Source organism: Accipiter gentilis, chromosome 5, assembly GCF_929443795.1.
Source record: "Accipiter gentilis chromosome 5, bAccGen1.1, whole genome shotgun sequence".
Classification (NCBI taxonomy): Eukaryota; Metazoa; Chordata; class Aves; order Accipitriformes; family Accipitridae; genus Astur; species Astur gentilis.
The window spans coordinates 25,386,912-25,527,917 of record NC_064884.1 but is presented as its reverse complement, the minus strand read 5'-3'; the positions used below and the strand labels follow the sequence as shown (position 1 = coordinate 25,527,917).

Sequence of the window (141,006 nt, the reverse complement as noted above, 5' to 3'; positions counted from 1 at the left end):
AGCAGGACATGTACTGCAGTGTTCGATGAAGTTTGAAGTGTTGAAGAGGGCAGACTCTGCCAACAGCAAAATAACATCTTGGCAAAATTTGTGCAGCTGTGTCCTGATAAACAATGCCAGATGATAAAGCACTTTATGCCAGATATGGCAAAAAGGGCCAAGTCTGTAAACATGTATAATGACACCAACACGGAGAATCAAGAACATTAGACTGATGGCAACATGTACATTGCCAATCCTGACTTCTTTGGTGATGTTTCTGTAACGCAAGTCATGCTCAAACAACAGTACTTGAGGCTCAGGAAGTACAGTATCTGTGGAGTTTTGCTCCACCATGACAGAGATAGTTATAGCAATGTAGGAGAAAGTAATTCCCAGCCCAGGAAAGTCACTGCTTGGCACCAGTGGAAGCTGCTCTGATGATACCTGAAAGCCCTCGTCAGAGGTTGCAGGTACATGAATCTTCCATAAGAAGGAATATTAGGTATTGTTCAAAGAGACTCCTGAGGCTAAACACTAGAAGGAGAATCAGATAACTTCAAAGGGAACTAACAAAACTTTCACCCGAACCAATGAATGATACACATTTAAATGGTCAGATTTAAAAGGTTGAGGAGGGTAAAAAATATGGAGTATTTGCTCCTTCATTCCAAAGAGTGGAAAGTGGGGAAGAACTTGTGGGCATGCCTTATCAAACAGAAAGTTCTCCCATGGCAAATGTTTGGCCATATGCACAGGGATAGCGTGAATGTAGATGAGACAGGGAGACTATGAAGGAAAATATGGTTTTGCTAAACAGCCTGCCAAATACCTGGCTTTCTTTAGAGATATTTATCCAACATTTCATGTTTTTAAACTGTTGCAAATCAGAGATAATACAGTTTTGTGAAGAAATATGTGAACAGGTCAGTATGACGCTCATTGTAGGTATTTTTTTTTTTAAGACAGAGTCAAAAGCTGTAATGCAGTTATTGTTCAACTTAGGTTTTTAACTGGTGCCAGTATCGCAGAATGAAAAAACAGCTTAATATATTACAATATCCAACTAGTGGCTTGGTGACCACTTCAGGTCAAACATTCAGCCTGCTTTCTCCCTACAGTTTAACAGAACACAGGTTTGAGGCTTAGAAGAGCAGAATTCTTTTCCTCAGTCTGTCAAGTGACCTTCAACACACTTCAGCGTGCCACAATGTCCCTACAAATTAAAGCAAGCACAATACTTGTGATTCTTAGCAAAGTACTTTCAAAGCAACTGATCAAATTCCTAGAAACTGCTCAGGCACCATTACTTATATATGTTTATTTGAATGCACCACTTGGCATGTTAATATTAGGATTGTTATTTCTGTGTAAACCCACAAATGCTTTCACCTAATTTCTTGAGTGAACACATACATGTAAATTACCACAGTTATCTTTCTACTAGCTTTTGAAACTCCTGGATGACACAGTAGTGCTGCTCTTCCCCACCACTATTTTTCAAGAAATCTATATTTCTCAATTTAATCTTCATTTAAACTAGTTTCTCTCACACAGAGGGAAGGCGTCTTAGAGAAATACTGATGTAGCTAAAGCAGGCTATTTAAGATGCTAACCCTTTCACCCATCCCTCTCACATCCCTGATGGAAGCCTAGAATTGGAACAGGCATGCACTTTTCAAGTATTGCTGTGCACAATCCATCAACTTGGAGGAAATCACCCGTCCCTGCTTTTAAAGCCAAGACTCCAGGGTTAATCTGAACAGCTAATACCTTCATGTCTTATTCTGTTAACTCTGCAACAAGATGTTAAGGGAAAGCTAAGGTACAACTTGCAAATACTCTGGTGTTCATCAGTCAGTTTACTGGCTCATTATTTTTTAAATTCATGGGATCGTAGCATATTCATATTACGACAGGGTAACTCAGTCTGGAATGGACCTCAGGAGATTTCTACTCCAACCTCCTGCTCAAACCAGGATCAGCTGTAAGATCAGGTAAGGTTTCTCAGGGCTTTATCTATTCAGGCTATGGAGAACACACAGCCCCGCTGGGCAAATTGTTCCAGTGTTTGTTTGTCCTCGTGGTAAAAAGTTTTTCCTTACATCCATTCTGAACCTCTCTCGCTTCAGCTTATATCTGCTGTCTTGTCCTCCACCATGCAGCACTGTGAAAAAGCCTGCCTCCATTTTCTTGATAACCTCATCATGGCTAGGTCAAGGCTGCTCTTAGGTCTCCCCAAAGCTTCCTCTCTTGTAGACTGAACAAGCCCAGTTCCTTCAGCCTCCCTTCGCAAGGCAAGTGCTGAAGCCTCCTGACTGCCTTGGCTGTCCTCTCCTGAACTCGCTCTGGTTTATCAATGTCTTTGCTAAAATGGAGGGGCTTGAAACTGGACACAGCCTTCCAGATGTCACCTCACAAGCAGAGATCTCATGACTACTGATCAAAGGGGGACAGTTACTTCTCTTGACCCTGTTAGTGTAGCTCAGGAAGCTGCTGGTTTTCTTCACTGCCAGGGCATGCTGCTGGCTCATGTTCAGCTTGCTCTCTGACAAGAATCCCATGCCCTTTTTCACAGAGTCCTTTCACCATCTCTGTCTAGCAGTTCCTACTGTCCAAAGTGGGTCTTATGCTCATAAAAGCCAAACTCCTGTCAACAACATCAGCTGTGCAAACAGACATTGACCCATGGAATCTGTCTGCTCCTCCTCAAGCCTTTCCCCTGCACTGGCAGGACTCAGGAGAACACCACCTGGGCCTCCACACCTTTGACCCTCATTCCCAAAGCCATCCAGTTACTTCCGATATGCTTGAGACTTCCTGCCCCAGACATATTAATGCTGCCAATGTAATTAAGCAGCAAGAGAAACAGTACAAGGGCAAGACAAGCCCTGGCAATTTCTTTGAAACATGCTGTATCCAAGTTCCCAGCAAGCAGCAGACCTCCCTAGACAGCAAGTCAGATCAGCCAGTTGGGCCTTCTGTACCCCCAGAGGTGAGTCCCCCACTACTATCACTCATGACTTACTCTTGGTGCTAGTGCACGGCTCATGAGGTGGCTCTGTTGCTTCCCCAGGGATGGCTTTCTCTCCCTTGCCTGCTATCAGCACACTGAACCAGTTCTGCAACTGCAGATCTGCCATCCTCGTCTTGCCAGGAGTCACAAGCTACCTGCTTTTCCCAGCTTGGGACCCTCCACTTGCCCCACAACTGACCGCAGTCTCTGGCTGCCCTCTCTGTGCAGTTACAGGTTCATGCTCTTGCCTCTGGAGAATCCCTATGAAGATGCTGTCAACATCTTTTTTACATTCCCTGATGCTGTGCAGTTTGCCTTCTTGCTCCCACAGCTCCTTCTCTTGAAAAAGTATCTCCTCATGTAGCCCACACCTTCTGCAGACAAGGACACTGTTTTCTCCTGCTCCAGCCTTTAGGAGATGCACTGGCTACTTTCGGCAGCCTGAGATCTGGAGAGCTTTATCCTCCCACTGGAGCTGTGACTTGAAGAGAGGCCACTGCTGTGCCAGGGGTAGCTGCTCTATTTGGTGCTGGGAACTGTGCCCTGTGGTGCAACACTACTGTTGATGAGTCCCACATGGCCTTCAGCAGATTTCTGGCCCCCTTCCATGTGCCTTTCTGAGAGCTATGCCCTGGGACCTGTGCTCTGGGACTGCTAACACTAGCTGAATGGGTACTTGACCCTCCCTAATCAGGATCAGCCTTTCCCAGCAGCAGAGGCTGGATCTGAGGATGACAGAAAAAAAAAAGTCCTGGAAGATCTAGGAAGCAAAGCCCAGAGCTGCTCAGCAAGGACTGGCAGAGAACAGGAGCCTGAGAAGTACTCCAGTTCCCCAGCACATGCCCAATCCCATGAATTGCCACTCCGAGTGCCGAGTCCCTCTTTGTTCCTAAAGCCCCTCCTTTGCTCCCTAAAGGACACTGCTGCTCCAGGACTAGGCTGGCTCCACTGGGGTGTCCCTCCTCATGAGGCTAGAAGCTCACTTGAACACATCCTGACACCAATTCAGTGTGCTTGTGAACTCAATCCCACTGCCTGCGCTGCCCTCACAGCCGCTAGAAGCCCAGCACAGGTGACAACCGCTCCAGGACAAGACTCTCCCCTCACCCCCACTGGTTGTGTCCCTTCTTGCAAGGCAAGCCTGCCAGAGCACCCCTAAAGCACTGGTCAGTCACGGAGGCCATTGCCACTCACCCACATCACCTCCACAGCAACTGGAAACCCACCACAGGCATCTTCTGCACCTCGCCAAGGTCCTCCCTCAAGTCTCTTGTCACAAGACCATGAGACTGCTCCAACGCCCTCTGAGTGGGTCTCACCTCGCTCATGACTGCGGCTGCCGCCACACGCTCCTGCCACCCATATTGCCCTCCTAACATCTGAAAGCCAACAGCATTCCTGCAGAAGTCATCACTTGATTTTTAAGACAGATTCATATTTTCTACTTTCTGACAGCAGTTGGTTTTAAAGAGACTACGTGGTTTTGTTAGCATCTCAAGCATTTAATTCTTAAATTCCTCAGACCCCTTGGGTGGAGAGTACAAGTGTCTAGACACTTCTCATCTTAATTATTAAATTATTTTATTCCAGTACTTAATTTTGGATGCTTCATTCACTGGCAAATGCTTTGTCTTACTTAAATGAAAAGTGGACAGCAAGTCCCTTAAAAAGTCATTTTTCCTTTTTCTGGACTTAAAACCAAAAAATCTCAGCCACCCAAACAAGAAACTATGTTATAAAAGCAGATAAGTTACACATACAAGGTCATGCTGTGTCCTTCAGTATGTACATACTGCTCCCACTGAAATGAAAATGTTGCATGCACACCGAAGGGTAGGCTTTAAGTTAAAGACTGCTTAGACTAAGACAGATATCGTCAGAAGTGATAGGGCAAAAATGTGACCAAATATTTTCCTTGTATCTTTTTACAGTGTCCACGTAATTCTCCGGGCAAAAGGCTCAAAACAAAATAAAACTCAACATTTCAAAGCTCTACATAGGCTAATAAAATAAAATAAATGCCAAAACTCATAAGTTGTAACAAGCTACTATGAGATGGAGAAAATATTGGTAAGAAAAATATTTCTAATCCAGAATGCCAAATAGACTCTCACAGATGACAATGAGGAAGAAAGACTTTAAATACAAGAAGAATGTGCTTTAAAATAAAGTAGAATAATAAACTGAAATTTAATAATAAAGCAAGTAAGGAGTAAGATTAACTAAACTATGCCACGTGAAAGGTTATGAAAAGACTGTGAAGGAGGAACAATCTTTAACAGGGGCATATGCAATTCTTATTGCTATTGATAGAATTTTTAAGTATCTATTAGAGACAACGTGGTTCACTGTATATAGCAGAATTCATAAATAGGGAGAAAACCTCCACAAAAAGTGAGGAGTAATGATTTACCATTACCATTCCTTCAGCCCTCTGACTTCACTAGTAGGTATTGCCTTATCCATTTTACACGGGACTGAAAATCTGTGTGATGAGACTGAACTCATATTCTTTGTATACCACCATGAGGCAGGTCTGGAGTCATGAATTGCCCACAACAGATAAAACTATTGCCACCACATTCTACCAGGTTTCAGAATTAATTAAAGAATTTGCATAAAAAGTACTTTCTTAAAACAGGGGGTTTCTCCCAGACAATAGCAGTGAGTATGTGCTCTCTACCTCTTACCTCTAAAGGATTAAAAACTTGAATTCAAACATCTAACAGTTTTGAACACACCGGTCTGACATGTGTCTACAGCAAAGTATTCGGGCATTTTAGTGGGGTTTTACTTCTTCACAAATGGCTACATTCTTGACATTTTGTCCCAGTGTAGTATGAAAAGTTTTTCCAATCTTGAAAATTTTCACACAACTGGAATTGGGTTTGCCAGCTTGCAGTAGTTAGCACAAAAACCATTTCAAAGTAAAATGCAACTATTTGATGTAAACATGGATAAGAACGCATACTTTAGAACACAAAGGCCTAAAGGAAACTTAAGCTGTTGTTTTTATTAACAAACAAATATTTCTGTAGTCACAGGGAGTGAGCCCAAGAGGCCTGCACGCTGTTTGCACATACTGAGCTCAGAAGCACACCAGGATGCAGTGCTTGGAATCACTCCTGATTGTGGGGTCATCCCACAAGGGAAGGAAGGAAGGAAGGAGCCCTGTGAAGGCCCATAACATCTTATATCTCCAAAGTTGCTATCACGTAAAGTGAAAAACTTTGCCCTGCAGCTTACAGGAAGTTTCTCAAAACCCAAGTGCATTGTTTTTTCTATGGAAACTGAGCTGCTTGTTGAGTTTATGGAGATTCTTGAGGCAATGCTACACAAAGCTGTTGGAAACATTTGTACTTACCAAGTCCATCAGCTCTTTCAGACACTATTGGCCTGCCAGCACCACAGCAGTTATATACGTTCTGTCTTCTGCAGTGCACCTTGACTAAGCTACCTAACACACAGCTTTGGCCCAGGAGTATGAGACAATGCCTTCATCAGGACCCTGTGTGCCCTAATTGGACTTGATGGCCTTGATTGGCCTCACCTGGGATTCCACCCACACCTGCTGCCCATTTGCTCAAGAGCCCCATTTAAGCTCAGGCTGTGCCAGGTGATCTGCCTGTCTCTGGTTGACTCTTCCTCTTTTCTTGAAGCTGTCAGATGATAAGTGTTTTAACTGTATAGTCCCCCTATATTTTGTATATTTACTGTTGTAGTTGCTTATTAAGTCAACCTAAAAGAATTCACTGTAAAACTAGGAAATGGTAGCCTTGTAATGCATCACCCTCTATCAGACCTTTAGGATGATTTTGTCGTGAAGCAAGTTATACGTGCAATAACATGTTTGTGCTGATAAAGGTCACTATGTTAGCAGAAATATAAATTGAGTAACACAACACCATGAGATTTCAGTGCAATCCACCAAGTTTTCATAGTCTGTGACCTGTCAAGTTTCCTAGTAAGTCAGCATATTAGCATTCGTACTATAAGAGGTCGTCTGATATTGCTACCATGTCCGTTTATTAAAAGTGTGTTACCAAATGTTAATGACCAGCTTTTTCATTCACTTAATGAAACTGCTTCTGTGTATAGCAGTACTTAAAAGATAACTTTTTTTAAAAAAAAAACCAAACCAAAACAGTAACTGTTTTTAAAGTGATTTGATCAATTTGGGATCCTGGGAATGGAGCAGAAGAGATTATCTGCAGGAGAAAAAAATATGAGGCAAAATACTTTTTGCTGTCAATTCCCCCTCCCCCCAAATCATTGAAAATAAGTGTAATTAAAACTTTCAATTCAAGTATCAGCATACCTGTTTCTTTTTAAGTTCCTAAGTTACAATTCTATAATTGCAATGGATAGAAAGTCATAACTAATCTTGTGGTTCTGAAGCTCTACTGACGAGTATCAGTCGGCACAAAAGATGACCCTCAATTTTTCTTCTGCACCAGTTATTTTTCCCATTAGCAACTCAGAGACAGCTATATAGCTTCAAGCTATAAAATCTAGTTCTAGGTGTACATAGCTAAAATTTAGCACCTGCTTATCAAATTAGAGAATGAAATTTTGTAGAAAAGCAACTTAGTAACTTATGACAATAAAATGTGGGGTAAGTATTAACAGCATGCACCCTTTGCTGATTCTGTTTACTTTAAATGGGCAATACTATAGTTCAGTTAACAAAAATGTACCCTAGCTAACCTATGGTGGTATGAAATAAGTTTGCTCTATGGGCACTATTTGAAATGAGACTTCTATTTTATTATGGACATGCTAAGTGTAAGTTTAACTTTGCTCACCAAAATCAGTACACAGTTCCTTGAGACCAACAAGTCCCAAACTTTACATGAAATTTCCTCTAAAAGACAGATTTAGGACATAGCTGAAAACATTCTTCCCGGTGAAGCACAGGGCTGAAAAGCTAGGCTTGCTGCTAGACCCTGTAAGGCCTGGCAGGTTGGGCTGGAGGCTGCAGCTGGCAAGTGGGCTTTGGCTCACAGTTCATCTGGCATGGTGTATGGGTTGTTGGCCTGCAGTTAAGGCCAGAGTTCAGGACCAATTGTGTCAGGCTTTGAATTAAGGACAGTAGAGACAGAAGACCTATGTTTATCCTGGAAATTGCAAGGACTCCAGTGCTGATGCAAGCAGCAGCAATGAAAGATTCATGGCAGATTATTGGGCGTCTGGCGGTCACTGGGCTGTAGTTAGCTAAAATATGTTATGCTTAGGATTTAAGGCTGCAAAGCTGCAAGATTTTGCTTTGCTGCACCGTATGAGGTTAAGAGAAGTAGTTAAGAACAAACTGTGGCAAGGGTGAGTGGAGCCAGCTTAGTGTTGCATCAGAGTTGCATGGCAATGATTATAACTGATTTGAATTAAGTTTAAGGCTACAATTTGGTAGAGTATGGGCTGGAAGTTAGTTTTTACAATGGACCCTTTACAGCCTAGGGTGAGATCTGGTGCTGGGACCATAGGAAATGTTGAGTTCCTTATGGAATTTTCTAGGGGAGTGTAGATCCTGCAGTTATGGTCAATTCTCATATTGGAGTTGAAGTTTAAATAGCATTGTGTACATCCCTGTCTTGCTGGGAGATGGCATTTGCCTGCACTTGGATTGGGAGGTATTAGTGGGTCTTACAGTATAAATTGTGCTTAATTCTGCACGACCTACAGCAGTGGAAAATAGCTAATGCTGGGAGACACAATGGCTTATGATAGGGCAATTATGGACTGCCTGGCTATTATTAAATCGGGGGGGGGGGGGGGAGCAAATGATTTGCATAGGAGTCACAATTGTCATAAATACTTGGACTGGCAGGGACAACAAGCTACAACTCTTTTAACTTAAATTTGTTACAAAACACTCAATAGTTTTGCCATCACTGTCATAATCATCTTCTTCCTACTTTTATCCTAGCAAAACTGATTGGCTTCATGAAGCCAGTATATTATCATCTGTAAGAGAATACAGAAGACGATTTTTCTATGCTGGGGAACTCTTTGAGTGGCAAAACGGTATACATGTTATTTGTATATAGATTGTTTCATTTATCTACTCAGTGTGTCCAGATATTAACATCTCCATATAATTAATAATGCCTTTGTTCTTGTATCTAGCACTGCCTTAAAAAAAGGTGCTTGATGAAGCCAGACAACTGGCTTCTGCCCATTTTCGTAATGTCAGAACATCTGACTGTGCTCGTTGCATGAGGGTATTTCAGAGCATAGATAATGCTATATCTATCACATGCATCTGTGCTTATGCTAAATATATTTCGTGTCTTAGTCAAAAAGGTTTTGTAAGTCTCTGTAGCAGTTTTCCCATTTTCTTTTAATAAGAAAACCTGAGAGCTGGTCTTTGTCTTTCGATCAGTAGGACTGCAAAATTGTCCAAATATGAAGACCATGGGATAAAATACATCACTGGTGCATCTTAGGAGACAGAGAATCTGTTTATATAGTGTTTGTAAAATCAAACAATAGATGAGCTTGCACCTGCTTAATTTACTGTTCAAGATGTATAGTGGAACTCAAAGATGTAAGCAGCTGAACAGTTTCATGATAGGTAATTAGACAGTAATAATATCGTCAGCTAATAAGTACTATGACCACAAGAGTCTCAGGCAAGAAAGTCTACTGAAATACTTAAACCCACATGATTTCTTAATATTTAAATAGGTACATGATTCCATTACATGAGCATGGTAATAAAGTCCTTTGCATTTCACTTTGTTGCAAATTGGTAGCTCAGAAATTATTTTACTTAAAAAAAACCCCAAACCAACAACAAAAAAAACCAGAAAATTAATGACTTTTTTGCCCTGTTTAAGTAACAAGGGTCTCAAATGTGGAATATGACTTCCTCTTTGATAATCCACCACATACTTAACTTGAATATCTAGTTATATAGCAAGACTATTAATAGTGAATTTATTAAAGTGTGCCAAGAGTCAGAGTGTTTCACAATTTAAAGTGAATATTTCAGCTTGAAATTAAAACTTTTTTAAATAAAACTATACAAAGTACCCAACAGGGATTGCAAATTTCAAATATTACTTGTATTATAGTCAACTACTTTAGTGTAAAATAAGTCTACAAAAAGTTAATCTTCAGCAGTTTCTCTTAAGTCATGACCTTGCATGTAATCTTTAAAAAAAAAAAAAAAGTGCAAGGTGACATAACTGATATGATAAATTTAATGAGTAACTGCAGCAGGCAGGATAGTATTGGGTTGATTCATCACTGCTCATTAGTCTTCAGTATCAATTAAGACCCGGTCTCATCTCATATTCAAAGTGTGCAGAAACAAAGTCATTATGACACTTTTTAAGCTGAACATACTTGATCTGTGCATTAAATGTGCAACGCTTTCCCCAGGTTGCCCCAGAAAAAAAGTAGGGGAAAGAAACCCAACCAAAAAAAACAACATAAACCCAAGACCCAGAAAAAAACCACGTAAAATCAGGCAGCTTTCATTGCCTTGCAAAATCTCTACTAGTTTCTCTCTAAACTATTTTATTCTCTCTTTTCCTCTACATTACAATGTAGAAGTCCACCATAAGACACTTTAAAAGTAAGAACAAAGTTTCACTTAAGCTTTATGCAACTTTTCTATTCGTTGCATTTGGAAAGTAATAAGTGGAAATTAATATGATAATCATGAGAAAACAGGACACAAATTTATTCAGGAACTTACTAAACTGATCAAAACACTCTTGTTCAGAAAATAATGTAGAACTCAATGAGAAGGGTTGGCATTAAAACAAAAGCTGGATGCATATGAAGCAATATTTTAAATTTGTAAAAAGGTGGTAATCCTTTTTATTTGATTGCCACACATGGAAGTTGAAAATAACTTTTTGAACAAAAAGACATTGTATTTTTAATTGTTGCTCATAAAGAACTCTAGGTACACAAGAGAAGCAATGTTGTGTTCTTAACACAGACTATTTGAAAAGGAGCATTACTTTTAAGATTTTTAGCTTTCATTCAGAGTATAACATTCAGATAGAATCTGGTTGCTTTAAAAGAAAGATTGGCTTTTTTTTTTTTACCAGGGCATCATGCATTTAAGTACTGGATAGAGCTGTACAAAGTTGTCATAAAGTCAAAATAAAACTCTTGGCCTCATTCCCTTGAGAAAAGGAATGCATAGAAGATCCAAGATGAGAACAAAGCTCTACAAACAGTAAATTTAAGCATCTCTTACTCAGTTTCTGTTCAAAACTGTAGTAGTTCTGAACAGAAACCATGTAAGAAATATTGGCTTTGCATTCTCCTCACCCAAGAGGAAACTTGGTATGTTTATGGTTTAATATTTTTGTGAACACGTAGCTCAGTTTACATCCCCATGTTTGTGTTACATGCCAAATCTGAAAGGTGAGGTTTCTGCAAAACAACTGTAACGGACAGAGTTAAAAGCCTTTGTGTGATCCTTATGTGTGGAGGGACAGTGAACTACCAGCAAAAAGTTCTCTCTCTACTCTGAAGGATATCTTAACTAAGGAGATGTTATAAGGGTTCAGGTGAAAACTCCCTTTATCTCCCCAACACCAGGTGGACAGTGAAACTAGGACCACATGAAAATTATTCTTCCTCCTGTTAGTCCATTCTTAAACTTTCCACTCCTCAGGGAGGTCCTGAGGTTCTCATAAACAATTTTAGACAGCAACAACACACACTCAGCTAATTTCTAGATCTTTCCTAGCCTCAGAAATATACATGAATACCCTGACTTCTCCTTTTGGAAAGCAATCTCTCCTTCCCTGTTTGCTGAAGAAAGTTTGTGTTCTCCAGTCTTGACAACACTATCCTTCCCCAGGAAAAGTGAGCATATTCTTTCTATCAAGTAAGCCATATTGAGCTCTTTTGTATATGTTATCCAACTACATAAATGGTCCCTAGCTTGATGATTTCACCATAAGCATTTTCAACAGCTAATGGACAGTAGAAGTGGTCCAATATTACAAGAGGAAAAATTATTTTTTTATAAAGAACACTTACTGTGTTCTGATTTTGGAGGCCTGTCTTTTGATTAGGTTTGGGGTTTTTTTCCTCAGCTTTCTTGTCCCTGAAGAATGTATGTCAGTAACAGCTCACTAACTTGCCAGCTTTGCCCAGAGTATGAACAGGACAGTCTAAGGCAATCCCTGAATATCAGATTATCAGATCCTCTCTCCCTAGAGAAAGACTTCTCCTCATTCTCATTGAGAGGCTTCTTTCATCAAATCTGGTGCCCAAGTTGCCAGCCAGCGATCAAGCCATTTCAGTTCACTTGAGATGTTCCCACCAGATTCTTCAAGACTTCCCAACCTCTATAATGGCATGATGCTCCAAGAGGAGTCAGGACACGTTAATGATGTTCCCACCCACAGGGAAATGGAACATCTACTATTTGCCACAGTGAAATCAGACTTGGGACCAGACAAGATGTAGGAGAAAAGTAAGCATAAGTTTATTTCAATACGTTACAAAGATTACATTACAAAGAATATATTAATACATTTGGAGAAAAATGCAAAGTGAAATGACAAAAATACATGGGCTGTCCTTTGGACATGCTGTTTGGAATGTCTCTGCTCTGTCTAGTTGGCAGAACCAAGACTTGAAACTAGTGGAAAATTTTTTGCAGTGGTTAAAAGTGTGACCCAGTTCTTGAAAGAACTGCACCCCCAGGCATGGCCTTCCTGAGTAAGAACTACGATTTGGAGTAGGAGTAAGGAAACCCCCCTGAGTGTAAATATACCCTTGCATATTTCCTGTAATCTTTAATCTTGGTAGTTACTTTAACAGAGAAAACAAATTTCAACTTCTCTGCTAATGAAATGCAGTTTGTTGCCTAAAAAGCAGCCTGTGGCTGGATAGCTCTAGAGAGATTTAATACTTCATTTAACAACAAAGCAGCACATTCTTTTACCAGCTTTTCTGTGTAAACTGAATGTGACAGGTAATTTTTTAGGACTTGTGCACACAAGCTCATTTTACTACGTAATTTGTCTATAATATATATAGTTGAAGATTACTTATTGTATAATAATTGTGTAATTAAGAATGCACTTTTCTATCAGCTCTTTGTAACAACTACACCTGATCATGAATGGGAAAATGATGGAGCTAAGGGTATGCTTGTCTTAGGTGCATCTAAATCACAGCTAGTCTTATTTCAGACATGACACTGTAGCAAAGAATAAAACTTCAGCTTCTGCTTCAAGAGTTCACAATTCTGCATATGGCAAACCCGTGGACCCCAAACCAAACCTGCCCCCAAGTTCATCCTGCTCTTTTCTGTCTCACCTCTGCTTTCTCCAAACTCAGACCACTTCCAACTGCTACACCAAGAGGAAAAAGAAAGATGAAGAAAACCATTCTATCAGTCACAGGTTAAGAAAAAAAAGCAGAACTGACTCAAGCAGCTGGACTTCACACTTCTCCCTGTCCAGCTTTGAGACCAGTCCAGACCGCTGAAGTGGTAAGGAGAAAGCATGGCTTATCTGCCTGTCTGCCGAGGCAGTGCTGCCACCACAGAGGTGGCCAGAAGAAGCCTGGCTGCAGGCTAAGGATGTTTTTCTAAGCAGCTTGGGAAGACAATGAAACAGGCACCACAGTTTTAGCTGAAACCCACCAATTCATGAAAACATTGTGACAGTCGGCAGTGCAGGTGACAGCAGGCTGAACTGTGATCCCTCTCTGGCCTTGGACCAGTGTGAGGTTTGTATGATCAAGCACAAAGCCTATGAAATGTGAGAATATTACCAATGAAAGCAGTCTGACACATGGGCAAAAGACGTCAATGCCTCTGTCATCCAAGTTGCTTTACATCATAGCTGAGTAAACCAGGGGGGAAAAAAAGGCATAAGAAAAATAGAAATTCTTTGAAGTCTTTTAACTGAAAAGAGATTAATATGTAAAGATACGGCCAAGGCAAAGTTTAAAAGAAAAAGGTGGTTTTCACTGAACAAAAAAACCCTTTATTTCTAATATATGTTTACATCTCTGCACTGCTTATTTTTTTAGTAACACATTTATTCCAAAAGAAAAGTCTGACTTTTTTTTTTTTATCTGAGAGACAAACTTGGGTCTGAGTCAAGCGAATGCTGTAACCTGCAAACCATTTGAGACGGTGAAGTTCCACAGCATGTGTGGGTCACTGGAACAATGGAACATACTAGGGGACGATTTAGTCCTCCTCTATGGCTGAGAAACATGGTGATATTTTGAGAATGCACTGATCACACTTTCTTTAATGTGCAAAGATGACTGTGAAATAGTAGTATCCTATCTTTAGCCATTTAGGGTTGACAGCTAATTCACTGAAAAGATACAAAATTCAATACATTTCTTCTATTTTTATATAAGTGATTTGATGATAAATTTTCCTTTTCAGGGTGCCTCCAAAAGAGATGAGGCCAACCTCTTACTTCACAAACAGGGCTGTGTGTAGCTGCAGTGCAGTGGTCACAAGAAGGCAAAGTATGCCTTTGGAGTTCTTTTTCCAGCAGTTCTTATCAGACTGTCTATCAAATAGTAAAAATGAGAATAGTGTTCAGCTACCTTGAAAATATTGCAGCATTCAGACATTTTTGTGTAAGAAATGCACATTTTCTGAGTTTAATATTACAATTAAGTTTGTAATTGTGATTCAGCTATATGTAAAATTTGATGCTTTTTAAGAAGTGAACATATAAAAGACTAATTTTGTAAGCAAGCAAGCCTCTCAGTTGACTTGAACCAGCAGATATGGACCTAAATTATTTTTTGCCTTTAAAAGGGATCTTGTGTTGCTGAAGTGTATGAAAAGAATTTCCAAATCAACAACCCATAATTATAATTTGCCAATACGTGGCTTCATATCAGAGGCTGCAATGAAGTTTTTGTTTTTATTCTGTGAAATATGGACTTCTCCCACCAAACAGAATTGCATATTAATATAAACTTGGAGTAAAACAATAAAAAGGGGCATACTTGTTAGTGCCACAAAATTAAACAAAACAGAAAATCTGAAGAATTTTTCTTTGACAGATTACTCTTAAATTTCTTAATATTTAAAAGCTGAAAGGACCACTAAATCATCCAATCAACATATGGACGTAAGAGGCCATTATATTTTTATCCAGGTATCTGTACATAAATCTTAAAGACTTTAGTAAAATATTTCCATTCTCAGAAGATTAAGCTGTATGTCCCAAGCAAAGACAAGGGTTTGGCTCTCAGCAGTGACAGATTCTGGCTAAGCCGACATGAATGATATCAGCAGGCAAACCATACCAGTAACTGCTGAAGGAAGGAAAAGTTCGCAAAAGTTCTTGCAAACCCAAGCCAGAGAAAAAAATTCCTTCCCAGATCCAAAGGTAAGGATTTGTATGAGCCCAGTAACCACCTCAGCCTTGAAAGTACCTCAGCACAGGCACTTAAATGACCACAACTTTCTTTCTAATAAACAGAATTAGTCCTACATTGTAACTCTTCCGCAGTTCTGGTTTTGTGATCGTTCTTTGGACTGTCTCTAGGAACTTCCAAGGCTGGGCAAGGGCAAATATAAAAGGGTAGGGGAAAGATTAAAAGTACTGCTTGGAAATTACCTAACAATCATTGCAGCAGCAGTTCCTATTAAAAAGGGAAAAAAATAATAATCATGGAATGAATAATCAAACCACTACATGACTGAAGTAACACTTATCATAGTTGTGTTGAAAAATAAATTGTGTCATATCATAGTTTCTTTCTGTGAGAGGGTAACATGCTTGAAAGAATAACAAGCTTTGTGCATAAGGAAGAGACAATGATTGCCATATATCCATCTTCTCTAGACTTTTCGACACTGCCTCACATATCTCTAGCTTGCTTATGCAAATGTTACCTACTCTAGAGGAAATAAGCACTTACATGGTATAAAACTGGTGGAAAACCTATATAGAATTAGCTATCTTTAATTCACTATCATTGAGGAAGGCTGTATCAATGTGACATTTGCAGGAGTCTGCCCTGGGTCTGATCCCATTTGATGCAGTAGTTATTGAACTGGGTTGTATAATAAAGAGGAAGCTTTTTAAACTGGCAGTTACACCAGTCAGTGAAGAACTGCAAGCGTTTTGGATGGGAGGGCTATAATTCAAAGTGATCTTGACAAACAGGAAATAAATCTGAAAAAGCAGACTGCAAATTCAGTAAGGATGTGTGCAAGACTTACATGCACAGCAATAAGCATGCGTACAGGTTGAGGAATGTTTAGCTGGCAGCTCTGCTGAAAAGGATCTGAAACTACAGGTTTGACAAGTTGTATGTGAGTCAACAATATCAATGCTGCGGAAAAACCATACATGACTATCACCCAGAAGATTGGTAAAGCTGTTATTTTACTTTTTTCAACACTAAGACCTTCATCTGCAATACTGTGTTTAATTCAGGCACATATTAAAAGAGACTGGACCAATTTCAGAGTCTAACAAAACAACAGGTGTGGCTGAAGGTCTCTAAAACACCATCTATGAGGAAAGACTGAAAGCACTGAGATTGTTCAGACTAGAGAAAAGACTGAGGGAAAAATTAACTGTTCAAATACTGACGAATGCTCCTCTTGACTGATGCAAAGAGGAAGGCGATAACCTACTTCCTTTGCAGGGAACAGAAGTAATAGGCCTAAATGTCAGCAAAAGGGGCATTATGAGCGGAGACAGAGATGCGATTGTCCCGCTCCACTCGGTGCTTATCAGGCTGCACCTGCAGCACTGTGTACAGTTCTGGTCTCCACAATTCAAGAAAGGTGTGGACAGCCTGGAGATGGTCCAAAGAAGGGCCATGAAGATGATCAAAGGGCAGGAGAACCTGTCCCATGAGAAAAGACTGAAAGAGTTAGGTCTTTTCTCCTGTGGAGAAAAGAAGGCTCGGGGGGACCTCATCAGAGTATTTCAGTACGTAAAGGGTGACTACAAGGAGGACAGAGGCTCTCTTCACAAGAAGCCATGTGGAGAAGACGAGGGCCAGTGGGTACAGGTCGCACCAGGAGAGGTTTCGTCTTGATATAAAAAAGAAACTGTGAAAGCAATCACTGGAACAACCTCCCCAGGAACATGGTAGAATCCCCATCACTGGAGGTTTTCAAGATGTGACTGGACAGGGTGCTAGATAAGCCCATCTAGGTAGGCTCCCTTTCACATGAGAAGTTGGACCAGATGATCTTTTGAGGTCTATGAACTTTCTAAGAGCAAGGGTAACCACACAGCAGAGCACAGTGGGTGAAGTGGCTGTGGACACTCTAGCTCTGGAAGATTTTTAAGAATAGTCTCTGATGATATATAGTTTATATAGTTTACAAAGGTATCGTTTACCTTGCCTTAAACAGAGGAAATAGACTGCAGGTCACTTCAGAGTGCTGTGTTCTGATTCTAGGGCAAGTATATCAAATAGACTTTTCTCTCCACAGCTCATTTGATTAGTACCAGTTGCTGTAACTACTAAAAGTGGTAAGTAGAATTAATTCAATGAGCTAGACTGAGATAGGCAGGCTCTATCAAGTCAATAAAATTTAAATTTGGGCAGTGCAAACAAAAGGTGAAGGCTATGAAACATCAAAATTACATAGTAATGTGAAGTACGCTATGCAAAGTACACTAAAATGCATAGTGATAAATGAAAGTAATTTCATATCCATTCACTAGTAACTGGACTTATATATATTATATAGGAGTGAGGACTCAAGTGTTCTCCAGCTTTATGCTGTAATGCAGAGAAGTGGGCTGCAGTGTGGAAATGGAAAACCAAAACCATTTAGACAACAGAAGGTGATTCAATAAGCAGTATAAGAACACTTCAGAGAGCTGGGGTAATACAAAAACAATCTTTTAATCCTGTGAGGATCTGCTGGCCCAAGTCAGAGAAATGATCAAGAGACCAGAGACATGTATAAGTAGAATAACTGAACTAGAAAGTATAATGCTGAAATGAACAATGATGGAAAATTACTGTATCTGATAGGTAAAACCTGACTACCTATTATCTTAGAAAAGGACTGCTAATAATATAATGACCATAGGCAAGAAACAGTTTGCAAAATCATAAAAACACCCAGCAAGAAACCTTCCCCATCAAAATACCAGCGAGATGAGAGTAGTAAAAGTATCTAGTAAGTATTTCAGGAGTAAATCAATTAACATTGATACTGTCATTTTCCAATACATTGGTATCATGCAAAGTAGGTTTTCCATTTGACTGGTTTATATACCTCCATCTGATATCTTTGCCTCTGATGTGGTCAGGTTGCTACATCCTTGTTTTACAAGGCTTTTTTGCAGTGACAGGAAACCAGTGGCAGAACACACGGGTATTAAGTTCTACAGCCTGAAGCAAAAGACTTATCTCTGTTTTCTTGCAGCAACAAGAAAGAGTAGGTGCCTTTAGATTACCTAGCTTAACAGAAAGAGGATACAGAAAGACCATAAGAAGCAGCTGTATCAGGCAAGAAAAAAATGGTACAAACACAGAAAAAGGAGGCAATACCATGTTAAGTACAAATTCTGACTGCATTCCATAGAGAATGTAGTAGACAGAGAAAGCCCAAGAGAAAACCAGAGTGTAGAAGGAAAAGAGGGAGGATCATTTACAATTCCTAGATTTCTGCTTTCAGAAACAAAAGTTAAGAACTGAGTTAATAAATATGTAATGAAATCAGAAACTGGGAAAAGAAAGGCATTTTGCCAATAATTTCTTTCTAAATTAAGTCATGCCTGTACTCTGGAGGTAACAGAATCAAGACAGGCATGTGAGTATGAGCTAGAAAATGTAGAATTGATAAAATGTACATAGAAACAATGGCTAAAATAGATACTCATTATGCATTATGACAGGGTAAAGGTATATAAAAAACCTGCCAAGAGGGGATTCTTAAAAGATGTCTAGAGTTGGGGAGAGCCAGCCAACACTGAAAACTGAACAGGTAGAAAAGTAATCTCAGTCAATTCCTGGTTTCTTGCTCAACAGAACAGGCAGAAATGGGAGAACAGAGATGTAGATCTTGTCTATGTTGAGTATCTGAATTACAGGATTTTTTTAAACTAGAAGCATTTACAAGTAATTTGTGTCCTTGCTTTGCACATTAGTTACAGAGGAACATTTTATGAAAAATAATGTTTTCTGTTCATTTTGCTCTCAATCATCAAACCATTTTGATGTTTAATTAGTCATTTTCTTCACTAAGTTCCATTTTGAGTTCATTTTACTCAGAAATTAATCTGAAATGTCAACTTACACTGACTTCTAAAGCATCTTTATAAACCTCATGTGTAACTTTGACAGAACAGTGTGTTTAAGAAAGACAAAATGAAGTTCTTATTTTTGCTGAGCACATACCAAAATCTGACTATACGACAGTACCAGCTTATCAGCCTAATAAAGGCAGAATTACCGAGTAACTCAGTGCCCATCACCACAGAAATAAACTGCATGTTACGTTGAATGGAGAATTTCAGTACAAAACTAAGATGGACTTCTCACGTTATTTGGTCCCAGATTGTTTCACAACAAAACGAAGCCCAGTCAAAACTTATCCCATCTTTCTTGGAGTTTGAATAAATTTTTGAAAGTCACTGCAAACTATCTCACTTTTGACTGCTATTTAGACAAACTCAAGCCCAAGCTGCTCTCTATAAACACCAGCTCCTTCCTATGCATTGGTGAAGTGCAAGACATTCAACTGGATCACCTAGAGTCCACCTAGAAAGGCAGACTCTTGTACTTCAGTACAAGTCTGAAGTTTTGTTATCCCTTTTCTAATCACAAAAGGATGAAAAATTTGAATGGCTTTGATATAAAAATACAAACTGCAGAAAACAGTAATGTTTTTGATAAATATGGCTTGCAAAATTGCCATGAAGGCAAACGAATTCACATTGTTTCGTTTACCTCTTGCATACCTTTAGTGAAACTCTAGCAAGTCTCCACAACAGACTGATTAGAAACAAGTAACAACAAGGATGCATGACAGCATATTTACAATGGAACTATTACAGTATTTCCCAAGTTAAAAAATGGCAACTCTTTTGCTGACAAGAATAGTGATTCTTACTCAGGAAACCACTGGAAACATGGAAAGAGATGAACCTTAATAAAATACCCCAATGAGATAAACAATAATGATTAAAAACATAGGCTTGAAGGCTTTGAAAATAGTTATGAGAACCTAACAAATATCTATGAACTAAAATCTCCAAACTGACCTGCTAAAAAAATAAAACCCTTTAAAAGAAAGGATACCAGATGAAATACATCAACAATTACATTTTTAAACAAATTAACAATTACATTTTAAGGAATAAATTACTTTTCTAAAAAAAGATTGTGGCAAGTAGTCTACAAATAAAAGACTATTAATCATAGGACACAATAGAGAAATTCAGGAGATTCATTATTCTTTATTAAAGCTTATTGTATAGCTAATAAACAGCACAAAAGAAAAACAATGTAATTAAAATGTAGGCAAAGAGGCACTAACCATACAAGGGGAACAATGGTATTTTGAAAAGTTAAAAAGCAATAATGCTGGACTTAGTTGCAGGCAAATTCTAGCTCTAATAGCCAATGTTTCCAGAACACTTCAGAAAATTTAGGCTTAAATGACATGTGCTGTTACACTGCCACCTTGTGGCAAAGTACCCGCAGCTTTCTGCGATCATAATACAGTTTTCCAGATGATAAACTGCTTTCATAAAGAAAAGACTTAGCATTCTTGTTCTGAAAACATGAAACATCAGTAGAGATTTAGCTAAACCTCTGGAGATATTGCTCAAGAAACACTAACTCTACTGAAATAGAAATCAAAATTTCACTTCAGAGGGCTCATGACCTCATTGTCTGCAAAGACAATTTGAACCTATGGCTTCTGAAACCTAGATTTCTGGCAGTTAAACAAAGTTAGTTATCATGCTTTTCCTCACGTTGTAAAAATATAACACATTATTATAGATAGATAATCTAGGATGTTGAACATATTTGTATACAATCTGAGATATGACGAAGTGTTGATGTGACCCTCCTATTAACTTCAACCCATTTAAAATGAAAAATAAAATTATTCATTAAAAATTTAGGAATCTTACATTTCCTATTAATACAATATCCTAGGATTGTGCTACTTGCTAGTTCCAGCCTTGCTCCAAGTCTCTGCATTAATATGACAACTAAGGCTTGAGTTTCTTAAAACATTTCAAGGTCCTAAACTGGAAACATCTTCAAATGGAAAAAAAGTAGGTTTCTTTAGATGTTTTGCTGAATTTTAGTACAATCATTTTTTGCTCTTGGCCTACAAGTAAAAACTGTAGTAAACTGTGAAATAAGTCTTCTGCATTACAGAATTTTAGCTTTGGGAGAACAGTCACCCACAATAAGGTGATAGAAGAAAATAAAATCCATGGCAATAATTGATTGTTGTCCCTACTTAGGAAAACACTTTAAGATGGTAACTATGGCTCAACAAACTCAATGAGGATAAAGGACATTCTTAAACACATGCAAAAGCTCTCTTCTGAGAGAGGACTGAGTGCATTACATGCTTACATAGCCCCCTGAATGAAGGGCACTCTAGGAATAGGAGGTGAGTCAGGGATTGAATTAACATGGAAATCTTTTCAGCTCAAAGAATTGAAGCTCTCTGAGAGAAGGCCGCAGAAACGTACACTGCCAAATAAGCATGTACAGACATTTATACTGCCAATATCTGCATATTTAGGGAACACCAGCTTTCCAAAACAGTTAGACCTTGTGACTTGCTTTCAAAGCACTGGAAATTTGGCATGCAAGACATAGTAATTTCAGCATGCAGAGCATCCTGCACAATTGGTCTCTAAGTTTATTAGAGAAGTTGGTGATTGACTTTAAAGTAATTTTTGTGACTTTTTCTTCTTATCAATATCATTAAAATTCTTCTACAAGTTGCCCCATAAATTACTCATGCTTCAACTTACGTCAAACAATCAGATCGTTTGCTCAGAACACCAGATAACAGAAACCAAATTATATTTGACGATCAAGAGAAAATAACCCACTGATCATTTAAACAATTTACTTCTGCCAAAATATCACTGCATCTTCAGAGCTGAGTTGCCCAACCCCAAATTCTATTTGTACACTCAAGTGACACCTAGAGGTTGTCCCCTGAATGTGATAGGTTTTATTCTTGGGGGTTAGGCTCTGACAAGAACTTTGATCCATTCTTCATCATTCTGGAATTCATGCGACATTTTCAGAATACATCTGGTATCTACAAACTTTCTACCTGTACACTAGAATATCTCATCATTATACATGTCCCTTTCTACTTCCCCCACATAGCAAATGTAAGGTAAGTAATGGGAAGCCTTCCACATACAAGCCCCTGCAACTGAAAAATCAGGTGAACACAGTGAGAATGTACTTTTTAATCCATTGAAAAACTCCATGCATCCATAATAACTGTTCTATCTTTTTCAAAAGTCTTGTTTTTCTCCTTCCAGCAGAACAGGATTTGCACACTTTTGTCTATGCTTTCGGGCAGGAAGTGTTATGTTTGGAATATGCTTTCTCTTCTTTCATCTGTTGCACAGGCCATCAAAGTACAGACAAAACTCATCCTATTATTTTGGGGGCTGACAAAGTTCCCAGGCTGGATTTCTTAGATGCTGCTCCTGACTTCCATTGCCTTTGTAATAATGAGCAAAGTCTAAATCTTTAAAAAAATTTCACTGCCAGGAAATGGAACACAGGATACTGGTGACACTGACATTGGAATACATATTGCAACATTTTAGCTGGAGTGAAAGTGCGGTTAGTAACCTTAAGAACTGCTTAATATTAGCAGATCATGTTAGGCACTATGCAAAGTACATAGGAAGAACTGTAAGACATAGGACCTCATAGGAAGAAACATGGGGGGGGGGGGGGGGGAATCTTCTTTAGATCAGCACGTCCAATCTTGGATTACAGTAGCTTTGTATCTGGAATATTCTTAACTCCAGAATAGTGATTTTTAACTATCCCAGGCTGAAGGTACCAAATTTAACATAGACTTATATTCTTGGTTTTATCACAGAATCTATTCTTTATGACTAAGAGCTGCAGTGTTTCCTTCTGCATATTCCCCCCAAAATCCAACTAAACAAGTCAGCTGAAGAGGTTAGATGGAATTCTCCTCCAACATGGCAAATTGGCCTGACCACTACTTGCTTATAGAACCCAGACTGCAAGAATAACTTGAATCTTTCACATGCGTAATGGCCACAGAACTCCTTAAGATGTTCTCATTAAACAAGTATTCCTGGAAACTTGACACAAGTTTGTTACTAGTAATAGGAAAACTTGTTGATGTCTAGTGCCAGGTTTATTCAGAAGGCCTTGTAGCCCATTACTGTTGCTGACAGATCAAATCTTAGACTGTATCAAATCTGCTTTCTATGTCAATGATTAAAAACGACTGGGTTTGAATTAATCGTAACTGCACCTCCCAGCTGCCATATGCCACTCACTCTGCCAGCCTCAGCTTTCATCCAAGACCTGGGGGACTTGCATGATCTTACCTTTTAACAGATTTGAAAAGAAGATCTTTCTTCAGTCCTGCTGTCAGAAAAGCTACCTGGCAATAGCCTTAACACTTACACTTCTAAAAATTATAACCCTATATACCCTGGGTTTTTATATGGTGGGCACCAGCCCACATCTTAGTCCCTTGAGCCACAGAAGATTCTCATTTAACCCCGATCCTAATCCTCACAGGAAGTATAATTTCAAGACTGACAGCACTCTTCAGAATTTACCATAGAAGATTAATCACTTTGCATTTCAACCTGCCTCACTTTCCACAAGCCTGTTGGTTTGCCATATGCACCAATATATTCTACAGTTCCTGCTGTCCCATCTAGTAGAATTTTAATCATAACCTAAAAGCTTCACTACAGTGAATGGAACTTCATCTCCCATTTAATTAGCTGACTCTGCCCCAGAAAGCCTTCTTCCTAAATTACTGGCATAAAGGCTCCAGCAATACCATTAGCTTTACTGTCCCTTCCATCTCAACTGTACGCTAACCACAACATGAACAAAATCAAGTTACTCAACTTCCAAAAATCCTGCCTCAATTTCCCCTTGCTTCACTTGTTATGTTATCTGCACTAGCCTCAGAGGATACAGGACTACATCTTCAGTCCTTACTCTCCAAAACCCTACATCTAATTCTAGGCTCTTCCCTCATCTGTAAGCAAGTGAAGCTATTGTATGGTAGACAGACTACCATACACTCTCAACCCCTACCACTACGGCCCTCTCCCTAGCAGTGTGGCCATGGGAGGGTCCAGCAGCATAATTCTTATTTTTTCTTCCTCATATGACAATGACTCTCTTAGAAGACTAAACATCCTGAGTCATAAAGTGTCCCCTGCAGAGAGACACCTCAAATAATCAGGATGAAGTCTTCATTGAGATGGCACTGCAGACTGTGCTAGAGTATCTGTGTATGTGCACAGCAGGTAAGCTTGTGTTTTCTGGGGAGGACAGTGCTTATGCAGCATTATACCAGGTAACTGTGAAACTGTGCAACGGAGCTCTCAGGTTACTGGACAAGATGGTACCTGAAAAGCTTTCGGGAGTCTGTCTTCACCAGTCACTGTCCTATAATGGATTCTCAAGAAAATGTCTAGTTTTCAGTACAATTTGGCAGATCATGACTGACAAGCTAGGTATGGACCTATTTGTTTCTTGACTGTACTGGAGTTGTTAGGATTGATATTGACATTTATAAAGGAAGGTATTGAAGAGGCAGCTTTGTGGTGCATCCTAAACAGCTCGTGGAGACAACATAAGGCTAGTGAGAGACAACGTATCACAATAATCATAAACTAGTATTCTCTTGGGGAACCATTTTGTCATTTTCTCTGCATTAAAAGTTGGGACTAGAATTTGGATTAGAGTTACAGTGTACAAAAAAAATGTAAACCTTTTTTCCTGAACCCTGCTGGACTATAGACATAGAGTGTGCTATAATCAGGAATGGTGTCCCTGTTAATGATTAGATCAGAATCCATTCACAGAATCATAGAATGGTTTGGGTTAGAAGGGACCTTAAAGACCATATAGTTCCAAGCCCCCTGCCATGGGCAGGGACACTTTCCACTAGACCAGGTTGCTCAAGGCCCCAGCCAACCTGGCCTTGAACACTGCCAGGGGTGGGACATCCACAACCTCTGTGGGCAACCTGTTCCAGTGCCTCACCACCCTCACAGTAAAGAATTTCTTCCTTATATCTAATCTAAATCTACCCTCTTTCAATTTAAAGCCATTATCTCTTGTCCTATCACTACATGCCCTTGTAAAAAGTCCCTCCATGGCTTTCTTGTAGGCTCCCTTTAGGTACTGGAAGGCTGCTGTAAGGTCTGCCTGGAGCCTTCTCTTCTCCAGGCTGAACAATCCCAACTCTCTCAGCCTGTCTTCATAGGAGAGGTGCTCCAGCCCTCTGTTAGTCTTCGTGGCCCTCCTCTGGACTCCATCCAACAGGTCCATGTCCTTCTGATGTTGGGTCCCCCAGAGCTGGACACAGTACTCCAGGTGGGGTCTCGTGAGAGCAGAGTAGAAGGGCAGAATCACCTCCCTCGACCTGCTGGTGATGCTCCTTTGATGCAGCCCAGGATACATTTGGCTTTCTGGGCTGCAAGCGCACATTGCTGGGTCATGTTGAGCTTCTCATCAACCAACACCCCCAAGTCCTTCTCCTCATGGCTGCTCTCAAGCCACTCATCACCCAGCCTGTATTTGCGCTTGGGATTGCCCCGACCCATGTGCAGGACCTTGCACTTGGCCTTGTTGAACTTCATGAGGTTCACACAGCCCACCTCTCAAGCCTGTCAGGGTCCCTCTGGATGGTATTCCATCCCTCCAGCGTGTCAACCACACCACACAGCTTGGTGTCATTGGCAAACTTGCTGAGGGTGCACTCAATCCCACTGTCCATGTTGCCAACAAAGATGTTAAACAGTGCCAGTCCCAGTACCAGCCCCTAAGGTATGCCACTCATCACTGGTCTCCACTCAGACATCGAGCCATTGACCACAACTCTTTGAGTGCGGCCATCCAGCCAATTCCTTATCCACCAAGTGGTCCATCTGTCAAATCCATGTCTCTCCAATTTAGAGACAAGGATGTCGTGTGGGACAGCGTCAAATGCTTTTGCACAAGTCCAGGTAGATGGCATCTGTCGCTCTTCCCTTATCCACCCACCAATGCTGTAACCCCATTGTAAAAGGCCACCAAATTTGTCAGGCACAGCTTGCCCTTTTGAAGCCATGTTGGCTGTGACCAAACACCTCCTTATTTTCCATATGCCTCAGTATCATTTCCAGGACAATCCGCTCCATGATCTTGCCAGGCACAGAGGTGAGACTGACTGGCCTGTAGTTCCCCAGGTCTTCCTTTTTCCCTTTTTAAAAATGGGGGTTATGTTTCCCCTTTTCCAGTCAGTGGGAACTTCCCTGGACTGCCACAAGTTCTCAGATATGGATAGTGGCTTAGCCACTTCATCTGCCAGTTCCCTCAGGACCCTCAGATGCATCTCATCAGGTGCCATGGACTTGTGCACCTTCAGGTTCCTTAGATTGTTTTAAACCTGATCTACTCCTACGGTGGGTGGTTCTTCATTCTCCCGGTTCCTGCCTTTGCCTTCTGTGACTTGGGTGGTGTGGCTGGAGCACTTGCAGGTGAAGACTGAGGCAAAACAGTCATTGAGTACCTCAGCCTTCTCCATGTCCTGGGTAACCAGGTCTCCCGTTTCCTTCTGCAGAAGACTTTTGCCTAGTCTTCCTTTTAAGACCAACGAATCTGTAGAAGCTTTTCTTGTTGCCCTTCATGCCCCTGGCCAGATTTAATTCTATCAGGGCTTTGGCTTTCCTAACCTGATCCCTGTCTACTTGGACAATTTCTCTGTGTTCCTCCCAGGCTACCTGTTCTTACTTCCACCCTCTGTAGGCTTCCTTTCTGAGTTTGTCCAGGAGCTCCTTGTTCATCCATGCAGGCCTTCTGGTGTTTTTGCCTGACTTCCTCTTTGTTGAGATGCATTGCTCCTGGGTTTGTAGGAGGTGATCCTTGAATATTAACCAGCTTTCTTGGGCCCATCTTCCCTCCAGGGCTGTATTCCATGGTACTCTACCAAGCAGATCCCCGAGGAGGCCAAAGTCTGCTCTCCTGAAAGTCCAGGGTAGTGAGCTTGCTGTGTGCCCTCCTCGCTGTCGTAAGGATCTTGAACTCCACCATTTCACAGTCACTGCAGTCAAGGCTGCCCTTGAGCTTCATATTCCACACCAGCCCCTCCTTATTGGTGAGAACAAGGTCCAGCATAGCACCTCTCCTTGTTGGCTCCTCTATCACTTGGAGAAGGAAGTTGTCATCAGCATGTTCCAGGGTTTCCTGGATTGCTTATGCCCTGTTGTGTTGTCCCTCCAACAGATCATAGTTGTCCTACCTATACTAAAAAATTTGGATAAAGCTTCAATCCCTTGCTGCAACTTGCTGGGACCACAACACTAAAATAAAGGTGGCCTTTGACTAGGATGTCTATCTTACGACCAGCCCTGAGACCATTTTAAGTGTCTTGGCTACTGTAGAAGCTAGCACTAAAACTGCCATATAATTATGTTAGTTATAACAAATAATGTCATAATCATACCACTTAGTTAGGAAAGGACATCTGGATTCCTGATTATCTGGTCCAACCTCCTGTTCAATGCAAGGCCAACTTCAAGGTGAGATGAGGTTGTTCAAGGCCATTATTTAATCGAGTTTTGGGTAATATGAAGGATGGAGGTATATAATGGAGATATACTAAGGACAGAAAGCAGCAAAAGAAATGCTGAAGAGCTATTTTTTTGTTTGTTTAATTGTGTTATGCTAAGGCAATCCAGGACACCTGCCTTATGAAAAAAGAAATACTCCTACCTATCAGTTCAGTGCATGTAAGCATTTGAGAAAGCTTGGGTATTATGTTGGATTTATGTGGCAAGGTTTTGGTAGCAGGGTGGGTTACAGGGGTGGCTTCAGTGAGAAGCTGCTGGAAGCTTCCCCTGTGTCCAACAGAGCCAATACCAGCCGGCTCTAAGATGTAACTGCCACTGGCCAAAGCCGAGCCAATCAGCGACAGTGGTAGCACCTCTGGGATAACGTACTTAAGAAGGAAAAAAAGTTCCGGGAGACACAGAAATGGCAGCTGGACGAGAGGAGTGAGACCATGTGAGAGAAACAACTCTGCAGACATCCAGATCAGTGAAGAAGGAGATGGAGGAGATGCTCCAGGCGCCAGAGCAGAGATTCCCCTGCAGCCCGTGGTGAAGACCGTGGTGAGGCAGGCTGTCCCCCTGCAGCCCATGGAGGTCCACAGTGGAGCAGATATCCACCTGCAGCCCAGGGAGGACCCCACACCGGAGCAGGGGGATGCCCGAAGGAGGCTGTGACCTCATGGGAAGCCCACGCTGGAGCAGGGTCCTGCCAGGACCTGTGGACCCGTGAAGAGACAAGCCCACGCTGGAGCAGGTTTTCTGGCAGGACTTGTGACGCCGTGGGGGACCCACGCTGGAGCAGTTTGTGCCTGAAGGACTGCAGCCTGTGGAAGGGACCCACGCTGGAGCAGTGTGTGAAGAACTGCAGCCCATGGGAAGGACTCACGTTGGAGAATCCGGGAGTGAAGCTGTGCCCAGGAAGAAAGGAGGGGTGGAGGGAAGGTGTTTTTGAGATTCGCTTTTATTTCTCATTACCCTACTCTGGCTGATTGGTAATAAACTGAGTTAACTTTCCCCTAGTAGAGTCTGTTTTGCCCATGATGGTAATTGGTGAGCGATCTCTCCTTGTCCTTATCTCAACCCACGAGCCCTTTGTTATATTTTCTCTCCCCTGTCCTGCTGAGGGGGGCGGGAGTTATAGAATGGCTTTGGTGGGCACCTGGCGTCCAGCCAGGGTCAACCCACCACAAGAGGACACTAAGTACCTGAAAGAGATAATAGCATCTGTCACTAATAACACTTGAGAAACAAGGAAACAGGGTTTCAGAATGTGTATTCTTCCGGCAGCCGGTGTAACTCTTGACAGAATTTGAGGGACACTATGCTTGGGAACCATGAGTGTCATGATCAGAGTATCATAAGCATTAGCTCACCTCTAGGTTGTACAAATAGCACATGGTTAATTGAAGGCTAATTTTACCCAACTTCACTTCAGAAAATATATGGCTACCTTCATCCAAAACCTTAATTTCTCAAGCCTTCTAATGTTTGAAAGAACTTTGACATCTACAATTTTTATTAATTTTTACACAGAAGAAATGAACAAATGAACTTCTTGTAAAGCAGTAACAATGAGTTATTATTCCTAGAAAAAAACCACCCCACTGTTTAAAAAAGGAAATGCCAGTTTCTGCAGTATCTGCATAGCTTCAGGACATCCATTTGTGCTATTTGCAAAAAGCTGATGTCCACTCCAAACACCTGACAGACACCCTCCTGACTCCAACTGAGGCCATTACCCAGAGACTTTTTTCTTCTGCAAGCAACTTTTGTTAGTTCGAACTCAAGAAAGCTATCCTGTACTTTTGACATTTTTTTAAGTGGACGACACAGTATCCCTGAAGGGCTCCCGTTTCTAAGGCTTTTCACAGTCTTTTTTTCTAAATTCCTATTTCACATTTTCAGGTTTTTTGTGACCAGCTCATCATCCACGGGAGGAAAGCAACACTGCCGGCAGACCTGGAACGTGGGAGGAGGTACTGCTAATTACTGAGATTTCTCTGTTTTGTAAAACACGTTGCCCCAGTCTAACGACGACATCTTCCCAACGCGCACCGCTTTTCCATCAGCAGGCCTCTGCCGTTTCCCACGTGCAGTCACGCAGGGGCAGCGGGAGAAGGCGCACAACCTGGCGCACCTGGGGAAGGGGCACAACCTGCCCCTTTCTGCGCCAGCAGCCTCCCCCCCCCCCCCCCCCCCCCCGTGGGGATGGAAGCTCCGAGATGCTGCTTCTTGGCTCCCGTCCCCTCCAGCTCCGCCGGACACCACCGGCCCGAATCCTGTGGCGGGCCTGGCGGCGGGAAGCGCTGCCGCGACGCCGGGCCCCCCCTCACAGGCCCCCGAGAGGCAGCCCGGGACGCTGGCAGCCGGCTTCCCTCCTTTCACGGCCAGGCCCAGCCCCGCTCCCGCCGCCTCAGTGCGCCAAAGCCGAAAGGAGCCGCCGCCCGGCCCCGCTACCGCAGTCAAGGAGCGTGCGGCCTGCCAGCGCCGCGCATGCGCACAAGCCGGCCGGCCGGCCGGCCGGCCGCCCGCTGCGGCTCCCGCACGCCTTCCTCGTCCCCACGGGACTGCCCCTACTGCGCAGGCGCTCTCCCTCAGGCCGCGCAGCCGTATCACGCATGCGCCTCACCGCCGCCGCGACTTCCCGGCGGGAAACTACACGGCGGGGTGCGCTGCCTAAAGCGGCCCGGCGTGCAGCCCGAGCCTTGCGGGTTCTTCGTTCCTGCTTCGCCTCACCCCCGCTCTCCTCCGCGCATGCGCCACCTCCGCTGTTTCCTTGGCAGCTGTGATTGTTTTCGGCAGAACCACCTGCGCCGAGCTGCGGAGGGGGAGCGCGGGGTGAGGGAGAGACCACCGGCGGGGGCGGGGGGGAGGCAGGGCTGCCGCGGCAGCCGGCGGGTCGCGGCGGCGCCACGGAAGCGGACGGGGCCGACGTGAGTGATGCCCTCGCGCTGCGGGCGGGGACGCCTCAGGCAGGGCCCGCGCCTCGGGCGGGGAGGCCGCGTACGGCCGGGGTCCCGCCGGGCGCTGCCGCCGCTCGCCCTAGTGCGCGGCTCCAGAGGCGGGTAGGCTGGGGCACGCCTCCCCGCCGCTGTTCCCTCCCCCTCCCCCGGCTCCGGCTCCCCTTGCCGTGTGCCGGCCCTCCCCTCTCCCGCCGCGGGGCGGGGGGGGGGGGCTCGGCAGCCGTTAGGGAGAGCGCTGTGGCGCGGCTGCTGGCGCGGGCGGGCGGCGTTCGGCGCCCGGGGTCCGGCCGGCGGGGGGGGGGGCAGGGTGGCGGCCGGCGGCCAGCCAGCCCTGCCTAGGGCCCGGGGATGCGCCTCGGGGGTGTAGCGGGAGTCGGGCCCCGCACCTCGCGGGGAGACTTGCCGAGAGTAAGGCCGGGGGCTGGCAGCGGGGGCGAGCCGAGCGGGCGGCGTGGGGAGGGCCCCCGCCGTGTCTGCCGCCTCCTGGTCGCGTGAAGCCGCGGCCCCTTGATCGGTATTTCTGTTGTTTCCCCGCTGGGTACAAGCTTTGTAGCTGACTCGGGTGAGGCAGTGCGGTCAGTGCGTACCCCGCGGCGCGTGAGGGTACAGCGGTTCCCCGTGCCCGACGTGTTAAGCCCCAGAGCGGTGCTGCCTCGCTCGCATGAGGAATGTGCATCTGCACGTCGAAGGCGATTAGTTCCATCGGTTAGTCCCGCTGTGGCGTGTGCTACCAGCGTCCTTTGTATCTTCGTTGTTTGCAACGTATTCCTCTACGCAAAGCAGAACGCCGCTTCGGAAATTAAATACTTAGGGTGGTCTACTGATGAGAACCCGTTTTCATAATTACGATCTAAGATAAGTCAGAGACTTAAAGTGCAGTAAACAGTAAAAGTCCGCCGTATTTCCTTATACAGAACTGAAGTCCGTAGTTTTGCCTTCAGGGCAGAGAGAGAGTTTGCAACCTTCTGCTGACCAACAAAAGGTGCCAAATGTTCTGGGGAGGAAAAAAAAAAAACCGGCAGTAACTCTGAAGCTAAAGCTTTCTTATACGTTACTATTAGAAAACTCAGATGGGTAGCACCAGCTTTTTTTAAACATCTTTTAAAATTAGTGTGAGTGCAGGGTTTTTACAGGCACATCTAAGCTGGCAGAAGGCTACTGCCTTTTCATGAACAAAACCAGATTGGCTTTTGGTGTCTCATTTATCATTAGTGAAGACAAACAGATTCAACTCAGTGTTATTTTGCTGTATAATTCGGAGTTGAAGTTTTTTCAGATCTTTTAGTAGTGATACCTACAGATAGCTGAATTAGAAACCTAGTAAAACCCAAGATTTCCCACTATGATGACTGATCTCATCTAAAAGATGAGAAGTAAACAAGGCCTGATGTTCTCCTTGTTTTCAGCCACTGAAGGTTACATTCACTTTTTGTGATAAAAGAAAAATGAGGGGTTTAGTTCATGAAAACCCTGAAGTGTGCAGTTCTGTTTTGTCATCTCAGTTTCCTAAATGGTCCTAATTAGGCAGGAAATCTGTCACTTCCCGCTGTGTAGTGCAGATTCTGTACGCTCTGTTACATTATAGTATAGGTTTGATTTTTTTATGGTGGGTGTTGTTTTCTTTTTAGCAATCAATAAAAGTGTTTTTCGTGAATAGCAACTCAGTGAATATTGTAAAATACTGTGAAAAGAGCAAGCATTCAGTGTAGAATCACATTTTTAAATACAGATGGAGAATTAGAGAAGAGCAAATTAGATGATTTTCAGGAAGGTATGTAGTAATTCTTGGAACTTTGGGTTTCATTATTTTAATCGGCTGGAATATGCCACTGTTCCAAGTATGTACTTTTGTTATTCCTGGAGTGCCTTACATTAACTAATACGGAAGAGATCAAATCTGATCAGGCAAAAAAGCATCTTGGAAGATTATTCGTAATGATAACTGAGTTTATTCAGATTGGGACACTGTGATTGCTGAACTTTGGTATACCGTTAAACCTCTCCTATTTTGAGGGGAGATTACACTGAGTAAAAAGCCTTGTTCTTACCCTTGTTGATTAATGATCTATATTTACACAAGTCTAACGCACCATGCCAAAGGTCATGTAATTCTAAATTGGAAATGTGTATAAAATAATAGCACTATCATTAGAGGACTTTATCTCTTAATTTTTTTGCCACAGGAGGATAGACTTTTATTGAATAAATAAAGGTAAATAGAAAATTATGCACTCACTGGTGAGTTTGGCAAATCTAGGCATTTTACAAGAGTGCTGGTAGACATGAGGTAAGCCTAGCCTTTGGAAAGATGTTTGTTCCATTATAAGCAAAAACATCTGCAAAATTAATTTACCTTTTTTTGTGTGTGGTGTGATTTATTTAACCTTTGCCCATAAAATTATTTCCATACTTGGAACAGGTATGCACTTGACTTATTTTGCTGTTGTGTTCTACGTTGTGTCTCATTTTTTGTTTTAAATTTGAGAGCACTTAAGCATTTCATTTGTTGTTTGTAACTAGTTTTTCTGAGGGGTGGTTGAAATCACTCAACTAATCATAAGAGACTTTTCCATGTTCCTGCAATCCTCAGTGAATGATTAAAGTGATAGAATCTGCTGTATTTTATGACTATATTTAGTTTTCTACTCTTTCAGATTGTAAGTATTTTCTAGCCCTTTGTGAATCAATTACTTGAAAAGCAGTACTTAATAACTGTAGTACTTTTAAAACAGCCTTTTGGTATACTGAAGTATAAATTGCAAAAGCAGATTTATTTTTCAGTAATATTTTCTGTCTTCATTTCTTGTCAGAAGTGTCATTTTTAACTTGCTGTTTTAGTTGTGACGGTAAAGCTTTGCTTTATGAGTCAAAACATATTTTAGTTAGTGAAAATATTGCTACCTTGTCAGTGACACAATAAAGAACAAAACAATTTTTTTTTTCTTCTTATGAAGTCCCTTCTGGTCATCCTTGCTCATTTCAAACATCAGTAGATTGTTGGATACTTAGTATAAATGCTTTGCTTAATACATGAAATAAACTAATGGCACCTAGCAACTGACTAATCAGCACTTCTGTAAGCCCAAACCAACCCTAACACTTCGACTTTTTTTCTTTTTTTTATTAACTTGGTTTGGTTTGGGTAGCCAGCTGACCAAACTGGTTGCTACTGTAGGTAGCAAATGTGAAAGGACCTGAGAGTATGTAGCCTGTAGGGGACAGGGAAGAAGCAAGTAACATTGTGAAAGAGATGAGGGGGATCTGAGTGTACAGTAGTGCAGATGCTTGAGGACCTAAGTGTAGCCTTGGCTCTTTCCTATACTGGTAAGATGCATGGCCAAGCGGTATGTTTGGCCCACTTTAATGCTATTAAACTCTCTTAGCCCAAAATCAGAATGGCCGCATGCAAGCTGCCTATTAATAATAACCCATACTAACTCCTAAACTGTACATGGGAATTGCTTGGGTGAGTGTTAGGTGGCTTGGACCAAAATGGTGCCAAGGATAATGCAACCATATAGCCTGGCAGTATTTAATGCTACATCTTAATTTATTAGGATATATGTAGTCTGGGTGTCCAGTGAATGTGAGTTACTGGTGTCTAACAGGAGGTGTTACCTGGGGAGAACTTGGAACTATTGGCTGATGGGCTATCGGGGAGATAGGTACGATGATAGTTCATTGCTAAGGGGAACATAATGCATTCATAGAAATCTAGGTTTCATTAGTTCCACTGTTTACAAAACAGCTTTTTGTATTAAAGATTTTGTAAAGCATTCTGAATTTTCTTGATGAAAAGATAAAGCTGTGTAATATTTTATTTGCCTTTATTTGCCTTCAAGCATTTGTAGGCTTTGCTCCACAACCGGGAGAGCCTAACATTTTTTCTTTTGAGAAATGAGTTTCATGTAATTGCTTGTCTGCTTTATGTAAAATACAAATGCTTTATGTAAACATAAATATTTAGAGATTTGTGATAAAGTTAGATTTGCTGGCAGATATTAATCTTTGCATTGAAAGCTATCGGCTGGCTACAGTGTGACTTCCTTGATGATGCTGGCAGGATAGAAGCCTGATTAGAAAAGCTTCAATATAAATGTCTTCATGGGTCATTATTACTTAAATAAACTACAGCGTTTTTCAGAAGGCTGGAGGACTACTGTACTGAAGTATTTGGCTATTGCCCAGAAATACATAGCTAATTAAACTGTTGTAGTGTTGGTTTTTATTTACTCTCAAATAACAAGTACCAGATAGACGCTGAGAATCCTGTGCTGAGATTTGATGGCAGAGAACTTCTAATAATTTAGGCAAATAGTCTAGAAATAAATATTTCCTTAAAAGACCTGTTCTCATCCTTGATATAAATTAGCATGCATTCAATTGTTAGCTTCAAGTCTATGGACCAGTTATTTTAATGAAAGTTGTTAATTACTTTAAATAGGATGGTGAATTCTAAGGAAGAAGCAGCTGCTGTGTTGAGCCACTTTTAACTGAGGACTAAAAATGCCAGCAGGTAAGAATACTTTGTGTTTGATTTTCAATATGTATTTTATAGTCAGAACTAGATGCAAATGATAGGAGTTACTTCTGTCTATAAATTTTTTGTAAAATTTTTGTATAAATTTTTTTGGTTAAAATTGTAATGACAATGGTAAATATGCTGTAGCTGAGGGTTCAACAGCCTTTTTCAGTGGCATGCCAGATTGCATTTTTAATTCTTTAGCTACGAATTAGGCATTACCTCAGGGGGCTAGAACACCTACTGCTTCAAGGGTTAAAATGCTGCTGATAGCAGTATCAGGATTCATGGAAGGGTAGGGACTCAGCTCCAGCTGATTTTGGATCAGTGTATGCTCCTGCCTCTTAGAGATCTGTCTCAAGGTGGTGCTGCTCTGGGTTCCAGACTCAGTAAGAACCCAGAGTTGCAGCTTCTCCTGGAGACTGTGTCACCTCCGTTATCAGCGTGCTACTGTTCATAAAAAGTGAAGCCCATAATTTGTCCTCTGCTTTGGCTAGCACAAGTTTTGTGCTGATCCTGATGTGTTTGCTCTTCAAAATGCGCTTTCTTTAGGGAGCAGAGTAGACAGTGCCGACTTCAGCAACAAGTAGTAGCCTGGTGTGTTTGTACAATGTTGCTGAGTTACCCTTGTGTGGTTTATGTTGTCAGTGGAAATTCTTAACTGAATAGTAAGTGAATTTCTTGGTAGACTTTCCCTGATAAAATACTTCTTGTCCTTTGCCATTTTAAAGCATGATTACGTACTTTTTTAGCAATGGTGATTACTGAGCCAGTGAGTCATACTCTAGATTTGTTTTTGCAGTTGAAAGTGAGGCAAAGGCAAAAACCAAAGTCCGCTTTGAGGAAATCTTCAGACGTCATGCTGGCCTAACAGACAGCAAGAAATCAAAGAAAAACAAGTTTCACTCTCAAGAGAATATTATGGTGAGTTTGACACATGCAAGCTTGCTTTGGTTGCCTTCCTTAACAGAAAAAAGGTCAGGAAAATGTATTGTAGAAAGGAGATGTAAGCATTTAAAAAAAAAAAAAAAAGTATAATGTATATTTCTGCACATATCCTTTGTTTTTGATGTGGCTTTTATTTGTTGCTTGTGTACCAGCAATGCATCTTTGTAATTTGGAAGTATGCCAAAATTATATGGACTAGAATACTGGTAAAAAGAAAGTGGCACATGCAGGCAGGCACTCATTTAAAGGCTGCCAGTACTTTTTTCCATTCACATTTTTCAGAAAAGTTTTAAGATTTTTGAATTCAGTATTGATTTTAGTGGGAGTCTGGGCTAGTAGAATTATGTCTGTAAAAGTATTTAATTTTAAGAGTACTACATCTGTGTAATACAGGTACATCTGTGAATTGAGAACTGGTGTGAATTTATAATAATATTAGAGCTAATCATTAACTTTATTCCATTTCCTAAAAATTACTGGTATAAGAATAAGAATTTAAAAACTATATTAAACAACATTTGAAACTTCCTTTTTTTTAAAATTTGATCTCAGTAATCAGCATATTTCTGCATGTGCTGAACTTTGTGTCTGAGTGGTCCTATGTTTACATGTCAACTTAGGCAGTATGCATGTATAAAGATTTGTTTTAAAGATTTTGGCCATAGGTTGTGACTTGTAGATTAGGAATGATTCTATCACCCTGACCTTATGGTTAGACGACATTTTTCTTTGTGGCATTATCTCTCATTAAAAGAGCATCAGAGGTTCCTCTGAGTTATGGTTCATATTGTAGCTTTTTACCTGAACACAGAATAAATGTTTAAAGTGAGTCCTATATATACTGATCACTGACTTATAATGTTTGGAATTTCTTCCTGTTAGGTTTTATACTTTCAGTCTTTTTTCTTACAATTGTATCCATACCAGATGCTGGAAGTGAACGTTCATTCTTTAATACTGATTGAAGACAAAGGAGTGGTATTTTATATAATATCGGAATGTTACATGTATTTATTATATAAAAATGTGTTTGGAATAGTTATATTAAACTTAGTGTTGCTATGCTGAAACATAATTTTGTCTTTAGATTGACAATTTTAAGTTGATATTTGTGTGGATTTTTTTATTTTACATTCCTTGAAGTATATGGTATTTAGTCAATAGCCTATACAAAGAATCAATGTGATGTCTAAAATACAGCATCGAGGCCTTAGAGTGTGGGTTTTTTCCTTTTTTTGCAGGCATATGTATAAACACAAGACTAAATTCTTCCTTGGTTAGGTTTACTTTTTTGACGAAATGTGAGTTATTAAATCTGTACTTTGTAAGTATGGTATAAGTATTTTTGAGCACATAATTGTATGTTCATATGCAACTACATATTACGCATAAATATTTTAAGCTTACTTTTGTTTTAAAATTGGTTTCCATTCCAGAAGTCTCTGATGTAAAACACTAGTGTCTGCTAGAAGAAAGCAGACTGCTTTTTTTCCTTTGTCTTTACTGAACCTAGCTTTTCTTAGATAAATAAAACTTTTCCATCATAGTCCACTGTTTGCTTGAAACCTGAGTTCTGGAGCTGTAGGAGGTTACTGTGATTTTAAATGACAGAATTGAGGGTAAGGAAATTGCCTGCTTGCCTCTGTGTGCTCATTACCTGGAGAGCCTGCCTGGAGAGAAGGGAAGCAGCCTGACTGGAAGAGGAAAGGCTGTTAATCAGTATGGCAGGATGAGTTTGAAGTCACAACTGATAGGAATGAGGGCCTTGTAATGGGGGCAGAGATAGACATCAGCTGTGGAGACATGTCTGCTTTGTTGTTCAGTAGCCACAGGTGCAGTGGGTATGAGGCCTGAAGGCATGGCTGAAAAAACAAGCAATTGGGACACAGTTAGAAAGTGAATTTGCTAGCCCTGGAAGGGTCCAGGGCTAACAGCCACTATAGTTACCTTTTACCAGTTGTGCATCCTGTTACAAGTTGTTAGAATGAGGCAAGCCTCAGACCAGGCAGTGCCCAGATATTTTAATCTCTGTAAAGTCAGTGTGAAAATGGTTGAGTTTCTTTGGTTCAATGTAAATTTCATGGTAGAAAAGAGAATATTTAACTTGGAAAATGTCAGTGAAGTTTTCTACCAGGTGAAAAGCAAGATCCCTTTATGGAGGCAAGAATTTCTTCCCTAGACTGTAGTCTGACCAGTTTACGATATTGGGATGGGCATGCATTGATAACTAAGGTTTTGTATTCAAGGCAGAACTGCAACAGATTTATCCCTTTGAAGCTTTTTACTTCCTAACTCACTGAGTCCACTCCTTCCCCCTCTTCATAAGGCCCTGGATGACAGGTTGGAGTCTGGAGTTTCATGAGGGTACAGGTAATGGGAGTCTATCTCCAGGCTTGAAAATCCTTGTATTCTTTTGGGTAAGATGGATGTTTTACAGGTTTCTTCTGACTAATTCAGTCTTAGACTGACTAATTCTGTCTTAGAAGTAAAACACAACCTGTGGAGCTTTGAGGTTATACGATTTTCCCAGGGTCTGTGTCATAGCCCAGTTTCTTCTATAAGCTGACAGGCACTGAATAATTGTTGAGATTTCCACTGGTTTTTAGCACTTTGTTTCTTATATTTAAAATAGTCAACTATTAGCAGTTCTCCTATCTACTTGACCTACACATTTTCTCAATGTTTTCTGTTAAAATTTGGTGAAACTTCTCCAAGCCCATCCTATCTGTAATTTGAAGTTCTTCTAGCTTTGAGCATCTACATTTAGTAGTCTTATATGAGCAATGGCAGTAAAATTGGTTCCCTAGTGGATTAAAATTTTCTTAAACATCCCACCCAACTAGCCAGCACTGTAAGTACATTCATTACCAATTCAGTTATAAGTAAATGGTCTTGTACAACTGGTATATAACAGCCCTTCAGTGGGCTGGTAATGTCCATTCCTAATTTTTCAAGGTGTGCCTGTATTATGGGAAGAAGTTCAGGTACCTCTGTAAATGTGGTTATCTGAGTTTCTGGATACCCTGGGCAAAATCACTTGATGTGTTTCCACTCAAGTGTATTTGAGAAGCCTTTTTAAAAGGAGTAAGATTATTAAGCATTGTCCCTGCTGTTCAGCTCTGGAACACGAATGGCAAGGGACATGACCTGGGGTAGGTTCATTGTGGTAACAAGCCTTGGGTGTTAGCCCACCTGTGTGCATCTTGGCTGCTGCCCATCTCTTGCTTCAATCAAGCTAGTAGTGCAAGTAGGTCTGTTCTCAGGGAAGGGTGCTTCCTCTGCCCTGTTGTCGTAATGTGGCCATGGAGCTGTTTTGAAAAGAAGAAAAAGAAAAAAAAAAAGCACCTTCCTATTTGTTCCATGCTGTAAGCTGTGGAGGTCAGGTTCAGGTCAGCATCACTCTGAGGTTATTCCAGAGACAGGCCTATCCTCTAAGCTGATTTTCCAGCCTAACTGCTTTTTCTAACAGTTCAAGTGTGTTTATATAAGGACGATTGCTCAGCTGATATCTCTGTCCTGCATTTCAGACAGAGAATCTATACTGGTATCCCTGCCTCTGCCTGAGACCTAATCTGATGGTTTTTATGAACCTCTTGGCTTTTACTTTATTGTTTTGTGACTCCCCCCCCATCTTTCCTCTCTGTTTAATTACATCATGTAATTACAGCATGTGGAAAAAGTGGCCTGAGTTAAGATTATATAGGCTATGTATCTGAGGAATTTGCGGTTGAGATGCTGAAGCAGCTTTGTGCTGCCTGCAGTATCTATTAATGTTCTTGGAATTTGCTGTAGTTTGAGATTGTGTTTTATTTCATTATGAGGATATTCTGTTGGGTTTTTTTCCTATGAGTAAATTTGCTATAATTAAGTGATTGTGTGTTGCTACTATTCATGGCACACACTTGTGGACATATGTTTTTGTTTGTAGGTATAACAAATAGCAAGTTTTAGTAAATATTTCAAACAAGTTTTTGCAGCAGCTAGGTTTCTTTGAAGAAGTGATTCTTGAATATCAGCGTTATTAGGAACTCTTGAATAGGTCAAACATGAGAGCTTTTTGTTTAGGATTTCTCAAAGAATTCTACTTTTGGGGCTTAATGGATTAATGGTCTATCAAAGGCAAAAATTAGCATGACCTTAGTTATTGGTCACTATTGGGTCTTAATTGCCAGTGTGCTTTTACCTTCATTCCTTGAACTCTGCAGTTCAAGCTGTTAATAGAAATGCAGGTAAGGAAGTGGACAATCTATTAGAAAGCATTATTTTGTTTTTTTAGTTTATACAAAGCTGCTTGCTCTAACTTTTTTTTAATTTCCCTTACTCTGCTCTGTATTTCAAGTTATTTATATGAAATCTTCCACATCCTCTTAAGTCATTGATTTATGAATAAAGAGGAAGTTACTGGTCTAAGCAAGTAAAAGATGAAGGTACAAAGACAGGTTTTTTCATGATTTGATATTGAGATAATTAAACTATTTTTAGATATAGGATGCTAAAAATAAAGATACCTACTGAAAAGATGCATGAATGGCTTTAGATTTTTCTGATGTATTAGATAAGCATACTTGGATGAAATTCTAGACACATTCTTTTTTTAACTCATACTTTATTAAGACAGTGTTGTTTAATATGTAGCATTAGCAGGTCTAGTTAGAGCATTTTTAAGCTTTGTCTCTGGTTTCAGACATCAGCTTTTATTTCTGTGTTAAACTTTGTCTTGGTGTATTTTTCTTGTTACAATGCTTTTATTTGACCGTTTTTCTGTACAAATAATAAACTTGGTATTTTTTTCTCTTATGTGTTTTTACTCATGTACTTCAAACTTTCCTTTCTTTTTTCTCCCTTCTCCTTCTTCATTACTTATAATACTCTCCATGTTCTCTCTTCAAACGTCAGATGTGAATAAAACAAGATAGTGATGGTTTGCAGGCTCACATAATTGAGGGCATACAATATAGAGGCAGACTTGCACATTAAGTGTTCTTTCTAGTCATGGAATATTATTCTTGCACATGGGCATTTTTAAGTCAGGATGCATCCTCCAAAGCATGATTGCCATTGCAACTTCATTTTCTTATAAGCTTGTACATTTTGGTGATCACTTATTATATATATTGTTCTTTTTAAAAAATGTTTGAGGCAAACATGCTTCTATAACTGGGAGAAGTATCCCAGCTAGAAGGGGAAGATTTCTGTGTTTGAGGGAGAAGGCTGGTCTCGGCAAAGAAAAGATTGTTTGGAGATACTTTTATTTTTTTTTAAATTTGCTTTGTGTTTTAAAGTCCTTTCTAATGTTTCATGTGGAGACTTGAGAGAGTTTTATGTAAGACAGAGTAAATGAGTCTCAGCAACTTTATAGATGTTCTGTCAAGGAACAGAGAGAGATCTGTGTGTTGAGCTCCTGACAGAATTAGGCCTTAGTAATTAGCTGTGTTATTTGGAGTTATCATAGAATCATAGAATAGTTTGGTCTGGAAAGGACCTTTAAACCTAAAATCCAACCCCCCTGCAATGATGGGGAAGATCTTCAACTAGATCAGGTTGTTCAGAGCACTGTCCAGCCTGGCCTTGAATGTCTCCAGGGGTGGGGCATTATAACTTTTAGTAACCAGGAATGGAAACCTGAACACGGGAGGAAAGTTTACAATGTGTTTTCTAAAAAACACGAAAAACTGGCAGAAGAAGTGCACAGACAAATGCATTAGCTGAAATTTATCTTAGCTGTTTTTACTAGACTGGTCTTTAGATCAACTATTTCTCATTCTACTAAGAATAATGTGGTGGGTTTTTTTTCAACTTTATACTTAAAAAAAAAAAGTTTTAATGGAAATCTGTTTTTTAATTTTAGCACTTTTTAATATAATTTCATTGTCAAACTTTGGCAAGCAACTATCAGTAAAAGAGACTACAAACAACTGAGTCTGAAGCCTGTCTCTAACTTGTATTTTAAATGGATGAAAATACTGGATGTCATGCTGTATGTATTCTTGAAGTCTTCCATAGTCTAAAGCATTGGCATCTGTTTATGGTGTAGACTTGTTGATTTATTTTTTTTACTGGATATACATAAAAGTAATTTTAAAACATAGTTAAACAAAATTGAGGATGAGGTACCCAAACACAAAATGTTTTTTTTCAGTGTGAATTTTCTGTTGCCTTTCAATCTGTCACTTGTTAATTTTAAACAAGAAAATAACTAGATCTTTGATTTCGTTTTACTTCCTGTAATGTTGCTAAAGAAATAACATAAAGTACTATGTTTATCCTTAGGACATGATTTTGAGTACAAGTATGTTTTATGTTCTTTTCATTTATAGCTTGACACCTTTAGAAGTAATATTGATCTAGCTAAGGAAAGTGTGAATGATGAAGCAATTATAAACAACACATATAATCCTGAAGAAGAGAGTCCCCGGTTTACAAAAAATAAACTGAGAGAGAAAGCCTCAATTGCAGAGAAAATAAACAATGATATTGTTAGTGGAGAGGAGAACAAACAGCCAAAGTTTAACAAGAAGAAAAAGAAATCACTGTTACAAGAACAACTTAATGAGGAGGAAAATTTATATGAAGCTAAATTGGAGAGTTTTGAGAAAAAGATTAATGATTTTCCAAAGAAGAAAACAAAAAGTAAATCACAAACAGATGTACCCCATCAAGAAGGTGATAGAAAGATTAAAAATTCCTTGACTGAAGCAAGAAATGTAACTGAATTAGAAGAGGAAGAAGAGCTAATTCGAGCCTATCAACTGCATGTGGCGGAGGATGAGGCAAATGCAATTAAAAAGAAAATAAGAATGAAACTTAAAGACCAGATGTCTGAATTTACCTCCACTGTTCAAAGCCATGAAGTTGTATTGAACAATGAAGTGGGCAAAAAGAAGAAAAAGAAGAAAGAAATAGAAGCTTTAAGTGAAGCTGAAACAAGGTACCATGATAAACTGTATACCGTGTGTCTGTGAATCTTAAGTGAAATGTTTCATTTTGTTTTAAGATAGGCAGAAACTTTCTGATAAACTGTACATATTTTCTAAGTGATGAACTGGATGATTCTGTTATGAAAAAATATTACCAAATACTTTTTAAAAAAGCCATCAAGATTAATATTTAACTAAAAAAAATATCCTCCATTACTATCTGATGCTTATTTTCTGTGGAACTCATTCTTAACTAACTTAAGGTAATTTTGTGCATGTTTTTTTAGTGATGAGTGATGGCCCTGATCTAGCAGAAGAGTATTAGCTTGGCTCTATTCACATGAATGGTTCTGCAATTATCTGAAAATTAGGGGGAAATCAGGTGGGGAGAGAAATGAAAAAGGCCAGACACTAATGCATTTTCAAGATATACAGATGATGAGTTGCAGAACTAAAGAGGAAATTTTAAGTGGATTAATAATGGTAATGAGCAATTGTATCCATATGTGCAGCAGAATGCAATTCCTGACAGGAATTTATTACATTGCAGTGCAATGTCCCTTTCTGAGCTACAGCATCATCCAGTAGAAGTTGGCAATGAAAATCAGTCATTGGAAGAACAGAAACTGGAGGAAAGCATGGAAAAACAGAAACCTAAAGCAAAGAAAGTTAAAAAGAAAACCAGAAAAGGTCTGCCAACAGCCTTTTTTCTTTTCCTTTTTTTTCACTGCTACAGAAATATTTATCCATAGTAGTAACACAGAAGTGATTGAGCTGTTGAAGTAACTTACGTTTCTTTAGTTACTTAATTGTATTTGTGTTCTTCCAATTCTGAGCCTAATTTGTAAGGAAGTTTATTTGATGTATCAGTCTAAAATCTTGAGAATTCATTTCCTGTAAATAGTTTTGAAATTGATAAATAGTTAAAAAGCGGGGGTTTTTAAGCACAAGATAATAATATTATATATACCACCTTTACAGTGTACTACTTAGAAGCATATTCTAATTGTATTTTTATTATTTTATCATTTTTATTTACATTATGCTGTAAATTGTGTATCACCACTGTTTTAACCTGATGCTCAATTCAAACATAAGGAATACTTTTTCACGCAACACATAGTCAAATTGGAGAATTCATTTCCTCAAATGTTGTGGAGGCCAAAATGAGAAATTAGTTTAAAACATTGAGATTACAGAAATTGATGAGGAATATGTCTTTTGATATCTATTAAGCATGGTGGTCTCACTTGTAAATGAGGAAGTTCTTAAAACAGTGTTTGGTAAATTGGGGGAAAATGCACATGAAGAAAGCATCAGTTTCTGCTTATCTTGGTTTTTACATTTTTCTTAAAAAAACCCAAACAACCAAACAAAACCTACTATAGGCTGTATTCCAGAGCAAGGTATTGAACTGTATGGATTTCAAGTCATTGTGGCACAGAAGAAACTATGTCAATCAAGAGGAACACCTTGGATTTTAAATAAAAATGTTTCTTAATAGGAATCGATTATGTTAATATATTATTCATGTGTATGTTCATACATGTTTAAAGTGCTGCAAATTTGATAATTTTGTTTTAACCTATTACATAAATCACATGTTAAATATTTTTACTTTACTATTAATTGCTAAGACCATACAGAGCATTTTTACTCCTTTAAACTGTCAGTAGTGGAACATAGTAACCTCTATTTACTTTGTTCCTATTTCTAGAAGAAAATACACAAGTGGCTGTAGAAAATGACGAGGAAATGAAGAATTCAGAATTCTCAACTCAGTCTAAATTTGGTCTTGATGATGGTCGTGTGTTGGGAGTTTATATCCATCGATCTGATCGACTTAAAACTGATCTCCTGGTATCTCATCCCATGGTTAAAATCCATGTTGTTGATCAGAGAAGTGGCTTATACGTCAAGAAGGATCACAGGTGACTTTTAATAAACTGTTTCTATCGTCAAGGATTACTATAAATACATAGATTCTTCCCTAGCAAATTAAAGATGAAAATGAAAATAATGCTGAATTTTAAGCTTGCAAAGTCATTCATTACATTACTTTATACATCTATGATAATGCATATATATACCTAGAGTAAATTAGGGTGGTATTTTTCTTTTCTTTTTGACACTATTAAATGCTCTGCAGTGCTCTATTGCTCTTGAGGTCCCTGTATTTACAGTGTAGTTTATTCTGTATTTTTTATATAGAGAAAATTTCCTAAATCTCAAAAATATGTAGAAGTGTCTGCCTTTTATAAAAAACTTTTAAAATCCTGAAATGAAATTTAGTTCTTCATATTTCTAATCAGTTCAGTTACTTGTTTCCGCTGTCATTATGCATAATTTTCCTGAAAAGCAGATTTTAACAGTGTTTAAGCAGTAGACTGTACCCTGATCATTATGCATAGATTTGGTAACAGTAACTTGATTGTTAGTATTTTGAACTTCAGCTTGTAGCATTTCTATATACATTGTAAATTGTCTTAAATTTTATGGGAGTTCGGAATTATTTTTTTTTTTTCTAAAATCAAACAGATGGTATCTTGTATGTTTCTTTGGTTTCAGTAATTGAAAATACTGTTTTGAGTTGGGTTTTTTTAAGGTGCTATATAACATTTGTAACTGTTTGGAAATTTTCAAACAGCAAGAGGAAAGTTTCATCTTACTATGAACAAGAACAAATAGAGCACATTCTTCCCATTATGACACAGCCATATGACTTCAGACAGTCTAAATCAACGATTCCAGAGTGGGAGGAGCAAGTCATATTTAATGAGTGTTTTAGTTATTTTATTCAAAACACTGAAGAAAGCCCTCGGGTAATCCTGTTTTTTGAGGTAAGGTTAAATATTTTACATCCAATTTATGCACATTATGATTTTCTGTTTGTTTCTTCAACAGTATATATTTGACTGATTCAGGTGTTTTATTTTGGTTATATTGGGTTAATAGTATAGCCTTAAGATACAGAATTAAGTGGGGATACCAAAAAGTGGTATTGGTGATTGCTAATACTAATAAACAATTTTTTTTAATAGCAAAAACCCCCTGTTTTGATAGTAATAAGGAGGAGAAAGCTTTCTTATTAAATCAACTGTCATACTTCTGGGAAAGGCTGGTAAGATCGTTCCAGATCTGGATGGATGGCACTGCATATAAAGGATGGAACTTTTCTCTCTCATATTCTTCACATTTACCTTCACAAAGATGAAGATGTTGCCTGCTTGTAGCAACACCTCTTTTCCCTTGTACCAATGAGCAAGCTATTGCATTGTTTTCCATTAACATTTTAGACATTTACTTCTCTCCCATTCTTCACAAAGTAATTATTAATTTGTCCTCAAATACAATTACGTTTAAAGGAAAAATTGTAAGGTATATATTCAACATGACTTTGAGCTTAAGTATGTCAATATTTGTAAAGAGACAATCTGTAGTATTAACCTGAAAATGGGAACCTAGTACAATAAACATTTTTTTCATTCCTTGTTTTTTTATCTTTCAAATAGATTGTATGTACAATATCACCATATATTCCTTTATGTTCCATGATACTCATAAATGAACACATTTATGGGATTAAGAGTCCTTAGTTCCTTAACACAAAAGTAATTACATGTGTATGTGACGATTCTTCATGGAAATCATGTTAATGTTGGGACCAAAAGTATGACCACACTGAAAGTGTGCCATTTGACTTCAGCATGGTTTATGAAATGCCAGTTTGAAGAAAGCATGATTCCAAGTTTCTTTGTATACCGGATAAGCCTCCAGGAGTGGCTAAATATGAGAAGATTCTGGTCAGTGACCAGAAAAATGAAGAATGTCATGGATATCATTCAAAGTGTTCAAAGCCAGGTTGGGCAAGGCTTTGAGCAGCCTGGTCTACTGAAAGATGTCCATACCCATGGCGGGGGGGATTGGACTAGATGATCTTTGAAGGTCCCTTCCAACCCAAACCATTCTATGATTGATTCTGTGACATAAGTGACAAAGCAGGAAAGGAAAACTAACTTTTTGACTGCTGTTTTCCAACTAGATTAACATACAGCTGGTTTTAGCTGTCAGATTTGTGATCTATATGATTTATGAAGACTACTCATTAATATTTTCTTTTTTTATTGAGACAGAAGGGAAGCAAGAATAGTTGTTTAAGACCAGACATGCTGTTTTTAAAAGCAGGTCATAAATAGTCATCAAGTAAATGCATAAGGTTCTGTTATTTCTAATTGTGTACTTGTGTGGAAGTACTGTTTTTGTAATTGCTTAAAATTGAAATCTGCTTAATTTAGTGAATCACATCTAGCATATTTTCAGCAGTATTTTTTAATTGCCATGGAGTATATATTCAATAGAAATATATTTATATTCCTACCAATACTTTCAGATCCTTGATTTTCTAAGTATGGATGGAGTGAGAGCCAAATCTGATGTACAAATTCAGGAACGTGGTTTCCGAAAAATTTGTTGGGCTTTTCTAAAGGTATTGTAAATATTTAAATGAAGAAACAAAATTTATAGATCTTTTTATTCAGTTATCTAAAAGACACTAACCATACTAAGTGGGAAAACATTTTTTAATATTTCCAGGCAACAAAGATGGAACAACAAATTGTTGCTTGCTTGGATGTTCTTTTCTTTCCCTCTTCCTTTGCCCCATAAAACTCACAGTAACAAGCTTGACAGTAAAGAATATGTATTTCTCAAGAAAGTATAGAATGTATAAGAAATTTTTTTTGTTCATAAAGTACAGAAGGATGTTTTTTCCTTGAGGGTTTTCTGTGTGTTTATGAGATTCTCGGGGGGGGGGGGAGACAAATCCACTAATTTCTGTACCTCAACTATTCTGTATTCTAGTGGCATTTTCAGTTGGCCAGTCTTTGAATGGACTCCCTAGCCTAACTATAAAATGCTTATAATTTTTAGTTGTAGAGTTTGAAATGCTGCAGCGATGAGATACAGGTAATTTAGCTAGCACATCATGTACCTTTTTACCCTTTTAGGAGAGACTTGAATGTGCCACTTTGGCCTGTGAGAGTTGACAAGCTTTAATTTACCTGAGGATAGTTCATTTGCACTTACCTCTGTGAATGGTAGATTTTGACAGCCATTGAGCAGTCCACAACATGAGAAATACAGGAGAAGATAATGGACAGCAAGTTTAGGGGAAGGGAGAGGGACCTCCATATCATTCCATACAGAGTCTCTTCTCAGCTCTGCCCAAGATTAATCTACTGGAATCAGGGGTCTGGTATCCCCTGTCTAGGTGTATAGCTGGTAGGAACTGTGCGTCCAGGCATTCAGTTCAGGAGTAGGCTGTACAAAGGGAAGGATGAATTTCCAACTCATAAATACAAATAATATTGTGGCCTGTTCTTCATTCCTACTGCATCTGTCTGCATTATCCTTTCATCTGTATCAGTCAAAATAGAAAATAGAAATATCCTGATGAACAGTGAACAATGTTAATGGTAGTACGTACACTTGTTCTTCAGTTCAATAGAGAGAACTCAATTTCCTCTGAAGTTGGAAAAGTTACTTTGCTGTATCTTCTGCTCTGAGTCAAAGCCTTAGCAATGCCCTTTGTTGCAGCGTTCAAAGTGGGCAGATTTGGAAGAGGCTCTTTGTGGATTGACAGTCCTTTGAGATGTGGGTAATTCCAGCAAGTAGTAATTCAAACAAACAACAACAAAAAACCCTGGTACTGCAGAGGTCTTCCCACATACAAGATGTTACTGTTGTGCATATGAAGCATGTCTCAAAACTAGGCTGCCAGCTTTAATCTTAGTGATTTGATCCTGGGGGTGTTTAATACATGCTTACTTCATTACCACTTTTAGGGATGATATATTCCCCCCAATGGAAAGTGGATTTCAGAGTTTATACTGTAGTTGTTCAAGATATTAGAAATAATCAATGACTTCTATTACTTTTATGTTAATGTAACACATTTTTTTCCTTTTTTAAATCGCCCTTCCAGCTTGTAGGTGCAAATGGAGTTCTAAACATTGATGGAAAACTCCGTCTGCAATTATATTACCCGCCTCCGAGGACCAAGTCACATTCAGATGTTGTTGAGGTCTATGACTGGTGGGCAAAATGTCCTAGAAATCGTTACCCATCAACTTTATATGTAACTGTTAGGGGCATAAAACTGCCAGATCATGTAAGTTAAATACATAATGTATGTTTACAAATACACAGACTTTTCTGTAGGAACTAGTAACTACCTCGAGCATGTGAGTGTATGTGTTTGTGTGCACGTATATAAAACCTGTACTTGTGTACTAGCTATTCTATATGCTGCATATAATAGCTGTAACAAGAGCTTCGCATCTTAAGATACATGTTCCAAACTCATTCCTTCATAGGTGTCTTTAAAAAATAGACATACTTTTCTACCTGCAACTTTGCGTATTTTGCCATTGACAGTCAGGAAACTTTCAGGGTACGTTCCTGAAGATTGATATTCCTTCTTATTAGAAGAAATGCCATTTTAGGTCACCGGGCTCATGCAGGTGTGTAAATTCTATAAGTGACAGAAGATGTAAGTCAGTTAAGTCTGATTCCCTGTGCCCTCAAGCTATAATGAGTCGTATTTTTTTTCTCAAATGAAAACTCCTTTAAAGACAGACTTACATTGGTATATGCTGAGATGTGCATTCAAGGCATTTATTGTTCTACAATGTGAGTACAATATTGTTCTACTATATAACTTTCCTTAGATATTTACAGTTGTCATAAGTCTTTCTTTTGCTCATTGTTCATACAATCAAGGGTGATATGTGGAAGCCTGTTGAGATGTGGTCCAAAACCAAGCTAATCTGTGGGATTAGTTCATATGTTTTTGGGACACTTTTCTAATCTGTATACTGGAATGACATCTGCAGATCTCTTGCTCTGTCAGCTGCTGAGGTTGTTAGGAATTCTATGTGCTTTGCTTGAGCAGCTGTGCTTCATCTTTCTGGAAGTGTTCTGAGGCTGCCTTCTCTGTGGTCTGAATGTTTTTCTCATATATTTAGGTGCTATCACTGGTTTACAGCTGTCCCTACTTCACAGTCCTCTGTGAAATTCAAGTGATGTGATAAATTTGTGTAGGCCGCCTGAGCTGTGCTTGACTTGGATCCATTGGCTACTGGTATTATTTTGTTCCTGGTCTGATAAATACCAGATTTGCCAAGGCTGGGATTGAGCTCCAGATAAGAGCCATGGCATGATGCAGTTTTCTATGCATAGATTTCTGCTTCCATTTAAGATCTGTTACAGATCATGCCTAGTCTTCTGCTTCTCTAGAAGGGACCACATCTCGCATACCTCCTGCATGGGCTGGTAGATACGAAAATAGATGTCTTTGATAAAACAGGGCATCTTGCATGGAAGTAGACATCTATTTGTGGACAACTGATTTACACTCCTTAATTGGTTTCTACTTGCATAGTAGGTGTCCAACTTCCCTTTTTAGTCACAGGAACCTAGACAGTTATCCACCCTGAAGTAGACACCTAGAAACTGTCAGCCTGGAATAAAACAGTAATTTTGCCTGGTATTCAGATGTGTTTGAGACCTGTCTTAGTGAAACCAAGCAGAACTGCAGCTGCTGCTTAATGGCCTCTGTGCCCCTCAGCCATGGGGCTGCTAGGCTGCCTCACAGCTTAAGGCTTCCTGTGTGTTCAAGCTTGGTGTAACTTGTAGGTAAGGTTCAGTAGCGTACTTAGAGAAGTCTGGAAAGTATATGTGCTTTACTTATAATCACAAATGTGGTCAGTCTTCCTTTTTCCTTTGCAACACTTGAACATAGTTTGTTCAATACACAACGCTGGTAATATCTTTTCATCTCATGAATGGATTTTGTTGCCAAAGCAGTATTTTGATTTGAAGGTGGTAGGATAATGTCACTGGAACTATTTACATGCTGAAATGCTTTTTTTTATACAGCGTCTTCACTAGGTAGTAGAGTATTACTAATTTTTACTGACCTGGATAGCTAATAAAAATAGAAAAGTATAGATTATTTGAAAAATCTTTGATGCCATCTGATTGACATAACTCTGGAAGCTCAGATTACTTTCTGACTTGCTGGTTACTTTAAATGAAATTTTTGCTACACAGCTTTCATGTATTAAGCTTTTTCTAATCTCTATTTTTCAGATGTAAAAATGCAATGTATTTGAAGTCAAAATTACCTTTTAATCTTTTCAGATATTACACTGCTTATTTTAAAAATATTTTTTCCTGATACTTAGTTTTGTTTGCCTTAAGGTTGCTCCTTCTTTCCGCTCTATGATAGCTGTTCAGCAGGAACAAAGTAGTGCAACACTATGTGAGCTCCAGAGAGAGGGTTCTAAAAAATCATGTGAACCTTTTCCAGAGGAGAAGAAGGAGCCATTTAAATGGACAAGATTGCCTGGACAGGTGAAGTGTTTTTCTTTGCTTTTTAAAGGAAAATAATTTAAAGATCTACTATCTTTTTATAGCTTTATTTTTATGATCTAAGTATTGTGAAGCAAGTCATTCATTAAAGCAAATTAAAAAAATTACTAAACAAAATACAAAACATAAGGAACTCCTGGAAATAGTAGAGGATGCTTAGCTTCTTGCCAAATATGGTTGTTTTAACCATTTTTTCCCAGAACAGTCAAGTATTTTTCTCTCCAGAATTCTCTAGGAATTTGAAAGAGTAAGGCTATTTGGGTAGTAGAAGTAAGACCAGAAACCAGTTCTCAGATTTCAGCTTGACTGGAAATATATTTTCTTGCTTGGGTTTGTTTTTTTCTTTTTTCTTTTTTTTTTTTTTTTTTTTAATTCCCTCAGTTAAAGTTATTTTTACAGTATCATTGAAGAATCTTAAGAAGGTTCTTGCTGACTTCATCCTAACTCCTAGTTCGCTATAGGTAATGGAAATTAGCAGTCATAAAAAGGGAATATTTTAGCAACTGTATATAGCATGTCCGTGCAGTGATTTCATATTTTTCTGTAGAATGGTGTTAGTGTGAGTTCATGGTTCTACAAAAATTCAAGTAATATAACATACAGATTTGTTAACAAAGAATGTTGATTTTTATTTTGATTTCATATTGTAGTCCTTGTACAGATCCTTTCAAAAAGAACACTTAAATATTCATGGACTTAATTTTATTTCCCAGTAATGTTTGCTAATTATAATAAAATAGTAAAGAATAAACAAGTCTGTTTTTACAATGGAAATTTTCTTTCCAAAAATGGCAGGTTACTTAAAAGTTCTATTTATGTTAATGTTCGTTACGTTTCAGAAAGTTGCCATTCTGAAAATAAGTTTGTAATCAAAACCGGGAGAAATACAATCCTAAGAATGTTTGCCTGCCATCATAAAAACAAAATTTGGCAGCTCATTTATTCTTAGACTAGTCCATGTACATATTGAAGAACTTTATTAGCAATGATGATGTATTTTGTGATGTGCTGTCTTGTGAAACAGTTTCAGTAAAGTTATCATGATGTGGCATGTAGGTTTGCCAAAGAGTATTAAAGCAGATGTGCTTGTTTAAAAATGAATAATCATTCAGAATTATTATTTCTTTTTTATACGTTTGAATTATTGTTTTACAGTTAAAGCTACATTATCTTTTTAAAGAACCACAATATATCTGTATCTGTCTCCATAGATACAAATAGATGATGTTATTTTTCAAAAATGTTCTATAGAATTATGATTTATTTGATATGAATTAAATATGAAATAAATTTTATATGTGAATTGTAGCTACGTGCCTTGTAAGTAAAGAAGCTTGTTCTGAGCTGAATTATTGTTTCAATGTTTTAACGTTTTATTTTAGAGAGAGGTTAAAAAGCGTAACAAGGCTTAATTACATATATAGTTTCTAACAAGATGCGTTTGCCGTTATTCTGAAGTGAACAGTGTGTATTCAATTATTTCCTAAGTAGACCTATTTGTATATTTTAAATGCATATGAATCTGTTCATATGAATTTTTCATTCATAAAGGTAAATCAGGTTTAGGTTAAATAATCACATGACTACTCAGGATATTTTAATTCCCATTAAACTTCGAATTTAGTTCTGGAAAAAAGCCCTTGGGTGAAAAAGAGGGAATATTTTGGGAGAGAGGAAGGGGGACTATAATACCCGTGCAATTTTGTGAAAAGTTTCATCTCCAGATATATTTAAAAAAATCAGGAATTGAAATACAGATGAGGAACACTAAGGGTGATTTGGTAGACCAGAAGTTTGAGTGCATGTGGTTACTCTTCTGAGTTCACACTGGAATCATTAAGTTACTAAAAGTTGTGCTTAGATTCCTTAAACGAGTTTGACTTACACTGTAACTCTACAGCTTATATTATTGATGATAGTCATCATTAAGCACTTCTTAAGATTAAGGAAATTATTTCAATTTTAAATTTTCATAGGTTTTTAAAACTTTATAGTTGTCCGTAGTAATGGGGTTGAAACGAATATACAAACTAGGTGTGGCTTAAGTTATGTAGCAGAACTGTCACTGTTTATAAGGCTGATTTTTTTCTTTTAGATTCCCCCAAGATGTTAGTAGCTTTTTAGAACTTATGCATGATAGGAACTAAGAAGGTGTTTTAAGCATTGGCTAGTTAATATTCATAACTGTGTAATCCCAATTTTTACCTGAAAAGCTAGGCTTGCCGCATACCAAACAAGCATCTGTTTTCACTGCGAGGTGGAGATATGGGCTCTTTCTGTATTCGTTTCTCTCATGATGGGAAAACGCTGGCAGCAGCATGTGCAGGAAAGAATGGCTATCCCATTGTTTGTAAGTTTAAAATATGTTTTGGGTTTTTTTCTTATAATTCATGTAGTTTGAAATTAAAGGTCGAAAAATGTATTTTTAAATTATTTTTTTTAGAGGTTTTGTTTTATAATTGTGTTTTGCAAATTGTTCTATGGTTTAAAGAACATTGAGGAAAATGCTCTTCCTTTGTTAATAGGGCTGGAACTGGCTTTTCATACATGGTAATATACATATATACAGTTTAATGGTATGAAATCACACTATTTCTACACAGAGGTCTAATGGAAATACTAAAGCAGTTTGCATAAGGAACATATTTTCTGATAATAAGGTTTTAAGTGAAACAACTTTTCCAGCCCCCACCTCACACACTTTTTGTGTAAGTTTTTCTGCTACTCTGTCGTGAAAAGTCAGATACCTGGATTGCTGTAATTTCCAGACAGACTCATGGAGGCTGCTGTCTTCCATGGTCCAGTTCAGTTGGAAATACAGATATTTCTTACTACTCAAACTTGAGGCTGCTTTTTCATGGTAGCCTCAACTGCATAGTTCTTAAGATCTGCATAAGAATTTTGAGATTTAGAGGGAACAGTATTTTAAATGTATACAAAGTAGATGTTTAAATGCAAGGAACAGTAAGTCTAGATTACTTTATTACACAGCTCCAGAAAATGATCTCTAATGTTAATCTATTTAAAAGATTAGTCAGGTAGCTGTCAAAAAAAAAAACCAACAGTAATCCTAATTTGGTTCTAATAATTTAAAGCAAGTAAACTGTTTCTTAAGGGTTAAGACATTTGTGACATCCATGAACCACTAGATGGAAGTATATGCTTGGTGCCCATGCATATCTAGCAACTATTTGATCTTGTTCTCTGAGAAGATAAAGAAAATGAGCTGATTTAGGCTAGCAGAAACTCAGCCTAAGTTTAAACTAAACTTTGCACTAATAATTGCATAAAATTGATTGTAAATACTTACAGATATTTTTTTTTCCTATTTAAACTTCACTAGTGTATGAAATTCCTTCTGGGAAGTTCCTGAGAGAATTTTATGGTCACCTTAACATAGTATATGATCTTTGTTGGTCAAAAGACAATCAACACCTTCTTACTGCATCCTCTGATGGCACTGTCAGGTCAGTATGATGCAGATGTTCTGGCAGGTAGCATCAGAAGCAGAAAAGAAAGTGGTCCGATTTCATGTCTTTCTACAAACTGCTATAACATTTTATTTAAAGATTGATTACAGTGTGACTTACTCTATAATAATATAAAAATTGTGGTGGAGTTAATTGCACTTTATTGACTATTGGTTTCTAATGTATGTGTATTTGAGACCAAAGCTTTTCCAAAAACTGTAGTGTCTAAATCTACAGTGCAGCAAAAAACCAAAAAGCTTTATATTTCAAAAAGTTGCTGAGACAGTTGGAATATTTCCTTGGAGAAATTGCTGTACTATGAATGCAGTATCAAGTTTGCAAATTTGAATGTGAGGCAGGAAATTGAAAATTTAAGATTCTAGTTATGTGTGTAAATTGGCCACACTGCATTTTTGTAGGTATTTTAGGTTTTGGACACTTAGTTAAATAATTCAAATTAAATTGCTAAAAATGAAACTTGATAGTTTTATTTCTGAGACTGAATGTGTACACATTTTCCTCTACAATTAAAAAGTGTACTTCAGTGCAGTGCTAATGTTAAAATACTAATCTGTTCAAGGTTTAAAAGCAAAATGATCAAAACTGTAGAAACAGATGAAAATATGGCTGTGACACTGCACAATTTTATTACGAGCAACTTCATAGGTTTTCATAGGCCTTTTTTTTTTTTTTTTTTTTTAGCTCTTCAGATCCCTATCTGTTGTTTCTGTTATGCAACTCAGTAATGCTACAGGCAGTTGCATAAATGAAATACCAGAAGAATTGTTAAATGATATATTGTATGTGTGGAACTGTTTTGCCTTTTTTTGCTGCTTGTATGTAGGCATAAAGAGTATTTTGAGAGCTTTGCTCATGTTTTTATTTTCTATTTGGAAGACATTAAATAATTTTTCTGTATTGAAGTAAATATCTATTTCAGTCATTTCTGTTACCTGTAAGAAGGCCCAGCTGTTCCTCAGTTCTTGAATTTGTGGCAGCAAGTTGAAACTGTAGTGGTCTGCCTCCTTTTCTGTGTACTATGCATAGTCACTGTACAAATGATTAGTTCCTGTATTTATTGTCTGTTGCTTAAGGTCCTTAAAAAGTCTTAGTTTAGCTAAGGAGTTTCTTTTTCTCTTTCATATTGGGAGCACTTTGCCTTTGAAACATGGTAGAATTGAAGGATGAGGACCAAAAGGCACCCCATTGCTTTAAAGTCATTATCAGTTTATTACTTGGATCATCTCTCATGCTGAGTTCTAAGGCAACTTGAACAGAGATTTGGGAACTTATGTAAATTCTTCTTCATGTAGTGTTTTGTTACCCTTGAGCCTTCCCAAGCTTTAGTCTTACATTACTTGTGAGCAACAAATTACCTTTTATGTTGTTAAGGCAAAACCATTCTAAAAGATAGGTAGACTCCTTGTGTGCTTTGCACATGAAGTTGCAAGTTAATTGCTATAAGGGATTGCAATTTTGTAATGAAGTCGCCTCAGAGTAAGCTTAGAATTCCTTCAGCAGCCACCAGAGGTAGTCACCCCACCTGGAAGGGTGGCATTCAAACAATTAAATTCCATACTGTAATTGAGCACTCTCTGAAATGTGCTGCCCACCTGTATTTCATGATCCAGGTACCATTTCATTCTTTATGGACTCATCTTTGGGGAAGGCTCAATCATAAAATGTATCACATCAAACAAAAAACACTTCCTAAGAAAAATCTGATCTTACAGCTATGGGTGGTAAAGGATAGGAAATAGTTGAATAGTAAGAACTGAATTTATGTGAAGAAAACATCCTTGAGATCACAATCACTGTGTGGTAGGTAATTGTTCTTTTAAAACTTTCTGGAGTTTTATTTATATTAGTCCTATTATTAAATATTAGTCCTATATTATTATTAGTCCTATTATATTAGTCCTATGATTTTATATTTATATTAGTCCTAAATGTTTCTTTGTGGGATTTTTGTTCTACCTTTTTTTTTTCCCCTGCAAAATGAATTATACCCCAGAATGTCTTAATTTGTTTATAACTCCTGAAGGAAATGAACCAATCCATTCCATGGAATTCTTTATGTGTATTTTTAAATGTGCAAAATAAGTAAGTAGTCATGAATTTACTTTGATGACAGAGTACTATGTAAAGTAGTAAATGTATCTTAATCTTGTTAGAAAGTGCCATATTAAAGGATTAAATACAGGTGGAACATATTGGTAGGATAAACAGGTGGTGCTAAATGTTTGCAAGCATTTGCCTCTAGAAGCACTAGCATGAAATATGGCATCAGTTATACCTGTGTATGTGATTGTTTTATACAGTAGATATCCTAACATCCTTTCCTTTTAGAATGTGGAAAATAGAAATGCAGGCAGCATCTGCAGTGAGAGTTTTCCCGCATCCTTCATTTGTTTACACTGCAAAGTACCACCCAATTGCTGACTCCTTGGTCGTGACAGGATGTTATGACTCAGTGATTAGAATCTGGAATGCAAATGTGAAAGAAATCCATGGGCAACTGCTACAGGAGCTTGATGGTCACAAAAGTTTCATCAACACACTTTGTTTTGATGCAGAAGGTGTGTACTTGGTATTACTTTTTCAAATAGTCTTCAGTTGAAAACCAACATAAGTGTTACTAGTTTGGTTTATTTCATAGAGGCAATGTAAAATGCTATAATAGAATAGAATAGTTTTAGCTGTGTTTGCAATTAATATGTTAGTATGGTGCCTTATTTGGATGAACATAAAGGGACACATAGTCCCTGATATAAATTCAGAGTAATCAGAGAAAGTAAGTGTAGAAAGAACAGGCAAACAAATGTGTAGTGATCAGGCAATGATGACTGGGCAAACTTTGGTCATAGTGTAGTTTTCATGGTCCCTATAACTAGCTATTATTGGTTAGCTAGTGTTTTGTACATATTGAAACTGAAATTAGCAGAACAAAAAGCACAAATGCTGCTGTTCAGAGGAGACAAATGCATCAGGATAGGATGCAGGTGAAAAGCCTAGCAGTTAGTGTAGAGAGGTAAGTTGGAAAAAAGGCAGGTTTGGCTAGGATTCATCTAGGTGGAAGAATTATATGCCAGCTTAAAAGCAGATGCAGGAAATCTGAAACCAGCTTCTGGAAAACTCTTGGAACAGAACTTCAGAACATGAGATTGCATGATCAGAACAGTAGCAAAGATAGCTCCACCATATGAGGTAGCAGTAGTTAGATAGTGAGAATTTTAATGCTAGACTGAAGAAGTGGGAAGGTGATGAACTTTTCAACATTAACAGAGAATGTGAAAAACTGAGAGAAAAGGACAGAAATTTGACCATTGTGAACAATGTTATCTGGTAGATTAACAGCTGAAAGCAAGTGAGAGAAAGGTACTGACGTGTTCTGATAGAGGGTGGGAAGACTTGAAGATGGGCAAATGAGTAAGATACTTGAAGTGTTTGATTTTCTGGTATTAGTGATATTATTAGTAATCAGGTGGTTCATTTTGGGAAGTATTCACTGGAGTAGGTGCCACAAAGCGGTCAAAGTTGCATTTTTATAAAGAATTAGTATTTGTGCTTAATTTAAGAACAACTGTTGGAAAACACTATTTGTTCTTGTTCAAGATGCTCTCAGTGAATGTATAGGTAAGCATTAGGCTGTCATGTGAAACTCATTGAGCTATAAGTGCTTATTTTTTGCTGATTCTAGAATATGACTAAAAATGAAAAAACTTAAAAGAACATTCAGCATCCCAGTATCTGACTTATGTGCTGAATCCAAATTTACGATATCAACTTATGTCATACAGTATGAGCAAAATGTAGCTGCAATGAGTGTATCATAGCAAGAGAGAAAAGTACTGGTTTTTACCCATTCACAAAAATAACAGAAAAAAGTCGTTTCTTGTTCATACATCTTTTTCTGTATTAGTTCTTTTGTATTCTTCTACTTATAACGTTATTATTTCACAGGGCTCCACATGTTCTCAGGAGATAGTTCAGGACTGATAATAGTTTGGGACACATCTGTCAAAGGAAGTTCTCAGCACCTGTTTCAACACTGGAGAATTAATAAGGTATACAGGTTTCTTAAACTAGCATTGTAATTTTTATGTTAACTGTTCCAAGTAATTTGATTTGAATTCAAACTTTTTTATACATTAACTTATTTAACTGAAAAGATGTATTTTCTTTAAATAACGGTACAAAATCGAACATGCTATGATTCACCAACTTAAAATTTGTGACTTCAATTTTTTGTATATAAAATATGAAAATGCTTGAGGCTTAATAGCATTGTATTAACAGGTAAAAGCTAATGCATTAGGTTGTTCTCTAGAGACAGCAAGAAAATAGACCACAGGCTTTACAAATCACCTTTGTTCATACCTTAGAGGCCTAATGTTTAGTCAGCATTTCTGTCATCAACTATTTCAGAAGTTCGGTCACAGCAGAATCTGCCTTGACATTGTGAAAAGTTGATTGCCTAGGATATAATGCCTTAATATAGGAACAAATTTCTTCCTTAACCAAATAGAATTAAATGGGAAAAAAAAAGAGTAATGCGAGAGAAAAATTAATAATAATGTGTAAAAACATGAGTTTTAAAACACAAAGATAAATTTTTTAATTTGTTTTCCTTCCTTCTATAGGAAATAAAAGAAAATGATATTAAAGGAACACCAATAAATCATTTGGAGGTGCATCCAAATGGAAGACGTTTATTAATCCATGCCAAAGACAGTACCCTGAGAATCATGGATCTCAGAATGTAAGTAGATTTTTGGTGACAAGTGCATACTTCCTTTTTGTTTTAAAATTTACCTGGGGAAATAAAGTACCATAAAACTATTAAATGTGTAGTTGTGGAGAAGAAAGATGTCCTAATAATCAAGGATAGCAATATTAGGGTTAGGAAATGGTTTCAAAACACTGCTGTATTACAGACCTTTTGCATGATATTGGGTAAGTCTTTTAGAATAGAATATCCAAAAATTACTAGATTACTTGGGAGCTTAAGGTTGCATGAAGGAAAAGACTAGTCTCCTGAAGATTGAAATCACTTTTAAAAATGCAATCTGGGCGTGAAAATAACATTGAAATTCTAACACTTATTTGTGCATTAGTTTCTCATTGTTAAGACTCTGGAAATTTGATGATAAAATGGAATGAAGATTGTATTCATAAATACTGAAAAATGCAGCGATGTACGTATTATGGTATATTAAGCAGGCTGTGAGATATTTTTAACTTAGTTTTTGATGATTTTCTCATTTTTAATAGTTACGAACGTAATTCTTTAATAATAAACTACAATAAAAAAACAAGGGGGTCACAGAATCACTTAAGTTTGTTGAGGTTGGAGAGTTTTCAGTCTGACCCCAATAATCGAAGTGTGAGAACATGTTACTGAGCTTTGTCCAATTGGGTTTTAAATATCCGGAAGGATGGAGTTTACAACTTCTGTGAGTAACATGTTCTAGTGTTCATTCACTCTCAAAAGTAAAAGAATTTTTTTCTTAATTTTAAACAGAATGTCCTGTATTTCAATTTGTGTCCATTCCCCTTTGCCCTTTCACTGGGTGAAACCGAGAAGACTCTCACTCCTATCCGTTACACTTATTAGTAAGATGCACCTGAACATTCTCTTCTGGAAAGTCACATTAAAGATATGAATGCTCTTTCTAAATGATTGATCCTTAATTTCATGGGTTCCCTTCCACCCCTTGCCATGCAGAAAATCAAAGGTCCCTGGTGTTCTGCATGAAATTACCTGGGGGAAATACCTTTATGCTCTCATAGCACAAGAAACTACATTCTTTTAGAACATACTTTTGTACATATACATACTCTCTCAGAAAATCTTGCTCCTAAGTAATATAATGGGTTGGATGTTTGAACTAGCTGAAGACTTTCCAGTCTTATAGTGCACTCTTCATCTTTTACTGTAAATGATAAATTATAATGACTATGTTAGAAGGCTAAACCATCCACTCAATTGAAGCATGAAATTGTTGGATTAACAGAGGGAGCCTATAGTTTTTGAAGCAGATAGTGTTCTTCTATTACTACCATTCCTAAAAAGTGCAGAGAGTTTTAGTTTGAGAGGGAAAAATGGACATACATATTAATCTCTTAAGAAAGGGTTAATATGGTGTGCAATTTCACAATTATTTTAAGCCAGTTTATCCATAGGACGCACCATCTCCTATCTCCCACACCTTTGGCCATGTATTCCTAGCATTTCCTTTTTATCAGCTCTAGAGATCTCTCGATGCAGGGTAAGTCAAATCAGTGAACTGATCTGACTGAAAATCAGCCTACAAATACAAATGATTAATTTTCATTTTAATCGACTATCTGATCTAACTCATCTGATAGCTGCCCAAACACTAGAGAAGAAATGAGGGAGAGCCTGGGAAAATAAGGGTGGAGAGGACAGCAGCAGGACTGCTGCTTTGACTGCAGCCCACAGTTACATTGGCTTAAGTCTATCAATAAACCACAGGGTTAGATACTCAGCAGTGATAATTTTACACGTCAGCATTAACTGTTCATTCCCTACATGAGAAAAGAGGGGGTGGAGGTCACAGATCAACACAATTCACTTTGATTGACAGCTAGTTGTTCTTAACTTTCCTCTTTCAAGTTGCTTTATTTGATCTTTTTGGATAATGCTGCTGTCCTGTCACTTAAGTATGTGATCAGTGATTTGATTTTGGTTCAGACCTCTCCTTAGGGTTTCATATGCAGGCTAGTTTTACATCTTGCAGAGCTCTTCTATATGACATTTCAGAGATACTATCTTACACAGCAAAACCTCTTATTTGGGCTAATATGGTCTTGCGCTGTGATTATTAAAGCATCCTTTTCTCTTGCTTGCCAAACAGAATTGTATGCAGGGTGTATTTATTCAGAATATTGTGTAAAATAATTTTCCTGTCATATTAACTGCTCTGCACTTCTGCCAGCATACCTCCATTGTTTCTGCAGTAACATATTTTAAAAATTACTGTCTTCTGTCTTTGAGGGCTGTCATGGCCTATTGCCATTTTTCTTGCTTTGAATTCTGCATTGTAGTATTACTGCAGTATTAGTCTCCATTTTGAACTTTCACATCTTTTTCCAAGCTGTACCTCATGTTTGAGAGAGCCTCTTAGAAGCTCACTTATGCTTCTTTAAATCCTTTTGTAGGTTCTCTCTCACTTGATGCCTACAGACTGTTTGACAGTTCATTGGTAGGTCATTATTACTATGCTGACCAGTAGTGTTTCACTGACTTAAGATTAGGATACCAAAGTTGCAAAATAATACTAAAAATATTGATGTTAATAGTAAATCAACGCTGATGTCTGAAATTTGTTGATTCTACTGTTGCTTTTTTTTTTAACCAAGGAGACATTAGTCTAAAGAGAGCTGCTGGATAAATTTAAGCACTACTGGGATGTAAACAAGCTCAGGAAGCATATTGAAAACTTTTTTGGCAGAGCTTGGAGTAACAGTGCCAATTTCCCTATTTTTTTGCAAAGCCCAGGATCAAGAAAATGCAAATTACTACATCTATATCCATTCTCTTAATCTGAGTATTTCCATTTGCTACTGAAAGACAAGGACGTACACTTTCATCTATCATTTCAGGTGCATTATGAAAGCCAGGGAAAGAAAGGGTAAACACTGCACTCTGCAAAAGGTGGGTGCTTGCATATCTATTTGGGATGCAAGGTGTATTGATTTTTCTGAGCAGTAGAGGGGTGGACTGACACACAAAGTTAGATTGTCTATTCTGAAAGTATCTGCTACATGTGCAAACTATTCTTTATCTTTAGATTGGCTACAAAGAAATACATAGGTGCCACAAATTACAGAGAAAAGATTCACAGCACCTTAACACCATGTGGCACGTTCCTGTTTTCTGGAAGTGAAGATGGAAGGGCTTATGTTTGGAATCCAGAAACAGGTGACTAACTATTCTATGGTCTTAAGCCAGGTTGTCAAGGCTGACAGGGAAACGGTTTTGTAAGCTTTATTGAAACAGTTTTGATATGGAATAAAACTTCAGTAAGATATTCTTAAATCCTGTAGCCTTAGCTCCACCTTTTCAATAGCTATTATTAATCTCTAAGATTTAATTCTCTAGATGAAATTAATAGGCAGAGGTAGCATTTGTAATATCCAGTAGGAATGGAGCACCTAAAGCTCAACTTTTTGTGTATTGCAATTCTTTACATGTGGATGAAGGTCTTAAAATGGAATGCACAAATAATGTTTTAAATCAAATCAGTCTCTGTTGTGTTTTTGGGGATTTGGGAATTAGGCTTTTGTTGAGAACCACTTCCATCTGTTTCCCAAGGGTGGTCAGAGACTCTGAATGTTTCGTTAATTATTTCCCAAACTGACTAGTTTCAAAATAGCTACCAAAATCTTTCTGGTTAAGAAAATGTAAGATAAAGGGTTTGTCATCTTCATTGTACAGTGAGGTAAAAGGGACAAAAGTAACAGGAGAAGGTAGCAGAACACACTTTTTGGTTTTGATGACATTATATTCTGTCTCTAATTATGTTCTATATAATTTTTAAAAAGGAATAAGTAAATACTTTAAAACTGGCAGCGAACTAACAGTTCTGTTTTGAATTTCTTTCCGTGTTTCCAACTATATTAGCTCACTTCTATGCCACTACATAATGTGTCTGAAAACTATAAAAAAGAATAAAAGTAAAAGGAGGGAGGAACTTTATTAGTATGTTTTCACTGGGCATTGACTCTTGCTTACACTCTCTACTTGGGTTTATAATGCCATCAGCCAAAGAGCTAATTTTTAAAATTTTTTTAATAGTTTTGTGCTCAACTTTCACTCCTGTTGTCAGTATTATATAATTGAAATCCACAACTAAGATGGCTATCTTTGGTAAAATGCAAGCACAAACAAATACTGTGGAACGCCACCTTTCCAGAACTTGCTTATCAGAACAAGAGACCTCAGCTAACTTGATGCATCCTCTGGGGTTTCCTGCAGCTGTTGCAACAGCACTAACTTTTCTGACTTACTGAATAACTTAAAAGCATGCAATATTTTTTGTCTTATGCCAAATACTACTTTTCAATAAGGAAATTAACTGAAGAATATATATTTACTGTGGCAGTCACTGCACTGTTGTAATACAAGCTTTAATCAACTGTTATTTTGCTGTATCAAATACGTTTCCATGGTATTAATAAACATTTCACTTCTGTAGGTGATCAGGTCGCCATATATTCTGAACTCTCCTTCACATCGCCACTTCGTGATGTTGCGTTTCATCCACATGAACACATGGTGTCATTTTGTGCCTTTGGTCAAAACCAGCCAATACTTGTATACATTTATGATTATAAAGGTACAGTACAACTTTTCTTGAAACACACCTGTAAATATTTTGTTTTTAAAAGTGATTTGCTAGTAGTTGTAGTTCTTTTGAAGGAAAATGAAAACAGTCTTTTGATGATAATATATATCTTTCTCCTGAGAGATACCAAAACAGAACTGGACATTACCCTGAGCAACCTGTTGTAGGTGACGCTGCTTTGAGCAGGGACTTTGGCCTAGCCAGTCACCAGAGGTCCCTTGCAGCCTCAACTTTAAATGTGTTATTTTCTCTCATCCTGTGTGATTTTTACCGCACTTTACCATATATAGGTGGCATCATACAAATATTTAAAAGCCCCTTTTCAGTATCAAAGTGGATTATGGAGCCAGAAAATACTATAATTCTGAAAATTAATGAATAGCTTAATAGAAATCTCAGTATTTTGTGCTGGCTATGTTACAAAATAATGTTGAGGAGCTGTATAGAAATGAGTGAGAGAGTATAGATTGTTTTAATAAACAGGTGTTACACCTGTGGTGTGATTATGTGAGAGAGATGTTTATTCCCCATGTTATAATAAAGAGAAAATAGTGATAAATGCTGACTTTGAATTTTTTATATACAAAATAAAATTCAGACTGTCCTTTGCAGACTTTTCTGATAGTGGTGTTTTTGTGGTTAGCTTTAGTAGTGTCGTTGTTTCAATTAAGGACATGCTTTCAGATGTCATATTGCATCTAGACAGTAGATAGTGTTAATATGAATTATGCAATAAATTTTGCATATCTGTAACAGATTTTTGTTTGAATTATATTTGCAGTGAACATAGATTTATAAAGCTAATCCTGTCTTTATACATTTGGTTTTTAAATAACATGTAGTAATGAGATTACTCATATCAAATCTCACAGTTTAGGTTATTTGTCTGTTGAACTGGTTGACTTTTACAGGAAAATAAAGTGGAATGACTTTACAATGAGTATTCAGTTGTAAACTTCAACCCAGTAAGATACCTTCATTCTAGAGAGCAGTGGAAAATTTTTCGGGTGAAGGATTTCTCTAAAATTTTTTGACTGTTCAGCAGACAGTGAGTCTTTAAAAAGCTAGTGGGGTAGTTTAATATATATGTGTGTGTATATTTAGAGATCACACAGATATCACACTGGTAGTTATTTGTATCATCTGACTGCTTAACTAAGTCACTGGTAACAGTAAGATTTTGCATAGGTTGTGGTCTTTTCCACATTGTGTGTTAGTAACTTTTTGTTCCTTTTTTGGTTAAAAGCACACACTTTGCTTTCAGAAGGTAGTCTTAATGCCTTAGTGTTGAAAGAGTTAATCATATAGTAATACTTATTTTAGTCACTGACACAGTTTTTAAGATTCGAACAGTATGTGTTTTACATACACCAACAGTTTTATGAATATCCTTTTGGACAAAACTTTCATGAAGAATTCTTTTAACCTTTGTTGGCTTGAGACCACAGTACAAAAAATTGGAAAAGTCACACAACTTGTTTAAATGACAGTGAGCATGACTTTCATCAAAATTATCCTATTCTAGAGCAGGCTACCTCCTAAGAATGCCTCCTGTGCTTCTATATATGCCTAGCAACTTCTGAGATTTTACTCAAGTATAAGAAGCTCACTTGAACTAGGCTGGAAAAAATGTGAAATGTACCTAGTAAAATAGCTGACTGGAACTCATTGCAAGTTCTGTAACTTTTTTGCCTTTGAAAAACTCCTTTCTCTTCCCCCTCACCCCCCAATATTTCTTCATGGAGAACACTATAAGCAATACAAAAATACCAGTTCTGTGTGAGATGTTACTGAACACAGATAACAGAAGGGAGACATTGTGATCAGGAAGGGTTAGGGGGAAATAGGGTAGTAGGGGGAAAACTTCATGTCATTTTCAGGTTTTCCCTATAGCACTTTTAGAACACATTCTGATGGTGTTTGACTAAAGGCATGACTGTCAAAATAACAGTGATCATTCAATTATTTTTTTGCCATGGCAATGTAAGGCTTCACCTGACATATTAATATTGGGTATTTCTACAGTTGCACAACAGGAAGCTGAACTTGTAAAAGATCTCAGTTCATCACTTACCACAGCTGCGCCAAGAGGGCCACAGTTGTTTAGCAGTTTTTCTGAAATTCCTGTACAAAGAAATTCAGTGATGTGTCCAGCAGATCAGTTTGTCAGTGTTGCAAGAGCATCAATGAGAATGCAGAAGGTGAAACAAAAACTGGATTCTGTTATGGTAAGTCAAATTTAATTAATTTCCAGAAGTATATAGTCTTTTCAGCCAAAGTTCTTATTCTGGGACCAGTATATGTAACAAAACATATATATGTAGTCTTGGGATCTGTTCTTCAGAAATGAATACATCTCCCGCAAGTATTAATGCATCTGTAAGTAGCTCTTTAGAAGAGATTAACCATATGAAACTAAGTTATTCTTGTTTATCAAGTACTGAGGACAAGAGATGTTTTTTGTCAATGCCCATTGCCATTCATATGATTTACTCCATAGATCATTATAGCTGAGCTTTAGAAGATGCTTTCTTTTTTTTTTTCCTATTCACCTTTAGAATTGTATGTGGCATAAATGGCAGGGGTTTCATAGCAGGGGGGCTGCAGGGCTGACCTGTGTGGGAGGATACCATGAACTGCCCTGTGTTAGGTACAGCCTTTTCCAGCCAGCTCCACAAAGGACAATATGGACACTGCACAACTGAAATTGGAACTAAACAGAAGAGCATACTGGCACCTCTGCAAAAACATATTTAAGAAAGGTCAGTAGCTACTAGGGACAGGAGATACCAGAGCAGAGGAGGAGGCGCAAAGGAAAACATGTCAGGAGGCACAAGTGTAGATACAGGAGGAGGCATGTGAGAAGGCACAAAAGAAGACACAGAAGGAGGCACGAAGGTGATGCAGGAGACACAAAACAATGCACAAATGGAGATAGAGGGGGAGATAATGGAGTAGGCATGAAGGGAAAGACAGGAGATGTGTGAGGACACACAAAAGAAAACACAGGAGGAGGTACTCCTCTGAAGGGACTGCAACCCATGGAGAAATACATGCTGGACAGGTACAGTCCCTGAGGGGATTTCGGCTGGTGGAGGACCTACACTAAAGCAGTTGAAAGGAGTAAGAAACAAGGAGAGGCAAAAAGAGCAAGCCACTATGCACTAACCCCACTCTCCTGCACCACCCATCACCTTACCAAAGGAACTGAGTATAACATAATGGCAAAAGCAAGGAGACTGGGAACTAGAGAGGAGAAGTGTCTGAAGTGGAGACAGACAAAGAGGGAGGAAAAATGTTTTCTTTGGGTGTTTGTTTGACTATTTGTCTTGTTTCTCAATACCCAAATCAGTAATTAAAGCTTTTGTAATTGGCAATAAATTTAATTAAGTGAAATTCCTCAACTTGAGACAGTTTTGCACGCGACAAGAATGCAGAATATTCCTGAGTAGCACTGTGCAGTTATAATTACTGTTCACAATGACACAAACTGCATTCGGGTTTGCGCTTATTATTTTTCATTTTTAAGTACTTTTGAGTGCATATAGGGGTTTTTTAGTGTAGTTTTAGGCTTTGTCTGCATTAATAAGTAGTGAAGCACAAAAGAAGCAGATGAGTAGATGAAAGCAGTTGTTGCTAAGGTTGCTGTAGCTATTCTCATCATGCTTTAGGGGTTTTGCTCTGAACTAGATCTAGGCTGGTTCCCTGGCCCGGACATCCCTATTAGGCCTGTGCTTTGAAACTATCCAAAAGAAAGCTATCCCAGCGTCATTTGCTTTCTGGACTGTGAGCTTCCAGTGGACCCCTTCATGAAATACCACACTGTAGCTCACATGCATAATGGTAGCATGTTGCTGTGGCTTTTACAATTACATGTGGCCTCACACAAGGAAGCAAGCCTTGTTTCTGTTTTCTGCTTATTTTGTGCCTGCTAATCTACAAGTGAGCCCTGGTGCCTTCAAGTTGTATATCAGTCAGAGAGGCAAAATATGGAGAGAATGGCACATGTAACCTTGTGTCTGGGACAAGTACTCCAGGAAGACATTGCAAAAGAATATTTTTTTTTTACTCTTCTGGATGTCTTGTCATCTGAGGAAGAAGACAGGCATAATGAATTTCTGTGAGTCTTTATCGTTGGAACTGTTTAGTCCCTGGTTAGCCAGGGTTTCCAGGCTGTGGGAGACAAATCTTGTTTAGCAGAACCATGTAGTGGTTCCATGGAACCATGTAGCTAGATGAAATAGATAAGCCTACAACCGTGTTTGAGAGAACAACTTTCAGCCCCTGGAGTTTTATAACCCTAGATTCCCATTGCTCAATGACCAGTTTGGGATGTGCAAGTCCACAGCGAGCAGAGTCATGATCAAGGTTTTGGACAGCATCCTCTAAAACCTCTACCCATGGACCATATATATGGGAGTTGTCAGAAAGGTCATCTGAGTCTTCTCACCATATGGGTTTCCAAACAGGGCAGGATGGCAGTTGAGACAGCTGTTGTGGTTTAACCCCAGTCAGCAACTAAGCACCACGCAGCCGCTCGATCACTCCCCCCACCCCGCCAGTGGGATGGAGGAGAAAATAAGGAAAAGTAGTAAAACTGATGGGTTGAGATAAGAACGGTTTAATAGAACAGAAAAGGAGAAACTAATAATGATAACATTAATGAAATGACAGCAGTAATAATGAAAGGATTGGGATATACAAATGATACACAGTGCAATTGCTCACCACCTGCCAATTGATGCCCAGTTAGTCCCCGAGCTGTGATCCCCCCCACCCTGCCCCCAGTCCCCCAAGTTTATATACTGGGCGTGACGTTCCATGGTATGGAATACCCTGTTGGCCACTTTGGGTCAGCTGCCCTGGCTGTGTCCTGTGCCAACTTCTTGTGCCCCTCCAGCTTTCTCGCTGGCTGGGCGTGAGAAGCTGAAAAATCCTTGACTTAGTCTAAACACTACTTAGCAAGAACTGAAAACGTCAGTGTGTTATCAACATTCTTCTCATGCTGAACTCAAAACGTAGCACTGTACCAGCTACTAGGAAGACAGTTAACTCTATCCCAGCTGAAACCAGGACAAGAGCACATCCAGTCTGATGTCTGTCACAAAGCAGTGACGATTATAAAACCTGAGACTACTTTCTTGCAGGGCTTTATGAACCACTGAGATATTGGGAGATTTCCTTTCATTGAAAGGACTGTTGATACTCATGTGTTCAGCAATCCAACATGAGACTCGGCACAGCGATACCTCCTTTCCAAGCAGGGATAGGATCATTTCTTGCATATGGGTGCAGTATTGTCTGCCTGCATTATCAGAGATTCTGGACAGTCCAAGAGTATAATATACCAATAATAAAACTTAAAATTTCTATTGATTTGTAATTGGGAATTAGTTTTGGATGTATATGCATTTATATGTGTGCAACTACCTTTTTCATGTGAAAAATGATGCATGTAAGTGAAGGGATTGCTGGAAAGCTTGTTAGAATGCGTACTTGCATAAATGCTTTGCTAAAGTGTTTGTCAAAGTAGGCCTCATAAAAGTTGCCACTCAGCTGCATGTGTGAGAATGTGCTAATATGTCTGGGTACAGCCAAGTGAAAATGAAGAAAGGCATCTTTATTAAGCTACATTTAGGGTGGCAGGCTGCCCTGTGATAGGGTGGGAATATGGAAATCCAAACGACAAGGCAAGTGTTAAAGTGTTATCTTGTACCTGTTTGACTGGAAACTATGTAGGCTTTGTACTGGTCTTTGGGTCATGTTTGTCTGCCAGTGCCTTTTCAGAGACACATAGGGATTACCATGTTGGGACAAGGATGTTGGCAGCATACCTTGTAGACAGGAAACCTGGCCTGAGGTCATGCCTAGGGTCATGTTTTATGAGACAAAGGTGATGGAACCCCTGAACAGAAGGTCTGCCAACACAGGGGACTCTGACTTCAATGTGTGCGAACTTAACAGCAGCAACTAATGGATATAAAATTAACTTGTAGGTGCAAAGTTTGGAGGTCCGCAACTTAGATATATGATTTGAAAATGTAATGTAAATACATTAAAACTTCGTTTAAGCTAGATAGAATAGAGAATATTCTGATCCCGTATGAGCTCAGGTTTTTTGTGTTGCGAGCAGTGCCTCCTTTCCAGGTCCCTTTAGTACTAATGTTTTTTTCTTTTTTTTATTTTTCTTCTTTGCTACCTAAACAGGAACCTTAATGAATGTTAGAGGAAGTTTATTTTCTTCTCCTCTGCAACATTACCATTCTTGTTAGCCCAGAAAATGTGTAATTAGAACCAAGAATTGAATGTTGGGCTAAAGCTTTAGCAATTCACAAAAGCTAGGACACTTTATTACAAAAAGTAAATATTAATTTCTCTATGAAACTAGAGTGCAGAATCGGCTTCTTTACCACATAGAGAAATTACAGTATAGTGAATTGTGGCAGCAATTATTATTTATCTCTGCCTCCAAGAACTAATGGTAATGTATGTTTCTACTCACAGAAGTTTTTGATAGGAAAACACTAAACCCATATCTAGTCATTGAAAGAACTTCTAAGTCCTTTTCATTCAGTGTTACTATTTATGTATTTAAAATTTCACTTCTATCTAGCAATAAAAATACCTGTTCATAACTTTGCGTAACAAGGGAGTGATATGTGTTATGTAGATATGGGGAGAAGGGCTTCCTTTAAAGGTATAACATCCTAGCTCTGAAATTGTGATGCTGGAATGTCTCTGCAGGCTGAAATAGCTTTTTCACTTGATCATGCCTGCAATACAAAATTTTTATCTACAGACTCTCAGAGGAGGTACTGATATTCTGTAATCTTATCTATCATATATATAAGAAATTTGCAGTATTTTTAAAACCTCTTTTTCACTAAGTTCATAGAATCACCTTAAATTTCCCTTAAGTTTTTCTTAAGGAGACTTGCAAATGAATAGGAAGCCATTTGTTTTACACTGTGCATACACCATCGTTAAAAAAGGGAGGGTGGGGGACGACACTTAATTTTATTTCTTATTAAAAACAAAACTGTAGCTGAATAGTTTTTAGGAAACAATAAGTAAGATCCATTCCAAACTGAATATGAGGAGGATGCTTGTGTGTTTCTACTTAGGAAATCCCGGATGAGCCCATATATTCAACACTGTAATTAGTTCTGGAGACCCCTTCTGAAAAAAAAAAAAAGTAAAATGAGATGTTGAAACAAGAGTAGTACAAATGCCAAAAGCTATTGAAGAGCTTGCACGTAACAAGATTAAATTGACTAGAGCTCCTCAGCTTTGCAGGTTCTGCAGGTGGACAAGAGTGAGAGAAAAGTTGTGACAAATATATGAAAACATGAACAGTATTGGAAAAAAAAAAATTGTTACAGCTGAAGTGGGGATATGCACTGAAGTGTACATTGGTTCACAGAGATTTGGGGCAAATTCGTAAAGGAGAGATTCAGCAAAAGCTATTGGCCCAATGAACCGGTGTTACTGCCAGCTGATGCTCAAGAAGTTCCTAAACTGTTGAGTGATGCAACTGGAAAAGCCCATAGGACAAAGATAGCTCTGAACTTGTGCACCTTATCTGCTACAGTTTACATGTAGGATGAGGATGGATCTTTATAGCAAATTCAAGACAGATCCATATGGCCCACTGCATGATTAGATTTGGATTTTAGTTTATTAATTCTTGTATTAGGGGAGAACATGATCCTGTAACGTAGGCAATCATTCTTCTGATGACCTGGGCAATACAGTCCACTGGATTGAGGGCTTTTAAATCAAACAGGTGCTTTTGAATAGTGCTGTATACTTTTTCCTGTATGATTTTCTTACTCTAGGAAATTCTGTTGCAATTACTACTTTAAACATAGCTACTCCCAGCTGCAGACTTACAAGGATGTGTTTTATAAGCCATGGTGGAACCACTTTTGGATCTGAAATCCTATAACCTCATGCATTTCATTTACTGGATAAAAAAATTCTTAGAAATCTTTTTTCTATTTGCCAAGCAGATACTGTTGAATTGTTGTGATTGTTGATATGAAATGGCTGAAGTATTACTAGAAGCTTTATATAGGTAAAATACTTTAATAGCATATGAAAGTTTTGCCAGACTTCTACTTTTTATGTCTTTAAGAAATAGTTTCTTATAAAGTAAGGTTTTGGAAATTATAATGAATTTTCCTTGTGAATGCATTAAATTTGCCTGTTGTAATTATGCTGCCTGTGCTAGAAAAAATAGCTATTTTTTTCTGTGGTTTGTTGTTTTGTTGTTTGTTTTTTTCCCCTCTGTGAAAATCTTACAAAGCAGGTCAGATCCTTAAAATCTGTAATATTTTCCGATGTTAGAATATTCTTTGCTTAGTAAGAATTTTTTTTCTAGGCATTCCTCACTTTTAGCAAACATCAGATGGATTTTAAAATTCAGTCAAAAGACACGTAAAAGAAAGGAAACTATTGTTTGTAGATGAATGAACTTTGGCACAGATGCAACATGAGTAGTTTCACAAATTCTATCCTCATACTGATCTGTATGTATTTACCGCAATAAGTTACTCTGCAGTAGTTGCTAGTCTTCCTACGCTTACCCAGTGAATAAAAGAAAATAGGTAAAATATCTTGCTTACTATGAAGTAAAGGTCACTGTCTAGGTAGTTACCTTAGAAATAGGTAGAGTGCTATAAATATGCCTTCCACATTGGCAGCAATGCAGCCTGAGACTTCCAGAGTAAGATCTGGTACCAGAACTCTGAAATTCTCCATTACGGTGGTAGCTAACATGGAGCATAAAGAGATCGAAATGGCTGTTTATGGTAAGACTGTAGTTTCAAATATCTGGTCATTAGAATATTTATTGAATTCCCTGAATATTTCATTTAGTTATATTAAGGACTTTTTCCTCTCTCCAAGTTTCTATTTAGCATTAGCAATAGATATAAGGAATTTCTATTTCAAACTATTTCTCTACTCTTTCTTTATACTTTTAATTATAAAAGTTAATGAGTAATTGTGTGCATCTTTGGATACACAGATTCCTATTATCGTAGGGAGTCATTACAAATTTTACAGTGAATATGGAATTTAAATCTGCATGCTCCCAGCCTTTTACTCAAGTTAAGTAGTGACCTGTATGAATCTAGTCAGAGTATCAGGGCAGTAATACTTACACAGCAAAGGTCTTTGTGCTCTAAGCACAGGGTATCTGTCTTCAATTCTTACTTAATATTTGCTGACATTACTACTTGAATAGAGGACTTAAAGTAGCAATAATAGCTGCAATCAACTGTGACAGAAGATTTTGTTCCACTACTGACCTTTTTCAGTGTTCTATTTCTCAGTGGCTTAAGTTTTATATAAAAGGTTATGTCAGACACAAGAAATGAATTGCATTCATTGTTTAGCATAAAACTATAGCTATCATCATAATTTTATCAAAGCGTAAAATAAGATGGTGTTAAGCATATTTAATTTTATTTCCAGTTTTACCATCTCAGTTTTCTTGCCATAAACATTTGTACACTGTTAAGGAAAAGTTACTCACTGTTTTCTCCCTGCTGAACAAAGTAAACAGGGACATCTGAGTAATACTGTTACTCAAATCATATTTTAAAGCAGAGAAAGCTGGATTCACTCATGCTGGTAAAACCCAGCAAATTACATCTCCTTCTGCCAGCTGGCTTATTGTCACTGAAGTGTGGAGAAAGAAGCTTTTATTAACAACTTTTTGTGACAGAAAATACCATAAGAAATTCGATTACACTTTTAATTTAAGTGCGTAATTTTAAATTTTAATTTTAAAATTTTTTTTAGAATGATAGGAATGATAATGAAATTTTCATAGAAATATATCTTGTTTTTAACATCTCTGTGGAAAAGAAAAAAATATATATGATTGGAGAAGCCTAGAATCTAACCAAATACTTGGGGAGGGATGGGGGGGGGGGGGGTGTTACAAATGTCTGAGTAGTTACCTGAAACTGTGTACTGTATTTAGAGTCATGTCATAATTTCTTTTACCAGCAGGTACAGAGGAATAGATTGCTATATGTATTTGACAAGGTGTGAGTCAGAAGAATTTGTTGTCTATTTTCCTTAGTAGGAAGAGAAATAAAATCATAGGACAAGTATCTTTGGGTATGTTTTGTGTGCAACACAGGCTACATCCATTTTTCATTGCACAAAACCAGATATTTTTAAGATTTTACTACTATAGTCATGGATTATTTATTTCCCTTCTTGCCTGCCCCCCGCCCCGGTCATATGTTCTTTGATAGCAAGAATCATGACCAGCTGCAGAAGAGGTCACAGTTTATGTAGTAATCTGCTTGGCTCTTACTAAGCAAGACAAATCTACTTTTTGCTGTTATTGGTGAAGACGTTGGCCAATTCTGCTAAAACGTGTATATCCAGGCATGTTCTTAAGGCGAAATGCCAGTTTTATCCAGTCTAGGAGAGGTCATACTCTCTTTACATAATGGCTGAGTGAGTCTACACAGCCTGTGTATAACTGAGCCTGTATTTAACAGTTTTGTGCCTTGTACAAATAATTTGGTTTTCCTTGTGGCTAAAAGAAAGAAGCTTACTATTTCAAATGTTTATAGTAATCTTAATTTCTTCTTATCTTTTTTTTTTTAAAGGGGAAAAAAAAAAAAAAAGAGGAAGAAAGCTTTTGTGGTAAGCCTGTAATTGAAATGCCGGAACTCTCTGGCAAACTAAGGAATTGAATATATATCATTACTGTGTGATAAGACATATCATCTGTAGACAATGGCTATATCTAAACTGTAGGATCAAGCACCTTCTACCTTCAATTTTCATATGTGTGCCCTGGTCACTTCTGGGTTTCTATGGGGAAAACAATGGAGCACCCAAGTTAAAAGGGAACTACATTGCAATGTAGATGAGTTCTTGATCTGTATAATCAGAGTAAGAGGACCATAGGGAGCACCAGAGGAACACACTTGCTTCAGACAAGCCAAGTAAATACATTTTGGTTTTGCCTGTGTGTAATGGGATATCTTATTTTAGCTGTCTTTGGTTTTCCCATCTAGTCTAAAAGTTACTTAAGAACAGAACAGATTAGTCTCTAAGTGATTGCAGGACAACTACCTCAATAGAATCCCAGTCTTCATTGGAGTACTCCTAATGCTACTGTCATAGAAATGGTTGCATTTTTACATAGATGTAAACTTGATTCAAACTCACTAGTACTGTACTCCTACTTTAATCATTATTGCTTATGTATTTTCTTCTACCATTGAGTAAAATAGCAGAATTTATGTTTGGTTTTTATTTCAAATTCAATTGTCACCTTTTAAATTCTTGCAGAATCATGTTTTAATAATGTTTTTAAACTGTTTTTAAAAACAGTGTCCTAGAAGCCTGAAGTTTCAAGAGGGAAGCCTAAAACTAAAAGACTAAGAGGTAGTATAGAGGGGGCCAACTTGATTTGTCTTGCAAGTATGTATGGAAATGTCAATTATATTGGTTGCAAAAATCATAATATTGCATTCTCAGGAGGAAAAAAAAAAAAAGAGAAATTGTTAGCTTGTCAAGTCTTCAGTATTCTGGTTTTTGTCTCATGCAATTCACTTCTAACGTGAAAACTAGTTCCACTGAAAGTGTATATTTGCATAATTTGCATAGAGCTGCCCTAACACAAAAAAAAGAAAATGCAGATCAACTTTTTTTAAACTTGGCAAAAATTATGTAGGTAGCCTTTCTCACTACAAAAACTACATGAGTGTTATAACTCTTAGTTTTACTCAATTCAGGACAGTAGTAAACTGTGTCTTTGATAAAGCTGTGGTTTGTGCATGAAGCAAGCAGAGACTGTTGTGAAAAATAAGTAGATTGATGGTTGGCTGACTTAGCCAACTTTACTCGTTGTTGTAAAGGTATTTAGCAATGCCTTCCCACAGCATGCATTTCAAAAAAAAGATTGCTTCACTTTTCTGTATGTAGTCTTATGTCTCTCTGTTGTAGGAGAATTAATTATTCTTCATAGGACAGTGCATTTCATCTGGAAACAGTTCTGCTGAATCATTAGTTCTCACTTATTAGCTAGCTGAGTGGTTCCTTCTTCTGTTATTATGTTGTGGGGTTTTTCCTTCTTTGGGCCTTTTAGAGATTTAAATAATATTTAAGAGCTAGTGGCATTAAAGGGTCATTAAAACTCTGATTTTGTGTTTACTTTGGATGGACAGTCTTTTATAGCTCACCTGCGCTGAGCATCACTGCCATTAGGGGGAGGAATGAATCATTCCTGTAAGACTGCTTAAATTTAAAACTTTCTTTTTAATATCTCTTTTGTAAATTTCAGTTTTACCTTGTTTTTAAGGACTTGGAGAGGAAGGAAGAGTTGCAAGATAGAACTTGCTTTGCATTTTAAAAAGGCTGATTTTCTTAAATCTTCAGGAGTGTACATTCAATCTTCTAATGTACATGTCTATTGCATTTGATTTCAAAGCATGCTGTTTGGCATGTATGAGAGTATTTGGGTAATACAGCAGGAAAATAAAGAGAAGTGAATTAAATGCTGTATAGGAATAATTTACATATAGAGTTCCATATCTCTTATATAATTCATTCAAGCACCACAATCAAGACCTGTTTCTCCTGATACTTTTTTCCCTCCAGGATGAACCCGCGAAGTGTCTGTTAAGTGCTAGTTTTGAATAGTTTGCTCTGTTGTGATAATTTGATTTCCAAAGGCTGATATATTCAACTTGTCTTCATTCCCTGATAGTGTCTGAAACCAACTTTTTGATAGCAAATTTGAAAGAGAATTCCATGAGAATACTTCACTGGAAAACATAAGTTTGTATCACTGATGGTGTAGTATGCACTCAGCAAGCAAGTTATGTAGGGGCGAGATCTTCTGATTCGTCTTACTGCAGAAGGGGTCTCCCTAGATCTAAGAGTGGATAAAAGAAGATGAAACACTGGGAAGCTGAGCTGGACACAGTTGCAGAACAGATTATTCTTCTGTGTTTGAGTAAACACATAAGCCATTGGCTTTCCACCTTATTTGTGTGTATCAGAGAAAACTTTATGTTAATGAAACTTAGTCACTTGCGTATAAGAAAAGCAGATTGATTTTGATGTTCAGAAAAACAAGCCTCTTCATTTTGCTTACATTTCACAACTACTGTTTAATAACATTCTGTTAAATTTGTACGCTGCAGTAGAATCTGGCTGGCTTAATGTGTTTTTCATCATGTTCAATGGTTGATCTGATTTTCTGTCTTTTCTTTCTGGTCAGTTTTGGAGCATAGTCATTACAACTGCGTGCAGTTGCTGAGAGAGTACTTGATTAGTAAAAGACAGTTTTTATTATCAACTTCTTTTAGTAGAATTAAATCCATATTGCTACACAAAAACCAGATACATGAAGATGAATGTCTAGTGTAGTAATACAGAGGAGATGATAGCAGATATCCTCTATGGCCCAGCGAAGTTATGCAACACGCTTTTTGGTGCTATGTTATCTGTATCCCAGTACCTCTGCCAATGCTCACGTATTCTGCTTTATTGAAACCTGTTGAACTGTTTGATATTTAATAAATGGCAGAAATAGTAGTTATATAAATTATAGCCCTTCTGGAAATAAGCCACTGATTCACTTTGGTTTAGCTGTCTCCTTTCTTTAAACAGAATTGACAAGATAGTAGATTGAAAATTTGCAAAATATCTTTGTTCTGTTGTGGCCTACAACTAAAGTTTAAGGGTCTGATTTAGATTTTACTGAGGCCAAAGGTAGTGATCTACTGAGTGTGGGCTTTTAGTTGGATTAAGTGATTATGTGCATTTATCCTAGATTGTGAAATAGGCTTGACTTTTGAAAGGGTCAAGAATTATTTTGGTTTATGTAAATAACTCAAAAATTTTAGCATATGAATATTTTGTTTGAAGAAAGTTACAAATATTTCATTTAAGGGCTATTTTCCCTCCCCTTTGGCTGTGTTATCAAGGCAGCCAGTGAAAATATGTTTAACAGTAAAATTCTCAGTTGGATCATGTAAAAAACCTAAGATTGTCATAATCTATTTTTTCATAGTCTGTATTGGATAATATGTCAAGAGTAAAGTTTGGAAAGATTTTTGCTTTGTGGTAGCTGCTTGTATATCAAGAAACTCGGTAGCAAACCAAATTTTAACATGATCTTTGTTGCTATGGAAATTAGGACTGCAGATATTTGTTTGTGTAGCTTACATAAAGGAAGCGTCTGGTATTTTGGTCTAAGTATGCTTTATTGATTTGCAGAAGTCAGTTTTATGTTAGGACTGGTTTAAGATCTTTTTTCCCCTCATTCTAATATTGAGTAATCTCTTTGTAGATGTAGTGTAGTTTGAGTACTCAAAAATGAGAAGTTATTTTACATTTATAAGTTTATAACCATATATAAATGTCACTTTTTTATACACAAAGATGCAACGAGATGCCAGTTCAAACAGTTCTATTCCATTGTTTGCAGTGCTTGAAAGTTTGTGTCCGTATGTAAACATGCAATTCAATTTACAGCTGTGTCAATAATTTTTCAAAGTTTTTGTTTCCAAATAGTCTAAAAAAAACCAAAACCCAACCCATCATTGAAATTGTTATTTATAATCAACTTGAGTCTTAATTTTTTTCCTGGAATTTAATAGTTATTCACAGTAAGCAAATATTTCTCTTCTAGCTGTTGCATCAGTAAGTCACCCAGGAAATTACACTTCTTTCTGATTTGTCTTTCCTATTACAGGCAAGCTCAAATCTCTTGCTTCCTGCGCCATCATCGCTGTCACCACACTCCAAGCTAAGACTGCAAGGCACTCTGAGCACTCCCCTGAATCCTCCGTATTTGTTCACTCCTAAAAATGGTAAGTTTGTTTCTTTATTTCTGCACTCTCTGTAGGGAATGGGTAATAACTTCCCCGTGGAAGTAATAAAATGAGGATTTTTTTCTGCCTTTATAAATCTTGCTGGGCAGCTCTTTCAGGGAGTGTCCTGCTTGTTATATGTGATACTGTTTATAAAGTGCAGTGCGATACAGTCCAGTAATGATATATGTTCTTTTGTAATACTTTTTCTTTAAGCTGTACACTTATTTATTAGTGCTGTAAGTTCCTAGAACAGTATGAGATTGCAACCTCTTCTTAATTTAATATTTTGATAATATTTGAATACTTACTAAAGTATCTTAAATACAGACACTGAAAAACAATAAAATCATATTTTTAAAACCAGATGTACTGATACAAGAAAACAGTGGTAAGAAAAGCACTTAAGAACCATAGTGCTTGGTAGTTTATTTGCAGTTGTGTTTATTTTTAGGGGTTTGTTTCTAAGGATGTTTTGTAGTCAAAGATTTTGAGAAAAAGGTAAGCAACGAAGTTGTGCATTTTTCTGATACTTACTTTGCTACTAATATCTGTTGCATTGGTAATCACAATATTTAATAATAAAATTGGTAATTTCATGCCTTTTTCTTTTTTTTGGGCACCTGTAAAATAAGACAAAAAATTGGAGCCTTAGTTTTGAAGTGTTTTTGTTTTGTATACTTGAGACGAGTACAAAGAAGTCCAGGGGAAGGGTGGAATGTATAATGAACTAAAAACAGGTAACAGATTTAAAATGTAGATAGTAAAGATAGGAATAGTCTCTATAATTATATAGAATTATCTCCCAAAGGCAGACAATTTTCTTCACAAATCAAGATATGATTACTTTTTCTGAGCAACAGGGGAAAGGGTCCTTAGCATGGACTAAAAGATTGACCACTAGTCTCAGAATCGCACTTAGTCAGTAATTTACAGTGTAAATGGCCATACTCCAAGTAACTTCTGTATTTCCATTTTCTACCATGACAAAAGAGCTTAGAGCCAAAATAATACTCAGCTATTACACAACAGATGCTTATTGTTTCCAGAGTGTGTAAATCTTACAGAAACAGTAGAATACATATACTGTCTTACATATTGTGAGTATTCAAAATAAGTGGACTAACCCTTTAAAGTACATTAATAAATACTTTAAATTGTTTTAAATGCCCGTACCTAATATCGCTCAAACCAATGCATTTTATTGTCTTGAATTTTACTTTATGCAGAAGCACGGATAAATGCGTTGATGGAGACTTCTTAAATAGCATGAACGAACATAGATAGATGTTATAGCTGTTCATGTGTGCTCCCAATGTAGTTTCCAAAACTGACTAATACTTCAAGATGATCCACAGGTACAGGATATTATTCATGCAAGGGAAGTATAGTAAAAAAGACATACATTTTAATGGTCTTTTAACAATTAATGAAAGCAATGAGATAATGAAGATTTTTAGGGGAAATAACCATAAAAATGCTAGTGGACCACAACTGAAATAGGTTTTCCTGTAAGAAAATATTTTAAAATCCTAAACGACTTCCTTGTCATTTGGGATGTCTCCAAGTTGTTCTACTGTGATAGCTGTTTTCAGTGAAACATATAAGAAAGATGTACTCATCTATTTTACCTTTCCCCGTTGGTTATAAAGTGTGAAGATAGGTGCTCATCTTCATAGCTCCTAACTGCCAGTTTAGTTTTACTTTCGAATAATGGAAAATCTGTACTTAAACAGATCTATTAATTTATGGATTGTGCTGGAAGCACAAAACCTTTTTTTTTTCCTGTGTTGGGTTCATATACACAATATGTATGCTTTTCTGTACTTACATTATTGGGATGTTGCATCATTGACAACTGCCTGTAATACAGAGATCCTTCATTTTTGTCCAGCAGATGATTACATATTCCTGAGAGTTATGTTGGCAGTTATTCAGTCATTCTCACGCTCTCCTGTCACCTTTTGCTGTGTATTTACTGCTTCTTAAAGCAAAATGCAGAATTCCCATTCCAGTGAAGTCCCTACAGGCAGCATGCGTTAAACTGTTAGCAATCTTTTTAACCGTGTAACTGGTGTATATGCATGCTTTATTAACTTGATAAGGTTGTAGCTGATGTCTTGTGATATGGACAGTGTAGTAGCCTGGATACATGCAGGACTTTCTTCTTTTAACAAAACAATTATCTAGGTCTTGCTTTAGGTAGGAAACAGTGGAAAAATGGGGTATCCACCTTTGTGATTTATGGGCAGTAGCAGTAATACTGCAGATCTTTCCTGACTTTTAAATCTTTCTGTATCCAGATATTTTTGCAGAAATAGCTGTAAGTGATTTTGTAATACTTCAAATAAAATGAACAGGCATGTTTAAAAGGCATAGTAGTGAACATTACTTTTAACAGATGGATTCTACGTACCCTCAAACATATAGTACGTTTTGGCTTTTCTTCAAGGGCATACTTTCACAAGTATATGGGCTTTCATGAGGCCCTATTCCTTGTTCTGCTATTTACCTTCCTCACTTCACTCAAGATCAGTTATCTCATGGTCACTGAGGCAGGACTGCCTTTGTCTTCAACCAGTTCTGCCTTATTCATTATTAGCATGCTCAGGGGTGCAGCCCCCTTAGTCAGTCTGTTCAGCATCTGCATCAAAAAGTTGTCCCCAGCACATTCCAGAAGTCTGAATTGCTTGTAGCCCGTGGTTTGTGTCTCTTGAGCAGATACTGAGGTGGTTCAAAACCTCCATGAGAGTCGCGGCCTGTGATTTCAAGACTTCTTGCTCTGTTAAAAGGAGTTTTTATCCACTTCCTCTTCTTGATCAGGCAGTCTGTAGCAGGTGCCCCCCACAATGTCCATATTTTTGACCTCTCTTCCAATTCTGACCCATATGCTCTTGACAAACCTGTCACCTGCTCTGTAGCTCTATGCATTTGAGCGTCTCCTCCCTTCCCTACAGCACTCTCTATTCTTGTCTTCCCTATCAGTCCTTCCTAAAGAGACAACATTGCAGTCAAACAAGAAACATAAATATAAATATATTTTATGTGAAGGACAAATTCATGAAAAACTGAAAATACGGCTCAATGCCATTTATCATTCTAACATAGCCCCTTCCCTCAGCAACACTGTTTTGTGAAAGCAGACTTGAGTTACTTGGAAACCACTTGGGTTCATATGTCCTTGAATATTTCATAGTGTGATAGCAAAGATGCCTCTTCTTTCAGTCTTTCCTCTGTTCTATAATGAGCACCCCTTTCTGATTATTCAATTAATTTTACAAAAAGGTGAACTGTTACCTGCATGAAGTGACTCCATATAGAGTGAAGCAGTCTGCTAGTGTTTGGGTTCCTGCATGCCAGCTGCTGTAACTTCCAGTTGTAAGCTAATGTCAGATCCTTCCTTGTCTCCTTAAAGAATTTGTTCAGTTATGTTTTTTTTAATCCCTGATCTTGAGTTTTACATGTGATACTTAGATATCCTAACTTTGTTCTAAATTAAATAATTTGTTCTTTAGTCATCAGAGAGCTTCAGCACCTTTCTCAACCATAGAATGTTTTTTATGTGAGATGAGTAAAGACAAGATCACAGTATTTTCAAGGTGGGAAGGCACGTCTGGAGACCATGTAGCCTCAATCCTCCTTCTCAAAGCAGGTTCACCTAGAGCAGGGTGCTCAGGACCCTGTCTAAAGGGTTTTTTCTATGTTTAAATGGTATTTTCTGTATTCCAGTCTGCATTGGTGAAGGGGATTATTCCTCCCCAAATGCAGGACTTTGCATTTCCCTTTGTTGAACTTTGTGAGGTTCTTGTTGGACCATTTCTGCAGCCTGTCAAGGTCCCTCTGAATGGCAGCATGTCCCTCGGGTGTATCAGCCACTCCTCCCAGTTTTTTTATCATCTGCAAACTTTCTGAGGGTGCACTTAGTCCCATCATCCAGGTCATTAATGGACATGTTAAATAGTGTGGGCCCCAGTATCAACCCCTGGAGTGTACCACTAGTGACTGGTCTCCAGTTAGATTTCATGTAAGTGGTTACAAAACTCTGATCCCTGCAGCTCAGCCAATTTTCAGTCCACTGCAGTGTCTGTTTGCACAGTCCATACTTCATCAGTTTGTGTATAAGAATGTTATGGAAGGCAGTGTTCAAAGTCTTACTAAATTCAAGGTTAACATCTACTGCTTTCCCATCAATGCTATAGAATGCTGTGCAAGAGATATATTTAAAGTTTTGTCAAGAGTGTGGTTAGAATTACTAGAAAAAAATAATGAATTTTGACAAACAGTAATTAAAAAAGTATGTACCACAAAGCAGATAGACGACCTGGATGAACTCGTTTCTTACGCATTATCTATAAAGCACTTCATTAGAGAGATTTCTTAAAGTTTTAACAAAATTAATTTAAATTTAAGGAAATGTGTGTTGTGTGCCTTCCTCTCACAAAGGTATTGTTAAATTTGAGAGGAAGGCACAGAACTTCAGTTTTCTTACTGTCCATCCTGATAGTCTGTCAGTTGGAATTTTTCATTGAGAGTGTAACTCATTTTACCATATCAGGGTTTTTTTGTCTGCCTCAGTGAAGCTGCAGCTGTGCTGATAGCTATTTCAGTTTTTTGAAAAGTTTGCTAGATGTGTGTCTTTGGAGAAAGTCATCCCCTTTGAGTTTTACCTTTGTAATTTGGATTCATAAAGTCTTGTGGCTGGTCCTATTTTTCGCTCTAGTCAAATTTCTCTATGTTGCATATGTAGCAGATTACTCATTCTTACTTGATTATTGCTTAGGGAATGTGTCCCTAAAAGTATGTAATATGTAAGCTGAACTGATTTTCTTCTTTCTTTTCTTTTTTTTTTTTTTTTTTGTAATAAGAAAATTTGTCTAAGACCTGTATTTGATAGTCAGAATTGAGGTTTTACCTTCCTTGTGCTGCATAGCTCTACTTATGCTCATGCTTCAGTGCTAATTTTATCATACCTGTGCTGCAGTACTACTCTGCAGCACTGCACTGTAGCATTATCCAGGACTTCGTCTTAGACATTGCTGTCTTTTCCTTGTTTGTACCTTCTTCCAGGACAACACATTTCCTAGTTCTTATTTTTTTAAACAAAAAAGGAAGTAGCAAAAGCTCCAGCTTTCAATTACCCGTTCTCTGAGAGACATTAAAATCCCCTCTGGTTTTGTTTGCCTTCCCTCCTTAAGATTGTGAGCATCTTTGGACAGTGAAATCACATTCCTATACTCTCAGACACTGTTTTGCAGATCCATGGCATGCCATGAAAGAAACAGCCCGCATTTTTAGGCTTTATTCAACAGCAACTCCTCAGTAACTCCCACTGTGTTCAGGGCATGTTTTCTAAAATAAGTTTTAGGTTTCAAGTAATTGTAATTAGCAGGGACCCTAATTGTTAACTATGTGGGAGATTGAAGCTTGACTATAAATACTGCACAGATCTTTTCACTAAAATTTTTACTTCAATAAAACCAGTTAATTAAACTTGCTCTTAAAAATTAATTACGTATGTGCTAGAAACGTGATGGTTCTTGTATCTTTAAAAAATCTCAAAAACAAAAAAACACTTTGGCAGGGTTGAGAACAATTAGAAATTCTCTTTCCATTAACACAACTGACAGTCAAAGGTGTTTTCCACCTATATAAAGTGAAAGCTTCAAAGCACCCTCTGAAGATAATAACAAAACTGGCTTTTCATTTAAGTCCTCCGTTATATTTGATAGACTATTTAAAACTTCTTTTTTCAGTCTCAAGCAAACAGTGAAATAGGTTTCTACACCAAAGATATAAAAAATATTTATGCATCAACTAAATGCTCTTAGAATACTATCTTGATTCTTGTTTTTTTTAGAAGCAGAAAAAGGACGTACATCAAGTAGCAAAACTCAGGTTTTTGCAGAGATACTGCAGAAATACTGTCAAAAGTTACATCCTCATACCTGTGTTTGTATCATTGGTTACTTTTTTCAATATTTCATACTTTCTTCCCAACTCTATAACATTTATCTTCAGTACCACCACAGTCCTGGAGGACTTTAACGTTTTTATTTGTTTGTTTTGGGGGGTATTAATCTTGCTTCTCACATAATTTTGTGCCACTTGAGCAAGAATGTGTGTAGAAAGCTAGTTCAGTGTGGCCTTATTCTTTTCATCTCTTAATAAGAAATTGTTAGGGGAAAAAAAGACTCATGCAAACTATCATTGAAAATGTATCAAATGAACAATTGACTTCAGTTTTACTATTAGGATAGCTCAGTTTTCTAATTTGAGAATAAACAGTAATAAAATGTCCTGAAGAGATATTAAAAAAGATTACAGTATATATTAATTGAAGGTTGCATGTGTGTGTAATACATAGTCCAAGTATGACATGAAATACAATATTTGTTGATACCTCTGGCTACGTTTGGATACAGGTTGATGGCATTTTCCAAGAGGACTGAAAGAACTGATTGGCAGATGGAGGACAACTCAGAGAAAGCATGCGGTACAGCCAGCAGCATTGCCGGCTTTTCCACACTACTGTGCTGAAGTTAGATAATGCTGACCATGGGGGACCATTTTTGTTTAGTGGGAGTGCCAGTAGGAGTGCCAGTTGGAGGAATCTGCTTACTGGGATCCAATCCATGCAGGCGAATTGAATGACACACAGATCACTGAATAAGTACTTTTTTTTTTTTGATCCTAACATATCAATGTAAATATTTTATCAAATTTTAAAGTAGGAGTGAGATCTCATTCATTTTTTAAGAGAAATAGCTTGAGTGTGTGTAAAAGATCTCTTGTGGAGAATATAATCATAAGAAAAGAACTCTCGATTTTGTCTTGAAAGAATCTGGGTATATCCGTTCACTGTTAAACTGTAATGTGTGTTCCCTCATTAGCTCACCCAACAGCTTAATTTAGATTTGCTGTGATTGGGAAAGCAATTAAGCCTGCAGGGCTGCACGGATCAGAGCTATGGAAATGGTGTAGCAATTTGCCATACTGTCTAAGTCACTTTGAGATATTTCTTTTTAGCCCCACATCTTCTTAAAACTGGGGCAGGAGGATATTGTGGTGAAGAGTACCAAATACATACCTAAAAGTGGTTCAGTACCCACACTATTAGTTGAAAGTGGTTTGAGTGTAATACAAGCTGCTAGGAGGAATAGGTGATGATGGAAAATAATTTTCCTTACTTTTATATATGAGAATGTGAGATTATTAAACATTACTTACTCCCTTTTTGTAAGCAAAGACAGTCTCTCAATTTCATTAGTATCAGTGAGTCTGCTGGGTGGGGTTTTTTTGTGATACTGATTAAGAAAATAATGATGTTATGTTGAGGCCTGTGCAAAAGGGTTTTAGTAGTTTTTTTCCCTGGTGGCCTAATATATGTTTATCTTTTCTTATTTATCCTTACTACTATAGAGGGAGAAATGCAAGTTTCCTGTTCACTATGGGAGAGTCATAATGACCTCAGTGTGATCAGGCAGTCCAGTGGGGGAAATATCTTTGATTAGTAGTCTACTACCAGTTGTCTATAAGTCTTAAACTTTATAGAAATACAGAACACCTATTAGTATGTCCTGTAGAGGTGCTGCCAAAATAGAAAGTGGTCTAAGAATACATAAGAAGAAATGCATGCAGAATGTTTAGCTTCCTGCAAGTTACAATCTGCTTATAGAAGATTGTCGTGTCTTTGAAAAGGGTGAATGTGCATTAAGATGGAAGAAATATGTGCCCAATACTTGACTCTCACTTCTCAGTTATCTTTATGGTTTTATGCAATTTTCTGTTTTCTTGCTCTGTCATATATTTGAAGAACTGATCCTGCCTGACACATTTTTCAGAAATTTAACCATTTAAAAATTTTCAGGAGAATTCTTCTAACATTTTTATGGGGATGGAATTTTTTTGAAATGTGGCCTTTTCATTTAATTATTCTAATGGGACAGTGGTTCTAAAAAATGGAAAATATTGCCTATAATTTTCTTTTGCATTCCTAAACGTAGAAATATGAATTGTTTTTTGTTATTATAACAAATATCTAATTGCAACTTTGCAGAATTCTCACGTTTTGCTGTAATTTGTAGAACTCGGTTGCTTCTAACTCTGATTGGATCAAGTATGTATGTTTTCAATCTTTTGGAAACAATTACTTAAACACCTCCACCACCACCCAGTTTGGATAACAATAACTTATGAAAACTGTTATGAGAGAGTGCATAAAACTAACACTTAAGTGAATAAACTTGGCTTATTTTAGTCCCCAGTTTTTCAGCATATTATTCTGGGTTTTTATGTTCTCTTAACCAAAGTTAATACCTTTACATTCATTACAAGGCCTTATTTTAACTACAAAGCACTGCATAGTCACAGAGAAATTATGATAATGGATTAAGTTTTAGATTCAAGCACCAGATTTTTTTCTTTACTTTTCAAAAGAGTGTAAGAGAACTGAGTAGAGACAAAGTACCAGCTAAACACCACAGATCAGCTCTTCAGCAAGTGTGAACTGATTTAACTACACTGAAGTTAGGTAAAAATATATTTACCAAAGCAGAAGAACATTAGGTCTAAAATGGTTTTTATGTATGTCTGTGTGCTAATTTGAATGGGAACTCCCCCGAGGAAAATGATAATTCATTTTAAGGTAGTTGTGTATCTCACTTTTGCTTAGGAGAAAAGTATACGAGAGAAGGGAGAAAGAAAATAAAACTTTTCTATTACTATTATTATTTGCTCATAGCAGAATGGAAGAACTGAAAAATTCAACTAAAGAATATTTTTCTCAAAGTTAATTTTCTTTTAAAACAATAGAAGCATCCATCACAAGAATATATTCTTTTTATGCCTTTCTGGTTCTTTTATAAGCTATTTTGCCATACCATTTCCATTTTGAAGAAACTGTGTCTCAGTTGCTTCAGTGCAAATAGATTACGAAGGCTCAGTTGTCACCTGCAGCCAACCTTTGCATGTACTTCCCTCATCTTACTCCTTCTGCTCAGTCACTAGAGCCATCTCTGGGATGTTCCACCTTGCAGCTGACTTTGGCAGAAAATAAAAATTAAGAGTACCAGGACACAGCTGTGCCCTCACCATGGCTTACAGGTAGTTCAGGCAACCTGTAGGGGAAGGAACTTCCTGAGAGCTCTGTGGCCCTGCTGTGCTGCCAACATCAATTGCCGCTGTCAGAGCTCTGGCTCAAGGCTTGAATACAGGACCTTGTTTTAAGGTAGGAGAGCTGAGTGTTTACATTTATAAAATGAATAGTAAAAAGTGTTTTTTTAATTTGAAAACAAAAGGTGTATAAATAGATTTGTCTAACCACAAAAATGTTCCAACAGAATAGTAAAGACACAGAGACAAAACCATTAACATTAATGACAATATAGTTCTTCTATTTTAAAAGGTTGGTTATCCAGTTTCCTCTATCTGATTGATAAGAGGTTGTAAACGTCAGAAGAGTTTGTATTTTCTAGTTAAACTTGCTAGAATTGTTTATGCTGAGATCAAAGATACACATGTTCCTTTATTATATGTTCTTTTTCATATTTCTTCTAGGCAAGTTAATTAAAATATTTCACTAAAAATTACACTAAATACAGAGCACAATAACAGCAATCTTTGAAGATTCCAAAAACTTTATCAAAAGCACACCATTTATATTTACTTGAAATTGGTGTATGTTAGGGTAATTACTGCTGTGCCTTCAGGCTAAAGGAAGTACTCTCAGCCAAATTATACAAGGGTGTGGATTAAATGAAGCATTACTCTCTGTTTGGCAGCAGTGGATATAGATTGCAAAATCAGGGTGTGACGTAGTACTGTGGGAAGACTCTGCCAAAAGTGATTTGGCCTGAGTGTGCCCTTACTTTCTCAATTATGTGGATCCTAAAACAACCAAATCTAATTAATTCCTAAGTAGAGAGGTCCTGTTAACTGTTTTCAGTCTGAGCTTGTCTGTACTTTCAAATAGAGCTTGTCTGTAATTTGGGGGCTATTGAGCTACAAGACAGCAAGTGTTAAAAAAGTGCATATTTAAATGCAATTCTAGCTGGTTTCAGAGGTAGAAACAGTTCTTCTGCCTGAGGGTTGTGCAGCAAAGTATCAATTCCCTGTCCAGCAGAAAGTTCAGGTCAGCAAGGATGCTGTCTGTAGAGCAATAAGCATGAGTGAATAAAAAAGAGGACGTTGATCCCTCCTTGTATTGCTCTAATCCTTCTGCTCCTTTCATTTCCAGAGGAGCTGGGAGGACTGTGCAAAAGACCCAGTAGCAGCCATAGTGCACAGGAGGGAGGCATCTCTCTCTCTCAAGAGGAGACCTAGGTCCTTTGACTTCATTACTGGTTTTGGCAAGTGAGCAAATCCCAAGTATACTTAAAAAAAATAATCCTCATTTTTAGGATATATTATCCATGCTTTTTTGGTATACATACATACTTTTTCAACTATTTTAAAAACCCTCTGCTAATTTTGTAGATAGATTTTTATCTGTGTGAAACAACTAGACTTTCATGGATTCATATGCAACTGTTGCTACCCTCGTTGCTGGTGCCTCAAAACACCAAGTTCAGTGAGAGCAAGCTTCCCTCACATGATTCATTCTACTAATGTAAAACCTTTTAAATAAACTTTGGGTATCTGTGGTCCATATTGTGCCTTGCAATAGGGTGTGATACTAGTGTAGCTTAATACTGACCATGTCAGTCCTATAGAAAGTAATGATAGAGAATGGTGGCTTGGGAAAGCATTAAGCAAGCAGAAGGCACATACAGAGAAGTGGAGGCCTCTACGGGTGCATAACTTAGATGTTGCTATTGTCACACAACCTGGTGACTCAGTATTATTTACAGAACTGGCCTCAGTGTGCTGCTTTGATGCAGATGAAATGAGAGCTTCACTGGAGCTTGCCTCCTCACTGTTAGCTTGCTTTCTCGCTCACTGGAGGTTGTAAGGAACAGTGACTCATTGCTTGTTGGCTTCAAATGAGGTGGTAGAATTGGTTTAAAACTTTACTCTTGAAAACTTATATTTGAGTGTTTTCTGCAATCTTATGGCATGTTCCAGTGAAGGAGCAGATTGCCCAGGTTCCTTCTTCATCTTTTACCCTCACAATTAGGGCTCAGTTTCTTCAGCTTTTACTTCCTTGGTCAGAGAAAAAAGTTCTGAATGACACATAGGCAAATTAAAAAAAAATTCCTTGGAGTCTTTCTTGCTCACTTGACCCCAGGCTTTGCTCTGGCATGCCAGGCAGTCTTTCTGCAGAAGACTCTTACTGAAACTGCATAACAGATAGTATTTGAAGCTGTATTTCTCATCTGAAGATTGATTCTACCATATCACATCCCCATATGCCTCTGGATATCACATCCCCTTTTCCTATGCCTGTCAATATCTTCTGTTTTGAATAGAGGGCCACTGTGTCTACTTCAGCTGCCTATGCTAGCTTCTGGTGCATCATTGATTGTTTGGGGGGGGTGGGGGGGTGGGGTGGTCCAGATTGGCTGAAGGGTGTTGCAGTGACACATGCTGATACAGGTCTTTCTGGAATCCATTCAGAGCCTGAGTGGTCAAAGCAAGCAGACTGCTGCAGCTAATACACCAAAGAATAAAATATAGAAAATTGGAGCTTATTTAATAATATATGTTGAGCATCTTTTGGTGTGATAAATTGCCTAGTAGCAGAAAATGTTCTGAGAATTCTGTCACCAAACTTCTGGTTGTCACTATTCACCAGTAGAGCATAAGAAGTAATTCCCCTAGGTGTTGTGTTGGGTTTTTTTTCCTAGCAAGGACTGTAAGTGCTAAGATTCACTTTGTAAGATATCATTTTCAGGTGAAGATCATAAATGGACTCTATTTTCCTAATCCTTGCATCTTTGAATTTTCATTTATGGATAACCACATGTAAGCAGAGTTCACCTCTCTAATAATGATTTATGTATGGTGCATGTTGCTGGTTGAAGAACTTCTCTTGTAAGCCAGGTACAAGCTAAAACTGAGTTTGGTGTTTATCTTCTTTAAGGACACCAAGTCACACTCTTAGCATTTTTCATTTTAGAAATGTATTCAGAACATGTGTTTTGAACAACATATTGATTAACTAGAGGTAACTTTTCACCTTTTGGGTCCAGCAGTGCAATCTAACAGCATGTTCAGCCCAATTATATTTGCTTCAGATTCAGCTGCTTCTGTATAAAAAGCAGAACCAACAGGAGAAGAAAAGTAACTGTGCTACTGTTATTTGGAAAATCTGGAGTGCAGTGCCCACTTAATACACATGTATAATATACCACATCATGTGTACCTTGATAACAGTACTTTATTGGAAAGTTGGTTTCCTTGTGCTAAAGAGCATAAAGGACACTTCAATCTTTTTTTGTCTACTTGTATGGATACAGGATCTTCAGCAATTGAAATTGTGGTTTGAATTAAGAATCTTCCTGCAAATCAGATTTTCTTACCAAAACGAATAATTTTGGGGGTAAATTCCAGGAATCATGCAAAGAGAACAAGGTGCGTCCAGCATTGTCTGTATTGCCAGTTCTTAAGCTAATAATTTGGCACACATGACTGTGCAAAAACCATCTAGGAAGATACGACAACTGTGTTCTTTTATGTGAACAAGGCTATTAAGGCATATGCTTTGAGAGTTCCAAACTTAGTGTTACTAGAGTTTTCTGTGTTTTGTACAGTTGTTTAGTCCTTCTGAAGAAACAAATGTTTGTGTAGCAGTTAGCAATTAAGTCAGTTTTAAAGAAACCTAGATATCTTTCATAATGCATAATGTTTAGAAATGGGTTTCTTTCATAATAAGCTTTGGAGAAGAACTTCCTGGCCTTGAATATTCAGACCTCAGTAATCCCCTCTCTCTTACTGATGATTATGTGAACTTAGCAGTTGCTGCTCTCATGTGGATTTTGGATTATTGGAGATGCCGTATGAGCATAGTCATTAGTGATTTTAGCTGCTGCTGTTAGTCAAACCAGAGAGGATGGGTGATGTAATTAAGCTTACATGTTAAAATACTGCAGTTTTATCAGTTTGGCACTACGTGTGTGATGATGTGAAAAAAGCTGTCATGTTATTTTATTAAGTACTTAATCAAACTGTATGTCGTGATACTATAGCAAATATTTAGTCAAATAGTACTTCTGTCTTCATTCTGAATTTAATTTACATTAATATTTTTGTTTACATCTTTAGACTTGCTGTGCAAATATTCTTGTTTGTAAAATTCCTGTAGAAATAAGATACAAATTCACTGGATAGGACTATAACTTCTATTTGCTGGCTTGACGCTGAGATAGTGTAAAGTCTTACTTTCTTCTAATATGAGTTGCAGTTATTTGAGTTGCTGATTGAACCTTGGAGAGAAGTCTGTTTTCTCCAGAATATCCAGAGTTCTGGAAATGTGGTCTTGACCCAACGCTGGGCCCAGTCCCTCTTTATGAACCTGCCTGTCTTGGTTTTCTGTCTTTTACCTCTCCTCAGATGGGGTATCGCTTTGGAAATGAAAGGGAGTATTGCCTCCTAACAATGTTCTTTGCAAACGGTTTCCTTTCCATGCTTACTTTTTTGCATATCCTCCATCTAAGACCCAAGGAAAAATCTGTCTAGAACAGATTGCTTTTCAGCTCTTTGTCAAGTGATAATTTAAGCTTTCTACCAGGTTCTCCTGTACTAGAAGGTGGCCCTTAGTGGCTAAGTCATCATTTTTACTTTCTCCAAAGTAGCATAACATTTGGTATCCACATATTTGTATAACCTGTGTAACTTCTGCTAGAGTATCTGTATGGTGGCAGAAGGCTGAGAGTATAGCAATAGTGATAACTTTCTAAAAAGCATTCTAAAAATCCACTGCTGTAAAAGCAGGCAGCTATTGCGTTCTAGAAAACTTTGCAGAACTTGTAGGTGAAGGACACTGAAGAATCAACATCATTGAAATCTGTGCCCAACTGGATCTGCAATGTGTTTCTTTAATGTTGAACTTAACTTTTCAGTATCTTTTCCTCTGTAATGGATGACACCAGTATTAGTCTCAAGCATTTTGTCGTATATTATTTACAAGGAAGTGTATTCAGATTTTGTTATGAAAGTTGTTACAGGCCATTATTTTATTTCTGTATGCAGTTGGAAATAAATTAGAAAGGACTTATTCATACATATTCTAATCACTGATATGTAGAAAAACTCTTCTTAGTTTGTTCATAAATCGTCTGAAAACTCAACTGTGCATGCAAAAACTCATATGTGGTAGATCAGTTTCACCACACATACATTCTCCTCAAATACCTGACCAATCTAGTTTCTAAACTACAAAATGGAAAGTAAACTTAAAGACATAGCCTTCTTTTTCTGAAAATACAGTAAGTATATCTGCTATGAACTTTTTTCTTACTCTTTTGATTTTAGACCATATTAAAATTCTTATGTAATGGTTTCCTGATTTAGTGTCTTGCCAATGATCCTGCATTTTTCATTTTAAAAATGTATTAATTGTTTGGCAATGTCATGGAATTTTCTGCTAATATTTTCTCAAAATTAATATTCAGTACTGGCTGGTAGTGCTAATTTAATGGAGAAAGTAGGCTAGGTACAAACTAGTGGATATTTCAGTCATGATAAAGACTTGAAATGCCAAGCTGACTCATTTTTTCCAGCATATTGCATATGATGTTGCATTTTTCCTTGAATACAAATGTTAGAAAAATGCTGCATATGTTCTTCAGGCAGTTAAAAGATTATTATTTTTTTGTCAAGATTTGATTTGACGTAGTTCATGCAGTAACTGGCTATTTTTTTCTCAGCTGAGAAGACTTTGCATTGCAAAAATGTTAATGGCTGATTTTGAAAAGTATCTGTGATATTCTAAGCATATTTTCTTACTTACAGCTTTCCATTTGTAGAGCAACAGGCTAATTTGGTTTAAGTAACTGTGGGTAACTAGCCATTGCTGAATTTCAGCTGTGAGAGGAACCATGCAAAGTAAATTACTTTGTTTTCCTTCCTTGCATAATTTTCATTCTTTGTCCTTTATCCCTTGTCAAGTGTGTTTTCTAAAAACATGAGTAGACCTTAGGTCAGTAGATACTTGACTTCAAGAGTTACAGATAGAGTTAAATTCTATTTAACTGTATTACATAGAAATTAAGTATATTAATAAGTCAAATTTAACTGTAATACAAATTTTTAGGAAACAGATAAGCATAAATCCTGATTAAGAGCTCCAGTTCCTCTGATTCAGGGAGAGTAAGTTAATACAGAAGCAAAAATATTACCAAACCCAAAATGAAGGTTGCTACTTCAGTGTTGGGCATCCACAACTCTTAAAGGACAGCAGTTTCTGTATTTCATAAAGTATTTTTTTTATAGGGTAACACTACAAGCTTTATTTAATATAATACAAAACAAGTTTTTTTCGAATTTAATTTAATTTGTTTGCATTTAAATAGTCCTGGTGAGCTTAGCAAAACTAATAATGACTTTTCACAGGATATCTGCAGCACTGGAAGAAAAATAACTATTATTAATACAAAGTATGTGTCATAGTCTGCATTTTCCTTACATCTTTTTATCTGCTATCTAGAACTTGTAAATAATATTGCCAATCTGATTTCAGAATGCTGATTATATCTGTGCAGTTTTATTGATGTTTGCTGTAGAGTCACTTTCTGTTCTCTACATTATAGAAACAACTGGATACGATAACCCCTGCTCATTTTCAGTTGTATCTACTGCCATTATGATGTAACGTTAGAGATTGTCATAAATTAGCACTTTCCTGATTAGCATGAATTCAATAAATGTTCTTTACTTCAAAAGAATGCTTGGGACACGTGCTACTACTTGCATTGTTTATATATGGTACTGTAGAAACTTAACATTTGCAAGAAAAATGTAAGATGATGATTTGATAAGATTACTCAGAAATAATTAGGTGGGTGTGTAGGCTGCTAAATGTATTTGATTTTAATCTCTAATTAAAAAGTTGGATTTTTTAATTGTTTTTGTGATGCAATAATTTTTACTTCGTTATACCTTTTGTAAATAGGGGCCAAATTCTACCTGTTGATTGTGCCTAAGTACAGGATAAATATATTCATATGAAACAGTATTCTCCTCAAAGCCAGTGACAGACTATCTCCATACTTCTTTCTGGAGGATTATTCTAAGATACAGAGCAAATACACATACATGCCCTTGTACACCTTGAACCAGGAATGAAAATGATGGCTAACCTTGAATGAATATCTCTATGCATTCTTTCGGCTGATGGTAGATAAAATTATGTTGTGGGTTATAGTACTGCCAGAAGCATAATTTTTTTGTGTGTTAGTGCTGTCTGATTCTGAGGTCTCTTATATGAGGATTGGAATTAGTTGATGTTACAGTGAAGGTATCTCTCTGTGGATCTACAGGTCTGAATTCAAGCCTTGCTCCATTCCACTGCTCCAGTGTTCTGCTGCAAGGGTGTACTTGATCATTTGGGCTGGGGAGTCAGAGACAGCCAGACGCAGTAGCTAGAAAGAACTGTACCGGTCCTTGGATAAGAAAGTTACTGTGTTTAAGCACAGTAGACCAGTTGTCTTTCTCAGTTTAGGAAGACTGTGACTGACTCATGTTTTGGGAAGTCAGAGTTCTCCTAATACCTGGAGTTGGGGCATCTACTGGAAAATCATGTGCTGGTGTGAAAGAGGCTGCAGCAATATGTGTGGAACTCCATGGTACTGAATTGCGTAACTCCCTAGAGTTACTTTTCTAGATAACTGTTTTTAATATCAGCATTTAGTAAACAATTGGTTAAAGAGCTAAATATTGCATACTGTTTTTATTGAAAGCTTATCCTTCTGTGCAGACTTTTCTGTATAGTATAGTATTTTGAATGGCAACCAGAGCCTGATCTATTTACATAAGTTCCCAAGTTTCTTTCATTTTGTAAGTTTACAAGTTTTCATTGTATTAATGGTGATAGGGAAGGGAAACAAAAAGAAGTGCTTTTCCAGCAATCAGCACAGCTCTCTTTTGGCTTAATTGTGGAGGGGAGTTGGGTTTGGGATTTTTGTTTTGTTTTGCGTTTTATGACATTGCCATCTAGATCAACCTCTGCACTAACTGGAGGAGTGACATGTGGCAGCAGTAGAGCTAAGGCTTCTCTCTCTCTCATTTTTTTAAGTGCATACAGCATGAAAACAGCTCTCATGTCTGACTTAAAATAAATTAACAGAAGTTTATCTATATAACTTAGAGAAAGTAAGAGTAAACAGAGAGGGATTTCATTTGTCCTATAGATTTTTGTGGTTTGGTTTTAAATGGATAGATTTAGGTTACAAATTGGAAGCCCACTTGGAAAAAAAGAACAACATTGAGGAGATAGTTCAGTCTTTTCCAGATGATCTGATAGAAGAAAAAAGTGGGGAAAAGACAAGGAGAGGGCTAGTACAGCATGGGCTCACCTGATTTTGAGCAGACTTCTGTCAGTGCAGAGTACATTGCAAGAATCTTACAGGCATTTGTAGAATTCCTTTGTGGATGCCATCACAGCACTTGTATATACACACTTAAACATAGCGTGTGAGAACTATTTTGAGAATATACATTTTAAATGGTTTGCAAGATGTGGGCTCTCAAGAGAATTAACCATTTCCTTTGGTGTCATATTAGTTACAAAGAGAATGCTGTTTTAGAAAGAATGCTAAAAATACTCTGTTCCTTGTCTTACTTAGAACTGCTTTTGAATATAGTTTTCTTAGTCTACGTTCAGCCAAAGTAGTTTTAAAAGCTATAATAGAGATTAAACTTCATTGAAACAATTTTCAATACACTTTGGTCCTATACATTCTCCTGTTCAATTTGGAATATGTTCAAAATCATAGGTGCTAGACTAAGTTATGTAGACCAGAATTTCAAGTGGGTTTTTACATACGGCATTGGATATTAGTAAAACATCTGTTTTGGTGGTGAAACAAAAAGGTAAGCTTGTGTTAAGTGGATGCATCCATTCCTTTAATTTTATGTGAACTCCATCTGAAAATGTTTGTGGTGGGTTTTGAAAGTATTTGTGATCCTGTGTTTAAGTAAAGGAAAACAGGTTCTTATCCAATAGATAAACAGTCTTTTTATTTAATGAATTCTGTTTGATCTATTAAAGCATAATTGTTGTGAGGATAAAGCCTGTGAGGGAAGATTAATATATATTTAGATCATTACAAAATGACCTTCTTTCTCTTATATTGAGAGATATATATAGCTTGAAAAATAAAATTACACAAAAAAACTGAGTAATGCTGCTCTGAAAGCTTTTACTTTAAAAAAAAAAAACTCAAAACTTTCCTTTGGAGCCTAAAGTAGAGATTATACTGCATACTAAAAATATGTTTTGGTCACAAAGGTCATACTTTTGAACAGGTGACTGTGCTGAAAACATAGTTCTGTTTACTGGGAGCAGTTTAAAGCCACAGAAGATGAGTAGAAGGACCAAGCTGATATATACATATTCATCTCATATCGGAGCTGACTTTGTTTTCCCAGTGTTTGTTGTTTATTTGGGTGTATTTTAACTATGCCATGTTGCAAGAGCCACAATATAAATAAGAAGAATATCTGCAATAACAAAATACCATTTCCTAGAGCCATAGTTTATTTTCATGTCTTTCAGGATTTGTTTGTGGGTTTTTTAGACATTAATAATTAGTGTAAACTGAAAGTAAAACTCAATTTAAAATAGAATAATGTGGAACTGGAAGAGGTAAGATTTTTTTTTTTCACTCTGCATGCTTTAGAGAGGTTCATCACAGAAATGTCTGAATATTAACTTTTTTCAATTTTCTTAGTTATGTATTTGTTCATTGGTGTTCTGTGATTTTTCTGAGGATTTTCCAGGATCAACTTTTAGATGATTTCATTAACTGTAGATTCCATGAGACAGGAATCCTTGGAGAATTATGATGCACAGATACCTTTATTAAAGACTTAATTTATCAAGAGCATGTCACAAAGGGAGAAAAAGCCTTCTTTTGAAAAGTTAATTAAAACAGAAATTCTGTAATGAATGTTCTCTCAGCCTCTATTAAAAGAGGAATGTTTCACATAAACGTTAAATACTAGGTGATTGTAGACAATCCAATAGGATAATAGTGGAATTACATGACTCCCTAGAAGGACTTTTTTCGCCTGTTCTGGCTCTTTTGCTATTAATTTAAAACAAATATAATAGTTAAAGATGCTGTTACTTAAAAGGAAGTGTTCTTAATTATTTCAAGTGCTATTTTGGGGCATTGTTGCTGTTATAAATTTCTGTGTAAGTCTAATCTGTTTGGAAGTGAACTCATCTACTTCCTGTGCATTTCAGCCCAACTATTTAGAATTTGATCACTTCACACTAATGCACTTATCTAGAGGAGAGGGTAGTTTTTCAGTGAAAGCATGCAATAAAAACTGGGAACTTGGTAGTACAGACATGTGCTTTGGACAGGAGGACAACTATTTGGTTTCTGTCTTCTTTTGTCTTTAGTTGCAGTTATACTGGGAGAGAGTATATCACCAGAAGTGACCTGGGGGAACTAAGGATAGACTATCAGTTCACTGTTCAACTTAGACAGGAAATTAATACAGTTTCAGACTCCCTCTCAAGGCAGACAGCTACACAGTTTTTCAAAAAATACCAGTTCTCTGGTAGGCATTTACCTAAAGTCAGCACATGCTTGGACTCAGAAGATAATTGTAGCGAGAGGATTAGGTGGCCCATGAAGAAGAGCTGTCCTGCTGTTAAAATGTGTCCATGTGAAAATTCTCATCATTTGAGAAAAAGCAACAGCGTGTATCATTTTGAGACATCTGACATCACATTTAGACATTAGCAGTAGGTTCTTCTAGAAATAATTTATTCTTCTCATGTACAATTCCATATAAAGGAGGCCACTGAAGAATCAATGCCGAGTAACAGGAAATACAGTCATTCAAATGTTAATAATTTCATAGGGAAGATTAGCTTCTCAAGATGTGCAAGTTTTGAAGGTGAAGACAGCAAATGCTGTTAAGAAAGAAGATTGTTGGAGAGTTCAAGTAAACCCTCTGAATCAATAAAAATGCTTCTCCATTAGTAATTCTGAAGCATCCTTAAGATATGACAGTCTAGATTAACCTGGGTGTTGGGTTTTTTTCAGGTTTGACCTTACAAGGGATTAAAGGACCTTTGTATAAGCTCAGGCTGAGAGTCCCAACAGATCAGTGTCCTGTAAACCTTATTTTTGGGTGAAGTGGAAATGTCCTTTTGCAATCCTGACCTCGATTTCAATACCTCACTATAGTAGTTGAAAAGTTTGCACAGCCTGGATTAGAGATAACCAAAGCAAGAAGTGCTGAGGCTGTTAGTCACACCTGCTCAGTGTCATTTACATGCTTCATCAAGCATGGAACCACGTCAAGCCAATAGCTGTGTAAAATAGCTTTAAAAATCTATTGCATCATTTGAGAAGGGATGGATATTCCCTTTCTTGCTGAATGGACCTTGTTTTGTGAATGAGGAAGATTTGAACAGGGTTTGGGGTCGTTTGGGTTTTTTTAATGACTTCTGAATGTAGGAGCTACTAAAGGAATGCTTGATAACTGAAAACAATTAACAGATAACACTAAAGACTAGTTTGATGTAACCAATAGGTATGATCAATATGAACAAACAGCATTGGCTCTGCAGAGCGTAGAATATTTGGACCCAAGTGTGCTGTGGTCTATTTAATGTTTACACCTCAAGAGAAGTAATAAGAATTTCCTGCTTGTTTTGCAAAAAGGCTCTAGTCATAGAAAACACTAAGTCAAAACCAGTGCCAGCAGCTAGAATTCAGTACAGCACTCCTTATATCTTTGAGTTACACTTCTGTCTCTTTCCTACGCTTGCAGCAGAACAGGTCTGCACTGCCTTTTATTGAGGCTTAATTGGGGATATCAGTCTAACCATAAATTTTCACCTGACAAGCAGCTAAATATAGAGACTGCACAGGAGTACTCACATACATAAACATACAGTCCAGAAGTACTTAGAGGTAATACACCTTTTCCTTAGGTGAACAAGAAAGTCAGTGAGATTACTGATAAAAATACAGATTGCTTTCTTTTTAATTAAATTTTGAAGATTGTTCCAAACAAGCGATTGTTTTCATCATATATTTTATATGGCTTTTATCTTAGAATGGGTTTGTGTGAACTGGCACAACAATGAAATGCTCAAATTGAAAATCCTATGGTAGAATAATTAGCTGTCTAAAGAAAAATATTTTTTTTAATCATGCAGACATTTTATTGGTCTTGAATTTGTTAGGGTTTTTTTTATTCAAAGAATTGATATGACACTTGTATGCAATAGTATATCCATATGTAGTACCATCTTTGTAGCAACTTGTTTTGTACTGTATGAGTATGTAGATAACAGCATTAATAAGAGTAATATCCCCACTGACTTTTGGTGTTAGTGCTGAACAAATGTTTGGCATAGTTTATTTGAAAGCTTCAGGTCTACTGTCTTTGAGTATAGGTTGAATTCAGAAAACTGTTTCTATTCTCATCCCTTTCCTTTTCTGAAAAGAGATGGAAAAAAGTAATAAAAATCAAAGTAAGCCTTTCAAAATGAAGTATTTCAGGATTTGTACAAGCTTTTTTAAAATTATTAATATCACAAATTTTTTTATTCATATGCAAAATTGAAAAATCAATTATTGCACTGATTTAGCATTTCTCACAAGTACAAAATTATTCACATGCAGAATATCTGCAGGAGCATGGTTTAACTGTGATTGTTTGAGCTTGCAGGTTCTCTTATATTTAGAAATACCTAAATATCTTAATGATTAAACATTTATGAGTAAATCTCCTGTGAAAGTCTAAACCACTAGGCTTTAGAAAGTATACTGTAGGTGGAGTTGTGCAAGCTTCCTTGTGGAGCTGTGCCAGTACATGGGAATCTGAATCTGAAAAGTCCTCTTTATTCAAATACTGGACTCCTCGAGAGTAGGCTTTTGGAGTGGCAAATGAAAATGAGTTTTTAGAACTTACTCCTCTTTGGAAACAAAACTTGTTTCAAATCTAGTGTCTCACAGAGAAAATCCAGTGAGCTTAACTCTGTGTTGTCTGGCATCTCTATACTTGAGAAACCGTTCTCCAATGAAGCGGTAGCATTTTTCACTGTCATATTCAACTGTTTTCTGATTTTTGTGTCTTTTTTCTTTTTAAGATGTTTTTCTTAAGTATACAGCTGAGGAGACCAATAACAAAAAGATAAATCCATAGATGATGAAAGGATTTTCCTAAGCTTAGTAGTTAACATAATAGTTTGAAAAGAATTTACAAGTACTTGTTCAAATGCACTATGTAGAGAGTGAATAAAATAAACAGCAAGATGTGTTGTGATAGGAACTCAGATGATCAAAGGGAACTACTGAATAGGCATAGTTATTCTTTCAGATAAAATAAGGAAGTAATTCCTTTGAGAGTTTTTGTGATCATTTCTGTTGGAAAACTTTGTATGCATTACTCAGAAATTCAATGAAGAGAAAAGCAATACAGCCTGGATAATAGTGTCAGCTTTGAGCACGAGGTGGCATGTGGACATAGCTTGAGCTATTTCTCCAAATCATTTGAATGGAAATATTGGATTAGTTAACCTTGTGTCAGGTCTGTTAGTTAAATAAACCCTCCAACTGTTCCTGACTGAAGGATGCATAGTTGTGACTGAAAGATGCTGCTGCTTTTCATTAGAATTTTGTCAAACATATCCTGCTAACATAATGATTTTAAAATAAAATGGTTTATTCGATGGAAAAGGATAACAAGCAGAAAATTCACAGCCTTTTCTTTTCACAGGGTGTTTCAGCCCAGTAGGAAATCCTCTTAGCCGAACTCTATTGGGTAGACTACAGACGGTAAGGAATTCTATCTTTGCATTTTTTTTAAAGTGATGTTTAACTATAAAATGTCATTATTCACAAGTTCTCATTGTAGAGAGGTGGGGTTTTTTTATCCTGTCTTTATTCACAAAAGAGGTATCTTCAAGCAAATTGTCTACATGGGCAAATAAGCTTTTGCTGCTGCCAGCTGGTAGCAAGATCAGATATCTATCTGCAAATGAAAAGCCTTGTTTTTTCACGGTTTACTTTTTGTTGTTTAGAAATAAATAAGCTAAAATCATAGTCCTGTGTTTTGATTTTTTACTAAGAATACAGGCATTGGTAAGTAGGGAGAGAAAGCCAGGACAATAACTTGAAATTGAATCCTATTTACAGCAACACGTTTGCATTGTTTACTCATACTTCACCTTTTTGTAACAAGTGAAATCACAGCTATCCTGTGTTTGTTTAATTGCTTATCTGCTAAATATTGATTGGAAACTTCTAGTAATTATATTTGTTCCTTTATTTCTGGTTTCCTGATCACCATAATAAAAATCCCACAGAATCTATAAATGCCATTAATTCTAACTACACACTTGATAAACCTGGATTAAACACAAAATTAATGGAGAGACTACTGATGGAAGAACAAGTGGTGCTTCTGAATACTGAATGTATGTGTGGCTCTAGAAAGCCAGGCCTGTTGTACTGGAGATGTTAATTCTCCTGCACACATGGACAGAATGCCATGATTTAATGTTCTGTCTCAATTGCCTGCTAATAGTAATTTTTCAGGGAAATATTACAAGTGGACATAAATTAACTTGGATCATTTATAGCTGTTCTACAGTTTGGATTTAGGGTTTTGGTTTGAGGTGGTTTAGGGGTTTTTTTTGGACCTACCTTATTTAACAGAATCTGTTAAGAGAGTTGTGGAAGGCTGGTAAATAACATAGGATTCACCAAGAAATTTTGAAAGTACGGCTTGACATTGCGTTTTGTTAGTGGCAAAATGGTTCTTGTTTTCACATTGTCAATTATTTAGCCATGAATTTATAATTTTTAGGAAAAAATATAAATTGTTCAATCAGTATTTTGGTGTTCTCTGTTACAGCAAGCTCTTTAAACATTTACAGGATCAACTGTTCTGGAAAATACTAAATAGCAAATCATTTAAAATATTTTTTTTCTGAGAGGGTTTAATTAAGATTTTGAATATTTTTGTTACTTTGTTATAAATGCAGTAATATATATGTTATAAGTGCAGGTAAACTGAGTAATTTATATCAAGAAAGTAGCATATTTGCAAATGACAAAATAGTTGAAGAGGTTTTGAATAATTTCAGGAGCTGGAGTATTTCACGTGCTTCTGAATTGATCTTTTTTCCCTTTTTTGTTTTTTGTTTGTTTGGTTTTGGGTGTGTTTTTTTTTCTTATCCTTGTAGGCTTTACTGCAGCAGCTGTGTTTGCGTTTCTGTTTTCTGTTTGTACATTGCAGGTTTCAATAAAGTACAGCCTGGCACAGTTTGGGGTTTTTTCCTCTAGGCAGATTATAGATTCCCATGCTCATTAAATATTGAAGGGCTGTAATCAAATAAGAATTGTAGTCATCTGGAGCCTAAGGAAGTAACTTTACAGTGTCTACAGACAGATTAATTAAGACCAAAGAAGAGTACATTATTCTTAGCAATTAATACTTTTAGAATCATTTTAATTTAACTGTTAATACTGTCCTGTCCTTGTACTTCTATTTCCTATAGACTAAATTTGTACAGTTAAGTGTCCCGAGCTAGGAGTGTATTGACAATTGGACCAGAGAACAAGAACAGTAATACGACAGTGCTGACAATATTCAATTATTTTATGCTGTGTCAATTTATTTAGTGTTTCATTTAAGGCTTCAGTTACTGGGGTAAAGAGATTGTGTGACATTCTTAGGGAAGGAGAGGATTAAATAAATTTCTAACCCCTGGGTTCATAAGGAAATATGAAAACAATGGAGCAACTGTAAAAGCTTGAATTGATTCTGTAAAATGTTTAAAAATTGTAAATATTGTCTCACTTTTAAGCCAGTCGTGGATTTTTGAGCACTAAAAGTTGATTTCTTATTTTATCTCTTTTAAAAAAAAAAACACAAAACCATAAAACAAAAACAACAACAAAAACAAAAACCAGAAAGTAACAGTCTCAGAACCTAGGCTGTTACACACTGAGGCACAGATTTACTGAATAGACAAGGGAAACTTTAACACTCATTCCGTGTGTCTTCAATGGAGTGTGTGCAATGTAACACTCCTAATTTCTCTTCCATTCTGGCAGATAGCCGGCATAGGGAGGTGGAGAGAAGCAGTGGCACTGTGCAACATCCAAGAAGTAGATGTTTGTCCTTCTTCATGTCACTGAGTCTGTCACTCTTAACGGGAAAAGCAGGGAGGGTGGCTTTGGCCCTGTATGCACACACATAGGGGTTCACCCCAGTATGTGTAGTGTCCGCCTAAGATTAATCTTAGAAAAGCTTATTTTCCAAGTGTAGTTATTAAGAGTTAATGACTAATTAGAAAGTGGGACTTAATCTGTATGTTTATCCTGTTACAAAGAAGGTATTTACATATAAGGAAGAAGCATATGAAACCACTAGTAGACTTTACATTTTTCTTTTCATTTTCTTTAAACTTTGATATTGTGGTATTTGAAATATATTTGTTCAGTAATAGAAATGAAATGCTGATTTTTTTTTTTACAGAAAAGACATTAATAACATATCGCTTGTTCTTACTCAGTGCTGCTTCTCCTAAGGTAAAGAATGCTATCTAATGCCCAAATCCTATTGGCCGCTATACATTTGCATGAATAAAAGCAAAACCTCTATTATCACAATCACTGAAACTGCCCAATGGAAAAGAAGCCATAAACATTTTAATTAGTGCTATTATCAGGATTTGGTGACACTTGATACAGCAACTTAATTTATCAGTTTACTCTTATCTGCAATTCTCTCCTCTGTATTAGTGTCTTAAAAGAGTTTTTGTTTGTTTTTATATTAGAAATGTCAAGGCTACTAAGCGGGTTAGTTGTGGATAACAGCATGATAACTCAGTGATCTAGAACTCTGCATCAACTTCTGGATCTATTTATCTTCTTCTGAGGATGTTCCTTACACTGAAGGTTCCTAATAGCTTTGTTCAGCCAAAATCAGTGTGACACAGCAGGCATTTTCAGCAAGCATTTTGTTCCTTTTTCTCACACATGGACTGCCTCCCAAAAAGACCAACTCCTCAGAACATAACTATAGCCCCACGTCTGTTCCAATGCAAGAAAAGGATTAACTAGTTTTCATCTTGCATTAAGAAAAGGAGGCGTTAATATTGTATTAAGAACAATGTGTTCATACACTTCAGTACGTCTGTTGCTTTTTGGAATCCTGAAAATGTGGCTTAGTCTTGTGACACAACATAAAAAAAAATGATGTTTCTAAACTGAAAAGCCAGTAGGTTTTGCTGGGTGTTACTTGCAGTATAACTGGTAGTTGCACTGTTTGAGAAATGGCATGGCACAGCAGAGGCAGCTGTGCTGCCTTGGAGTACCTATGTCTGTGGCAGGCAGCCGTGTCAGTTCCCTTGTCCCGCTGGAGGTAGGGTGTGTGTGCAGCCCATGACATGCTCGGAATATCTCTTTAAGAGGAAACTCTGGGGATTGTTGTTGCCTCAAAAGTTTAACACAGTGTCTGAGAACATTCAACATAGTCTTAGGATGACTCATGGATTTTAGCTTGTTATTTCCAAACAGCTCGCTCTCTTCAAGCTGCTCTTATATTGAGTGTTTGAGAGCACATAAATACTTTATTAAAACGAGAGAGAGACAGATTGAGACACAATAATGGGGCAATATGAGTACCTGAACTAGATACCTAAATAATACTGCTCATGACTCTGATGAATCATTTTTGAGCAACAGGAGGCACTCCCACCCCACAGGCTAAGCACATTGCTTGCACAGTTCTCTTAACCTTGAGAATGGAAAATGAGAATTAGCTGAAACCTGTAAGGCAGTGCTAACTACCAGTAGACCACTGAACAAGCCACGTACTCTGAACTGCAGCTCCACCAGTCTTTGTTCAAAATTTGTTTATCAAATCAGGCAGTTACACCTTCCCACCCCCCCCCAGCCCCACCCCCCCACCCTCCGTGTGTGTGTGTGTGTGTGTGTGTGTGTGTGTGTGTGTGTGTGTACATAATTATTCAGAACTCTTCAGGTGGTAGGCTTGGATGTTCTTCTGGTAGATAAGAACTGAGTGCAACTGCTGCTTTTATACTGTGTTCATCTGTATGCACTGCATGTGTAACTACTGTAGCAATACTGAAACAATCTGGAGACTGGATGGAACCTCTGTGTTCAGGATGGTTAGTGATTTCTTTCCATATGTGATAAGCCTAGCTAAGTTAGGAAAACAACACTGAGGGCAAGAATCTCTGTTCCAGAGAATGCCATTTACTCTGCTGAGGATTGCAGTAATGAAGTTCCTTGCATCACCCTAATTAAAAACAAACAAACAAACAAAAAACCAGCAGAAAATAAAAGGAACAATACATTTTAGATATGTTTTAAAAAAGAAGAGAAGAGAAAGAAGTTCATGCAAAAGACATTTAAAGGAGGGGCTGTAAAGTATGAAAAAGGTGAAATATGTCGGATAGAGGTTCTCAAATATAAGTGTTGCTTATAATGTGGTACAATCTGTTATGGGTGGAAATGTTGTTTACTGTACAAAGCTCACATTTGATTCTTCTAAAATATTTTAATTGCTGTGTAGTATTTCTATTCTGTATTGTAGTTTGTATCCTTTGACGCACACAAAATTTAGGGGGAACTGGTTTCCCCTTTGTGAAAACAGGCTATTGAAAAAAATTAACACCAGAAAGGACCTCTATCTCTTCCTTTGTTCTAATTTGTTGTTCCTCTGATAATTTTCAGAATTTTCCCATTTTAAATCTTCTTTCAACTGAAGAATTCTATTGTTAGACATCAAATTTTATAGGTACAGGCACATCATAATTATTGCATTATATACCTGCTATTCCTTTGACTTCATTGGAAATCTGAAGAGTAAGTGGTAAAGATAGAACAATTAGAATTAAGTGGAAAGTATTGGTTATTAAGACCAACCTGAAATTCTCCATTATATGAAAGTGTCATCTTTTGAATACTGGTTCAGAGGTGAAGTTCACTGCAATAACTTCTTAAACATCTACCGTAGTATTTGCAATGCAAACAAGCTTAGACTGCATAGTCATCAACCCTCTGTCTTCCCCCATGTTGACTTTAGTGTAGTGTACATACTTGAAAAACTTAGTATCTTCTTCTAAATATCTACATAGCCAATATTACTCAGTGTTACTTAACATCACTTCTGCTTTTTCTTTTAAAAAAAACAAACCTTTTATTACAGATAATTCTTACTGTTTTACAGTAGACATGAAAATACTCAAGATTATAGTTTATCAAAATACTTCATATTAAAGTTCTAAAATAATTTCTTCTTCTAGAACGATGACTGCCTGACTGCACTGGGGGTGAGAGGAGGAAGCAGTTGTCCACTCGGGCAAGAGACAGTAAGTATTATGTAATTTTTTTCAGTGTCTTCTATACCTGTTACACTGTATCTGTGCTTTTGAAAGCACTTTCTTTTTTTTCTTTTTTTTTTTTTTTAGCATGATCCCAAGGCTTTTTGTGCTATCCTAGATTTTGTAGTTCTTACAAACATGTTTACAACCAGCATAACCAGTTTACTGCTTTTTTTATATCACTCTTGAAAAATAATTTTGTAAAATTCTGATTAATATAGATTTCTTTTGCTTGAACTTGGACTCAGACAGAACTTAAAAAATGTCTGAATGTCACACCAGAAGAAATTCCATTGCTTTGGGCATAATTGTGTTTTACATTCTTCTTGGGTCCTGAGGTGCACCTCCTGTATCCCCTTATGGTCATTTTCTGATGAAATGTTTCCAGAGAATATAATGGCAGTTTCCACATTTCCTTTAAGTTGTCAGGCTTGCTAAACCAGTTGTATTACAGGACACATTGGTATTTTATTTTTTTATTTCTGGGACACAAGACAGTGGGACTTGCTTGATTGGTTTGAACTGTTTGTTGGCAGTGTTTCCATGTTCCTGCATTTTTGAAATTTTTTCCAAAAACAAAACATTTACACCAGAACTATCTTACAAAAGACACTGCAGAAGGAAGTATTTGTTGCTCTGCCTTTCATTGTCTTTCATGCTGCCAAGTAATTAGTGTTACATTCCTTTTCTTTTATTTTAACCTTAAGTGACCTTATGATTTTCATAGTACTATTGCTAAGGAAACCATTGTCCCTTAACTGCAGTGGGCACTGTTAGAGCACCCCTTACTGGACATGATCATGCAAGCTTCCAGTCCTGTACTGTTTGTCTATGGTGCTCATTAGTGTGTTTTAGTTTGGTTCTGTTCTATAGTTCATATTTCTGTATTGTTAACATCACCTGTAATTATTGTATTAGCTTTCCTAATGGAGGGAGGAAAGTTACGATACCGGATATTTTATTGTTTAGCTTCTTTATGTAAGTTCAGGATTACTGAATGCATATTTAGATAAAGTTCCTGTCTACTGAGAACTATGCTGATACGAATTCTTTGATGCTGACCACCTCACAAGTTACCACATAGAATTTACAACAGTAGAATCATTTCCATCTTTTCCCATTCATAACTGCTTTAATCTGTTTAACTGGTGACATGACATTATGAAAATACAACTGACATTGGCTATATTTTTACACACATAACTCACAGGTGAACTTACTCAAAATAGAAATACGAATATCAAAAGCTCTGTGCAGTTCAGCAGTCTTAGGATTTAAATGCATGCATTAGTAATAAAAAAAGGAAGTTTTTTTTCTCCAAATCCCTATCTTCATAACTTTGCTGTCTCCTTCAATCCCCTATAACCTCCCATCACTCCTAACAATCCCTGTTTCTGACCTCTTTACTTAAAATTTCATAGAGGAATCTGAGGTGAAGATTGTATGTAGGGAAGCGGTGTTCTTTGTGTAAAATAGGTCATAATTTTGCTCTTCACTTATGATGAAGGAAGTGAGCAATTCCCTTATTCTTTCAGTTCACTTGTTTTCGGTCTTTTCTGCTCTGAATTCATTGGGACAGATTTTTGTTCATAGGGCATAGGAAATAAATAAGAAATTATACTTGATATTTTCATATTCAAGGTAGAAAGCAGGCTTCTGGTAATGCATTCTATGTAGTATGCGTGGTGCTGACCACGCTTGGAACTTTTTTCCAGAAAAGTATAGATGCACTGTATTTCACTGGCAAATGGATTTATTATGTGAAATGGAATATAAATGTATTTTTGGCAGATATTTATAAAATAGTATATGCAAATCCTTATTTCTAAACAACAAGAAGAAAAATTAAGTGGAGTGATCAAAGCAAAACTTTGCAATGATATTTTTGTACTAAATTTTTCCTTCAGTAAAACTGTCATACTGTTGAAGTATTTATTCGAACACATATGCTTCATGAGCACACACAGAATGGGATCTGAAGGTAGTGTAACAATTCTGAGAAAGTGAATGTATGAAGTTTTTTTTTTTCCTTTTGCTTCACAAGTAAATTGCTTATAAAACTAACAGCTGCTGTTTTGAAGCTAATCTTAGTGAATTGAATGTTCTTAACCATTTCTACAATCCCACAGTCCTTTATCTTGCCTCTCCTGCTGCTTTCCCACCACCCCTGATCCCATTAGCAAAACTTGAGACAGCCTCAGCTTTTACCAAAGTGCAGCTTTGGTTTCAGCTGCTTTTCTGCAAGAGGAAGTGAATGTTGCGCTTTTTTCTCTGTGGCATGGTTGTGATAAAGCTGTGGTGCTCTTATCTCTCTTTTAGGTAGTGGCTCTTTATGACTACACAGCGCATCGATCAGATGAGCTAACCATCCATCGCAGTGACATTATCCAAGTGTTATACAAAGATAATGATAACTGGTGGTTTGGCAGCCTAGCAAATGGACAGCAAGGCTATTTTCCAGCTAATTATGTGGCTGGTGAAAGTAAGTTTACTGCTGTCTTCCTGGTATACCAGTGTGGGTTTAACTGATGGTCCAAGATTTTACCATGTAGTACTGCTTGTTGTTCTGAAGATACGAATTTATGTAGCACACAGATGGCATAATGATGATTTATTGCAATGCAGAAATTGTATAAAGTTAGCTAACCACTTAGCAAGTTGACATACCTCACTTAGGAAGGTATTGTCATGTAGTTAAACATTCCAGCTTATATAGTACTGGCTTAATTATCATTCAACTGGATTGATTCTTTGTCTCTTCTTACATATAGCCACCTGGCTCATGCCCTACCTTGGCAATGTTTTAGGACACATCAAAGCATTTCACAGACATCTTAGTTTTTTCTTAGGCAACCTTTGTTAGATGTAATCAGCTACTTCTGTAAAAACTCATGAATTTCCCCCTACTCTAATAGAGAATGCTCAGTTCCCAACTAAGTGGATTTCAGTATGAAGTTTTAAAAGAACAGTAATGGTTAAATGTCATACCTGAGCATTGAATTTGCTACCAGGTCCTTGTCGCGAGTTTTGATTAAACTAATACAAACCTAAATGAATCTGAACAAATAATATAGTAAGCATCCTACTGAGTCAACTGATATAAAGATGCTCAGTGTCCTGACAATTGTTAGTATTCAGCTTATGGATGTAGTGTGTGGTTGCATGCCACAAGAAATTCATTTGTCTTCCTAAACTATCAAACTATCAGTTATACTGGTGTTTAGAAATCTTTCAACCCAACATTTCTCAAGATGTTTTCCCCCACTTTCTAGTTCCTCCCTCTGTCTTTCAAGTGAGGTCTAGTATTTATGCCTCTTTCCTAAAAAAAAAACATGGACATAACACTGTGCTAACTTGATGATGGTAATTAAAGTTAGCTTAACTACTGCCCTTCCCCTTTGTCCTCCCCTTGCACATCCTGTGCATTTTCTCCTTCCTTTCTTCCTTGCAAAATAAGCCAGAGAGCAGTCTGTAGGAAGTCTTCAGTGATGGCCAGTTGTTCCTAAAAAAACAAAACAAAATTTTTGAGACAATTGTCCAAGTTGTGCAAACTGTGCTAACAAAACCACCCCTGGTGTATAATTTGTTATTTCAATTGGTGACCATCTTATTATTGAATCAAAAGAAATGCATATGATACCTAACAAATGTGTCAGCTGCATTGCTATCAGTATAGACTTTGTTCTTAGTCATGTAAATGTTTGATTGTTTTTATTTTACATAATTACCTATATAAATTACCTATATATAAATCAAACTTAAATCTAAGCGTACTGATATAAATAAAAGTTAATGGACAAATTTTGATAAATTCTCATACAAAGTTTGGCTTCAAACATTTTTCACCTGTTTCAGTCCACATCCTGGTTTTGGCTATATTGTAATGTCATGTTTGTTCACATAAAATAGATACTTCCATAATTCTTTCATGGCTCTCATAATGGTGAATTATGGATCCTGTTTTCAGAAGAATATGAAGAACAACCTTCAGGATTAGTGCCAGATTCTGCTCCTCTCCTACCTGAAGGACCAACAGAAGCAGAGGAAGATTCTCCAACACTAAGACATAAGGTAATAATTTGAGAAGGAAGGATTCTGTAAGTATTGGTGGAATACATCTTTTTTGTGCCAGGTGGACTGTATTAATTTTAGATCCTGTTTGGAAAAATTTCTTATGTGTAGACCTCATTCCAAGCAAGCAGCTAGATTTTCAGCAGATGTCTAACGTTTGTCTCATGTGGAACCAGCTGTTCCATCATATGGCAATTAAATATTCTGCCTTACATCACTATAATGAGTGGTAAATCTCCCGCTGACTCCAAGATTTACAGAAGTGTCTCTCACAGCTACCTGATGTAAATGACAGTTGAAGAAACAACATGGATTTGTCAAAACCTGACATACTTTAGGCCAGTTGACTGTCATTCTTGAATATGCACTACCCACAGATTCTTCACATTTTCTGCCATGAAATTCCCTTATCTATTGGGTTGCTTAGAAAAAAGCTGTACTGTTTTTCTCTAGAGGTTTTCAGTCCATGTAATAATATCCTAATTAAAGATATACATTGTGATCATAAAGCCTTATTACCAGACCAGGAGATATGCTGCATCTAAATGTGCTTACTTGTCAATGGATGTTTCTGTTTAAAAGCTGCTAATGGTTCTCTGATGTGAATGACTGCACCTATCCTGTAGGTTGTTCAGGAGAGTGGACTATAGAGACTTCATAGTTTGAAGGAACAAAGGAAAGAAAGGCTTTTGTCTTGACTGTACCTAGTATCTCTCCACTCCCACCGTATACTTATTGAGTTGCAATTGCATATGGCATTATGTTGTTGTTTACATATCACAGACTATATTCTACACAGAGGCTGCATTCCTGTTTCTGTGATTTCAGTTAGCAGTCAGAATACAGTATATACAGAGGACAAAGAAACAGCAGCTAGTTTTTAGTCAAGGAAAAAAATAGGGGCTTGATTCTTACTTCATTTTTTTCAGCTCTGTAGAGATACTGCTATGTGCAAAGCAGGCCAAATGACTCTCACTTCTCCAGACAAAGAGATTAGAAACTTTGCATAACTTATGTTCCCCTTCTGTGAAGTAAGGCTGATGATTGTCTTAAAACATGGGAAACTTCGTAAGCAAAAAAAAGTCATAAAAGTTAGTTCAATAACTGTTTGGATTTAAGAAATTTTTTATTCCAAAAGGTTTGTATCCTTCTTAAGTGTGCTTTCCACAGCTATTCATTTAGTAAAATGGTACTAACATAACTACTTTAAAAGTGACTTTTGTTCAGATTTCTTTCAAATTACTTGACTTTTCCGTGTACTTTTCTAAAATCGAATCTAATATTTTGCATCTGATTTGCAAGACTCAAAACATACGCTGTGTTAGTTACAATTTTTTCTTTTTTTCACATTATTTATCTGATCTTTGCTGCATAATATATATTGCAATGTTCAAGATTAAAACACTCAAAGCTACTTCTATTAACCTTTTTTGTGTAGCTTTTGGTTTTAATAGGTGAATAGAGAGAGGTAGCATTTAATAAATTGAGTACACATTACTCACTTGGCAGTCTTGTTGAAGCCAGCTGTCTTGTTGAAGCCAACTGCTATAAATCGAATTACTAAGTGTTTTGTTTCTAACTATACTTGAAAAATGGAATTAATTACTACAGCGAGGACTAATAATTAATCTGAAGTATCTTTTACCTCTTTGTAGCTGAGAAACTCATACCCAAACCATTGTCCATGAAAGACAAGGGTGCATTGCTTCCAGATACTCCTGTAAAGGCAGACTGGAACAAATATAAGAAAAATTACAACATTACTGGAAAGCATGAATATTTCTTTAATCTGTTGTCTACATTGCTGGAGGCAACAAAGGTATCCCACAGGGAATATGTTGCTACACTCACCCAGTTTCAGTCATACCCAGAGCAGAGAAGGGAAAAGTGCTGAGGTACTTACTGTTATTGAAGACTTCATCATTTTTATCCACATCTTTTTTTCTGTTATAATCTCATAGGAATCTAGTTGATTTACTGGATCAAAATACTTGTGTGCACTAACTAATGTTACAGACATTTACAACCAGTATTCATTATTCAACTTTGTGAGAAGTAACATTTGATTAGTTTTGATTGCTTATGTTTTCTCAAGTGTCTAGAGCTGATATTTTTCTGGTAATAGTTTTTGTATTACTAGTAGCACTTTTTTTAGTAACAGTATTTCATCAAAATATTCTTTACTTGATTCTACTGGTACTTTGAATTAAAATGACTGCATATTAAATAATTAGTTGGAATTTTGTAGTATTCTATATAGTACATACAGATACTCAAAAGACATAATGAATGAAGTATACAGTAACAGTCCAAAACCAAGCAACTATGTTGCTTTTTGTCTTGCATGGCATCCAAGGGCACTACAAAATCATAAAGAGTCCAGAGAAAAGTAATGAATCGTTTACAAGTCCTGGAAAAAATGGTATAAGAGGATATACTTACAGGATTAAATTAGCAAAGAATGAGCAATGAAGACAGTGTATAAAATAGTACATGATGTAGAGGGGTGAATTGGATGTACTCTTTTTTTCTTTTTCTTTTCTTTTTTATTTTTTTTTCCTTCTGCTGTTAAACAAGATCAGGGAACAGTAAGCTGGAATAGAACACATCTAATATTGGTAGAAGAAAATTTTTGTTTATGCCATGCTTAGTTAACCTTGTGAACCTAGCTACTACAAGACACTATTAAACTTAGGTGCTCAGGGTTTAATTTTTTTAGTAACACATTTTAGGCTGAGGTAATGACTGAGTCTCCAAAAAAATCTGAATGGCTGGGAAACACAAATCTGACTGGTTTGTTTTTTTTTTAATTTCAAGTTACATTAGCACATATAAATCACCAAGAATATAGTGAGTTGAATCAAATGATGAATCAAATCTCTGTGTAAGACTTGCGATGCCTTGAAGTGTAATGGTTTTACAAAAGCTGCAGAGTGCTGCACAGAAGAAACAAATTGTCATTCAGCTGTCTGTCATAATGAAGGAAAGTTCTATAGTGCTTTGGCCTTAGGCAATACCAGATACTTCTGAGACAAAACTGCTCAGACGACCACTGAGGGGGCTGATCGGTTATGGCAGTTCCTGTGTTGCAGCAGTGACACAGCAACTTTTCTTCCTATTCCTTTCACTTTTTTTTCAGTATAAGAGCTGATGAAAGGAAATGCCAATTTCTTTTACATGGGAAATAAGAAAAATCATTATTTTGTAATACCCTATTTTCTTTTTCTTTGGCAGAAAATGAAGCGCTTTTTTTAAATCCAAAAACATTTATTGAATTATTAAGTTGTTCCCATAAGCAGGAAAATATGACTGATTTCTTTGATTGTGTGTGTTCTTTGGCCACAAGCATGTTTTCCCAAATACCTAGTTATATCCAGGTCTGCTATATCTATTGTTCTTTCTGAGGTTTTTGAGGAATACTTAAATATTTAGCTCTGTTCAGACTGCAAAACACAGTTACTGTGAATATCATCATAGCAGTTACTGGTGAGATTTTGCTACCATACGAGACTATATAGGACACTTAAAATATAGAATACTACTATGGTTTAATTACTGAGAATACCAGATAGTCTAATTAAAAATAGTTTTCCAACTGCAGATATTATAAATGCATATCTAGCTAATCATCAGAATTTTATGGTGAGTGAATAAAATGGAATCATTAACATTAGAAGAGGGTGTAATACTCCAGATCCAATATTAATCTTTGCAAATAAAAAAAGTTGTAGTTCAAAGAACCTGCTTTCAAAACACTTTCTACCATCAGCTTTGCATTCATAACATAATAATTTTATGCAAACCTTGTTTTCCTGCCTTATGAGTTACTTAACTCCTGAGCCACAAAATTAGGTCATAATCATCTTTAATTACAACATACATGTAAACTGCCAATAGAAGTTTCATGGAGTGAGGTTCTTGCTGCAGTGGATGAAGAATCCCAGGAAATAGAGACAGACCTGTCATCTGGTTGCTCCAGTAAATGTGCTGTTTTCAGGTTTCTTAAGATGAAGGCAGAAAAGATAGGAATTCAGATAGGGTTCTATTAGAAACCAGAATTTGGGTTTTGCAAAATTTTGGCAAATCAGAGACATTTCAAAGTCAAAGTGTCTTCTCCTCCCCCACCCCCAAAATGTTCTGCTGTCTATAAAAATCTCATGAATATGTTTTATAATTTAAGATGGCCTACCACTCATTACATAAAATGCATCTAATTGGATTCTGAATCTTCAGTACTCAATTCTACATTATGTGAGAATAGTGGAAAGTAGTAATAGACAAAAACAAAACAGTAATTTAAACTTTCCATTAAAGGTGTAAGAAAATACTCTTTCTAATATATTTATCTTTGAAAAATGATGTTAAGGTATAAAGCAATGGTCATAAGCATGAAAAGAAAAGGGTTACCTTCAAGAACTACATTACTATTGCATGATTTGGATAATCTACCCAGAGATCATCAAAACTTGATTCCATGTATATTTAAACAAAGTTTGGGATTATCACTGTTCACATAAATAATTCATGTTCTCACTCTTCTTCCCCTAGAGTAGGTTGTTGTCAGACTTTCTGAATACTTAGCCTAGCATGTCTGAAACCAACCTGCCAAGCAATTGATGTTTTTCCCCTGGGCTTGAGCTCTTTCAATGTGGGTGTTTTTGTGGGCTCAACGCTTATTTATTGGATCTAAACATTTTAAAAATGTAGAAAACTTGCTCAAAAATATTTCCAAAAATACTAGCTAGACATTTTTCTATTAGTTTCATAAAAAACTATTTTCTCCTTTAATGGTGCCTTTTTTCAGGTTACTAGGGGACGCATCAGTGACTGATAATCTTTTAGGAAGAGGAAAGACTAGGAAGATGTGATGATGTTAATTAAAGAATTAATATGATGGAACTCTTGCAGTGCATAGAGCTGAAGACTTTCAACACTTCATCAAACATGTTCACTTTCAAGGTTCAGAGAGATTGCAGACCCACAAAAATGTGGTATTCAATTGAATTAGAATGTATTATAGTGAAGTTTATAATTCTGGGCTTCATTCATGCCTAATATGATTACAGATCTCTCTTTCTAAAGGCATTGACATCTGGGCTGAAAGAAACTATGCTTTTCTAGAATCGGTCAGCAAAGCTCCTGTGCAGTCTTCCACATAAACTGTTGAATAGGCATTATAAAATAGAGATGTCTTTGCAAATCCCACTTTTGAAATAGTAATTACTTTGATTATTCTTGAAGAAATCCTTCTTCTGAAGGAAATGTTAGTATGGTACTATCTAAAGGGAATAGACCATTTTCCTTAAATCTTACCCGACATTAACATATTTCACCTTTTTAGTTCTGTAGTTTCCTATTTTTAGATATTCTGTTTTCCCTTTAAAAAGCAGTTTGTACTGTTCAAGTTGAATTACTCTCTCTTAAGCATGTGTGGTGCTATTTTATTTGTAAGCTGTTAGCTTTCTTTTTCAACTTCAAAACCACCTCTGTGGTTCCTAATGTGTTCTGTCTGAAAAAATGTTTGTGCCTGTGTCTATAGTATTATTTGAGTCATTGAAAGAAAAGGTATCTGGTTTTCCTGTTGAGGAAAAAAAGAAAAGTTGAAGTGACATCCATAGTCATTTGCTGTAGGTGACTGGTCTGTTTAAAGATAGGAAGAATTAGGCTGAGCCCCTGAACTGGTCAAGCAGAACCAAAAATACTATTGAGGGACATTTATATTATTAAGATGGTTCTCAGGAGCAAGCTAACTTCTCTGTCCCCAGTGTTTTCTCCTTAGGTCCTTATAGCTTCTTTCTGAACAGGACTGAACTATTTTTATGCAAATTTTAATGCAAAGTTGTAACCACAGATAAATTCCCAGAGGCCAAGACTTCAAGACTGAAAACAGCTTTTCTAAACTGTAGTGCTTCAGTCTGAAGTCTCTTGTCTCCACTCTTTTTCCTCTTTCTTTTCGTGTCCCTCAAATAGTCATCTAGTTAATTTGATTTCTGAGATGCGGTATTTGTCAGTGTTGAGCCGTGACTACTGAACAGGCCTAGGATTTTTCAGTTTCAAAGACTAGACAAGGCAAAGTCCTCTCTGCCTGTGGCTCTGACATTCATGGATGGAGAAGGTAGGGAGTGTTGGCTTAGTCCTAAACACTGCAGTGGTTTAGCTGTTCTTTATGGAAAAGATAGAAATTCATGCCAATGTCTCTGTTGTATACAGAGCCACAGTTCTGCTAGATACTCACAGTTAAGTTAATACTGTTAGACGTAAGCGTTACAATATGGTGAATCTGATTTAGATAGACTTCTTTAAAAACAGTAGAGAGGGGAGAAAAAGCAATTATAAGTTAATTTAAATAGGAAGGTCATGGCAAAAGAAATATATGTAATTCCACTAGCAAAGATCCCTGCCAGTTGTTAATTTAATGGGGAAATATGTTGTATTGGGTTTGCGTGGCAAGGTTTTGGTAGCAGGGCGAGGGGCTACAGAGGTGGCTTCTGTGAGAAGCTGCTAGAAGCTTTCCCCCTTGTCCGACAGAGCCAATGCCAGCCAGCTCCAAGACAGACCTTCCGCTGGCCAAGGCCGAGCCCATCAGCAACGGTGGTAGCACCTCTGGGATAATGTATTTAAGATGGGGAAAAAGAACCTGTGCAGCATCACTGCAGCCAAAGAGAGGAGTGAGAATATGTGAGAGATACAGCCCTGCACCCATCCAGGTCAGTGAAGAAGGAGGGGGAGGAGGTCCTCCAGGCACCAGAGCAGAGATTTCCCCTACAGCCCATGGTGAAGACCATGGTGAGGCAGGCTGTCCCCCTGCAGCCCAAGGAAGTCAAATGTGGAGCAGATATCCACCTGCAGCCCAGTGAGGACCCCACACCAGAGCAGGGAGATGCCCAAAGGAGGCTGTGACCCTGTGGGAAGTCTGTGCTGGAACAGGGTCCTCGCAGGACCTGCAGATCTGTGGAGAGAGGAGCAGGTTTTCTGGCAGGACTTGTGAACCCACCGGGGACCCACGCTGGAGCAGTCTGTGCCTGAAGGACTGCAGCCCCTGGAAGGGACCCGTGCTGGAGCAGTTTGTGAAGAACTGCAGCCCATGGGAAGGTCTCACGTTGGAGAAGTTTGTGGAGAACCGTCTCCCAGGGAGGGATCCCACGCTGGAGCAGGGGAAGAGTGTGAGGAGTCCTCCCCCTGAGGAGGAAGGAGCAGCAGAGCCAACGTGTGATGAACTGACTGCAACCTCCATTCCCTGTCCCTCTGCGCCATTGGCGGGGGAAGGAGGGAGAGAATCCAGGAGTAAAGTTAAGCCCAGTAAGGAGGGAGGGGTGGGGGGAAGGTGTTTTAAGATTTGATTTTGTTTCTCATTACCCTGGTTTGATTGGTAATAAATTAATTTTCCCCAAGTCGAGTCTGTTTTGCCCGTGACAGTAATTGGTGAGTGATCTCTCCTTGTCCTTATCTTGACCCATGAGCCTTTCATTATATTTTCTCTCCCATGTCCAGTTGAGGAGGGGAGTGATAGAGCAGCTTTGGTGGGCACCTGGCACCTAGCCAGGGTCAACCCACCACATGTGTGGAGGGGTACAGAATAGCAGGAAAGAAAATGATGAGTGTGGTGTAGTATCACAGCATTTCTCCCAAACTTGACATGTTAGAACAGTTTTGACAGGAGGCATCAACTTGTTCTGGGGAGGTAAGTACATTGCTATAAATCCTTTAACCATGGACTGTGTAATAGAAAACAAAATACAAACTTAATACTGAGTTTAATGTCCACAAGACTCGTCTGAAAAAACAGAGACATGTTCGTTCTTGCCGTCTGTGATCCCAACAAATCTTTAATTAGATCAAGTTCTGTAGAAACACCTTCTGTGGGAGAGAGAGAGTTCCCCTGTGCAGAGTAGGCTATAGAGCAAGCACACTTACTTTCATGGCTTGAATCACCTAAATAGATTGCCTGCACCACTCCATTCTCTCCATCTACTTGGTCTGCAGAGAACCTCTGCAGACCATCAGTCTTACAGACAATTCTGCACAGCCTAGAGGAAAGCACTACTAAAGATGTAGACTTGGGATGAGACTTTGTCCCTTATATTTCCTTTAGATGACCTCTGCTTCGGGTTTTGCTATGAAGTGCATTCTGATACATATGATTGTTTCTACAAGTTGCACAGGGATGGTTTAGTGCTTGGCTTACTGCTGTGAATTCTACAGCAGGGGTCAGGAACTGAAATGCTTTTGCGTATTTCGCCTTTGTTTTGCCTTGGTTGCCTCTTCTGTGGCAACACTGAGACAATATTAAGTATCAAAAAATAGAGGCTAAATGAGCCATAAAGCAAGCAAGTCTTCTAGAAAAGGAAAGTACATATTTTATTATAATTTTTATTTTCACAATAGTAAACAAAGCAAAAGAAACTGCAGAAAATCTAAGCCTCTACAGTTGGTATGAACTGATGTTCTCTCCTTCTGATGGGCTTTCAAAGTGTGGAGGATTAGAATATGGCAACAAAATTTAACGCCATTAGTGGCACTATACAAAGGAGCTCATATTTTGTACTCTGTTTGGCATTTGTTTTTGTGAACAGAAAAGTTCAAGATACTCATAATAATTATCTGACACAGGTTTTTTTCTTTACAGCAGACAGAGCCCTAATGATTCTGTAATAATATTTAAGCTCTGCAATCTAGATCAATTTAATAGCTACCACTGTATCTCTTACAATGCTAGGTTTGCTGAATCTTGGTACAGAAACAGTGACAATAGTGCAAAGCTGTTTGGAGCTTCCTGTGAGATCTGCCCATGCATAACAAGAGGTCAAGAGGTTTAGAAATGGGGAAAGAAGAGATCAACAGACTCTTCAGCCCCTCCATACTCCAGAATTCTGTAGCTTGCTCCTTACATTAGCATGTCCTTGATGTATTCTCAAGTGTCGAAGTGTTACCACTACCTCCTTAACCACATACCTCCTGCCTGTTTTCCCAGCCTCTGCTCACTCATTCGCTGTGCTCCTCCTGCTGCATCATCCCCTTGTTGCACCAGCTCCTGCACTGCCTTCTTGCGTCTGCTGCTGACCCCACTTGTCCCTTCGGTACTGCAGCTGCTTACTCACATCACTGGGATGGGAAAAGTAGTTCAACGAGTGAGCTGAGGGACACAAAGGTATATGGGATAGGGAAAAGAAGGTAGTGGCAGTGAGATCTGCTTCAAAAAGATCTAGTATCTAGTTCCTGCCTCATTACATACTTGAAAGTTTGTAGGTAAGAAAGGTATTCTACTTGAACTGTACTCTGGAGAATTGGGAGTCTGCCTACAGCCCCTGGGAATTCTCATTAGTTGCCGTGTCAGGTGAACACAGCTATTCCAAGATAGTCTCTAATTGTGTGCTTTTCTTTCCTTGGTACCTATACTGAAATGCTGTGGTGGAATAAATGAAAGCCTATGTGATGAGTAGTTTTTTAGAACAGATCATAAGAACCTTTGGTTAGGCAGCTTAATTTAGTGGATACTTTAATCTTCTAACTGTAAAACAAGGATAATTTTCTGGGTTTAGGTGTCTGTAAGTATTAAAAAACTTAGTCTATTTTTTATAAGAGACGTCAGTTCTGTAGTGGCACTTAAAGGAATTCTACCAAACTGTGCTTTGGAAAGGTCCATATTTGATTATAGTCTTAGTACAATGTTGAGATTCTGTTGTATTTACTCAAAAAGGAGGATGATAAAACCTAGTTCAACATCATTCGCATAGGATTTTCAGAAAAAGATTTTTGTTTTGATTGCAAGTAAAGTGAAGTCATGATTGTGTATGGCAAAGAACCGTGAGGTTATGAATGCTGAAGGAAGTATTAATTACTTAGAGTCATTCCTTCTACAGCACTCCCTTGTATTTTCATATCAGTGGCGTTGTATTTCCTTCTTTTGTGTTTACTTAGTCTCAGGTTTATTACTGTATTAACAAGGATTTTTGCGTGTGAAGTAGAAGATTTGTCTTCCTCTCTCTGCCAATGCTACATTATTATATTCTAATAGGCTGATTTTTGTCTAAACTAATCTAGCAATCTGTGTTATTTCAGCAGACTAATTCTAATGACTAATGTTTGAACATGGTTGTTGTGGGCAGTGTGCTTATATGAATTGAATAAGTCAATGGGAGCTTGATCCTGTTTCTTCTAAGTCAGCAGAAAAATAATATTAAACTAATAAAATAAAACTAGGGAGCAGGACCAAGGTAAAAAAGTTCAAATTTCATTCAACTACTAACATTGACTATAGGGTTTTTTTTTTTTAATTAATTGCATTTAGAGTTTAAGAAAGTAATTAAACTGTTCAAGGCCTGAAACTGAGATTTGGGAGATACGGGTTCTGGTTCCAATATAGTCTTCATTTCTGTGTGCCAAGACAATTTTCATCTGTGCCTCACTTCATCCCAAATTAAAATTGGACAATAGTACTTTACAGGGGAATGTTAAGTTTTATTCATTAGGGCTTTGAAATCTGTGATGGATAAGTTTAGTGCCTGAAAAGAAAGTATTTTTGTTCCATTTTAAAATACCAAAACTAATGCTTAAGTGATAAAAAGAACTGCCATGAAGCAACCCTCTATTTTCTCTCTGTTTAAGTTAAATACGGAAGAACCACGGTACACCTTGCCTGTGAGGTCACGCAAAATGAAATGAACAATTGGCAGACTAGAGGGTCAAGAACTGTAACTTTTTTCTTCTCTGTTGCTTCCAGAAAGCTCTTGTTGACTTTGTGGTTACTTTTTTAGATGCTGTATTGTTGTTAGGCACTCCAGAGCTGCTGAATGATACTCCCTTCCTAATACTGCTCATTTTTAACTGGGGTTTTAAGTGACAGTAATGTCAGTAACTGGCTGTTTCCTGGAGCAATTCAGGCTGATAGCAGAACATTAAACATCTTATTCACAAGCAGATGAGTACCTCTGTTCTTGGCAGCACTGCATGGGCTGATCTTTTTAACACCAGGGATATATGAGAAATTCAGAAACAATGTAGTAGGTTTTGCTTTAGGCTGGCTATGAATCTGAAATTCAGCAGTCTTAAAAAAATCAGAAATGTGGGCCAAGTTTTGAGGGTTGAGTTAGTTTCAAGCCCATTCTTCTCCTTTACTTCCAGAAAAAAAATCTTATTTGGGGGGAAGTACCAGATCTAATCTCTCCCTCCCTTCTCTGGCCTAGGGCTCCAGTATCCTGAAAGAGACTTCTCCTCCAGCTTTCCAAGATCTGCATAGGAACTGGTCCCCATTCTTACAACGCCTGCCTGGATATAACTTCTGGGTTATTTTCCATGCATGCAGTACCAAACAGACACTTGCAGAACATAAACGTCCTGTCAACCTGAAGTAGAGGTCCACAACAGTTTTTCACTGACAGGATTGTGGTACTAGGTCTGAACCTACATACAGTGTGCTGCACTGCTTTCCACAGCTTTTCTCCTTGGTTGTGGTGCTCTGGAGGCCTGAAGTTCCTGGCTGGATGTGTAGTCTATGCCTGGTTCCAGAAGAGCAAATTTTGAGTGAGACATAAGGCCTATCAGTAGTGTTGGCATCTGCCCTCCTTGGAAATGAAACTACATGGGTAGTTACCAGGTATTTGTGAACAGCCTGGAAGAAGGTAGAGAAAATAATCTGTCCCTGAAGACAGTAAACTCAGGAAGTGCACTCACATTTCCTTACGGGAATTCTTGCAGTAACTATGAGACTTGTTAGAATTAGAAGAGGTTTGTTTATACAGGGAGTGAGTTGCATAGAGACGCACTAATTAGATTGGAAATTAGAGAATTTACTTAAACTCTTCCAGGTTTGGTTGGTTGGTATGTTTTAGCCCTGAAATATAAAGGAACCTGGAGTGATTTGAACTGCTTTTGACTGAAACTTGCAGGGTTGAAACAGACACAGGATTCTCATGGTAAAACTATGCAATAAGATGACTTTTTAGCATTCTGTCTTCACTCATGCAGTAGCAGAAATATCTTAATTCTTTACAGACCATGTGTATTTTAAGCTTACTTCAAGCAGATCCATAACCTCGTTTCTACACATACCAGAAAACTTTCTTTTATTGCAAGTAGTTTGATGATGTTGTGTGTTGTTTTTTTTAAAGCAGGGTACTGTTTCCTTGTTTGTAACCACACAGGAGTTAACATTTTATGGCTGATAGACATTCTTTTTCAAACGAGGTATATTCTCTCCTTATTCAGGAAGCTGGTGGGTTTTCTATGTACGTGTGTTGGCCCCATTGTCTGTCTTCTTTTTACCTTCCTGCTTTTTTCATATTTTTTTTTTCTTTTACAGATGTCACCAGTCACGAGTAAGTCAGGGGACCTAAAATTTAGCTCGGAGCATGACACAGATAGAGACTCACCTGCAACACAGTAAGCAAGAAGTACTTAAAACAATTTGCAGTGTTATTTCTACAACTGCTGTTAGAAAACTGTGAGAAATGTTGGAAGGGCTATTTTGTTCTAGCAAGCAAAACAAGTTAGCTTTAGGATAATCATTCAGAAAGTGCTTCCCACCTGAAATATGAAGGAAATAACAGTTTGCATATATGTATACACACACATATGCATACACACACCTTCTCCCCCCAGAAGAGCAAGGACTGTAATGTACATGAGAGTCAAAGCTCAGGAGTATGGGATTGCCCTGTGGCATCCTTTAGCTATGTATTAGGCTTTGTTCCTACAAACTGCAAAATATTTTTGCACCCTCTAAAAATTAATTAATATAAATTGCAGAAGGTTGTCACATACCAAGAAGGTGCAAGCTGGCATCTTTAATTGTGACACTTGCATTTTTTAAAAATTGTGTGTATTCGTTGCGCGAAAGCTGTAAGCACTTACGATCTCAACATTTTGAACAAGAGCTTCCACAATATCTTTAGCTATTGCAACCATTTATACTTCAAAAAATACATCTGAAAATACTTCCTGTGTTTGCCATTACAGGTATCTGTCATCTAAGCAGTTATTTCACCGATCATTTTCCAGACTGGTCCCCTCCCCATATAAATAATCTGTGCACATACAGTGTAGATGCAGATACATATCTAAATTTAACTTATCTTTAAATCTTAATTTTCTATCTCCGGCTGTATCTAGATTTGAAAATAAATTGTGAGTGGAAAGTTTAACCCTTATGTATGATGAGGAATGGTCTGTGTAACTACACATTGACAGAATTGAGCGTTGAATTTTGGGCATAACTATTCTGATAGGACATACATTAAGGAAGGAAATACTTTTAAAGCACAGTTACTTGTGACGGTTGATACAGTCTGTTAGAAGCCAGTATCAAAAATTTTGTATGACTCAACTCCATTCGTAGAACTTCAAGAAACAATTATTTTGAGTGACCTTTCTAGGGCATCCACTGAAGAATGTGGGACCACAGATTTAAAATGTGGAATCACAAATCAATAAATCAAATTCAAGAATTTTGAGTCATTTCAAATGTGAAATACTCATTTTAATGGAAACTAAAGCTATCCTGAGAAGAGGTCACACTGAAGTGTCATGCTGAAGGAACAGTGCCCCAAACCCACTTCTGCTACATTTCAGAAAGGTGAGAGGAGACACCTACATGCCCGGGTCCCTGGAATGTAATCCCTCCTCTGGAACTATAGGGAGCAGGAGCATCATGTAGATGCCAGTCCGAAGTCATGCTTCATGTCATTGCTGTCCCATCTGGGCAAAAGAGTAGTGTTGCAGAGCATCATTCACAAGCTTTCAGAGTACTGAGCCATTTATACCTGATCATTAGTGAAAGATGTCATGAGGGGAGAGCTAATTTGAAGGGGAGGAAGATAGACATGTCAGTACTACACAGCGCTGCATTTTCCTTCTATGTACAGGATGTTCTAGGCTTTATTACGTTTTTGCTGCATTTGTCCCCAGTGCTTGTGTTTTGTCTGACATGGAGAGGGCAGTTGTCACTGCATGTTTTAAGATCAGAATGCAAATCTGAGTAATGTCAGATATGTACTGCAAGTATGTACTTTGCAAGCTCTTCCATGAATTAGAATGTAATGAAATGTGACTCACTTGTCTTTGTAATCATAGCAGTGACGGCACATACCAAGTTCTTTTCAGAAGAGATTACAAGTTTTTGCCTTATTTTGAGAGCTAGAAGAGAGAAGGATCTGGTATTTCTGATGCCAGTAGTTTGAAAGACTGTGCCACATTTCTGTTCATAGGCTATCTATATAGTACAGATTACATAATAAAACATTTCAGAAGCATGGCTGCATATTTTTCATGAAAACTCTCACTTCTTTGTACCTGAAACCGTGCCCTGCAGGGCCTGTGACAGAACTGTAGTTTTCTTGTTCACTGCAGTTGATGTGTCTTGAAATAACCTTAAAAACAGACGCGCATGCAACTGTTGTGATCTTAACTGGAAAAGTTTTCTATTTTAGCATCTAAAAGCAATATCAACATGACTTGAGGTCCAGTTCAATCTGTTCTTAAATAGTTGCTCCCCCTAAAACATCCTGTTATCTTCCTTTTTCTGTGAAAATACACTTAATATCCATGACACATTCTTGTATATAGTAGGAATTATGCAGTAAATAAACTTCATAAGAATCAAGTGACATGTGATTGCCAAGTACACACTTTCAATATGGAGAAATGAAACTGTTAGCACCTGCACAACTTAATATACCTTTCTTTGAGCCTCCAAATGAATGTTTGCTGTTTTGCCTACTAGAACAGTATTCATTATGGCCACAATACCTGCTGTAAAGGAAAGTGAATGGCAAGCCCTTATGACATGTCTGGATGGATGGAAATTACGGTTTTGCAATAGGAAAACAGATTTTATCCAAGGTGGTAGTAGATTTTTATCTTAGCAAAGCAGTTAACCTATCTTCTGCAGACTCTAGAAGAAATAGAGAAATGTCCACATAATAGATGCTAAGCATACTAATGTTTTTATTGAAGTATCTCAAGGTTTTGATACATCATCGCATCTGATGTTCAAATAATAAAAAGATGAAAACTACTTCTCAAAATTTGAGTAGCTTTACACTGAAATTCTGCATAGTAGCCTCACCCTTCAAATATTAATGATTAGCTACTATTTGTCAGTACAGACATTATCTCCCAAGATATATTCCCATTGTACAGTTTTGTTGAGCTACACTAGGTAGTGCTCTCTGCATAAATTTACAAGTGATTACACATCAGACCCAGCTGAACACTCAGTTTGGTATATTGGTACTTATTACTGATTAATTATGATTTTGTACCCTGGTTTTCTCATGCAGCAGTACTTCTCAAATTATTCCAGGAATCCTAACACCGAGAGTCTTGAACTCCAGAATGTTTTCCTTCAGGCTGTTCCAGTATTAGAGCTGCAGCAATTCATGTAGTCATGAATACACAATTTAGCTTAAAAAAAATTTCAAATTTTAGGCAGTCATCAGTCCATTATCAAGGCTGATGTGTAAACATTTTCATCTATAAAATATGATTACATTAGGACAATATCACCAACAGTAATGCTTTTGCAGCACCCTTTTTGGGGAAACTGCACGCATCTCATTACATTCTTTAGTCTTCATTCATCTACTCGCTTATGTATTTCAGCAGCACAGTTCTCTTCACAAACAAAGATCTCGTGCTAGGCACAATACAAATTTTGAACAAAGACAGTACCTGCTCTTGAAAGGTTACAGTCAAAGTGTTATTACGTATTTATAGTTAAATAAAGTCATGACTTCTGCCAAGAGTGGGAATTCAGGGTAGAAGTGGTGTAACATCTGCATAACCCCTGGCATCATCTGCAAGACCAGTCTAATTCCCTTGTTAAAGGCACTGACTGGGAAAGATACAGGAGCTTGACTGATGCTTTTGGCATTGTATGAAGTCTGATAAGCATAAATAGACATTAAAGTGATTTCTGATTCTGTAAATCTGTCATAGTTCAGGTAAATTAAAATGGAAAAACTAATCTATGCACTTTGCCTGCCTGTCTTATTCTTGTTGAATAAATAAACCAGGAATCTTTAATTGCAAGTATTTTAGTGTTTGAGCATAGGAAAGAAAAAAAAAATGCAGTGGCTCTTTTATGAGAGGAGGAGACTGGTAATTTGTACTTTTTAATTATATCTGTTGACTATTGATCAAGACTAGCTGTTTTTTACGATCATGAGAAGTTCTTTTCAAAGCAATGCTATGATATGTTAAAAAGTAGACTAGTGGAGTGGTCTCATATTTTGTCTTCCTGGTTTTTCAGTCTTTGTTCTGCTGCAGAATGGTAGTTTTTGTAGTTGTTTCAGCATTGTACTCAAGGGGGAGAGGCAGACAATTCCTCTAACATCAGCTGTGAGTGGAAAAAGCTCTAAATTTGGACTAACTTTATGTTGCTTTTACTCTTTTTATATCCACCTTCCTCTAGAGGTGCAAAGAAAAAGAAGAAAAGGATACAGAGGAACGAGAGGGAAAATCAGCACAACTTAATGAGTCTCGATACTCCCGTATCATCAGTTACAGCTAACGGTGTTGAAAATGAACCTACAGCCCATGGTGTGAAACTGAAGAAGAAGAAAAAGGCAGCGAGAGGCTCAAATTTAAGCACAGACGGGAAGACAAATACTGCCTTTGAGCCTGAACGCTATGACATACAGTCATAACTTAATTCCAAATACTGGTGTGATATTCAGTATATGCATTGAAGGCTGCAACTCTGATGTCACTTCTACGATTAACAATAAACAAAAAACAAACAAAAAATTTAAAATATGCAAAATGGCACCAGTTGTGACTTAACCAATGGTGTAAACCTAGTTTGGAAGACTTTTGCCTTGGGTTCCTTGAAATTAACAGAAGTTGCATGTTCAGCTCCTCACTGGACTGGTAAAATCTGAAACTGTCAAATACAATGTTAACCAATTTAATATCTGCTTACACCTTAGCTTAGGCATTTCTGTAGATCAATCCATTGGGAGCGGATAATCAAGAGAAAAAGTGTGATCCAGAGCAAAACAAGCCCAACTACTACATAAGTTATTAAATTAGCATTTTAAAATGTGTTGTAAGTAAAATAGAGTGTTCAGAATGGTAAAATTACAAAGGAACGCTGGCGTTGCAGTGTACCTGAAAACATAAGCTTTTTAAAAATATTTTCCTGACATCAGATATTCACTTGGACTGCATTTTGCAGCTCTGAAGCAAATTGTTGGGTAACTACCTATGCAACTACACTGTAAGACTACTCATGCTTACCAATGTAAATAAGTGTTGCAAATTCAGGCAGTTATATTTTTCAAATTAGGTTTTCTGCACATAATAAAGATACATTGCAGTTTTGTCAGAGCTCCTGGCTGCTTTGGCAGCAGTCTTGCCAAATATACTTTCATTCATCTGAATGAAATATTTCATATCCAACTGTGCTGTTTGTTTTACTTGTAGTCCTTATTCCCTTGTAAGTGTCATTAATCTATTTTTTTACTTGAGTATTATGTTGTGAACTTTTACTAATTACTTCACTAATTATCTACAGTGCTAAATAATTTATGTTTTATATTAAACAAAGCACTTTGTATCAGTTAGTGTTTTTTCTGGCTGATGATGTCCAGTTTATTTTTACTCTGCTAGGAAATTCTTCCTCCTCCCCCTCTGAAGCAATAAATAACATAAAATTAGAAAGCCCTTATTTAGTAGACAGGGCACTTGATTCCATTAAAAAAAGAAGTGAGAATAACAATGTTGGGCACTGATGTGTGAAACGCACCCAGATGCAGAGGACTAGTTGCTATATATTGTAATATCTTCCCTGCCTGTGTTTTAAAGCCAGAAAAATCTGTAAACTTGTTTTTTTTGAGTAAAGCACTGCAGCAGATACTCTTTTTTGCCCCACTGGTAATTGTTCTTTGCTAACAGTCCTAGCTTTTCTTTGCCTAGAGCATGTGTGTGGAGTCCTGCCCTAAATGGGGCTTGCATATGTGTACTGGAAGCTTATGTCTCTTTCCCCAGTCGGAGGTGGTGTAAAATTACCTTAATCCTGGGACTGCCCGATTCTAGGAAGGTTCCTAGCCTCTTATCTATCTGCTTTTGTGATATATTCCAACTAATTGTTCTGTGTGACATGTGGGATTTAAAGATTTTATAAAAGAGAAAAATGTCAACATCTTATGTTTCTTAAACTGTCCTGGATCGCATTTAAAGTAAGGGCAGAGCATGGCATGAGGCTCCATCCACGTCAGGGAGAGCTGAGCAGTAGCCAAGATCTGGGAGCTCATTGGAAAGCATTGTAAAATGTTAATTTGGCATTGTGGACACTGAAGGCAGAAATAACACTTCAGATAAACACCAGACAGAGATGGTAGTTCTAATCAAAGGCACAGCACCTCCTTTCATGCTTGCGAACTAGGGCTCCAATTATGTTCACTGCTCTGAAGCTGAATAGAGCTGCTTTGCCACACTTTCCAAATTGAGAGGAGAGGCAGCAGTAGTGTCTTCCAAGGCACAGTTCCAAATAACAATTAAACAGAAGGAATCAGATAAGAGCTAAACATGAAAATGCAGGGAGTTGAAAATAAACTTTTCATAATGTTTTCTTGTAATTGCAGTAGCTTTTGTTTTGTTTTTATAATTTTTTTTCCTCCCTACCACATGGTTGGTTAGTGACTTCCAGTCCTTTATACCATGTCACTGTGGTACTAGAGTTTTCTGCATTCATTTAACACAAAATGAAACAAAAAGATCTGAAATTTAAAAAAAAAAAAAAAAATAACATCCTTCAGTGTTAAAATTAGAACCTTCAGTCTAAAATCTCTTAACAAATTATTAACGTGGCATAATGGCAAAGACAGTTTTTACCTTTTGTTCAGAAATATGGCTGATACGTTCATTTTAAGAAAAACAGCTTTTCTCTTCAGTGTTAGTAGATTCCTTATTGTTCAGACATTGCTGTTGGGATTTTAAACTTAGAAGAAAGGATAAAACTTTTAAACAGTTTGGTTTAGGGTAATGGTTTAAAAAAAGAAGTTTTTAAATTAAAATTTATGTAATGCTTCTTGTTTCTGTGTTAATGCAACCTACATATTTCTTAAAATATCTTTAAAATGAGCATTGTGTATGTCTGCTGAAAGTTGTCCAAGTATTTAAAGGACTTAAATTTCAGTGGAAGAAAAGAATTCCAGAAGGATTCAGATTACCTACTGAAAATTTTCCTTTTTTTTTTTTTTTAGTTGAAGAGCTACATTAAGTATCCGAGAACATGAATGCCCTGCAAAGTCACTCCCTGAGCCATGAATTAAAATACAAGAGTTATAAAAGTCGGTTTGAGGAGTCTTTAGAGGGTGATACAAGTTCATTGCTGAAACAAAGCAGATAAAACCTTGTTTAAAAAAAGAGTAAATATTAGATACTTATAACTGCCTGGTGATAACAGCATAGTAGGTCTTTCATTGTTCTGGTGTTTTTAGAATTTTTGTGTCTGTGGTTACAACATACAGTCCCTATTACATTTTTATGATATGGCCGAGACATCGAGAACAATGCATAAATCAACAAAACAGAAAAGAATGGATGGCATATTTTTCCTGTGTTTCCCAATAGCCATCAGCTTGCATTTAGTTTTCTCCTTAAAATAATTTGAGGAACAGACATCATAAAACATAGTAAGTGTATTTGTAGCATCACTTAATTCAGAAGGCAGTAGGGGATGGATCACAGTCGAACAAGGGCTAATGAGAACACAGAGGAACATGACAACTGAAAGTCTCTGTTGACTAGTGAACTAAATCTGCCGGCTGGACCTGATTGTCTGATGCAGAATTGAATGTCAGGATCATTTAGGGTTAACAATGGCCCATTACAAGCAAAAGCAGACAGCTATGAAAAATAGCCGGCATGGTAGCCATTCTGCAGAGACCATGGATGCAAACTTGATAATGAGGCACTTCATTCACTACATCCTTCTGCTCTAATTACTAAGGTGAATAGGAAATACTTCATTTAAGGCGGGAACAGACTAAAGCAAAAACACTTGTTTGGTAAACACAAAGAGTGGTGGTGCTTTTTAATGATCCTTTTCGAGCACGTATGAAATTAGTATGTATGCAGTGCAACCTATTTTATGGATGTGGAAATTGGGAGGGGATAGAAGTATCTTCTGAATAGCAGAGGGAGGCTGGAAAGATTCATGTACAGGTTTGTACTCTGAGGTTTTTCCCTTAGCATTCTGTCCAATGACTATTCAGAATGTTTTGGACAAATTAATTTATGGATGTACACCTGCACTTGTAAAAAAATATTGTGTTAGTTCAAGGAGTTTTATGGCAGTATAAAATATGTGCGTTAGGAACAAAACTGCTCTATGTAAGGAATAGAAACGAGAGGAGGTCTGAGAGAGGGAAATAAGCAACTTGAGAAGAAAACTGCTGTCTGGGGGAGACTTGCAAGAATGTGGCAATTAGAAATTGGAACTTAAGAAGAAGGAACAGAAGATAGTGAGAAGGCGTGTTATAGCAGAGCTCTGGTGGCTTCAGTCATGTTTCTTAGACTTTAGAAATTAAGATATTTAACCACTTCACTTTTTGATACATTTAAGTTTTTGTGCCATTTAGAAAAGAAGCTTTTTGGATTAACTTTTTGAACACGAGGAATATTCTCCTGTGTCTCTCCAGTAATTTGTAACTTGGTACTGTCCTAACTCTGAGCTACAGCCTGGAAAGGTCCACTGGCTTGCAGTGCTGTTGGGATAGATGAAGCTTTGGTTCCCTGATTTATGGCACAGGTCTTCAGAGAGCACCTTTGTAGTTGCTGTCTGTTGCAATATGCACCTCTGCCTTGATTCAGTCCTCTCCAGCCTCTTCATCTGGCGCAAAACAGCTAGAGCAGAGGTGAGAATTTCACACCAAGCATCGAGCTGCTGTTTTGAACATTAAATATCATACGATCATTTTCTTATGCGTAGATGTGTTCTACTCACAGTGGTTTTGGCAAGAGTTTTGTCCTTTGTTCAGTCTGTTGTATGCCGGTTGCTTGCTGCCTTCCCCTTCTGAAGGGTCTGTTTTCCAGCAGTGGTGCGTATACATGGAGTCCCATTCCTGCAGGCTGCTCGGAGTAGATGGACCCTTATACTCAAAGCTCCAGCAAAGTCAGCAAGGATTAGGCTTTCAGCAGCAACGTTATGGCTGTAGTTTGTATGTTAGTGTACACTAACTTTAAAGACTGGAAAAATATTTTCTAGCTTGCATTCAAAAATGATAGCTCTGCGTTTCATCTAAAACTCCTGCCACCTGATTTTTTGCGAGGACTTTGTCAGGCCAAATGAATTTGTGCTATGTTTGGCTGTGGCAAGCAAGTTTACAAGCCCTGTCTAATGCTCTAATGCAAATACTCAGCAGAAACTGCAGATGCCACTTTTAGCGGAAAAATGTTTCCACACCGGTAAAGCAATATCAGTAAAATCTATGCTCTGAGCAGACATCAAATTTTTGTTGCACTTATATCGCCTGCACAGGCAGGGAGTATAATAAACTAGTGTGTAGCAGCTGTAAATTTTCTGAGGATTTATCTAACCACAAATACATCGAAATGGGGAAATAGGGCTATATTAAACTGTGCAAGATGCTGCTGGAACTCAGCCATTTCTGCAACATCCTGTAATTAATTTATTATGACAGGTCTGGCAAACTGAAACACCCAATACACTTGCGACAGACTGTTATGATATAGCTGTTTGAAAACTCTGTAGTCACATAAAATGCAGGTATAGCTGGAAAGGGGGGCGGGGGGGGGGGGGGAGACGACAGCGCAATATTAGCATTATTTCTCTGAATCTAGAAATCATTCCCAGACTCACATTCACCAACATCATGGAGTGTCCATGGCAAAGTCAGTGCAGGCAGAGGTACTAGCTGGAAAGGAAATTGTTGCAGAATATATTGGCTTAGGTCCTACTCTTCTGCGAGTCAGAAGGAGAATTAATGATGTTCTGTGGACATGTTCAACTGAGGAACCTCTTCTCACACATTTTGTGAGTCACTGCAGGCCTTAGCCATGTGTTTTGGTGATGAAATTAAGAAGTAGATCTGAGACACCCAGTGCTGCTTTAACTTTCTTCTTGGTCAGTCCATGTTTTTGTATCTCTGCCCATGTTAAAAACACTCAGTTTTGTTTAATAATAGTGAGAGAGTTCCAATGAAATTGTGTGTGAGTTGAAAAAGGAATTAGTACAAATTTCTCAGAAATTAATTTTTTAATGTGTCTTACTGCTTGGTTCTTACAAAGGTGGCTAGAGTAGGTCCTCCATGCATTCAACTGCTTATCCTGAATTTGTTGCCTCGGCTCTCAGTTAAAATGAAGAAATACCGAATTTTATCTTTTTCTGGGGGTACCTTCAGTCTTGAATACCCTGCTATTAATCCACAGCTAAATATAGCCTGTTCAGCACTGCAAAAGTGCATAATTTGAAGAAAAATCCTCCCAAATTTTGATAAGTAGAGTAGGTTGGTTTGCTTCCTTGCTTGCGCTGCATGTTTTAATGTGCACAAGTTAAGCCTTTGTGTATCCATTGCCGCAGGTAAGCGGTGCAAAGTAAATGCGAGTAGTTATCATCACCAAGTGTTACTCACTTGGCAGTGTTTTTCTATTATGGACTGTAATTGTTCCCTTAGTTCCACTTTGATGTTTTTATCTTGCCATTGCATCATCAGCCATTTTTTCCCAATGTGTGTCATCAGGATTTTGACACCTTTGTATAGACACTGTATAAAGCAACTTAATTTTATGTTCCACATTAATTTTAGCACTTAATGGGGATATACGGTCATGGATGTAGTGGTGATATCAGCCCGAGGCTCATTAAAATAAATGCCACCTAAAGCCAAGCTCCAGCAGCCTGCATAAGCCTATAATAAGCTTATACAGGGGCAGTTAATCCCCATTGTGATTCGGTATAATGTTATAATGAGAAAGTGACATCAGGGAAAGGGCAGAAGGGGCAGTAAATGCTCTCTGCCGCGTGGCCGAGGGCTCCTGCCATCCCTCCTGCTTAACCAACAGCGTGACCGGAGCTGAGCAGGCCCGGGTTACGACGGAGGGCGCCTGAAAACGGCTTTTCTGTTAACTGAGGCAGAATGCTACAGCGCAATAAATATCTCGGGCCGGCTTTCCTCAGTGACGCAGCACGGACGCGAGCAGACAGGCAGACAGAAGGTGCGGAGCAGCTCGCGGCCTTCCGCCGGCTTGCTGCCCAGCGAAGGCGATGGCCTTGCAGGTCCTATTCACCGAAGGAAACCTCCCGGCATCAGGACTCCCACTTTAGACCCCAAAGCTCCTCATTTGTTGCCTGCATCCAAAAGGTTTGGATGAGAACCAGACGGGCTGCCCCGGGGGCAGGTCGGTAGGCGGCAGGGCATGCTCGCCCCTCAGAGCGAGGCGGGGGGCGCCCAGGGCACGCTCCTCGGAGAGGGGGCTGCAGGTTGGCGCTGAGCACGGCCGGGGATCGGCCTTCCCGCTTCCCAGGGACGCGCTCCAGTCGCCCGGCCGGCACGGGGAAGGAGGGTGGGAGCCCAGGACGACGCTTTTTGCCGCACGCTTGGTTGAAGTGGTAGCTGCAGCCGCTTTTTTCTTGCCATTCTTTCAGTCAGGGTTAGATTTTTCTCTCTGAAAGTGGAAAAAGCCCTCGATGGCAGCTCTTTGAGTTCAGCGTCTCTGGCATTTTGCCCTTTATACTCTTCGGCCACAAAATAGTGTAGGTGTTTGGGTCACGTTCGGAAACCTGGGCACCCAGCTCTCGCCAAGGCGCACTTGAGGCCATGCTTTTGGCATCAGGTGCGTGGGCCAAGGGGCGCGGGCTTGGCTCCCTCCAGTTAGGCCCCTGAGGGGCCTGAATTCATAGGGATAAAAGACGTCTGATTATTCCATGGTTCTGGCTGTTGGTCAGGTTCTGTGTTGAAGGACAGAGACCCGTGTAGACAGGGTCTAAGGGACAATCTCCTGACTGCTTTGTATGATCATCTAACAGCAGCTTGATTCGGTTTGCTTCATCAGGAGAGCTAATGTTTTTGACAGTGCTTAGCATTCACTGGTATTTTTTCGTGCCAGTGAAACAGGAGGCAATACAGGACTAGTACTGCTGACAGTCAGGTCATACCACTACCCACAAAGATTTCTCCTGAGCCATGAAAAACTCGGAGGAGAAAGCTATAAGAATCAAATCCCTTTCAGCCTAAATGTAAATGTACCTACTGGGCTTGCCACCAAAGATGATAAAGCGAATGTTTAGCTCAGGTTGCTTGTTCTAAGAATGAGTTTTGTATGGAGAGGAAAGAGTGACTGGTGCAGCACACTGGGGTTGACACACTGGTCAAACACTGTCAAGGTTTGGTCTTTTTGTAGGCTGAGGTTGCTTCACTGAGTCACTTGAACTTCGCCAGTTTCCCACGCTAAGAGCAGCACTGTAACATCTGTGAATGTTTTGGGGGTATCTTTTTTTTTTTTCTGGTTTTGTTCCTTTTTTGAATGTGTGGTAATACATATTGGAAACTTATCTCTGTATCGTTGAAGAAACCTGTTCCTAATTTGTTTGAACTGTTGGTATCTTTTTCTGGAACACTGCCATCTTTTCCTAGAGCTAGACTCAGCTAAGTTTAGATACCTGCTTTCTTAGGACCCAACAATGGACCAGCACAGCTTCCAAATTTGAAGATGCACATATTTGTGCCTGAAACTGTAGCTGACCGGTAGTTAACCTCAGTTGCAGAGTTCCTTTGTAACTTGGAGTTTCTTGGCCTGAGTACATCTTGCAGGGTCAGGCTGAATCCTGCGCATTAAGTAAGAGTTTAGTAAGAAAGAAAAAGTGAGAAAGAGAATTTGCTTGTCATTGGAACCTGTGCAAAACCAGTGGAGAAGTGCTTGAGTGGTGCACTGGTAGTCTGTTTGCTGCACGGTGCAGCAGTGTGGAAAACAGGCCCTGCTACATGCGGATTTGTAAGCAGTGGCAAATGTCACACGGGATTAAAGGCTCCTGGAAGGACACACAATTTGTGGTGCTGCTCCCATTCTCCCTCCCACCCGCCCTCAGTTCCCTGCTGGCTTCCTGCCTCCTCTGTAAAACTCCAGCTGAAATGGAGAAATGGGATGTGTGGCAGCGTGCCAGCTTCCCGGGCATCAAACGCCGCTTATCTCTCTGATGGACACCCTGCCGTCGTCCATCCCCAGGGTGACTCACTTCTTCATGCACTCATGGCTCGTGTAACTCAAAGAACTTATTCACTCCTGGACATATTTGTGCAAATATTGATATAGCTGCTTTGTTTTGTACCGGCCCTTTTGAAGGTTGGCTTTTTTGTTTAGGTTGGTTGGCTGGTTATTGGCCACTATCATTATAGCTTTCTTTGACTAGAGAGGTGTGAGTAGAACTGTTTTTTGCTGCTTCTGTCCTAAGGTGCTGAAGTATCTGCTCTAGGATAAAAAGCATTTGAAAATGCTTTGGAAAGTTGTAAAAGTAAATTTAAAGTTCTGATCTGGAATCTTAGTGCTGTCTGAAAACCAAGAAAACTATTTGTCAACAGATATCGAAATTATTGTTTCCATTTTGTTGGCTTTAATTTACAACTGGCTTTGTGACTTTTACCTGAAATCAGATTCATTAACTTTAATCTGAATCTATTTTCTAAATACTCAATGAGCCTGAATTATGTTCTACCAGTATTTACTAAAAAATACCAGCAGTGGTTTTACAATAATTTTCAAAAAAATAGTAATTACATTGTCGCAGGAAATGTTGACAATGTTGACAGTTTTTTACAGAGAACTTCTGTGCTTATTTAAAGACCATTTTTTAGGAAAAATATTTGTATGAAAAACACTGATATTGAATACTCAAGTGAATTTGCTTCTTTGGCAGTGTAACTGGTCTAAGTGAATAAGACTGCATAATAAGTGTGACAAATTTTGATTTCAGTAAGATTTTTGATACTGTCTCACATGATACTTTTTATAAGCAAAGGGGGGAAATATGGTCTAGATGAAACTATCACAAGGAGTTGATGCATAACTAATGAAAAAAGAAAAGCTGCATTCAAAAAAGAGTTACCCAAGTTTAGTTATCATACCAGGGAGATATTGCAAGTGAGGTCCCTGAGGTCAGTTCTCTGTCACTTCTATTCACTATTTCCATTAATGAGCTGGACGATGTAGGAGTATTTATAAAACTTGTGCGTGACACCAGGAGTTTGCAGGATTTTTGCAGGATGTGATCAGAATTTAAAATGATTTTGGAAACTAGAAGTAATGGTGCAAATCAGTAAAATAGCAGCCAGTGAGATTTGTGCTAAGTAGAGGAAGAAGGAACCAAAGGCAAAAATATAAAATGCCTTTTCAGTTTTATTGCAGAATAATATTAAAGGTGATAGGTTCAAACACAAACTAAGCGAATCAACAACACGCTATATCTGTTTGAAAAAAAGGTCATCTGAGTGTTGATATTAGCAAGGATGAAATATGCAAGATCAGAAGATGATTATTTCTTTCCAAGTTATGCTGGTGAAGCCTCAGCAGGAATACTTTCCTTTATTTTTGGGCACCACATACTGAAACCTGTAGACACACTGAAGATGGTCCAGGGATCAGCAGTGGGGGTAACAAGAGATTTAGAAACCTATGAGGAATGAACAAGGAATTGGATTTGTAGTGTAGAAATGAGATAAGGAATGGGAGACATGGTAGGAGTGCTTAACTGTGCATAGGTTGTGCAAGCGGTTAGCCAGCCCTGTTTGATATGGTCTCTGTCCATGTGACTTCATTACAAAGCACATCTATTATTTTTTCTCTCTCTCTTGTGGACAAGCTTAGTTTTATCTGACAGCAGTGTGACAGAGCAAAAAGAAGTATTTCTGGGGCCATTTAAATTAGATGGTCATATATTTCCTTTATTTCTCTGTGTTATGCGTACTATTATTAGTTGCTTTTTTCTTCCTCTAAAATAGCATCTGTAAGACCCACTGGATCAGTGATGGTGCTTAACAACTATTCTTTGAGAAAAAATGTCAGTGAAAATGTTTTATTCATTATCTCCTCTGTCACAAATCTCTAACTGGAGCAAAAATCCTGACCCTGAATCTTTCTCCAGAACTCATGAGCCCATGGCTGTTCAGTTTTAATCGTGCTGTTCTGATGATTTATGGCATGGCCTTGGGTAAATTGAACCTCCACCTCAATTTCCTTGTCTTTAGCTGGAGATACTAATATTTCTCCTGCGGGGAGCCTGAGAGCTAATCTGTGTAAGACTGCCTTGACAATGTACAGTCCTCAAGCCCTTGTGTAGCAGAATCTTAAAAGTTTAGCTGTCATGTAACTATATGACTCAGTAAGTAGTGGGAAAATAGTCCATATTTATGGTGGGACTAAGTTTTGAGGGTGTTTTTTTAAAGTACTTTTATAAACTCATGTTTTTCAGTCTTATGGATTGGATAGGCAATTTTGATTATCTTATTTTGGGGGCTGGCAATATCAGACATGAGATGAAAAAGCTCTGAAAAAGGCCTTTGTTTGTAAGTGTGGATTATTCAGCTGTAGTTGGAGACTATAACTTACTACAATACACCCTCCCCTGGCAGCTAGAATAGACTGTGGAGCAAGCCCCACTGGAGCTCCAAAAATCTGGGATGGGAGTCTGGCCAGAAAAACTCAAAGCCTTGAAGTATGTTCCATGGCAAGGAAAGAGAGGTTACTTTCCCCCTCAGGTTTCTTGCATTCATAAGTGATAATTACCATCAAAACAGAGAGAAGATAAATGCTGGATAAGCTGGCAAGGCAAGGACCCAAGTTGCTGTCCCCCACAAACAGGAATGCCTGCCTAGCATATAGGATGGTGTGCCGATTTGATAACAAAACAGAAATGCGGTAAGAAGTAGTTGAGGACACTGTGCTTATTTTACGGTACGTGAAATACTAATGCCATATCAAAAAATCAGGGGGTCATGCTGCAATTGCAGTGTTTATCTCAATTGTAAGCACACCCTCATTAAGGAGTGGAAGTATCTTTAGATTGAAACAGGACTAACAAAGGCTGTAACCACTTAGGCTTTTGAAAAATATGCAGATTGATACTATGATAGGAGAGGAGGGTATTCCTGGTGGGTCCTGACCTATGCACCTTCAGTTCCTTAATTCACTGACCAATATGTTTAAACTAAAATAAATACTGCAGCCCATTTGGAAATGTCTCATTGTTGGAGATCTTGGCCTTTTTTCATGTCCATTTTTCTTCTTTTGTGATCTTAGTCAGTGAATGGTTCATAATGATCTCACATTTTTTTCAATGGGGGAATCTTTCTCTGCAACTCAGAATTAACACTATTTCTGTTCAGGAAATAGCGTAGTCAGTGAATGCAACCATTTGGCAGAAAGGAGGTAAATAATAGTCAGGAAATTAACTACTCCATGTTTTGGTTGGGTTATTTTCCCCACCCTTTGCCATTCCCACAAACCCTCTGAAAGCACCAAATCTACTCCAAGTATTAGTCTGAGAAATCACTTTTTGCTTACAAGTAAAATGCATTTGCTCTGGCTGTATTTTAGTTTTATGCGGGACAGAGTACATATGGATTTTATGGCATATACATTGAATAATCCCTCCAGCCATTGAAATAATTTGGGTTTTGGTGGAAAACGACAGAAGCTGGACATTTCTTCTAAAGGGGCTGCTGTTGTACAGCTAAATGCACTCAATCAATAGATTTTATTGTCCGTGGTGCACTGCACACTTGGCCCTGAGAAGGCTCCTCTGCTGTCTGCTCCAAAGTGCTGGAGCAGCTCTAGAGATAACTTGCATCCTGCACTCGTTACCCAGGCCGAGCCCCTGTTAACTTAAAAAAGTGGAAGTTCTGCAAGCCTAAATATTTACATGCTTCGTTGCTGGGCAAGTCTTGCTGGAGTCAGTGGGAGCTGCTGGGCTTAACTGCCCTGGAATATCCTAACAAGGGCTCTGATTCACCTCTGCCTGAGTTTTAGCTGCGGCTTCAATGGCAGCTGGATTTTAGAGGATCTAAATAAGAAAGAGGAGCACAAATAGGCTGGACCTGAGTGGCACAGGCCCCTTGCCCAACTTTCTGCATGCACAGCACTTCCTGGGTGCCCCTGAGGCGCTGCCCTTATGTGCTGCCCACGGTGGCAGAGGGAAAGGGTAACTTCAGACTTTGGCTTCCGAGTTGC

The 141,006-nt window shown here is 37.8% G+C and overlaps 1 protein-coding gene across 9 annotated transcripts; it reads left to right on the top strand.

Annotated features, from left to right (window-relative positions):
- The first annotated feature begins 30,513 nt into the window (after window positions 1-30,513).
- Window positions 30,514-130,353, top strand: AHI1 (Abelson helper integration site 1). 9 transcript variants are annotated; one of them, XM_049799840.1, is made up of 25 exons: window positions 30,514-30,612; window positions 35,182-35,253; window positions 36,062-36,183; window positions 42,525-43,135; window positions 43,675-43,814; window positions 44,842-45,055; window positions 45,772-45,964; window positions 47,515-47,610; window positions 49,108-49,293; window positions 51,387-51,539; window positions 53,775-53,907; window positions 54,901-55,024; window positions 57,377-57,606; window positions 58,991-59,094; window positions 59,671-59,789; window positions 62,845-62,975; window positions 64,252-64,392; window positions 66,427-66,629; window positions 79,145-79,262; window positions 102,111-102,169; window positions 107,677-107,742; window positions 110,074-110,236; window positions 111,722-111,825; window positions 124,124-124,203; window positions 128,234-130,353. In XM_049799840.1, exons 2-25 carry the CDS (start codon window positions 35,244-35,246, stop codon window positions 128,466-128,468), a joined length of 3,735 nt encoding a protein of 1,244 aa, XP_049655797.1. In that variant the 5' UTR covers window positions 30,514-30,612; window positions 35,182-35,243; the 3' UTR covers window positions 128,469-130,353. The 9 variants fall into 9 exon arrangements, 8 of the variants coding, with proteins under 8 accessions (XP_049655797.1, XP_049655802.1, XP_049655804.1 ...); XM_049799841.1 differs by lacking the exon at window positions 30,514-30,612 and adding an exon at window positions 30,675-30,707; XM_049799844.1 differs by lacking the exon at window positions 30,514-30,612 and adding an exon at window positions 31,123-32,508.
- The last annotated feature ends 10,653 nt before the right edge of the window (window positions 130,354-141,006 follow it).

Coding starts and splice junctions, on each gene's coding strand:
- AHI1 (XM_049799840.1), top strand. Junction 45,965..47,514: donor GGGTAATCCTGTTTTTTGAG/GTAAGGTTAAAT, acceptor CAATACTTTCAG/ATCCTTGATTTTCTAAGTAT. Junction 107,743..110,073: donor GTCCACTCGGGCAAGAGACA/GTAAGTATTATG, acceptor TCTCTCTTTTAG/GTAGTGGCTCTTTATGACTA.